General features: G+C 49.9%; 1 protein-coding gene across 5 annotated transcripts; it reads left to right on the top strand.

Annotated features, from left to right (window-relative positions):
* Window positions 1–26,012: 26,012 nt before the first annotated feature.
* Window positions 26,013–138,312, top strand: MAMLD1 (mastermind like domain containing 1). 5 transcript variants are annotated; one of them, XM_082716696.1, is made up of 6 exons: window positions 26,578–26,853; window positions 85,805–85,963; window positions 101,436–103,151; window positions 128,659–128,902; window positions 134,793–134,877; window positions 136,105–138,312. In XM_082716696.1, exons 2-5 carry the CDS (start codon window positions 85,868–85,870, stop codon window positions 134,831–134,833), a joined length of 2,097 nt encoding a protein of 698 aa, XP_082572822.1. In that variant the 5' UTR covers window positions 26,578–26,853; window positions 85,805–85,867; the 3' UTR covers window positions 134,834–134,877; window positions 136,105–138,312. The 5 variants fall into 5 exon arrangements, with proteins under 5 accessions (XP_082572819.1, XP_082572820.1, XP_082572822.1 ...); XM_082716693.1 differs by lacking the exons at window positions 26,578–26,853; window positions 128,659–128,902 and adding an exon at window positions 26,013–26,208; XM_082716694.1 differs by lacking the exon at window positions 128,659–128,902 and having other exon boundaries at window positions 26,549–26,853.
* The last annotated feature ends 4,254 nt before the right edge of the window (window positions 138,313–142,566 follow it).

Below are 142,566 nucleotides of genomic sequence, written 5' to 3'. Positions count from 1 at the left end.
CCGGGTAGCGGGTGTCGGGGGCTCGGTATTTCTAAGGGGCCAAATAAGGGCTGCCGCCTACAGTTCACACACTCACACGCATGCACATTGGTACACACACAGGTGCACACATGGACACACAGAGGCCAGTTGCATCTCCCGCGGGCCAGGCTTCAGGCTGCCTGCCCTTCCCCCATCCTCGAACTGCAGCCTCTGCCTCGAAGGCCCCCACCGCCTGTCCCTTTCCCTGCACTGCAGGGATGGTGGCATTGGGGGTGGGAACTGCAAGCAGAGACTGAAGAAGGGACTTCGATCCAGTCCCTTTTGGAGTGGCTGTCGCATCCAGGAGTCCTGGGACAGGATCCTCCATGCTTTCTGAAAGGCCCACTCAGAGTCTCGGCCTGTGCAATGAATGGGACACTGAGCGTCTGTTCCAGACTTGGCTCCCATTCAGACAGCGGAGCCTGCTGACTAGATACCCAAGCGCACAGAGGTCTGGGGTACTGTGCAAAGGGGGGGGGGTCAATGTACATATGCCGTGTGCACGGACATGTGGGCATGTGCCTGGGAGGGGGCATGCCCGTGAACACACTTCTGGAGGCGAGCACACGTCTGCAGGGAGGCCAGCGAACGCTTCTCTGGGTGTGTGTGCACATGTGTGTGCGTGCCCAGCTGTGGGGCGTGTGCCTGTGTGCGTGCGTGCCCATGTGTGTGCATGTGTGTATGTGCTTGTGTCTTTCTCTGGGACAGTGTTACTCAGCTCAGGCCACTATAACAACATATCAGAGGCCGGAGGACCTAACCCACTGACATTTCTTAGTCACAGTTCTGGAAGTACAAGATCGAGGTGCTCTCGGATTTGGTTCCTGGTACTCAGCTCTCTTCCTGCCTAACAGAAGACACCTTCTCGCTGTGTCCTTATATGGTGGAGAGAGAACACTCTGGCCCCTCTTCTTATTATTAAAAGGACACTAATCCCATAATAGGAGCTCTACCTTCACAACCTCCATCTAAACCTGCTCACCTCCTAAGGGTCCCATTCCCAGTGCCACCACGGTGAGAGGCGGGGCGTCAACACAGGGATCTGGGGGGACACGAAGGTTCCCTCCGCCGGGCTGCTGACACCGCTGTCCCCTCCAGATTGCCCGAGTGTGACGGCCTCCTGCCTTGTCCACACAGGCGTCTGCAGCTCCACACGTGTCCAACCCAAGCACAGCCCGACAATCACCCCTGTGGCATGGCTGTGGGGACAGTAAACAGATACAAGGCCCAAGGCGCCCTAGAGCCTAATGGAGGCTTCCACACCCTTCCAGCATCCCAGCCCATCATTCCCTCTGTGCCTCCTTCTGCCACATCCCTGAAAGCCAGGTCCCATGCCCCCTCCCTGGGAAGCCTCGCTTGTCTGGCAGCTTACACCCCAGAAGGCTTAGTCACTCGCTTGCCTGAATTCCCACAGTGCCGTGCGTGCAGTCCTCTTCCTGCACTTGCCAAGTAGTACTTTCGATATTTCTATCTCCACAGCTACCGAGGCAGCACCGGGCGCCAGCTCACTGACCAGCTCTCTGACCAGGCCCCCTCCTTGGTTATGAAGCCCCAGCGAGACGGACCCGTGGGGGGCCACCCAGGGCATGGAGGTCACTTCCTTTCTTGCCAGACACATGGGCAGCAAATGGACAAGGCAGCCAGGTCTGAGGTTCTCGAAGGGCTGTGGCAGCTCCCAGCACTGCAGCCCTCCAAGGCAATGAGCCTAAGAACCCCGGATTTCTCTGAACGGAATCCTAAAGAATGGGCTGCCTGTGACCCGGCCGAGCCTCCAAGTGCAGTTTGGGACTTCCAAACCTCCACGGCTGGTCAGGGAAGGAATCCCAGATAGTCCCACCTGAGCTTGCAGCCCAGGGAGCGCTGCCCAGGTGGCCTGACCAGAAATGGCAGGGCGGGGGTGGGGGCGGGGCAAAGGGTCTTGGAGGTTTTATTCCTTTTGCTTTGTGATGATGGGCTTCAAGCCAACGCATTTCTTGAATACATAATAGAGAGTTGGGGAGACCGCAGGAATAAATGTTATTAACACACAATCACTGGAGTCCCAGACAGGGCCTTCTTTCTCCAGGTCGGGTCAATTAGCAGAATAATGCCAAGCAGCTTTTCGTTTTAAAGGGTTTAATTAAAGTTTGGGTACAATGAACAAGCAAGCCACCAATCTGTCTTTCAAGGCATGTGTTATCTGGAAATTGATTGTAACTTATGCTCATTTCTAGAAGTGTAATTTCTTGCAAGACATTGAAGGTACCCCCCACCCCTACCATCCCCTCCCCACCCCCCAACCTCCGCCCTATCCCTCCCTCCATAATTCAGTCAGCGGTACCCAGTCTTGCAGCCCTTGGGATCAAATGTGTACTTGGATTCATGCTAGGAACCCACCCTGGCTTCTTCCCTCACTCCCAGAGCTGTAGGCCAGCTCTCCTTGCCCCGTGACAGCAGAGGTTACCAAGCGCTTCTCCGCCCAGCCCCCGTGGCCTGGGACCACAGGCTGGGGTGGCAAGGGACAGCGTCTTTGCAGAAACAGCTTTTCCCGTGATGCAGGCCCTGTGGGTCAGGACAGGCCTGTTAAGGGAACTGGCTTGGTTTAGCTGGCTGGGTGGCTCCTTTAACCAGGTGATCATTCCAGAAATGCCAACCGGCTGTCTCCTTTGTGTGTGGTGGCATGGTGCTGGGCATTGGTTGGGGTGAGGGCTGGACAGGGTCTCAGCTCCCAGGAAGCAACAGCCTAGAGGCTCTGGGGTCCTTCAAGCCTGGGTTGGGACTCCAGCTCCTAGAGCCACCTCTGCTGGGCACGGTGTGGCTTTAGACCACCATTTCCTCAAAAGTATGACGGAGACAGCAAGAATACCAGGGCCGTGGTATGGACCCCAGGGAATGATGACTGGGGTGAACCTCAGCCTAAGCCTGGGAGAGCCCAGGCCCCTCTTGTCTCTGCTGTCCCTTTCACACGTGTAGCTTTGCGTCACCATCTCCATCAGCACTCTGGGTTCCTCATGGGGAGCTCCAGGATCAGCACTAAAGCGGGGAGGACAGCTCTAGAGAGCAGAGGGAGCACCCTGCCCCTGGAGTGGTGACAAGACGGAGGGATGGAGACCGAGGGACCCAAGGCTGGCCGGGCTCCCACCCCCGTGCATCAATCAGGTGGCCAGAGCGGACCCAGGGTGGCTCAGGGAGCCTGACGGTCCTGGAGCCCGGAGCCCTGAGCCCCGAGAGCCTGTGGGAGGGACAGGCAGGGCCCTTCGGGTCCACCAGGTCTCTGGGCCACGTCGCAGAGCAGGCGGGGAGACCAGGCCCCCAGGGGGCAGGGGCCGCAGCCGGGGAGACAGGCAAGTCAGGGCCAGCCCGGGGACCCTGTGTCCTTGGCCAGGGCTCTCTGCGGACTCTGGGAGCCTGTGGACTCCAGAGGACCCAGAAACCCCATCCAAGCCCACCACGAGCAACTGGCCCGAGACCAGAGCTACTGGGAGATTTTCTCGTTGGGGACTCTGTTGGCCTGGTCTGCTGACCCCGGTCACCTGCCGAAGGGGACATCTGTCGAGCACACGGTCCCTGGGAACAGCGGACACGTCTCAGAAGCAGCCACCCCGGTCCCGAGTGGGCCCTGGTGCCGGCTGAGGGGCTCTGCCGATGGGCTCCCGAGGCTTCCCTCCGTCCCTCTTGCCCCGCACCCTTCCTTCCCTCCCCCTCCACCCCCTTCTGACACCCCCAGGCTGTCAGAGGAATGCGGGGACGGGGCCTCAGCTCCGGGTCCCCTTTGCCTCCCACGAGAACGTCCGCCTGTCTCCCACGGCCCCTGAATCACGGGCTGCTCTCCACAAGCGGCAGGCCACTGCCGCGTGTGGGCTTGTGGCTTCCCCCGCACCCCCTTGGTGTGGGGCCTCTCAGCAGAGGACAGCAGGCCACTGGGGCCGCTGGCCCACTGGAAGGTGCCGGCCCAGGGGATGCACACACGGGGCCCTGGTGGCAGAAGCCTGCCCGCCAACACGGAGATGGCCCGTGTCCCCAGTGTGGAGGGACTGCACGGAGGAGACAGCCGAGGGCTGCCATCCGGGGCCCCCCTCCCCACCGAGCCCTCTCCCCCGTCCTCCTCAGAGGGCCAGCGGGGGCAGGTCCCATGGAGCAGAGGAGCGGCCCTAGAGACAGACCACTACGGGACGGGCCTGGGACGGAGACACGGAGGCAGGAAAGGGCCCGCCTGGCGAGGGGCCCCAAGCCCCACTCGGGGCAGGCAGCTGGGCCCCACGGGACCCCACCCCTGGGACAGCGCGGGGGCCCGAAGCCCTAGACACAGGGCTCCGGTGGCTCCAGAGGGGTCTTACTGAACCAGAAACCCGTGGAGTACCTGGGGGCCAAGGTGACCAAGGGGGAGGCGGAGGGTGGGTGAGGCCTCCTGGCGTGGGCTCTCAGACCCTCCCTCTTCCCCCAGCACCAGAGTCCGGGCTAAGGATACGGTTTCACAGCTACTGGCCCTTCTTTCCCCCGCCCACAAAAGAGAAAGGTGGAATCCGAGAGCCTAAAGGATTCCTGAGATTCCGACCCTTCCACATTTAGCTCTGGAACGGGTGGACACCCCCGACGGGGCTGCTCAGATGTTCTGTGTCATGACTATGGGTCCCGATCATGAGGCTTATTGAAGGAAGGTAGGCCTGGGCACCGAGGGTCTAGGGACTGCCTGTTAGTGCCCCCCCCCCCCGAGAAGGAAAGAAAGCTGGGGGGTCCGGTCATAGGGATGGGGACCAGGCTTTCTGTTTCCGGCGGACGGTGAGCAGCAGGCGTCTGTGTGGCAGCAAAGGGAACCAGTGTTTTAGTGTGAGGGGGCTGTCCCAGAATTCCAGATTCTCCTGTGAAATTTCAAGAACGTGGCCGAGCTAGCAGGAGCCAAGCCCCTATTCTATAGAAAGGCACAACATGGACGCTTCAATATGGGTCAGAGAGGCACAAGAATGCCACTGGGGGCAGGTGGCTTTGGGCATGTCTCTTCCACACTGTGCCTCTGGGTTTTCTGTTATCAGGTTGGCCCACCAACCGGACGTCCCACACAGGGCACACGTCAGGATGACGTCAGACACCTGGGCAAGTGCTGAGCAGAGGCGGACCAGGCTATGAAGACAGTTCTTGAAAAGCCTTGACTGCCATTCCGAAACTGAAGGCAAACGTGTGGCAAGGGAAGATGTCATGTGCTTCCAGCCGTGGAGGACCCTGCAGGCGATCGCCCAGAACAGAGCTACCTCTGATCCCTGCTGCGGCCCAGCCAGCCTTCCCTCCTGCCCCTTTCTGATATTCCAGCTTCCCTGGACTCCGTCATGCTGGGGCCAGTCAATATGGGGTCCTCTTCCCTTCAAGACCCTTCACAACAGTATGGCAAAATAGACCCCGGAGGCCTAAGGTGTGGGGTCTGATCCCAGCCTTGTCACTTATTAGCCCAGTGACATTGGATAAGTCACGCTCCTCCCCATTTTAAGCCTCAGCTTCCATACCTGTCAAGCGCAAGTTTAAGGCACAGAGGGGGGCCCAGCGTTGGCTCTTCCCTCTACATGCTAAACACAGGCACACCCGTAACACCTCTCGCCAAATTGGGTCACTCTCTCCCTGGGCCCGGCCTGATAACAGTCCCCCATTTCGGGTGTCAGGAGCCCCAGGGCTGAGCCTGGCCCCACAGGGAGGATGGGGTATCAAGGCAGGTGGATAAGGTTCCCTACGTGCTGGCCTTCTCCCCGCCTCGCCAAGGGCCTTGGGTTTATCACCACATTCGGCAAGAGGCAGCCAGTGCTGGACCTCGTCATTGGCTAAGCTCACCAGACGACAGTGAGCGACAATCTAATTGGCAGCAGCTGGGAGTGGTGAGGAGAGGTAGAGGGAGCCGTGGGCTGGGAGCTAGGACCCCTGGGACAGAATGCCCCTGCCTTGATCTTGAGCATGGTTTTCCCTGCCCCTTTTTAGAGTGGCAGTGGGCTCCCTGTAGCCTTTGAAACAATTCTTTGTTCCTTGTCTTTCCGCCCACCAGATGGCAAGCATCAGGAGGGCAATGACGAGGCAGCTCACAGCCACCGCTCGGCCTCTCGTGCTAGCTCCTGATCCACATACAGTGGGTGACAGGGCCAGCAGATGGATGGATGAACCGAATGGACAGGCACCCGTTCGGAAAGCAGTAAAGACGCCAAGGGAGTCCTCTTATGGAAGCCCAGTGGACCAGAGGCAGGAACGAGAACTCGGGCTTCTAGGCTCTTCTCCCTGAGATATGCCAGCAGAGGGTACCTCCTGGTCTGCCTCAGCTGGGCCGGCTCCCTCTTCTAAACTGGGTATTGGTCAGGGCTGCCCTCGCTATGATCAGGGTTGAGGCCCAAGGATAAGCCACGCGAGGGCCCGGAAGGCAGGAGAAGCCGGAGCCTGGGCACACACATCTGTGGTCGCCTTCGGTGAGGCTCTGAGGCCCCAAGGCCAGCCCACATTTGCACGGCCGCCTGGAATCCTGACATTTTTCTTTCGGGGAAACGGGGGAGTGTGTGTTCAACGTGAGGGGCGAGGGGTGGCAGGGGAAGAATGCTGCTGCTCCCCCTCCCCTCCCCGCCCTGCCATGCGGGTGCCTGCTGTCCCTACTCAGCTGTGCCTGGGGTCAGATGACAGTGAGGGAGGGGGGGAGGGAGAGAGAGAGAAGAGGAAGGGACGGAGTTGATTCTTCCCAAGTTTTATTTGTCTCAACTGCCATCCCTTGACCCTAGAATGGTGTCCCCTACTAGAGGTTTTTGGGGTTCTGCTTGCTTTATGCGAGTGTGTGAATGAGCACGACCTGGCCGCTAGCTGTCTGTAGCCAGCTCCTGAGACTGAGCCCCAGAAGAAGAGTCCTCAACAGCGCCCTCAGGAAAGTGGCTTCAAACTCTGCCATCCAAGGCCCAGTGGTCAGACAGAGAGCCTGCTAAGGATCATTCTGGTCTTCCCCTCTCATCCTACAGACGGGTTTGCCAAGACCAGTGGGGGGAAGGTCTCTCCCGATGTCACCATGCCAGCCAGGCCCAATCCCAGGGACGGTCCCCTCCCCGACCCCGGGCTCTGGCCCCCCCCTGAGCTCCCACCCTCACAGACACGAGGCCTGCAGTGTAGCCCTCTGGCCAACATGGGAGGCGCTTCTGGACATTTTGCGGAAGCTTGTCCATTTGGGAAATTTGTTGCCACGGTCCTGGCTTAGGGTACTAGCCAGGTCAGGAACCTGCAGCTTCAGACTTGGGGGACAGCTCCTGAGTGGGACTCTAGAAGACAGAGATTTCGAGTTCCACAGTTCCGACCAGGGGGCTAGTCTGCACTCCCTGCCCCCGCAGGCCTGAGCACACACGCCCAGGAAACACGAGCCGAGCCGGAGACACTTCCAAACAAACATGCAGGCAAATAAAGCCCAGACAGGTGCCAAGTCTCTGCCGCCTTTGTGGGAACGTCACCCGTCAGCGGAAAATCTTGGGGAAGGGGTGCGTAACTGCCCCCTCGGCCTAAGGCCACGGCTGGCCTTGAGCCGTGGGCCCCAAAGCCCGACCCGGAGCCGGGGGGCCCCTCCCCTGAAAAAGTGACTCTCAGGGGCCAGGCTGCTCTGCAGTGTAGCCGGCAGTGGCGGGCAGAGCGCCCTCTGACATTAGGAACCTACGTTCCCATCCCGCCTTTGTCAGGGGCCAGCCGCCGGCCGAGTCAGTGGGAAGGCCTTAGGAACAAAAGCATGGTTTACGGAGGAGGAGGCAATTCTGCCTCTCGAGATGGCAACATCAGCTCCTGCCCTAGCACCCAGCACGCTGGCCTGTCCTGCGAAGTTGGACTTGCCAGGCCCCGCGATCGCGTGAGCCAACTCCTTAATACGCTCCTTATATATTTATAACGCACTGGCCCAGTTTCCCTGGCGAACCTTGCCTGCTGCAGTGAGTAACTGTAAAGCACTTGGGCTGGCATCTGGGACATAAGGAACCGCACCGCAAGGGGATCGTAGAACAGACACAGACAGGTGGCAGCTTGGGCCGAGGGTGGGGGAGGGGGAGTGACAGTCCAGGCGGCACTTGGGCACGCACATGTCCCCCCCCCCTCCACTCGTCCCCAAGGAAGCTCAGGTGCCCAGGGGACTTCTCCGCTGAAGTAGGGGGTGAAACTCATAGAACCGGTTCCCACCCAAACCTGGTCAGTAGGAGGCGCCCCAGAGCCCTTTTAATCCAAAGCCTCCATAACCTCATGAAGACTTACACTGTTTAACCCAGGATCCCCTAAGCTTTTCTGATCTCAGAATCCTTTTTTCTTAGAACACATCTTCTTTTTCTGACAAAACTCATGGTCTAGCCCCGCAAGGTTCGGATCTTCTAAATTTCCACACGACCCATAAAGCTGGATGGTTCTCTAATGAAGAACCATTTGTTGGCATGTGGGGATGTCACGGCTGAGCATTTGCAGCGAGCGAGCATTTGCCTGTTTGTTTGGTCCTGATGCTCTGCCGATGAGTTGTACAGAGCGGCACAGGCCCACAGCACAGGGGGGTCCACCAAGAAAGGGTCACAGTGTGCTTATGGATCTTGGTTAGGGGTTGAGAAACTTCTCTTCTGAAACTTCTCTCTAGAAAAATGCCCAGAATCTCAACCATGGGCACACCCTGTATTCTGCACCCACATCCATGGCTCCCATCAGATGTTCCCTGGACTCCCTAAGGATCCCTGGACTTGGCTTAGGAGACCCTGGAGTGGTCCTTGGACTCCTGGCCAGAGCTGGCATTCTAACGGGGTCCTGAGATAGGTGCTTGTCATCCCCTAGCCCCGGCTAAATTCGGAAAGTAACAGGAATTATAAGAGTGCTTGGGACAAGAGGGCCAGTCTGGGGTTTCTGCTGAAGGGTTGGAGAATGGTTGGTATTAATCACAAAGATAGCTCCTTAGAGGTGGGGCTTGGAGCTGCGATTTGAGGAATGTGGGTTGTGGCTTGGGGGGATCTAAGACCAGTTGTTGCTTGCATGAGGGACGACCCAGGCAAAGGCTCGAGGATAAGAAGGGGGGTGCATGGGAGAGAGTGGGGGTGGCAGTAAGAAGGAGAACCAAGCACAGGTCAAAGGGAGGGTAAGTGCGAACTCACAGCAATTTAGGCCACAAATGGCAAACCCACCCTACATTCAGGCTTGCCTTTCACCCTAACCCTAACCCTAACCCTCTACGCAAGCTCCGTCTGCCTGGCAAGCAGGTAGGGCCCGAGGCGCTCCCTCCGTCAACTCAATCCCTCTGGAATTCCCCACAGCAGCTGTCCTGAGCCTGGCCACCAGCCTCCTCCAGCCCAGGCCCCACCCTGACTCCGCCAGCAGCAGGCTCAACTCAGGCTTTGCAGAGAAGACCAGAGTCATGCAACTAGAAGCTTCCATCGTCATCTCCACCTCAGAATCACTGCACACCTCCCTTCCTCTTCCTTCTTTCTCTTCAGTCTCAAAGAAAAAAAGGTGTCTCCTTCCCCTGTGGATGGCTGACCCATTCCCCTGGGTCCTGGACCCCCATCCTGTCCTATCGCCTCTGGGGCCTCACTTCTTCTAGAAAGAGCACTCTGCTCTGGCTGGCCCCATATCCCCCACATTCCCATAAACACCACTGCTTCCAAGGTTGAAAGAGCCAGCGATCTCTGAGGCACCCTCTCCCCCCCTTATCTCTGCAAAAACACTTCTCCCCCCAAACACTGGCTCGCACCCCTTTTTCCTGATGAAACTTCTACTCATGCTTCATATATCAGCTAAACTATAGCAATTTAAGGATACCCTCCTGAGCACCTCTCCCCAGATTACTTGGGACTCCTATGATCTCTCACACTCCTGCAGCATTGGCCAGAGGCCCCGTGTGAGACACTTTACACTGGGTGTACAAATGTCTTATATCTTATCTCTGCAACCAGTGTGGAAATTTAGTGAGGACAGGCGTGTGCCTTCTCTCTTACCGTGCACTCTCCAGAAAGTGGAATCTGAGACAGAGATTTAAGTGTGAATATTATTCAGGGGAGAGTGACCCCAAGGAGCAGAATGATGAGCAGGGGAGCAATGCAGGGAAGGAAAGAAAGTCAACACAAGGGACACCTGGGAGGCTCAGTCGGTTAACCCTCTGCCTTTAGCTCAGGTCATGATCTCGGGGTCTTGGGATCGAACCCCATGCCACACTCCCTGCTCCGCGGGGAATCTATTTCTCCCTCTCCCTTTGCCTGCTGTTTCCCTTGCTCCTGCTCTCTCTCTCTCAAATAAATAAAATCTTTCAAAAATTGAAAAAAATAAATTTAGAAAGTCAACACAACAACATGTTTATCAAGTCGGACGCCGTGAAAGGCAACGGACTGCTTGGATCTATGGGACTGTCTCAGGAGCCATATGAAATGCATCTCTAGATCATCCATGATGGAAGGAAAAGGCAAGCAGTTATTTCATGGAGTGTTAATACCGCAGAATTCCAGGGTGCCCATGCATGGGTGCTGAGTGCATTCGCAGAATCCCCTTGGCACCAGAGAACCCCAGGTATGAGAGAAGCATCTGCCAGAGGCATTGCAAGGTACTGGCAGGTCACACCAGCATGAAGGTGGTCAGAAGCTCCACGGAACTGGTCAACACAACAGGGCTGAAATAAGAGATGGGTCAGGTAGAGAGACTCTGGAACATCTGACACTGTCCAATCCCTGTACCACTCAGATTTTCTTGTGTTCTCTATCATGCCCAACTCCATATAACAATGTGGCACTTCCATTTTTGAGAACATAAATGTTCTCACTTTTTCTTGAGACATGCAAAGTCCAAAGACCAATCCATCCCAGAGGTCCCTTCAGGGTGATGCCAGCTGTAATCTTTGCAAAGACTTAAGGCAAGAGGGTTGGTGATAAAGTGATAGTCCCTGGTGCCCTGTCTGATCCCTGGGACATATTTTTTTTTTAAAGATTTTATTTATCTATGAGAGAGAGCAAGGGCACAAGCAGGGGGAGCGGCAGGCGGAGGGAGAAGCAAACTCTCCACTGAGCAGGGAGCCCAGTGGAGGGACTCGATCCCAGGGCCCCAGGATCATGACCTGGGCTGAAGGTGGATGCCTAACCCACTGAGCTACCCAGGTGTCCAGTCCAAGCCATAATTGATATTCATCATCTTCCTACTCCACCCTCTCTTCTAGAAGGTTCCTCCCTGGGCCAGCACTTTGGCTAGTCTGTGTTGCTTGCCTGGTGATGTGACTGAGGCCTGTATTCCCAAAGACTCTAAGTTTTTAGCTGCCTTGCTCTTGTGGGGCCATGATCTCTGCAATTGCCCGTTCACCTCTATTAGTGGACATTGAAGCATCAAGAAAAATGGTCACGTTGAAATCCCTGAGCTCTAAGTACATTCCTCCCTGCCACCACTGTATGCCAGCAACTCTAACCCCTCCTTTCCTTTCCTGCTGATTTGCTGGCATGAAAAACCGGAACTGACCAGATGGTCATTGTGGCTTCAAGTTCAATGGAATCCTTTCTGTGACCCTTGGTGGAAACATTCTGTCCCATCAAACCAGAACCTCTAATCTGGTAGAGACTAAAGCTGCGGGGAAGGGAAGCACAAATTCAACAAATGGGTCTCTAGGAATGATGGTGATTAAGACCCATTCCTAGATCCATCTCTTGGCTTCCAGATCTGTGGGTTTTAACTATTGGGGACCATATATCAGTCATTGGATCGATGTACACCCTGCATCTTGAAGGATAGGGCCTCAACTCCATAACGTGACACCTGCCACTACTGAGGGATTGGCTACACAGTAATCCCAGTGAATCCTGTGCCCATTGTTGTGCCTCTTTTGCCATGAACGTGGTTTTCCAAGTGTGTTCTTTCCAGGTCCCTAGCCAGCTACTGTATTAATTTTCCTACAGCTGCCAGAACAAAGTTGCACAGATTGTGGGGGACTTAAAGAACAGAAATATCTTGTCTCCCAGTTCTGGAGGCTGGAAGTCCAAAATCAAGGCGTAAGCAGGGTTGGTTCTTTCTGAGGCCTGGGAGGGAGGCCTGTCTTTGGTCTGTAGATAGCCACCTCTGCCTGTGTGTCTTCACGGGCTCCTCCCTGTGTGTGTCTGTGTTCTGATCTCCTCTCCTCATAAGGACATCAATCATTTTAGATCAGGGACCTGTCCTACTCCAGTAGAACCTCATCTTAACAAATACCATCTGCAATGACCCTGTTTCCAGATAAGGCTCCAATCTCAGGAGCCAGGGTTAGTTAGGACTGCAACATACTAATTTGGAAGATGGGCAAAATTGAACCAATGACAACTAACGAAGCCAGCTGCCACTAACCAGTGGTTCCTCATTCCATAGGCCACTTCTCCCTCCACCCAAGTTGATAACCAACTCTACCCCTTGCAACTCCACACCCTAGGAATATTTTCTGTTGCCACTTCTCTTTACTCCCTCTCTTAGTGGGGTGGGAAAGTAGCCACAGCCCATTTCTTTGTCAGCTCTCACCACTACTTTGTACCGACCCATCTATGAACCAGGCCTAAACTTCTTTATCCTCTATCAGTTGGTCATCGGGAAAATCCGTAAAGCCACAGGTATGAGCTAAGGGAAAGGTGGGGTCAATGCCACTGATGTAGATGACACCAAACTTGGACCGTCTATTTGTGTAATTTAGTCGAGTCCATGGACCTTCTTGGATCTAAAGTCAAATGACTCTTTTCATCATGTAAAGGATGGGTTTGCCCAGCCTCAGAAGGTAATGGATCTAACAATACTAGCTCACGGGGGACAACTGCATTCTTACAGTTACTAGAGGTTCTGTGGTCAAGTGCTAATTCTTTTCCAGAGCTCAGTAGCACTCCAGGAACTATTCTCTAAAAGGAGAAACTTCTCTGCTATAGAAGGCATGACCTTGCTCTAAAACCTTGGGGGTCAGCACCATGACTCTGGTACTAGAGTTTGCCGAAGCCCGCACGTGGCATTCTCATCTACTGCAGACACATCTAGTGCCACTGGATCTGATGAGTCATTAGGCTCAAGAGGTAAAGTAGCATGTACTTCAGCCTGGGCCCACCACAGAGCCCTCTCTTGCTCTAAAACCCACTCAAAACTGGCACTCTCTGAACAACCCAAGAAATACCTTGGAGACACATTGCCAGCTACATGCTGTGCTGCCTCCAAAATCCAAAAAAGACCCTCCGAGTTCCTGGTCTCTTTCTTAGCGGTAGTCAATTCAAGGAAAAATAATTTATTCTTTTTCTTAAAGGAGATGTCATGGCATGGTTCGATCATTAGACCGCTACCAATTTCACTGACATGGCAGCCTGTGCCTCTTCTGGGGGGTCTATCTCCCACCCTCTCATTTGCATGTGTCCTACAAGGGCATCCAACATAGTTGCCACTTGATGCTCACCAGATCCAACTAGAGTGAGGTCAGCAGTTCTATCAACATGACGGACTGGCAAGGTGTTCTACAAAATGTCAAGAAGACCAAGACCCCCACGGATTACATTAGGAAAGAACTGAGAGCCGAGAAGTCCCCTCACCCTGGGGTGACATGTTTTATATGTACTGCTGGACTGCTCAGATCAAGGCAAACTGCTTTTAATCCCACTTATTGGCAGGGATTAAGATAATGCATTCTCTGGATCTCAGGCCACATGCCGAGGGCCATGGGATGTTCTGGTCTGCTTTAGCAAAGATAGCACGGGTGCTGCAACCACCTGGGGAAGTTTGTAGGAAGTTGTTACCATCATCTTGCCACAACCCATCTGGTTTTTGCTGGAGCTGTACAGGTGAAGTGGATGAGGATCTGATGGGAGCCAGCACCTTTGCATCCTTTAAGTCTTTGAAAGTGGAGCCAATTTTTGCGATTTCTCCTGGTGTTGCTTCTGATGGGCTATCTTGGCTGAGGCAGCTGAAGGAGTGGACGGTTTCAGTGCTTTCCACTTGTTTCTTCCTACCAATAAGCCTTACTCCACAAGCCAGGGTATTGATAGGAGGGTTCTTCTAGCTGCTAAAAATATCTACTCCAATTATATAGTTTGGTTCAAGGAAATGACCACAAGACGGACCCACAGATCCATCAAACCACTGGGCCAGAACTCCATATATCAGCTGACTTTCCTAAGTCCCCACTCTAATGAGGAAACCATGGTGGCATCTTGGATTTCCTGATGCCAAGATAAGATCAGACCCTATCTCCAACAGCTCTTGAAAAGTAGAAGTAGTTCCCTTTCCCTAACACAGTTACCTTCACAAATGTCCTTAGTTCTCTTTGGGGAGGGTGAGAGAATGTTTGTCATATGTAATTGTGGTGACACTTCTTCCCCAAGGTGACCAATCTCCCCTTCCATCTGGGCTCTGGGCTTGGGAAGTGATATAGATCTGGAACCTGGGTAAGGAACTGAATTTTACATTGTTGTGGCTAACATGTACCCTCTGCTTATAAGGTTTAGATATTTTTTAATTATCCTAACCAAGGGAAAGCTCAGCTATCCCTCCATCTATCTATCCTAGGAAAACAATGGTTTGTTGGTTATCATACAGAGCCCTGCAGACATGGTACCCCGGTTGCTACTTGGCCCTTGCTCCCCACTATAATAATGTCTAAGTGTTGCCGCTGGCCTTTGCTATTTTAGAGTCTCACCATGTCTACTGACACCAGGGAACCCACTTTCGTGGTGCCGTCCTCATCCTATAAAACCCAGCCTAGAGAGGATAACTACCTATCAAACTTCTCAAAATTGCTAGTGCCCCTCTTCCCTAAAGCCTCTATAATGGAAATGTTATTTGTCCCATTCAAGGAACACAAGCAAATGGTGGGTTTTCTGGTGCCACATAATGAATCTGTTCTAATACTTCTCTGGACATGATACTTCCATCCTCAATACTATACCATCCAAGTTACAGCAGTCCCATCTCATTTATTATAGGCCATTGTCACGTCCAAGTTTCAGGGAGCCTTCCCAACAGGGTATTAGCACCCATTCCCAATAATTTTGAACACTGAATGCTGGTAGGCCACCGAATTCTCCCCATTCGACTCCCTGGGTCCAGCACCTTCGATACCTAACTCCCATGTGCTCTGGTACCTCTCATGGGCACATCTTAGCCAGTCTCCACAGTTCTGTTGGCATGCAAGCTATTTTCTGTTGGAATGAGAGCTGTACTTCCAAGCTTGGGCTATACTGAGATCTGACCCTGGCTCTCAGCCCAGAATCCATGAGAGATAGTGGAGGTCAGCCTTGAAAAGGAAAAACATCTTCTTTCAAAGCTCCTACATCAGGTGAGGCCATGGCAGGCACTCCACACAGCAGGAGGCTCCTCTGCTCTGGCAAAAGAAAAGAAGCTACCAGCATGGAGGGTTCGGGAGAATATGGGGTTCGAGCTTCTCAGGCTTAACCACCCAAAGTCTCTATCCCAGGTCTCAGGAGCCCCACCGTTTTCTTCTTTGTGACACTGTTCTTACAATTCGGTGTTGGGTTGGATTTTCATCATGGTCCACCGTGGTCTGAAGGAGATGAGGATGGAGGCCGTCTCCCTTTCACAGGGTTCTAGAGTTGACGGTCAACTGACCCAAGCGTGGCATTGTCTTTGTTGCAAGTTTCTCAAAGTAACAAAAGGCAGGCAACCCCAGGAGTAAGAACTGAAGGGGGCAAGGGTAAGACAGGGAAGGGGGAAGGAAGGGACCAAACAAGGCTATGATATCTAATTCTGTACCATCATGTGGGACTGGTTGCCTGATGCCATATCAACCCTCTGAGAAGCCAAACGTAACACGTCTCAGAACCGGGGTGGGTGGGGGCAGGGTCATCCTGCCTCTCCTTTCCCCAGCAGGCCAAAGTTTTTCTCCATGGAACTTACCTCCCTGACATGTGTGTGCACCGAACAAGTTCCCCAGTATTCCACGCCATGGTGTCAAGAGAGAAGGCCAAGGATGGATACAGAGTATAAGCCTGAGGCAAGTTGCTGTCCAGCTGTACCCATGAGAAGTTTCTTGGATCCCACATGGAAAGAACTGGTTGTTTCAAAAGTGACAGGAATAAGAGACAGACGAAGCTAAGCAGATTTGATACGGTAGCTCAGAGGTGTTGATAGCTCTCCTTTTATTTATTTATTTGTTTGTTTATTTTTATTAAACAGATCTTCCTTCCGGGACCAGTGTGGTGGTGGAGCAAGGTGCTCAGGAGACACTTGGAAGAGAGCGTGGAGTACCTGCTCCTTCCCAGGCTGGAGGCTGGGGCTGGGAGTGACGGACAGGGCCAGGGAGGGAGCTGAACTGCCTAGCTTATGTTTGTTTCCAGGCCCAAGACTGTTGGTAGGAAGGACCAAGGCCACAGGCAGCAGAGACTACTGGCCTGGAGGCATCTGCTTCATTTCTGCCAGGAGATGGAGGCCACCATTTTCCCAACTAAGGGACAATGGACCAATCCAAAGGAGTAGGAATTCTTTAAGAGGGAGGCTTCTGAGGAACAAGGGGGTAGTGTTGGGTTTTAGGAAGAGGGAACAGGATCCAGTCGGGGCCATGGGAAAAAAAAATTATAAAAGCATCCACTTAAAGCCCTGTCTGCTTGCATCTATAGCTGGGGCTTTAGAGGAAGTGGGATGGAGGGTTCTTCAGGATACAGTGAGTGGAGACTGAGCAGCAGGAAGCAGCACCGGCCGCCTCTCTGCGCTCCTATGGCATGAGACGAGCCGCTTACATCCACGGCCTCAAGCAACTAGATGGACATCCATAGGCAGATGCCTTCGATTTGTACCATCCCGCAGTCCCAGGAAACCACAACTGAAAATCAATAATCACTAATAAATCGCTAAGTAAAGTTACACTGGCGAAATGGCCATTTCATTAGCAGGCACAAGCCCGAGTGGAGAGCAAGAGGAGTTGGCATGGAGTTTGGCAGGGGGACAACTAGTTCTGGCCTCCGACAGGGGCAGGAAATGTTCTCTGCTTGCTGTTCATCCCACTATCGAGAAAGGCGGTCCCTCGTGGCTACAGCTTTTCGAGAGCTACAGAAGTTTCTGGGGGCTTCTGCTCTGGCTCCCCTGGCCTCTCTGGTCCCACAGAGAGCCATGGCAGGTGGGGCATGGCTGTAGCTTCACAGACAGGGCCAAGATTCTGGAATAGACGATGATGCATCCTGGGAAGGAGGGTTTCTATGGGACCAGGCTAGTAAAGGGCGGAGGGTGGGGAGGAAGCGGACTCCTGCAAATCAGGCTCTGGGCATCACGTCGCCGGCAACAGCAGTAAGATGGAAATCTAGCTGCAGCAAAAGGCACCGATTTTCCCTTCTTCTCTGAATCTCCTTTCTCTGAACAGCAGGGACATTTCAGTCCCATGTAAAGCACACACTCTTCCTCCTGGCAAATTCTCAGTACCGTAATTCCCCATATAGTGCCACCTTGGAAGTCCCTTGGGCAGCATCTGGGGGCAAGAAGACTGTTCTGTATCGTAGGTCCTGAGACTCTGTGAAAGGAATGAGGTGCCCAGGGATAAGGCCCTTGGGGAGCGAGGCATCTTCTCAGCCTCACTTGCCTCTGTGCTCCGGAGAAAGAGCTGGAGAGACGAACCGGCCCAGCTCCGAGGGAAGAGCGGCAAGCCGCGTCCTGGCCCTTCATTTGCATTACTCAAATTGTACCAGATGCCACCCGTGCTCGTTCCTCAAGGACTGCATCATCACAGCTCTGACACAGCCACTGGCCACCTGCAGCCCAGGACTGGCCTCTTGGTCACCAGGGCAGGCGAGGTGGGATGGGGAGGGAGTGCGCCTTTCCGGAAAATGCTGCCAATGGGAGGTCCAAGCCCAGGTGAGAGCCAGACACTAGAGCCAGGAGAGGGAAAGGAGTTTGCCCGGGCTGTCTGTCGTACTGGGCCAGTCACAAGACTGAGCCAAGTCCCCCTGCTCTTGCCTCCAAGGCCAGGCCTCTTAGCACTTGAAGGAGCTGCCCCCACAAGACACCCAGCATCAGTGGTTCCTTAAGGGACTGTTCCCTCTGCATGCTGATTTGCCCATGTTGCCTATTGGTTGCACTAAAGTCATTTCATATATACGAACAATGTCCTGTACCTGAGAGCTGGAGGGGCCCTTGGGACTCACCCGGGCAGCCCTGTGACTGGGAGATGGCCATGCTTTGCAGCAGCAGGCTGCATAGACGCAGGCTTCTTGGGAACAACAGCTAACATCTGTTAGATATTAACTCACAAAATCCTCACTCCAACCCTGTGACGTAGGTACCCCAATTAGCCCCATTTTACCGATGAAGAAATAGAGGCACAGAGAGAGTAAGCAAGCTGTCCAAAGTCACACAGCTGGTGCGTGGCAGAACCTGGGTTGCATTCAGGCTGGCTCCTGGTCGCTTGCTTCTATGCTACACTGTCGAATCTCTCATGGGATCGGCGTGAGGGTCCGATGAATCAGTACATGTCAGGTATCCGCACCTGCTGCTAAGGGCTCTTCCGGCTCTCAAGTGAGGTTCATCGGTTGTCTCTAATGCATGTGAAATGATTTGTCCTTGCTCCCTACCAAGAGTGTACCGCCCAAGTCCAGCACTTTGCACACAGCAGGTGTTCAGAAAAGGCTCCTTTGTGCAGGCAATCGCTTGGACACGCCGGCGTTTGTATATTGCACACCAGCTGGGAAGACAGGACAAACCAGAGCTGATGCCTGAAAGCGGGAGAGCCAGGTGCGTCCCCAGTCATGGGCTCAGGAGGGGAAGATGGCACTAGAGTCAACTGAGCCACCAGCGATGCTTTTCCTAAAGGGACAGCTCCTTCCCCGGGGCCTGGGGGGGAGGTGGTGGGTCAACAACGTGGGGCGGAAGAGAACTAAGGCTTCAGCTGAGTCCTGATGGCTGCGGAGGAGTGCCTGGGGAGCTGGCAATCGAGGGCTTTCTGCCGCTGCAGGGCGCGCCGTGTGCACAGCATGGACGTGTGAAAGAACAACGTGTTCCGCAACAACCAGTTGTTTGCTGTGTCCATCACACGTGTTGTCTTTGAAGGGGCTGGAAGGCACACCTGGAGGACAGACCATTGAGCCAGAAGATTATTCTCAAGCATTAAAATCAAATGGAATTTGCCCTGCTAGGTTTCAGGGGGGCCCTGAAGTAACTCCAGGGATCTGAAGGTCCAAGAACAAGGAGCCCCAAAGCCTAAGGGCAGGGAAAGACGGATGCCCCAGCTCAAGCCCTTCTTTTGCCTTTCAGTTCCGTCTGGGCTCCCAACAGATCGGGTGGTGTTTGTCCAATGGAGAGGGTGATTCTCTTTACTCGAGCTACCGATTCTTGCATGAACCTCCTCACAGACACACCCAGCAATGAGGTCTTTTCCCAGCTAGCAGAGCATTTCTGAACCCAGTCAAGTTGACACACAAAAACAGCCATTACAGCCACCGTTACATTTTGGAAGCAGATAACTCGATACTTTGCTCCACTTGCTCACAAACAGTGAGGAGTTTTTGCTCAGGATGACTTATATCCCGAGTCTCACCCATATCTGATTTTTGGTGCTGGACTGGGTTAAGGCTTTGGGGGGATGTTGAATGTATTTTGCATATGAGAACCTGTGCGTTTGGGGTCCAAGGGACAGACCATGATGGGTTGAATTGGGTCCCTCCACCCCAAATTTGCATGTTGACTTCTAACCACCAGCACCTCAGAATGGGACCTTATTTGGAAGTAGGAACATGGCAGATGTCATTAAGTTCAGGTGTGACGACACCTGGTGTAAGGGGGGGCCTTAATCCAATACCATGGGTATCCTTATTAAATGTGGGGGGGCGGATTTGGACATAGAGGTGTGTTTTGAAAGAGACACAGGGAGAAGACGGCCACCTACAAACCAAGGAGAGAGGCCTGGAGGAGACATTTCCCTCTCAGCCTTCAGAAAGAACCAGTCTTACTGACCCCGGGATCTCCGACACTGAGTCCCAGGAGGAGGGGGAGGAGCCGGATTTGAACCAGTTACAGCTACAGCACCTGCATACATCCAGCCCTGATTTACAGCATTTTGCCCATTTTAGCTGTGTAGGTACTCCTGCCACGGCCAAGTCCAAGCTACCGATGAGTCATCAACAGGTTCACGACATTTCTGAAAACGTAGCAGTCCTTTCCCAGGAGCTGGTATGAGACGGCGGACCAGCCAAGCGCCAGGCATAGAGCTAGTAAGCCGGGGAAGCTCAGGCTGCCTCCCCCTCCACGGTGAGCTGTATCTTACCGGGATTCCCTGGAGGCTGCTGAGCCCCAGTCAGCCCAGGACACTCAGATCTTGGTTCTACCGGTAAGTGACGGTGGGATCTCAAACCAGGTGCTGAGCTTCTCTGAGCCTGTTTGCTCAGCTCTGCAATCAGCTTTTACAGGGCTTCACGGAGCTCATGACGGGAAGCCGAGGACCTGGTGCGTAGTAGGTGTGCCCCAAGCTTTAGCTGTTTTTATTGTTTATATGATTGTGTTTTCCAAACTCAGAAGAGTGGGAGTACATTTTCTGCCTAGACAGTGCGCCTGCCCAAAGGGGGGCCCTGGCTGGTTCCCTGGCACTGGGGGCATAGTGGTGGTGCAGCAGCCTAGCTGGTTGCTAGGACAGCCACAGGCCAGTGTTCTGTCGTATGTGTGGCTTTTTCTTTTTTTTTAATCACAAAATTGCAAATGGTCCGAAGGGTCCTAGAACAGTGGCTGGAACGTCTTCCCATGTGGGGCCTAAGTCGTGCCTGTGCTGTTGTAAAAAGATGTCATTGCATAAAGACTAATAATTAGCAAGCCATCTGCATACTTTTTTCTATATAAAAGCTTTGACAATGTCTTTCAGCTGTATGTACGGTGCAGGAGGAAAACTGGCAGCCATCTGGATTTACATTAATTCCCTAAATTATTTATCCATTTCTGTTTAAATAACCATGGCCCAGTCCTTATCGATGCTTTGATGGTATTACCTATGGCATTTTGGAAGTGGCATTCGTGGTAAGCAAGGAACAGCGGCGGGGGGTCGGGGGATTGACTTGTAGCCACAGTTTTCTGGTTTCACGGTAAAATCAATACAAGCCTTTCTATCACCCCTTAATTAACTGCTCGCTTGCTAATGAGGGCCTTTTTTCTTAAAGGTTCCTAGTTTTTAAAATCAGGGACATTGCCAGGAAATTACAATCAATGTTTTAACAATTTTCCATTTGTTTCCATTGTGATTTTTAAAAAATGCTTACCGTCACCGACGTCCCCGTAAAAATTAAAATTGCTTAAGAACACGGTGAGGACAAATAGTTCACCTCATTTCCCAGGGGCTCTCCTTGACCCCACATGTCCTCTGCAAGCCCCCCAATCTGGCTTCCTACCTGGCAGAGACTTAGCTTGTGCCGGACTTATCAAAATGCCCCCAGTTTGCCCAATAGCATACGGTGTTGGGCCTGAGCTTTCGTCCTACTGGGTGTCATCTTAGATTCAACACCTGCCTCCTGTCTTTGGGGGTTTGGGGACAATAATCATTGGGGTCGTATCCTGTCATATCCTGTCTGAGGGCTAATGACCTACGGGTCATAGAGGCCACAACCTCAACTCCATTGCAATGAAGCAGATACGACTGTGACCCCCATTTCACTAAAGAGAGAGCGAGGACTAACCTGCCCCCATAGCTCCAGCCTCCCGGATCGACCTGCACTTCCTCTGCACGGGGTGACCGCTACCTTGGGCCTCCTCGAGGGCATCTGTCTGTCCTGGTTACTGTTGGTGGCAGCCTCCAGTCTGCTGTGGTCGCGAGGGTCAGGAGTGTCAGAGGAGGAGTTGACAAGCCCTGAGTGGATGCTTCAGGAGCCTAGAACTCAGAGCCTGGGCTGTGGGGCATGGCCTCTGCATGGGGAGAGTGTGGCCACAGGGGGCTGGGAGACAGGGCTGGGGTGCGGGAGCAGGGGCAAGGAGTGACGTCCAGGTCGGCACAGCCAACAACCTCTACATGTGGACAGCGGTGGTGGGGGACTGGCAGGGGGAGGCGCCGTACCCATTACCTGTCTGTTTCCCCCTGGACCTGGATTCTCTCATCCAGAGGGCGCTCTGAGCCCCCTCTGGCCATGAGCTCATCAGAGAGGCTTTGGGGGAATCTGCAAAGGCTCTGGTAAAACAGTGAAATGGGAGGAGCCAAGGGCAAGGGCATGCAGAAGCGGAGAGATACAGACAGGGCTATGGATGGCCAAGGGTGGGACTTTGACAGGAGACCTGGAACACTTCGTGGGGCATGCATGGGCAAAGGTGCAGAGGTGGGGAGAACCAGGAATTGTTTGGGGTCCAATGCACAGTCCGGCCAGGCAGGAGGCCCAGGGACATGTATGAAAGCAACAGGTGACAGATGTGGAGCGGGAGCCTGGGGCCCACCGGTAGAGGGCCTTGAATGCCAGGCCGAGGAGCTGGGATTCGGTGGCATTAGTAATAGGGAGCCATGGGTCGCTTTGGAGCAGAGGCATAATGAAGAACAGAGCAACCAGTTGTGTGTTTCTTCTCTGCAGTCAGCACGCCTGTTTTCCAAATCCTAGAGGCTGCCCAGTTAAGCCCCCAGCATTTGTCACGAGAACTTGGGATAACTTAGTATGTGTTCACTGGAATAGGACAAGGAATGACAGATGGCCACGGATGGTTTTCATATCCCTTGAGCTCCAGGTTTGGGTCAGACCAGAGGGCCCACATCAGCCTTGGCAGGGATGTCCCCGGGCCAGTCTCCAGGCAGCCCGTCAGCAAGAGGCCGGGAGATTCCCCTGGGGTGAAGAGCCGCCCCTGGAGAGCGCTGTGGGATTCCTTTTCTCACCTGGAACCAGCACCGCACACACTTAATGTGAATGGCCAAATGGCAAGGGGAGCAGCCTCAGCTTTGGGGCCCAGTTGTTTCCCACTCTGCAACTCTCTAGCTGTGTGACCCTGGACATGTCCCTTCACCTCTCTGAGCCTCCTGTTTCCCCATCTAGAACATGGAGCAGATGATGCCTCACACCTCATTGCGTACCGGGACTCATGCAGATGGAACACAGGGCAAGCCTGGGTCCGTGTAGGGAGCTGTTACCTCCAGACTTGGTCTGCATTTGGGTGCCAAAAAGGTTACAAGAGCCAGGCTCCTCGCCAAGGAGAAAGCCCTCATCCAGATCTCCGTCTGCCTCAGGATACCCAAGGTGATAACCACAAGGGACCCTCTGTTTCCTATAGTAACTAAAAGAACCACAACACATCTGGATCACAGCGCCCCAGGGTGACCCGAGCTGAGGTGAGCTTCATGGCGCTAACGCAAAGCTCTCGGCCTGGCCTCCATCCTTCTTAACCTTTCCTCAGGTCCTGAAACTCCTTAAAATGTACCACAGTTACGCACCTCTTTCCCAGGGCATGTGCCCAATTCTGTAGCCCCCAGAGTTTCCTGAAAAGTTCCGGGAAAACAGAATCCAACTAACATTCCTCAAGCAGATACTCCCTGCCAGGGACCGCAGTGCTAGAAGTGGGGAAGACACAAGAGAGTGAAAGGGGTTCTGGAGTAGGTCAGAGGGGGAGGCCAGGTGACATTTGTGTTGACATTAAAGGAAAGGAGGGAGCCAGCCCCCTAGATTTCTGGGAAAATGCGTTCCAGTGGCGGGAGAAGCCAGTGCAAAGGCCCTAGGGAGGGATGTGCTTGGTGTGTTGGGGAAGAGTTGGGAAGCCTGGAGCTCAATTGCAGAGATAGGGAGGGCAAGAGGGAAGATGATACCATCCAGACTGGGGAGGGGGCCATGGCGTACGGGCCCTTTTAGGCCACCAGAAGCCATTCCCTGTCACCAAGTGAAACAGGGAGCCACGGCAGGTGCACAGACATCAGGGATCCGACCGGGATTTGGAGAAGAGGCAACTGGGGGGAGGTAGGAAACAGAGCCACCTGTTAAGGTTAGATGCTGGTGGCGGGGAGCAAGGGCAGTAGTGGAGAAGGAGAGAAGGCTGGGAGTGTGGATGCAATTACAGAGGGAAGCAGAATTGTCTATTGCTCTGGATGTGGGGTGTGAGCGTAAGAGAAGAATCAAGGAAGACAGCAGGGAACCCAGCTGGGGCAAGTGAGTGATGGAGGTGTTGTGAACTGAGGTGGCATTGAGGAGACATTGGAGTTGGAGAGGTCTAGTGGTGGTCCAGGCAGGGGGGCTGACCGACAGGGGTGCACCTGTCATCTCTCAAGCTCCCAATACACTGGGGATGTGGACATCACCCATCCCACTGGGGAAGCAGAGGGGAAGCGACATGAGAGTGGAGTGGAAGTGTCTGGGAACAGAGCCCCGTCTTCACCCTCCTGGACCAGTGCACTCTGAGGAGTGGGAAGAATTTTCAAAAGCACTCTGCAACGCTGATAGACCTTTATTCAGCCCAGGGCCACTGGGTTTAATCATATTCTCTTCAAGACTCTCCGGAGTTCTCTCTTGCTGAAGGGGTCATGGTGGCAATTGGATGACTCCCCATCTTTGCAGGAAGGGACAGGCCAGGGGCCAGGAGCCCACTTGGGCCTTGTTAGGGGTGAAGGCAGGGACTGCTGTCAGTTCCATCAGGAGAGCAGTAACTACTCCAGGCCCACGGCCCTTTCCAGAGCTGCCTGGGCTGGACCCTGCCAAGGTGGAGAACTACCCAACAGCCCGGCTGAGCCTTGCACCTGCAAGGTGCCTCTTTGGGCCTTGCTCGCCCAGGCGCATGCGGGCTGAGGAGAAGGGGTCTGACACCTGTGCCTCGCCGTAGGCGCTGACGCCGCTCCACAACCTGGGAACTTTGGGAAACGCTCTCAGAGGCAAGCGCCCAGCTCCGTCGCGCCTACGTAGCCCACGAAGGGACTTTGGTTGGTTCTCATAGGGGGCCCCAGCGATTCCCGCGGGGCCGAGGGCGTGGGCGCAGAGAGAAGGAGGGGCCGAGTGGGCGGTGGGCCCACCCCTTTATTCCTGGCCCTCGGCGGCCGAGTGCGACCAGATGTGGTGGAGACAGGTCGCTACTCAGAGGTGCGGGCAGGAGCTGTGATTGGGCTCTGGGGCTTTTGCACGCGCTGCTGTCGGACCAGACGCGGCGTCCGTGCGCTGAGCTCAGCCTCTGCCGCTGCTACCACCCAGGAAAACCAGGTTAGGTAACGCAGTCCGGCCGGGAACCCTGGAGAAGGGGCGCCGGCCAGTGCCCCCCCCCCCCCGAGTATGGGGGGAGGGGAGCCGCTGGCCTCCGCGCCAGGGCAGAGGGCGGATAGCGCGCTCTGACCCGCTGGGCGGTTCACAAGGAACTCATGTTCCTACAGAAGCCGCAGGTGTCTGCCCTGGGATAACCCCTTGCAGAGAGGGGGCCGGTCCAGCCTAGCTTGGGAAGGGGCTTCTCAGTCCCAGGCCAGTGGGGAGGGAGACTGGCTGGCGCTCCTGGGCTCCTTCCTGGCTGAGCTTAAAGGCGGGCAGCACAGACAGGGTCTGCACGGAGGCGGAGGTGGGGGCGGGCAGTGGAGGTGGGGATGGCGAGGGTGGCGGACAAGAGAGGGGGAAGGAGGATGCCAGGCGAGGTGGGGGGGGGCGCGGTGCAGTTCAGTAGCCGCCACCTGAGAGCACTGGTCCCCCTGCCCTCACAGCAGGTCGACTTGGTTGTCCGAGCGGGAGTCAGCTAGCAGAGGCGTGGGACGGTGCTACCGACCCAGCAGCCACCACTGAAGGTGAGCGCCCTCCCAGGCCGAGGGGGGGAGGGGGTCCGGCCACCAGTTCTGGGGTCAGTTTCTGCTCAGAATGGGAAAGGGGTGGGGGGGGGGTGGGGGGATTGAACAGGCTACTTTACGGTGAGACTCCGGTCCCTGTGACGCTCTGGTGTCTTCAGGGATCTGCTCTCGCTCTCACCCCTCCCTCTCTTCCCCGTGGCGTCCCTCTAGCACTCTGTCTCCGTCGCTCCGTCGTTTTCTCTCGGTCGGCCCGTGTCTCTCTCGGTTTCCGTCCTTCCCTCTGTCCCTCTCGGTGTCTGCCAGACTCGCGCGCTGTCTCGCCCTGTCGCTGATGAGTGCTGGCTCTCCCGCTCTCCCCGATCGCTCTCCGTCTGTCAGGGACGCGCACGGCTTAGCAGCCTGCTCTGCCCAGACGCGGGAAGGCTACCTGCCGCGTGCGGATTTCCCAAGCGCGCGGGGCTCCGCCTGCTGCCCTCGGGCGAGCTCCATCAGCCTGTGCCCAGGAGCCCTCGGTCACCCCGCTGTCGCTCCTCCCCACCAGCGCACCGTCTAGACGGGCCACCTGCCGCCGAGGGCACCCATCGCCTCCCGCTGCGTGCGGAGCCACCGAGGTAAGTGAGACCGTGGCCCTTCCTTCCCTTCCGCACTCCCCAGTTGCCCTGGCTCCAGTGCGCTGGAGAAACGGGGCGACCGCAGCGAAGCCATCCTGCGGCCGTCTTCCCTTTCAAAGAGTGGCAGGAGGGCCGGGGAGGCCCCTTGGGTGGTCGCCGCGCTTCCGCCGCCCCCAGCCCCAACCGGCCTGGAAACTCGGCGTTTCGGGGGCTCAGGTCTGGCGGGGTTGCGGGCGGGGCAGCGCGGCTTCCCCTTTAAGGCCGGAGCCGCTCGTCGCCGTGAGTGTGAGGGTGTGTGAGTGTGCGGCGTGCGTGTCTCCTCCTCCCCGAGTGACACAGCAGTGAGAAATGCCTATCAGTAACTTAAACCCCCGAAACTCCACCTTCCGGGCGCGCGGCGCGGAGCCGGGCGGTGGGAATGGAGCGAGCAGATTGAGGCCGCCACTGCAGCGCCGCCGGCATGAACTTGGCCGCTAGCTGAAGCAGCCCGCGGCGGGCGGGCGCGGGGGCACCGGCCGCTAGCCAGGGGGTGATCTGCAACCGGGCCGGGCCGCTCAGCGAGTGCCCGAGGCCAGGCTGCCTGCGCCGGCGGCCGCCCGCCCCTCGGGCACTGCCCCCGCCACCGCCAGGGAGCTCCGCAGCACGGTAAGACTGAGGGCGGGAGCGGGAGGTCCGGCTGCTCTGGGGGCTCCGGGGTGCATTTGTGGCCCCTACTTGTGGTTCCCGTCGCGGAGGAGCTGGGGGACCCCAAAGTTTGCTCCAAGCACACAGCCCACCTGGCGCTCCGCGCGGCCAGCCCCCCTCTCAAACTGGCCGGGCCGGCCTGGGCGCAGCTCCCATCGCCCAGGACTTCGGCCTCTGCCTGTTCCCTGGCGCCCATCGGGTGTCTGGAACCCAGCGGGGGCAGTTAAGTACCGGGGGCGGCGGGGGGGGGGATCTGTTGCGGAAGGCAGAGGGGCGCGAGCCACACGGGCTGCTCCCGGCTCACCGGGAGGCTCCCACTCCGTTCCGGTGCCCCCCTGGCTGCTGGCGGCCCGGATGCCACCGGCGATGCTCCCATCGCATGCCAGCTCCCTGAGCCTGGGCCAGTCGTCAGTGGGCGCTGGGCACAGGATTTCAACCCCCCCCCCCCCCACACACACACACCCCAAGCCGGTTTGCCGCCACTGAGCGGGAGTGTGGAGTGTGCGTGCGCCGAGCCCGCTGCCTGGCGCTCCCTCCCCTGCCAAATCCTCCTCTGGAGAGCAGCCCCGAACAGAGCTGGCGGCTCAAGGCAGCCCCGACTGGGCTCCTGCCCGGAGCTCCCGGCGCCCCCGCGCTCCTAGCTCCCAGGCCTCGGAGCGTCGGCAGAGCCCGGCGCCCGGCGCCGGCAAGGGCGGGCGGGAAGCCCCCCGGAGCGCCGCCAAATACTTTTCTGGGCCAGTTGGCTCCGTGAGGCTCTGTCCCGATGCAGTGTGTCCGAAGCCACTTGGAAAGCTGGCCGGACCGTCTGATTTTGATCGGTGGTTAAATGCGGACTGAGCAGACACTAATAGGATTAGCTTGCCAGAAAACTGCCCTGAAGTCGTCGGAACCCGAGCAGACTGACGCACCTCGGGCCGGGGGCTTAGCCCCACCGCGCTCCCGCAGCTCCGTGCGGCTGAGCCGGGCGCCCCGAGTGTGGGTGTGAGTGTGTGAGCGGGAGGGAGTGCAGGATGGCTGGGGGACGTGGGGAAGAAGGGACTCCACTTGCTGGGGTGGCTTGTCGTCGTTGTTTGGCAGCAGAAGGAATCCCCCCGGGGTGCCGTCTCTACAGCCAACATGTCGTTTGCGGGTAGCCGACCGAGGCCGGCTCCGGGACATTGTCTGCGAGGGCGAGCGAGCCCATCGAACGAGAGGCGGCCGCGCTGGAACAAAGACGCAAAGTCTCCCTGAGCCTAAGCAATTTCGAAAGAGTTGGCGGGGAAGAGGGCCCAGGTCTCCCAGGGGAGACCCCCGTGGGAATTGTGCGGTCCCCACCGCCCCGGCCCCGCGGCCCGAGCAATCGTGTTCCCGGGCTGCGGCGAGCCGGCGGGCAGCATCGCAGCGGCGCAGCCCAACCCTTGGCAGGCGCGGGCCGCCGCCCGAGTGCCCACGGGCCGGGCGGGGTGGGCCGCGCACCCGCGGGGGCTTCCCAGCCGCCCGGCCGCTTGGGGCTCCCGGAGGCCGCGCAGCTTCTCCCCCCACCCCACGTCTTCTTGTCTTTATAGATCCCCCCTCCCTCCTACCCCCGCCGCCGCAGCCGCCAACAATCCGCTTTATAAAAAGCCCCTTTGTTTCCCTGGAGGCTGGAGAGAGGGAAGGGGGAAAGGGACGCAGAGGCAGGGGGGCGGGGGCGGCTGCCTCCCAGCGGCCTTGAGCCGCTTGGGACAGGAGGGCAAGTGGAGGCGGTGGGGGAGGGGGTTGTGTTTCGGAAACCTTCCCCAGGAACCCCAGAAGGCGTGGGGGAGCCCCTGGCTCCTGGCGCCCATGGCGCGCCCCGCCTGTCCGAAGCGGACACCCGGGGCTCCAGCGGCCGGGACGGCCTGGCCAGCGGTGCGGCGAGCGGGAGGACGCGGAGGCCAGAGGCCGAGCACGCTCCGCGGGAAGGGCAGACGCAGCTCGCGGCTGCGCTCGCCGGACGCGGGCATAGGGGGCGCCCTTTCCTCGGTTTCGCTTTGCAGCCCGGGTCCCTCACCTCACCGCTCCCGGCGGCTGTCGCGCTCGCGGGTGGCTGAGACGACGGCAGTGACTGTGAGGCTTTCGCCACCCTGCGGCTACACTCACTCCTTCCTGCGCCCTCCTGCCAGCCACCCTCTCCCCCCACCCACCACGACACACACCGGGACTCGAACGCTCCGCGGTCCCACTTTGTCTGGAGGCAGGGAGGGAGTCGGAACCGCCACCTCCGAGGTTCGTGCAGCCTAGACGGGCCGTGGGGACCGTGCATGGGTGTGTCGCCTCCGCACGGACCCAGTGCCGGACAGTTGGGGGTGCCCACCACGCGTGGGCGGCTGGCATTAGCTGGACTGAGGATTTAGCGGGCCCCATCCCCTACACCTGCTCTCTCCCCGCCCCGCCAAACTTACGGGAACACGGACTTGCACTGAGGAATGTTAAACCTGTTAGAAGTAACCTCTCGCCATTCTGTCGGCCTGCCCCGCCTCCGCCTCTACCCACCCAAAGCTGTCCGCCTCTCTCCTAAAGTTTTGTTCTGTTGGGACGAGGAATACTGACAATAAGAAAAAGTGACAAATAGGGAGAAGTGGGCGGGGTCCAAAGAGTGAAGTCAAATTCCTCCCGCTCTCTCGCCGCCTGCCTCCCCCTTCCCCTTTAATCTCAGGCGGGATATTATTTGTGCCTTTTTGAATTTATTTCCCCTAATTCACTCCACTCGAATCTCTGCAGGTTAGTGGACCTTATTGGTCAAACATTTGGTCTCTGGTGTTTAGAACCGAAGGTGAAGCGTTAATGTCCTGGACCCCCCCATCCCAACTGCATCTAAAACCACAAGGAAGTACTCAAATGGTAAACCACAGGTTCTACCTTCTCCTCCCCCTTTTGTGCTTCCCTTCTGGAGCAGGATCATTGGAAAATAAAGCTGCTGATGTGCGAGATGGAACATATGGTGCCTCCATAAGAGAGTAGCAGAAATGGCCTTGAACCTGCCGGACAGACCAGCTGTTTGCTGCCAGCCGGAGCAGCTAATCAGCTTCTTTGCCTTAAAGTAACATCCCTCTCTTTTCTCTTGATGACTAGTTTGCATATTAAATAGAATAGTCTCCAGAGGAGAAAGGAGACGGGCTTCTACATTGTTTTCTGTTTTGGTGGTTCTCCCCTCGCCTGTCCCTACTCTGGGTGCTGACTTGGCTTCTCTCCCTGTGCTCCCCTTGCCAATCGACAGTAGGACAGTGCGGATGTTCCCTTTAATACTGATAAAAGAATGTTGCTCCAAGTGGAACTTGGGAAGAAGGAGGCAGGAGAGGGGCTGAGATATTTCCAGATGCCTAGGAGGAAATCTCTCTGTTTTGTTCCTATTGGCTTTAGAAGAACTAGCAGCTCTTCTCCCCCACCCCCAACACACACATATTAAAAATATCACAAAGATCTGCAGCTCTTCCTTATAAGATCTCCTCAGAAATCATCCCTTCCGGCCATGACCATTTTCAGTTTTCCTTCAGTACAGTGTGTTTGAGAGGAGGAAAAACAGTTTGGCTTTAGAAGAAGAAAGGCTTCAGGAGATACAAGGAAATTCCATGTTAGGAAATCATTAGCAAAGGGTGACTTCGTCTGTTTTCCTGCCACTGACGCTGACAGTGACACAGATGTGTGGGTTGAAACAGGAACGTCATTGAATTTTTAAACTCAACCAGGAAATAGCCTGTTGCTGGGGTGGGGGTGGGGCCTCCGTGTTCACTGCATCTTCAGGTAGGAGATCTACTCTTGTCCATCCTTTTCAATATGGAAAGGGATTTTTTTTTCAAGCCTGGCCAGCATGTTTAATTTTTTCCCATTTTAAGCAAATCACCCAAAGGCTTAAAATGCACCTGTTATTAGATCATCCCTAGGAAACTTAGTGGCTGTTCAGGGTTATGAAATGGGCAGAAACGGATCTTAGACCAGTGGTTCTGACAACAGTCGGACTACACTCCTTCTTTAGAGGGGCTTCCTCTATGCAGTTACTCTTTCCTTTTTTTATTTTTCTTTTTAAAGAGTCTGATTTTCATTTTTTTTTTTTTCCTGCAGCAGTACATTGGAAGGATAATTAGCCTAGGAGCTGGGAAACTTGTGTTTTAGAATACTTTCCCCCCTAATTAGCTGAGTGATCTTGGGCAAGTCCATCCCCTCCTTGCTCCTCTTACCCCCCTCCCGGCCCTCCTTCCTGACCTGCGAGTCCCTCCCAGCTCTAACACACTGCGATTTGTAAATGAAAGAGTCATTTTCTGTGAAAGTAAAACACCTTTGGGGAAAATGGCTGCATGTACAAAGAAATGGGGCTGAGATTCTGAGGGGCAGCAAGAAGAGGGAGGAGGAAAAACTGGCAGAGAGCCAATGAAAACAGTATAAAAATGGGAAGCGCTCCCTCTCTTTGTGTCTTTTGCTGGTGTGAACTTCTCCCCAGAAACAGAGATGGTGGAGGCTGTGAGGCATCCTGGAGGGCTTCTTGTCCAGTACCCATAATCTGGGGATCTCAGGGCCTATTGACTGCAGGCCTCCTAGTCAGTGGGTCGGTTTTCAGATAACGGGATCTAAACTCTTTGAAATTAGACTGGCATGTTTCCAAAGGACTCATTTAACAGCAGATTTGCTGCTTTGCGGCTATTTAGCAAAGGTTTCAAGGACAAAAAGGACTTCCGTCTACACACGCGGGGCCCCGCTGGAGGTGGGGCTCTGAACTCACTGTCAAACCTTTTCTTTTCGTCCGGGTCCAGCTGGGTGTTTTCTAAAAATCACATTTCCAACTTTGAGGACGCAGCAGCCATGCAAGAATTCTTGCTTGATTTTAATATTGATTTTTTTTAAACATGGGGGGGGATGCGAGCGTGATGAAGGAGGACCTTTTATCCTCTGAGCTCTTTGGCAATTATCTTGCTGCCATAAATGTTGATACACATATAATGGATGTAACTAGAAAATCTCCTTATCCAAGCAGAAAAGGCTGAGTGTTTGTTGGAGCAGACAGATGTGGCCGGGAGGGAGGTGGATGGCGGGAAGCGGGAGCCCGTTACCACGCACCAGCACAATAAACTGCTTCCCATCACCCCCCTTCCAGCGCCGACACCCAGGGTAACCTAGGCAGCATCAGTCAGCTGTACGGTAGGAAAGAAGCCTCTCGAAGCTCACTTGGAAGCAGTCTGATTTTGCAGACATTGAGTCCTGAAACATCTTCAGGTCCTGAGTAGGGAAGCTTCCTGAACCTACTTGAACCCAGTGGGGTTGTCTGGCAAGGCTTATTACTTGTTGCTGTTGTCACTCCTGTCCTTGTTTGGTTGCAACTGTGGCAAAGGAAGAAGAATTCCCACAGAGCCGCTGGCGGGTGGACCAGGGGTCCCATGGAGGGGAGGGCCTGTCGCTTGTGTTACATTGACATGGTCTTTACATACGAACACCATGGGCCCGTGGTCGCAGTGGTGTCCTGCTTTCAAATGAGCAGCCTGGGGCTTCTGAGCTCAGAAGTCAGGTGTCCTCCTCCCCCACGCTGGTGCTTTCTTTTTTCTCCCTGTTCACAGAGCCTCCCTGATTTCCTTTGGGCCCCAAGTCCACCCCTAAAATCTGACCTGTTCAGATTTTCCAAAGCAATCACATTCGTCGCAGCCTCCAAAGATCTCCCAGGGTGAGGCGTAGTGAGGGGCTTTGCTGACCCTGGACTCCCCAGAGTAGAAGCTTCCAGAGACAGGGTCTAAGGGACACCAGAAGGAAAAAGCCTTTTGCGAAGTCTGTGAGAACTTTCCTTGCCCAGAAGAGTTCCTCGGGGCCTCTCAGGAACCCCAGCTTCAGATTCCCCTTCCCTCCCTGGCCCAGATGAGGGTGGGCTCCTCTGCCCACCCACAGCAGCGCAGTCCTGCTCTGGCTGCTGCCTTCTGACCCCGGGGACGGTCAGTGCCCCTTTCTCTACAGCCTGGGTCCCAGCCTGGAGATTTCCTCAGGGTGGGGGGCCCAGCTGCCTTCCCTTCCCAGTGTGCCCCACTTCCCGCTCTGCCCAGTAAATAACCATTAAGTGGGGGTTTGGGCAATGCTGTTTTCTGAACCCTGAGAACTTGTCCATGAGGCCCAGAGGAGGATGGGGCTGACCATGGGGTTCCATCAGACTAGAAGGAGGCCTGGCCAGCTGGCCCTTGTGATTCCTCCTTCCCTCCGCCTGTGCGAGTACCTGGACACTGGGCCGTAGGGACACATTTTTGCCGACTCGAGAGAAGGCCACTGGATGCCATGGGGCGTGAGCTCGTGAATGGCACCTACTTTCTTATTTTGCCCAGTGTTTGAACCTGAACCCCCCACCCCAAGCTTCTTTCAGAGGCTCGGTGACACAGAGGGGCGGGCTTGGAATCTGCTCTGCCTTGCTTTATGTGGCCCCATTAGTCTGTTGCCTACAGTGCCTGCACATGGTTCCAGACTCCTACAGTAAAGGATGCACAATGTTCTAGCTAGGAGAGTAGAGTCTTGTGACTTTACAGAAGAGGAGAGGGAGGCCCAGAGAGGGGAGAGGCCTGACTTTACTGAGGGGACCCTGACTCTCCCTCAACCATCTGAGTCCAGAACACCCCCTTCGCGCATCTGCTGTGGGCTCCCAGGACTCTCCTTTTGAGGGAGAGCGAATGTGGGGGTGGGGGGAACGTGGTGCGCGCTGCTTAGGAGCCCTGTTAGGAAGGCGCAGGGGCGGATTACAATCCGAGTTCCAAGTCGCAGGGAGCCAAGAGGGCAGGTTGTAAGTTAAGGGGCAGTGGGGTGCCCGGGCCTCAGAGCCTCAGAAAGGAGTGTGTCTCCTCTTGTTTTTAAGTTGCTGATGGAGAGTCAAGAGTCGGGCAGCCAGCCCCTTGGAGGGCTCGGCTGGGTGGGCTCTGTTGGCTGTTTGGGGGATTGTTTGGGTTTTGCTCCTAATGAGATCTCTGTGTTAGTATCTGCCTCTGGAAGTTGCAGCACCGACCTTGGAATTTTAAGTGGAACAGTAGTTGTGGCGCGCCTGCCAGCGTCACGTGAGAGACTGGCATGCGTGACGCTGGGTTCGGGGAGGAGGCCACAGTGTTTCTGAGCTGCTTGTCTGTCAAGGATTAATTTAACCTCTAATTACTACATTTGCTTCTCAGTTTGCTGCACGAACATGTTGTAACAAAAGCTCAAGGAAGTATGCCATTTCATTTCGCCACCGCTCGAAAATTAATTTGGGGGATATGATGGAGTCAGATCTGACACACTTGGTGCTAGAACAATCACGCTGCTGTTTGAATGAAAGTGAGCAATCCGGTTGTTTCTAGGGATGCCCCAGCTGTGGGGTAAAGAGCATTAGCGGCTCAATGGCTGCCACAGCCCTGACACTGTGGAGGAGTGTCAGGGCCCTCCTGCCACCCCTCCTGCCACCTGGCCTTGGCCCCTTGAGTCGCCCTGGAGGGGGACGGGGCCCTGCCCTGCCGCTCTCGGAGGCGGGCCGGCGGGCGCTGCACCCATAGCCCAGGTGAGGTCAAGCTGGAGTCTCCCCCAGGTCTATTCCCCAGGGCTCACCCCCCCTCTCGCAACAGGAGCCTCCCAGCAGACTTCTCTCTCTCTCCTCCTCCCTGCATCCCTCCCGGGGGACTGCCCTTTGGCAGCCCTACAACACTCTCCGTCCTCTCTCGCCAAACAGCCAAACAGCGGCAGTGGGTGTGGGAGCCAGAGGCTGTTCCCCTCCCTGGGACAGCCAGGATGGCTGGCTTCTCTGACCCAGGGCTGGAGGCTCTCAAAGCGTCCTTTGCTGCCAGTGCCCAGTCGTGTTTTTGAGTCCACAGCGGAGGCTAACCAGGTCAGCCGGACTTTTCCTGTGGGGCACTTTGCCTTCTACATCACATGTCACCCCGGAAGTAGAGAACTAGAAGCTGACGTCTCTCTCATCCTCACCACTCCCTTTCGGGAAGGTGGTACCCAGGTAGAAAGGGCTGGGTCTGAAGCCCTTGCCCCCCACACGACTGGGGCCAGGCTTTCCGACCTTTTCAGTCATGTCTGTGGGCTGGCTTTTTGCAAAGTCCTGAGCAGAACAAGTTTGGGTCCAGTGCCCGCACCTCGCCCTTCCTGGCTCCTGGGCCTGCCCCTGCCCCTCACAACCCCTCCCCCTTACCTGCAAGGGCGCCCTCCTCAGCCCTGTATGTCTCGGGGTGATTCCCTTCCTCGGGAGAAGCTGAAACCTCCAACTTGAATTACGGGATGTAAGGGTTGCCATGTCTTGGAGAGCATCTCTTTTTAGGATGCCAGTAGGAGGTGTTCAGTGTTTAGGGAGGTCCTTTTGGATAGCCCCCTCAGCAAGTGGCACCATGCCATGCCTAAAGCTCATTCTGATCATGAGGTTGGAGAAGAGCTAGGACCACCTCGCTGCCACGGCTCTCCTGAGGCCCCCAGGGAGGCCAACTCCAGCTCATCTCCTGAGCCCCAAATCATGACAAAGATAATTCCTGTCTCTCTGGAGCAGGGACAGTCCTTGCCTTTCTTGGGTCACAGCCTTCTTTCGGAATCTAATGAAAGTTGTGGGTCTTCTCAGACCATCACACAAGAATATGCAACGCTGCATCTAATTTCAGGAGCTCATAGACCTTTCTGGAAGCCCATTCGTGGTTCCTTCAGGGATTCTTTGAGACAGGCTAAGAACGCCTCAATGTAGTGCCTTCGGCTGTGCAGATTGCACGGCCACCCCTGGTCACCTCGCGGGTGTAGAGACACTGTGATGTGGTGGGAGGAACAAAGAGCTTTGCCTTCCGGCAAAGGTCATGGACCAGCCGCGGGATTTTCAGCAAGTCCCTGCCCCTACCTGAGCTACAGGGTCCTTGGGTGGCAGATGGGCGTATGAGAAGGCCAGTCCCACCCAGCGTAATAGCATCATGGGGGATTCCAAAGTGCAGGTGTTGGTAACATGGTCTTGCAGACATCAGGCTCAGGACACACTCAGGGGTTCCTCTCTTTAGGGTCACTGGCCACTCTCCGTTTTGCCTTCTCATGTGGCCTGAGAAATGTAACAAAAGAAAAGCAGGTCTCCTTTGACACCAAAAGTCCTCTTGTTCCTTCTCTTGATCGTTGTGTGAGTTACACCCAAGAAAACTAGCATGAAAGAATTCCTGGCTTGGAAGGTCATGCAGTGTTTCTGGGATCTAGACACTCTGCAGGATTTGCCTGCTTAGAGATCCTGCTTGTCCAGCCTTCTTCAGCTCCTGAGTGGGGCCAGGCAGTGTGCGTCTGGCCCAAGGCCCTGGAGGAGGTTCCCTGTCTGCCTGCCACGGAAGTTAGTAAATGTGGTCTGAGAGGGCCACTGGTTTGGTTGGGGCTCCTACATTTCCACTGTCACACCTGGAATCAGGAGGGAAAAGTGGGTCTTTGACTCCCCCTAAATCACTGAAAAGGTCTGACCAGCTCCTTGTGAAAACTGGGTGGTGGACCTGCCCGTATGTCTGGCCGGGGCCCTTCCTGGGAGATAAGGGGGTGTCATGGTCTCTTTGGAGAGAAACCTCAGGAGGAGGGGTGGGGCATTTGCTGGGTGCGATTCAGAGAACCTCCCCCACCATCCCTGTCCAACCCTGTAAATGTGGAAAGGCTTCTCGTAGCAAGGCCAGAAGGGCTCATAAATCACAGAGGGGGAAACTGAGGCTCTGAGTGGGGCTGTGCGCTCCCCCTTACAGTAAGGGCTTTTTACCTCTCTTAAAGACCACCCTATCATCCGATTAACCTGGGCCTAATGAGTGCTCAGGTCCTGAAAGCCAGCGGAGAACATGGAGAGCAGGTGTGGGAAGCCATTTGAACCCTCAAAGGATGTCCCCTGTGTGGTGACTCACAATTGCTGATCTGGTTATGCCCATCCCCCCACATTCAAGGTAGAACCTCTGGGAAGGGAGTATGTTGCTAGGAGCTCGGGCTTTCCCTCTCCTTTATGAAGAGATGACTGCTGGTTTGCTTTGAACTGGTTTGCATACAGATTGAGGTATTCGCCCCCAGGCCCCCCCATCCTTTTTTCTTTTGCTAAAGAAAGCCAGATTTGCCAGGGCTGGGTAAGTCAGGGTCATGGTGAAGATGAGCATTCAGTTTTGGGTCCTTATGCAGAGCGGCGCCCGCTCTGTCCCTTGCTGGAGTGTCTGGGTCTCTGCTTTATGACTCTTCTGGAGGGAGAGGAGACGAGCAAGTTAGTGGAAAGTCGCTGCCCTTCAGCAGTTGGAGGCATCGTCCAGTAATCAACGTGAGCTTGGAGATCCTGAGAGTTAATCTTACCCTTTGGAAGAGTCACTGTTTGGGACCAGCTTTGAGTCTGGGAGGGATTCTTTGTGCTGTAGTGGGTAGAACATCCACTGGGGGGGGGGGCGGGGGAATCTAGCTCTGAGCCTCAGTCTCCCCATCTGAACAATGAAGGACTTGACTAGGGGAAATCTGAAGGGCTCCTCCAGCCATAACATCCCACAGTGCTATGAGTTGCGAATTAAACTCTTTTAAGTTACTTAAAATGTTTGAAAATGATAAATCATCATTTGCTCTTTTTGAAATGACCAGAAACTTGACAATGTGGGGAGTTTGTGTTAGGTTGGTAGGTGAGGGCGATGACTGTTATATAGCCAAGTAGAGTTCTGGAAGTTCGGGTAAAGATAAAAGCAATTGGTATGTGTTTATGTAGGACCAAAGAAAGGGAAAAGTGGAAGTTCCCTTAGAGACCCCTGGTTTTACACATGAGGATGCTGGGGCTGAACTAGTCCAGGACTCAGGCCTTCCCACTCCCAGCCCACCCTGGAGCTGTTTGTGTCGCCGGTTCACAGACTCTTACAGAAGCATCATTGAGCCTCCAGCTTGTGGGCAGCAGAAGGGAAGATAGGGTGATTTTGATTTCTAGCTATCAAATGGTAGCTTATCTAAAAGGATTTTTGCCCCCCATCTTTACCCTCCAATAACAAAGAGTTGTTCCCAGCTAAAGTAAATATTTAATTCTGTTAGTACTAATGCCTAATTTAAGATAAAACAGATTTAAAAAAAATACTGGGATAAGGGGTGTAGGGAGGTGGACTTTGGAGACATGTTATTTGGAATTATTTTAATTTAAACATATGGGCTGTTTTAGGTTTGACTTCATATTTGCTAATTTTCATTATGAAAAAAACCCAAACTACCCCACCCTTGGTTTTGCAGTGAGCAACAGCTTGTCTCCTCTAGAAGAAGCTGTAAGTTTCTCAACTGCTTGCACCCACAGTACTTGGCATGTTTGCTTATTGTTTGTTTGTTTGTTTGTTTGTTTTGAAAATTACTTTGGGCTCCAGGTTTATACTGACCCCTGACCTGTCCAAATTGGAGAGGAGAAGCAGCCCAATGTGCCCCACTACTGGTGAGGGTCCACAATAGAGGAAAGGGTCTGTGTTTGGCCCCTTTTAGCTCCCGGAGCATCTACAAAATCTGCCCAGCTTACCCCCACACAGCCACCAGATGTGAGACTGCTTTCCTCGGTTGTAGCCCAAGCACCTCTTATCTGAGCCTAGCCACATCCCCACCCCTGTCCTGAAACAGGACCAGTGTCTGGGAGGAGGCAGCCTGGGTGCCAGGCCCAGCTCTGCTACCTTGCTGTGTGACCTTGGGCAAGTGCCCTACCCTCTCTGGGCCCTCTGGGCCCCATGACTCCAATGAAGGGCTGAGAAGAATAGAGGGCTTTCTGAAATTTTTTTCTTCTGGGGTTGAATTACTGTATTTAAAGACTGTGACTGGACCAGTGGAGTATATGACCTTTAAATCCTTTCTGGAGGTAAAACTCAGTGATTGCCTGCATCACTGGAAGAGGAAGGGAAACATGGAGTCCAAGAGAACTGAAATGGACTAACACTTTTTAAATATGTGTCCTTCTTGGGACACCTGGGTGGCTCAGTCAGTTGAGTGGCTGCCTTGAGCTCAGGTCATGATCTCAGAGTCCTGGGATCAAGCCTTGCAGTGGGCTCCCCACTCAGCAGGGAACCTGCTTCTCCCTTTGCCTCTGCCCTTGCTTGTGCTCTCTCTTCTCTCCTGAAACAAACAAACAAACAAACAAATATGCTTCTTTGCCTGCATAGTTCCTGATGGCTGTCTGCTTTTGGGATACATTTGGAAAAATGTATCTATCTCCAGCCCTTCACTTGGATTTGTTAGGCGCTTTGGCTCCTAAAAGGGAGTGGGGAAGGGAGGACAGTGTCCAAGACCCTTCTCTCTACTGTGGACCCTCACAGGTGGTGGGGCACATTAGCCTGCTTCTCCTTTCCAACTCGGGCAAGTCAGGGGTCCGTATGGGACAGGACCCCAAAGTAATTCAAGACTGGAACTTGGGTGACTGATTCAGGAATAGGTCAAAAGTCATTCTGAAAATTTGATTCAAGGAAGATGTTTTGTATATCTACGATATGCTTGGGCTGCGAAAGGTGGACAGGTGGACAGGATGGATAGATGAATGGATGGATAGACTGACTGATGGGCGGAAGGAAGGAAGGATAGGCAGCTATGTTAGATGTTACAATGTGAAAGGCTACTGAGTACCCATGGTGAAGAACTTAAGCAAATTAATGATTTGTCAGGGTGATGATACAAGAGCGAACGGAGCAGACCAGAAACGCTCATGGAAGGTCATCCAGTGGAGGAGACTGAAGGAAGACAAGATTTATAAGTAAAAAATACTGTACGTCTGAGGTGATAAGTGATTTGCAGCAAAATCAGTCAAGGAAGGGAGCAAGGGAGTGACTGGGAAGGGTGTCCTTCTAAATGGTGTGGGCAACAAGGATCTTGCCAAGAAGGTGAGATTTGAACAAAAACTTGCAGAACCATGAATCCACTAGGCCAGTGTTGTTTAATAAGTACATTGAAAAAGTTAAAAATCCGGTGGAATTAATTTGAATATATCTTATTTAACCCCAACTGTCCAAAATATTATTTCAACAAGTGATCAACTTAACAATTACTGACATATTTGTCCATTTTTTTTTTATCATGGAAAGTCTACATTCCAGCATGCGGTTTGCGCTCACAGCACATGTCAATTCAGACTGACCACATTACAAGTGCTCAGCAGCCGTATCTTAACTCTCTATCTACACATCCACCCACCCATCCATCCATTTGTCCGTCCATCTGTCCGTCCATCCATCTACCCACCCAGTCATCCATCCATTCTCCAAAACAACTCTACCTGAAAAGAGTTTTGGTTCTCAGCTTTTCTGCCTTGTGGGCTGGCCATATAGAGTCCAGTGAACCAACTGGTGTCAGCCACACTGAGCAGGGCTCTGCAGACCACTGGCAACAGGTCTTTTGTCTGAAGAAGGCTCCAGTGTTGACCTGAAATTTATCGAAATGAGAGCAACCATTCCCTGAATGCCCTCATACACCTAGAGACCCCTGCCCTGTTGCTTCATGGGAATGCTCCTATCAACTGGGAGCATTTCCTAATAGTTGGTGCTCAGGCCTCTAGTCTGTTCATCCTGGGGGTTCATTGATCACATCTAAGCTTTTTTTCTTTAACGTTTTAGACTGACATGAATTCACATTCAAGAAAAGTTGCAAAAAATAATACAAATGATTGCTGAATACCTTTCACTTTGTTCCCTAAATTTTGACATTTTACTACATTTTCTTTGTTTTATCCACTCCCTCTCCCCCACACACATGCACACACTATTTATTTTTCTGAATTGTGTGAGAATAAACTGCAAACATGATGCTCCCATTCCAAAGTAAGTGAATGTATATTTCCTAAAAACAGAGGTAACCTCTTGTACAAGCACAGGATGTTGATCAAAATCAGGAAGTTAACATTGTTTCCAGTCTAATCCAAAGACCTTATTCAGATCTCGCTGATTGTCCCAGTAATGTGTTTTATAGCAAAAGAAAGTTCAGGTTTCTGAACTGGTGCATTTGGTCATCCTGCTCCTTTAGTCTCCTTTAATCTGTAATGATTCTTCAATCTGTTTTTGTGTTTGGTAGCATTGATATTTGTGAAACGTATAGGCCAATTGTTTTGCAGAATACCCCTCGTTTTGGGTTTGTCTGATGTTTCCATGTGATTAGATTCAGGCTCTGCACCTGCGGCAGGAACGCTAGAGAAGCGATCCTGGGCCCTGGTCCGTCCCTCAGATCACAAGGTCTGTGGTAACTAGATGTCTCATTACTGCTGATGTTAACCTTGATCACTTGGTTAATGTGGTGTGTGCCAGGTTTCTCCACAGCCAAGGTACTAGTTTTTCTGTTGTAATTATCTTATGGGGATATATTTGAAGAAATGTTAATAGCTTGTTACTCTAAAAACTTTCACTCACTAATTTAGTATCCAGTGATGATCCTTGCCTGAGGCAACTTTATTATGCTGGTTGGCAAATAATGAATTTCTAATTTCATCATCCCTTCTCTATGTATTTTTTGGCTGTCTACTATAAGAGAGAGCTTTCCTTCCCTCCTCATTTATTTACTTGTATATTCATTTATATCAGGTAACCTCATGGATTATTATTTTTTTTATTCAATGAGTTATAATCCTTTACTATTATTATTTATTTCAATGCTCAAATTTTCCCAGATTTGGTCAGTGGGAACCTAACCCTTTATGCCAGCTCTTAAGTCTTTTTGACATGTCCCTAATCATTCTCTGAACACAGCCTTAGTTTCTGGCATAGCAAAGTGTTCCGGGCTTATCTTGTTTGTTTTCTGCCTCTGCCCTAAAAATCATCTACTTTTCCAAGGAGCCTTAGTTTCTTTTGGTGGAGAATGATAACTAGAAACCAGGATCTGGGTACTAGATATATGCTCATTTCTACAAGAGTGTCATTGCTAATAGAACTTCTCAGTCCACAAAGGTAGGAAAATAATTACTTAACTTTCATCTGTTTTTCATTTTATTAATTTCTATTATTGTGATAATTTCTCTATGTACCCACCTACCTGTCTGTCTCCTGTCTATCTAAAATCCATGAATTCACACTGATACCTCTAAAGTCTAATCCAATAGCAAAGTTCATTCTTTCTCCGGCCATATTTGTATTTCCCTTTTATGACAGTGAGAAATCTACCTACTACTATCCATAATGTATTTACTCATTTACTAAATCCTAGAATATACAGAAGGTAGTTTCATAATTGCTAACTCGTATCTGTGTAACTAGACTACGATATTTGTTTAGAATTCTCTTTGTCTTTTGCTTGAGGTTATAACACCCAAAGACAGTGTTGAAAAATGACCTGGGCCTTCCATCCCCTGCCCCCGGGGTGGTCATTTGAGTGCAGTTCAGTTGACTTATTTCTGTTTAGATACTTTTGGGGGTTTTTGTTTCCCCATATTTGCTAATTTTAATTCTTTTTTGAGCACGTGAAAAATAACATAATTCTGTAAGTTAAAACTGTAGAGAAAGCAGCACCTCCCATTACTTCTATTCTTCCCACCTTGCTCCATTCATCTCCACTAAGTAACCAATCTCTTTTGTTTTCCCATGTTTCTTTTTGCACAAATGAGCAGACGTCTATGTATTTTTTTTATATGAAGAGTAGATCATTTTTTGAGCTTCACTTTTTTATGGGATGGTACATCCTAGTGGTCACCTCTTCTTATTTCCTAGAGCTCTTTCTCATTCTTTGATTACAGCTGCCGAAAACAGCAGCGCGGAGGTCTCGTACATGATTCAGCCCTTCCTATGTATGAGCTTTGGGTTGTTTCCAGTATTTTGCAATTACAGCGCGGCAGTGAGCAACCTGGTGCATATGTATTTTCATTTTGCCAAAGGTATGTGTTCAGGGTAGATTCCTAGAAGTGGAATGGGTGTGTCAAAAAGTAAACACCTATTGGTTTTGTCAGGTATTTCCAAATTCCCCTCTTGAAAGGTTTGTACCAATTTGCATTCCTCTCAGTAATGTGTGAGAAGGTCCTTTTTCCTAAAACCTTGCCAACAAAATGTTTGCTATACTTTTTAATTTTTGTAAATCTGATAGGTGAGAAATGGTATCTCAGGAATTTTAATTAGCATTTTTCTAATTATGAGTAACTTGGAGCATCTTTTCATATGCTCCAGAGACTTTTTGGGGTGTGTGTGTGTGTGTGTGTGTGTGTATCTTTTTATTTCTTTCCGTGTGTGTGTGTGTGTGTGTGTATCTTTTTATTTCTTTCCTCCCTTCCTCTACTGAGTTTTTGGTCTTTTATCCTCAATTTTAAGAGTTTTTATATTAAGGCTATTAGTTTTCTAACCTGTGATAAATGTTGTAATTTCTCCCAATTTGTTGTTTCCTGATGGTGTTTATTTTTCTTTGCCATGCAAAAGCGCTTTAAAAAAGATTTAATTTTTAAGTCATCTTTATGCTCAACATAGGGCTAAAACTCACAACCCCAAGATCAAGAATTGCTGCACGTTCCACAGACTGAGCCAGCCAGGCCCCCACCAAAAGCGTTTTTACATAGTCAAATATCAACCCTTTCTTTTATCACAACTGGATTTGAGTCACAGTTAGAAAGCCTCTCCTTACACCCAGGTTAAAGAGGAATTCACCCAATTTTCTTCTACTGTTTGAAGGCTTTCGGGTTTTACATTTAGATTTCTAATCCATTAGGAGTTTATCCTTGTGGCTGGTTATATGGTTTGGATCTCTGCCCATTTTCAAATGGTGACTCAATTATCACAACCCCAGTTTTTTAAACATCTGTCTTTGCAAAGACAAACCATATACATTATGACTTTTAAAACTTTTTATTTTGAGATAATTGTAGGCTCACATGTAGTTTTAGGAAGTGATGCAACAGAGATTCCATATACCCTTCACCAAGTTTCCCCCAGCAGTAACATTGTGTATCACTGTAGTTCAATATTATAACCAGGACACGGGCATCCACTATATTTGGACTTTACCGATTTTACATACTGTTATTTACCTCCAAGCATGTGTATTTAATTCAAAGCAGTTTTGTCAAAAGTGTGGATTCGTGTGGTCTCCACCACCACCTCGAAGATCCTCCGTGTTGCCATTTTGCAACCAACCGCCCCACCCCAAGTCCCAAACTCACGGCAACCACTCACTCGCTCTCCACTTTTGTGATTTTTTCACTGGAAGGATGTCATAAAAATGTAATTAAACAGTGTAAACTCAGAGATGGGCTTTTTCCAAGCAGCATAATCCTGGTGGTGGTGTAGTGCAGTGTGTGGGGGAGTCCTTTCTGACCTATGTAGAGTGCTCTCTCTCGATGTTGTTTTACTTTGCATTTCCCTAATGCTTAATGACACTTCTTGAATGTACTTATCATATAAGTACATATAATCATATGATCTTATCATATGATCTCTTCAGTGAAATGTCCGTTCATGACTTGGGCCCACATTCTAATTGGATTATTTGTGGGATTTTTGTTTTGTTTTGTTTTACCATTGAGTTTTGAGAGTTCTGTTTACATACTTGTCCATTATCCAGTATGTAATTTGAAAATACGTTCTTCCTGTCTATAGTTAGTCTTTTCATCCTCTTAACAGATTCTTTCATGAAAGGATTATTTTATGGAACATGCTTTTGTTGTTGAGTCTAAGAACTCTTATCAAGCTCTACGTCCCAAAGATTTTCTCCTATTGAATAGTTGCATGGTTACGTGTTTTACATTTAAGACTGTGATCTATTTTTAAAAGATTTTATTTATTTATCTGAGACAGAGAGGTAAAGAGAGAAAGCACGAGCAGGGCAGGAGAGAGGGAGAAGCAAGTTCCTTACTGAGCAGCTGGAGGTGGGGCTCGATCCCAGGACCCTGAAATTATGACCTGAGCCGCAGGCTCTAGCACCATTTTTTGAAAAGGCTCTCCCTCCTCGACTGAATTACTTTCATACCTTTGTCAAAAAATGAGTGGGACTTTGTGTAGGTCTGTTTTGGCTCTGTTGATCTATGTGCCTATCCCTTGGTCAATGTCACACAGTCCCAATTAATGTTGCTACCCTAATAAACTTTAATACCAGGTCGAGTTACTCCTTCCATTTTACTCTTATTTTTCAAAATTGTTTTATTCTAATACCCGAAGCTTCCATGTAAATTTTATTATAAGCATGTCCGTGTCTGCAAAATGCCTTGCTGGGATTTTGATAGGAATTGCATTAAAACCATAGATCAGTTTGAGTTGAAATGTTTACTGTGTTGTGTCTTCTAATCAATAAACACAGTCAGTCTCTTCATTTATTGGACTCTTTATTTCTTTCATAAGTGTTTTGTAATTTTCTAGATACAGATTCTATGCATATTGTCTTAGATTTTAGTGTCTAAGTATTGCATTTCCTTTGGCACGATTGTAAATAAATGGTACTGTGTTTTTTAAAACATGGGCTTTTTGGGGTATAATTCACATACCATAAAATTCATTTGAAGTGTGTGGTTTTTCTCGTATATTCACAGAGCTGTGCAAACATCACCCATTTCTAATTTCAGAATATTTTTTACCCCAAAAAGAAACCGCACACCCATTAGCAGCCACTCCCCGTTCCCCTTCACCCTTAGCCCCTGGTAACTATTAGTCTTCTTTCAGGCCCTATGGATTTGTCTCTTCTGGACATTCCTATAAATGGTGGTGTGTAATAGGCAGCCTTTTGTGACTGACTTCTTTCCCTTAACATAATATTTTCAAGTTTCATCCATGTTCAAGCTTGTGTTAGTGCTTCATTCCTTTTTTATTGGCAACTAATATTCAGTTGTATGGATATACCATAGTCTGTTTATCTGTTCACCAGTTGGTAGCAATTTGGGTTGTTTTCACCTTTTTTCCTGTTCTGAATAATGTTGTGCAAGTTTTTATATAGATGTAGCTTTCATTTCTCTCAGGTCTGTACCTACAATTGGAATTTCTGGGTCATATGGTAACTGCGTGTTTAAGATTTTGAGGAACTGACAGAACACTTCACAAGTAGTCGCACAGTTTCACTATCTCCCCTACAACATAAAAGGGTTCCAGTTTTTTTCCACATCTTCACAGACATCTGTTATTTTCTGTCTTTTTGATTATAGCCACTGATGTTGAGCATCTTTGTGTTTGTTGGCCATTTGTATATCTTCTTGGTGAAATGTTTATTTGGATATCTTGCCCAATTTTAAGTTGGGTTATTTGTCTTACTATTGTTGAGTTTTAAGTTTTCTTTATGTATTCTGGATACTAAACCCTTATCGGATTTATGAATTACAAATATTTTTTCCCATTCTCTGGGTCATTTTTCCACTTTCCTGATGGTATTTTTTTTTAATTTTTTATTTTTTATAAACATATATTTTTATCCCCAGGGGTACAGGTCTGTGAATCACCAGGTTTACACACTTCACAGCACTCACCAAAGCACATACCCTCCCCAATGTCCATAATCCCACCCTCTTCTCCCAAACCCCCTCCCCCCAGCAACCGTCAGTTTGTTTTGTGAGATTAAGAGTCACTTAGGGTTTGTCTCCCTCCCAATCCCATCTTGTTTCATTTATTCTTCTCCTACCCACTTAAGCCTCCATGTTGCATCACCACTTCCTCATATCAGGGAGATCATATGATAGTTGTCTTTCTCTGCTTGACTTATTTCGCTAAGCATGATTCGCTCTAGTTCCATCCATGTTGTCGCAAATGGCAAGATTTCATTTCTTTTGATGGCTGCATAGTATTCCATTGTGTATATATACCACATCTTCTTGATCCATTCATCTGTTGATGGACATCTAGGTTCTTTCCATAGTTTGGCTATTGTGGACATTGCTGCTATAAACATTCGGGTGCATGTGCCCCTTTGGATCACTACATTTGTATCTTTAGGGTAAATACCCAATAGTGCAATTGCTGGGTCATAGGGAAGTTCTATTTTCAACATTCTGAGGAACCTCCATGCTGTTTTCCAGAGTGGCTGCACCAGCTTGCATTCCCACCAACAATGTAGGAGGGTTCCCCTTTCTCCACATCCTCGCCAGCATCTGTCATTTCCTGACGTGTTGATTTTAGCCATTCTGACTGGTGTGAGGTGATATCTCATTGTGGTTTTGATTTGTATTTCCCTGATGCCGAGTGATATGGAGCACTTTTTCATGTGTCTGTTGGCCATCTGGATGTCTTCTTTGCAGAAATGTCTGTTCATGTCCTCTGCCCATTTCTTGATTGGATTATTTGTTCTTTGGGTGTTGAGTTTGCTAAGTTCTTTATAGATTCTGGACACTAGTCCTTTATCTGATATGTCGTTTGCAAATATCTTCTCCCATTCTGTCAGTTGTCTTTTGATTTTGTTAACTGTTTCCTTTGCTGTGCAAAAGCTTTTGATCTTGATGAAATCCCAATAGTTCATTTTTTCCCTTGCTTCCCTTGCCTTTTGCGTTGTTCCTAGGAAGATGTTGCTGCGGCAGATGTCGAAGAGGTTGCTGCCTGTGTTCTCCTCAAGGATTTTGATGGATTCCTTTCGCACATTGAGGTCCTTCATCCATTTTGAGTCTATTTTTGTGTGTGGTGTAAGGAAATGGTCCAATTTCATTTTTCTGCATGTGGCTGTCCAATTTTCCCAGCACCATTTATTGAAGAGGCTGTCTTTTTTCCATTGGACATTCTTTCCTGCTTTGTCGAAGATGAGTTGACCATAGATTTGAGGGTCTATTTCTGGGCTCTCTATTCTGTTCCATTGATCTATGTGTCTGTTTTTGTGCCAGTACCATGCTGTCTTGATGATGACAGCTTTGTAATAGAGCTTGAAGTCCGGAATTGTGATGCCACCAACGTTGGCTTTCTTTTTTAATATCCCTTTGGCTATTCGAGGTCTTTTCTGGTTCCATATAAATTTTAGCATTATTTGTTCCATTTCTTTGAAAAAGATGGATGGTACTTTGATAGGAATTGCATTAAATGTGTAGATTGCTTTAGGTAGCATAGACATTTTCACAATATTTATTCTTCCAATCCAGGAGCATGGAACATTTTTCCATTTCTTTGTGTCTTCCTCAATTTCTTTCATGAGTACTTTATAGTTTTCTGAGTATAGATTCTGTGTCTCTTTGGTTAGGTTTATTCCTAGGTATCTTATGGTTTTGGATGCAATTGTAAATGGGATTGACTCCTTAATATCTCTTTCTTCTGTCTTGCTGTTGGTGTAGAGAAATGCAACTGATTTCTGTGCATTGATTTTATATCCTGACACTTTACTGAATTCCTGTATAAGTTCTAGCAGTTTTGGAGTGGAGTCTTTTGGGTTTTCCACATATAGTATCATATCATCTGCGAAGAGTGATAATTTGACTTCTTCTTTGCCGATTTGGATGCCTTTAATTTCATTTTGTTGTCTGATTGCTGAGGCTAGGACCTCTAGTACTATGTTGAATAGCAGTGGTGATAATGGACATCCCTGCCGTGTTCCTGACCTTAGTGGAAAAGCCTTCAGTTTTTCTCCATTGAGAATGATATTTGCGGTGGGTTTTTCATAGATGGCTTTGATGATATTGAGGTATGTGCCCTCTATCCCTACACTTTGAAGAGTTTTGATCAGGAAGGGATGCTGTACTTTGTCAAATGCTTTTTCAGCATCTATTGAGAGTATCATATGGTTCTTGTTCTTTCTTTTATTGATGTGTTGTATCACATTGACTGATTTGCGGATGTTGAACCAACCTTGCAGCCCTGGAATAAATCCCACTTGGTCGTGGTGAATAATCTTTTTAATGTACTGTTGAATCCTATTGGCTAGTATTTTGTTGAGTATTTTCGCATCTGTGTTCATCAAGGATATCGGTCTATAGCTCTCTTTTTTGGTGGGATCCTTGTCTGGTTTTGGGATCAAGGTGATGCTGGCCTCATAAAATGAGTTTGGAAGTTTTCCTTCCATTTCTATTTTTTGGAACAGTTTCAGGAGAATAGGAATTAGTTCTTCTTTAAATGTTTGGTAGAATTCCCCCGGGAAGCCATCTGGCCCTGGGCTTTTGTTTGTTTGGAGATTTTTAATGACTGTTTCAATCTCCTTACTGGTTATGGGTCTGTTCAGGCTTTCTATTTCTTCCTGGTTCAGTTGTGGTAGTTTATATGTTTCTAGGAATGCATCCATTTCTTCCAGATTGTCAAATTTATTGCCGTAGAGTTGCTCATAGTATGTTCTTATAATAGTTTGTATTTCTTTGGTGTTAGTTGTGATCTCTCCTCTTTCATTCATGATTTTATTTATTTGGGTTCTTTCTCTTTTCTTTTTGATAAGTCGGGCCAGGGGTTTATCAATTTTATTAATTCTTTCAAAGAACCAGCTCCTAGTTTCGTTGATTTGTTCTATTGTTTTTTTGGTTTCTATTTCATTGATTTCTGCTCTGATCTTTATGATTTCTCTTCTCCTGCTGGGCTTAGGGTTTCTTTCTTGTTCTTTCTCCAGCTCCTTTAGGTGTAGGGTTAGGTTGTGTACCTGAGACCTTTCTTGTTTCTTGAGAAAGGCTTGTACCGCTATATATTTTCCTCTCAGGACTGCCTTTGTTGTGTCCCACAGATTTTGAACCGTTGTATTTTCATTATCATTTGTTTCCATGAGTTTTTTCAATTACCTGATGGTATTTTTTTAAGATTTTATTTATTTATTTGACAGAGAGAGATCACAGGTAGGCAGAGAGGCAGGCAGAGAGAGAGAGAGGAGGAAGCAGGCTCCCTGCTGAGCAGAGAGCCCGATGCGGGGCTCGATCCCAGGACCCTGAGATCACGACCTGAGCCGAAGGCAGCGGCTTAACCCACTGAGCCACCCAGGCGCCCCCCTGATAGTATTTTTTTAAAAAGATTTTATCTATTTATTTGAGAGAGACAGAGCACAAGCAGGAAAAGGGCAGAGGGAAAGGGACAAGCAGACTCCTCACTGAGTGGGAAACCTGACACTGGCCTCAGTCCCAGGACCCTGAGATTATGCCATGAGCTGAAGTCAGATGCTCAACTGACTGAGGCACCCAGGTGTCGCTTTTTTCTTGATGGTATTATTTGTAGCACACAGGTTTCAATTTTATGAAATTTAATTTATCAGTTTTTTTAAACACATGCTTTTGATGCCATATCTGAGAAACTCTTGTCTAACTCAAGGTCACAAAGATTTACTGCTATGTTTGATAAGAGTTTGGTAGTTTTTGCTTCTACATTTAGTTCTGGCTTCCATTTGGAGTTAATTTTTGTGTATAGTGAAAAAGGAGTCAACATCATTCTTTTGGTTATGAATATCCAGTGGTCATATCACCATTTGTTGAAAACACTGTTGCTTTGTCTTGGCACTCTTGTCAAAAATGAATTGAACATAAATGGAAGATTTATTTATTGACCCTCACTTCTATGTCATTAATCTAAACATCTATCCTTACGCCAGTATGGTATTGTATTTTTAATTTCAGTTTCTAAATGTTTGTTGTTAGTATATGAAAATGTGATTGGTTTTGTGTGTTGACTTTATGTCCTGTAGCCTTGCTGAACTCATTTGTTAGTTCTAGGATCTACTTTGTCAAGTGTTTTGGGATTTTTCATGTAGACTGTCTTGTCATCTGCAGATAGGGACAGATGTAGTTCCTCCTTCCTGACCTCTATGACTTTTATTTTCTTGCCTTATTACACCAGCTACAACTATAAGTATTTTGTTGAATAACCGTGGTGACAAAACATTGTCTTATTTCTTTAAAAAAAGATATTATCTACTTATTTGAGAGAGAGAGCACACACAAGTTGGGGAAGGGGCAGAAGGAAGGGAAGAAGAAGACTCTCTGCTGAGCACAGAGCCCAATGCAGAGCTCAATTCCAAGACACTGAGATCATGACCAATCAGGACCAGAGCTGAAACTGAGAGTCAGACACTCAACCGAGCCACCCAGGCTCTCCTCTTGCCTTGCTTCTGATCTTAGAAGAAGAACACTCAGTCTTTGACCATTAAGTATAATGCTAGCTGTAGAGTTTTTGTAGATGCTTTATCACATTGAGGAAGTTCTGTTTCTAATTTTATGAAAAATGAGGTTTTAAAAATAATGAATGGGTGTTGAAACTGTCAAATGTTTTTTCTGTGTCAATTGATATGATTATGTGCTTTTACTTTTTCAGCCTGTTAATGTTGTGGATAACATGGATTAATTTCCAGAAGATGAACCAACCTTGCAATCCCACTATAAACCCCACTTGATCATTATCTATTATTCTTTTTAGGTAGTCCCAGATTTTATGTGCTAATGTCTGGTTGATTTGTTTTTAAATTTAAGTTCATAAAAGATAATGGTTTCATGTTTTCTTTTTTTGTACTGTGTTTGTCTGGCTTTAGTATCAGAGTCATGAAATGAATTGTGAAGTTTTCGTGTCCTTTCTGTTTTCTGAAAGAGATTATGAAAAGTGGTACCCATTTTTTAAATATCTGGTAAAAATTTCCTGTGAAACGGCCTAGGTGTGGAGCTTTCTCTTTTGAGAGGTTTTAAACTACAAATTCGTCTCCTTAATAGTGCTAGGGTGATTTGGGTTATATATTTCATATTATAAAAGTTGTGGTTTGCTGATAGTTTCTTTTTTAAAAAATTTATTTACTTATTTGATAGAGAGAGAGAGAGAGAGAGGATGAGCTGGGCAGGGGCAGAGGGGGAGAGAGACAAGCAGACTTCCCACTGAGCAAGAAGCCCAACACAGGGCTGGATCCCAGGACCCTGAGATCATGACCTGAACTGAAATCAAGTGTCACATGCTAACTGACTGATCTACCCAGGCACCCCATTTGCTAATAATTTCTTAAGGGTTTTTGCACCTTTATCCATGATGAGTTTTGGTCTCTAGTTTTCTTTCTTATACTCTTTCTGTCTGGTTTTCATATCAGGGCAATACTTATTTTATAAAATGAGTTGGAAAGTCCCATCCTCTTTATTTTCTGTAAGAGGATGTGTAGAGTTGGTATTAATTCTTTAATGTTTAGTAGAATTCTTCAATGGAACCATCTGGGTCTGCTGTTTTGTGGGAGAAAGTTTTAAAATTATGAATTCAATTTCCTTAGTAGTGACAGGGCCATTCAAGTAGTCTATTTTGGTAGCTTGTGCTTTGGAAGGAATTGGTCCATTTCACTTATGTTGTCAAATTTGTGCATATAAGGTTTTTCATAATATTCCTTTATTAGCCTTTTTGATGTCTGCCAGGTCTGTAAGTGATAGATCTCTGTTTCATTTCTGATCTTGGTAATTGGTGTTTTCTCTATTTCTTTTTAGGCTTGTTATAGGTAAAGTTTGCTGATTTTTTCAAAGAACCAGCTTTTTGTCTCATTGATTTTTCTCTATCGTTTTCCTGTTTTCAATTTCATTGATTCCACATCTTTATCATTCCTTTTCTTCTACTGCCTTGCATTTATTTTGCTTTTCTTTTCCTAGGTTCTTGAGGTAAAGCTTAGATTATTGATTAATCTTACATATTAATTTGAGAGCTTTCCACTTTTCTAATGTACACAGTTAGTGCTATAGGCTTCCCTCTCAGCAATGCGTTAGCTGTGCGCCCCACACTTTTGTAAGTTGTGTTCTCATTTTCATTCAGCTAAAACCATTTTTTTTAATTTCCTTTGGGACTTCCTCTTTGACCTGTGGATTGTTTAAAAGTGTGTTGCTTAATTTTCAAGTATGTGGAGATTTTCCTGGTTTCTTTCTGTTGATTTCTACTCTGATTAAAGAACATTGTGACTAAAGAACATATTCTGTGTGATTTCAATGCTTTTCAATTTGTTGAGGTGTGTTTTAGGAACCAGGACATGGTTTATCTTGATGTATGTTCTATGGGCCCTTGAAATGAATGTGTAATCTGTTGTCATTGGATGGAGTGTTCCCTAAATGTCATGTAGAACCTGTTAATCAACAAAGTATTGTTGAATCCTTCATTTTTGTTGATTGTGACTAGTGGTTGTATCTATTGCTGAGCATGGGGTGTGGAAGTCTCCCAAGTATCAGGTGGATGTGTCTATGTTTCCCTTTAGTTCTCTCGGTTTTTGTTTCATGTGTTTTGATACTTTGCTGTTTGGTGTGTACACATTTAGGATCATTATGTCTTCCTAGCAGAATAATTCTTTTATCATTATATAATATCTGTCTGTCTCCCATAATATCCTTTACTCTCAAGTCTTTTTCTAGTGTTAATACAGCCACTACTTCTTTTTTTTAAATTAATGTTTACATGGTATATCTTTCTGTCCTTTTACTTTCTACCTACCTATGCTATTGTATTTGGACTATCTTGTAGGTAGAATTTAGTAGAGCCATTTTTTATAATCTACTCAGCCAATCTCTGTCTTTTAATTGGTGTGTTTAAACCATGTAAATGTAAGGTAATTACTGGTATGTTCCAGCTTACATGTGCTGTTTGCGTTTTCCTCTTGTTTCTGTTCCTCTGTTTCTCTTTCTTGCATTCATGTGAGTTACTTAGACATATTTTAGGATCACATCTTGATTTATACTTAGTGTTTTTGAGTATCATATTGTATAATCTTTCTTGTTACTCTAGTAATGACCTAATGTTACTGTGATAGCAGTATACTAATTTATACAGTCTTTTAAATAATTTATCACAGTCTGCAATCTATACTTTATCACTTTGAGTGAAGTATAGAAGTCCTACTTCCATTTAGGTCCCTTTTCTCTCCCTGCTTTTAAAATATAATCGTCTTCGCCATTTCTTCTGTACACACTGAGAATGAGATGAGATGGTGTTACAATTTTTGCTTCATCCATCAAATATAAGATTGAAGAAACTCACGAGGAGAAGGGCTTATTGTACTTATCACTGTTCTTACCTGTTCTGCATTTCTTCTTTCCTTTATAAAGTTTCTCTTTCTGTTATTTCTTTTCTGCTTGATGAACTTCCTTTAGCCATTCTTTAATGATGGGAATATTAGCAATGACATATCTTATTTTCCTTCATCCAAGAATGTCTCGATTTCCCCTTCATTCCTGAAGGATTTTTTTTTTTTTTTTTTGCCAGAGAACCAGTTTGGAGTTGACAGTTCTTTTTTTTTTTTTTCAGCACTTGAAAAATGGTATGCCATTTCCTTCTGCACCCCACATTTCCTGAAAAGAAATCCCCTATCTTTTGAACTGATAGTTCTCTATGATTTTTCTCTTTGTCTTTTCATTTTCAGAAGTTTAATTATAATGTGTCTTGGCAAGAATTTCTTTGGATTTTTCCTGTTTGTGATTATCTCAGGTTCTTGAGTAGATTTATGATTTTGGCAAATTTTGAAGGTTTTTAGCTATTATTTCTTTGACTAATTTTTCCATCTCACTCTCTCCTCTTCTGGGCCTCCAATAATACAAATGTTGAATCTTTTGTTGTTGTTGTCTTACAGGTACCTGAAGGTCATCTTTTATCTCCTTCTTACTAATTAGCCTTGTCAGTGAGTTATTTTATTTTTGTTACTGTACTTTTCAATTTCATAATTTCTGTTTGTTTGTTTTTATATAACTTCTATTTCTTTTCTAAGATTTCTTATTTTGTTAATTTGTTTCAGGAGTACTTGTAATTGCTTGTTGAGCTGACACTACACCAGTGGGCAAATTAATAGGATCATGCTTGGACCCCTGACATCTCTGGGCAGAGAAATCAGAGAATGGCCATCCATTTACTTAGGTTTGGGGTGAGGGTGAGAAGGAATATCAGCTTCCCACTTTGCCTGGCTGAAACCACAGGACAAGGATAACTTTTCTGTTGGTGTTGCCTAGAGCAGGGTGGGGAATTTTAAGAAAGTTTTCTGTCATTTAGGCCATCAGTCTTTTGCTTAGTGGGAAAAGACTTTTATTATAATAATAATAATTATTATTATTATTACCTGTGCTTATTGGCAGTTCCAGTTTGGAGGTTTCCACAGCAGCCTTTCCAGGATATATGGGAGTAAATAAGGGAAACCCATCAAACTCCCTGGTGTGCTGTTCCTCAAGTCTTTAAATCCCTAGGTTGACCACCCACCCTCTCTTTCTGCCTTTAGAGGTTTCTTAAACTTGTTTGTTATATTATTTCCAGGCTTTGTTTGCTTCTGCAGTTTGCTTTTTAAAAACTTTCTAATCATGGTAAAATACACACAATGTGAAATGTAGCATCTTAATCATTTGTAAGTGTACATTTGGTATTATTAAATTCATTCATGTTGGTAGGCAATGTGCAGGTTTTTTAGTTGCAAGAGGGAGGACCTGGGAGAAATGGGACTACTCTGTCTTGGTTGGAACCAAAAGTGCCCTATAATATGTCTTCCTGGTTACTATTGTATATTTATTTTTCCACATGAAATTTAGTGTCAGTTGTCAAACAGCTTTAAAAAGCTTGTGGGTACTTGTTTATCAAGATTGTATTTCATATTTATACACTAAGTTAGAGAGAACTGATGATGTCTTGGTGAGTTGAGTCATCCTATTTAACAGCAAAGAGTATCTTTCCATTTTTTCAGGTCTACTTTCATGCCTTTTGGGAGTGTTGTAGCATTTTCTTCATAGAGGTTTTGCACATGGTTGCTGTGTTTCTTTGTAAGAATGTTATTTTCTTTGTTGTTTCTGTAAATGCGGGTCTCTTTCCTATTGTGTGTGTGTCCCCTCCTTGGTTTTTTGGGTACATGAAGTAAACTAGTGACCCTCAAATCTCCATCTCCAGCCTGTCATCTGAGCTTCAGACCCAGTGAGCCTGCTCCCTGGCTGGTCCTCCCATACCTTCAGGTCAGTGTGTGCAATGGTCACTCGCTCCTCTTTCTTGCTCACTCCAGTAATAGCAACAACCCTCACCAGAAACTGTGTGATTATTTCTAACTCCTCCTTTTACAGCCCCTCACCAGCTGATTAGTCATTCAGTCCTGATTCTCAAGCAGTTTAGAAGCCAGGATCATGAAATATCCATGTTAGATGGAATCATAAAGTCATCTAGCATAACCACACTTCTGATGCCTAAATTCTCTAATTGTTTTCTTCGTTATGTTGTTTCCTGTCATATGCCTGAACATACATTTCCAGGGGCAGGAAAGTTCCTCCCTTATGTGGCAATCCATTTTATTCTTGCCCATTTCTGACTCTCTGTCTGTCTCTCTCTCTCTCTCACTATATATATATATATATATATATATATATTTCATATTCAAGAAATATATATGAATATATAATATACATGCATGTATATATGTATATATATATATATATATATATATATAATGTAATATAATGAATAATAATGAAAAAATACGTATCAGGGCATTTTCTGAGCTGACCCCAGCCTTCCACTCCCACATCATCTCCAGCTACTCTGACAGGCAGGAGTTGGGGGTGCGGGTAGGTGGAAGGGAGGAGAAAAGAAGGAAGAAAAGGAGGAAGAGAGGGAGGAATAAGGAGTGAGACCGCACTAGCTTTGCAAAGTCTCATAACAACATTGGTTGTGGATATACCTTCCTTCCACTCTATCAGTGCAGTAGAAAACTGGCTGCCTCGGCATCTTTAGGATGAAGGCTGTCAGTGATAATTACCGCAGGGCATTTTCGGTGTGAATTCAGGAAAGGAAGTTCAGCAGCCATTCCCTACTCCTTTGACATAGTCGGGGTGTAGTGACACACACATATGTTGCCATCAGGGACCTTCCAGACCAGTGGAGGAGACCGGCCAACAAACAAATATAACATCAGTGACCATAAATACAGAGCAAACTATAGAATGATACCTCCTCCTTGAACCTCCAAGGGACATTTCTGTTTTCAGAAGGTATTGGTTGCCTGAAGCCTTGAAGCATAATAGTTTCTAGACAGTTCCGTTAGGGCAGGAACTGTCTTTGGTCTATCTCAATATATCTTCCACTCTGTTTTGTTTCCCTATCAGAGTCCCATTCGTTCATTAGGGTCACCCTCAGATGTCACTGCTCCTGGAAACCTTTCTCTAGTCTCCTTAGTCAGAATTAATTCCATAGATGTTTCTTAAGCAGCTTCTCTGGGCCAGGTACTGGGCTAAGCACTGAGTAGGAGAAGCTGGTGTGGTGTGGTTTCTGCCTTGTAGGAACTTAACTGGTCAACTTTATCACCCTCAAAGCCTTTCTGTTTTGGTGTTTTGTACCTTCTGACATGTGTCACGGTCAGCTCACTGAGATCCAAGCTTAACGCCCAGCCTACAGTAAATGCTCAGGGGGTGGATGAATGGCGACCAGGAGGGTCCAAACAAAGTGATATTTGGGTTCAGGGAAGGGAGGAGGACATATGGTGCCGACGTCACGTGGTAAGGAAGAGGTGATACAGGACAGAAGCCAGCACCCAAGCACCTAGGCTTTTGCTTAGGCCCTGAGGGGGTCAGTTTGGGAACATCGGGGGCTCTATGAGGCTGAAGGCAAGATAGAGAGGGGCTGACACGTGTGGACAACTCCAAAGGCCATACTCTGGAACTTTCCCCAGAGGGACTATGGTACCACCCATATTTTTGAACAGGGAAGATGGTCAAATTAGTGTTTTGGAAAGATCAGTCTGACTATAGTATAGAAGACAAACTGGAAAGAAGAGACTAGAGGCAGCGGAGGTCCCCTGAGAGGAGGCTGTGGCAGGAGTCCAAGGGAAAAATTAGGAGGCTAAGCCAGGGCAGTGGAAGGAGACAGGCCTGACAGAAGGCTGAGAGGCAGAGTCAACAGATGGCTATTACTCCAAAGACAGGCTTGACTGATGTTTCACCCACACAGAGATGTGGGCTAGAATTTGTGATTAAAAAATGTTATTAACAAGTGTAGAAGGTGTTCATCTCAGAGACTTTAATGGTATTGTGGGTGGGATTGTGTCCCCAAAAAAGATACGGTGAAGCCCTAACCCCCACCATGTATGAATGTGACTCTACTGGGAAATGGGGTCCAGGCAGAGGTACTCAAGTTCAGAGGTGGTCATTAGAGTGGGCCTCGTTCAATCTGACTGAGGTCTTTACAGGAAGAGGGAAAGGGGGACACAGAGACACACAGGAGAAGGCCCTGCCAAGATAGAAACAGACACGGAGTGATGCGGCTACAGACCAAGGAACGCCAAGGACTGCGGGCAATGCCAGGAGCTAGGGCAGAGCCATGAAACAGATTCTCCCTCAGAGCTTCCAGAAGGAACTGACCCTACCCACACCTGGATTCCAGACTTCTGGTTTCCAGAACTAGGAGAAAATAGATTTCTGTTGTTTTAAGACACCGGTGTGTGGTAATTTGTTACAACCACCACAGAAAACCAATACAAGTAGTGTGAAAGATAAGTGAGCGGGGTCTTGGGGACTATTGAGGAGGTTCTATGGGGACATTCATGGCCTAAAACTTTGGCAAGGGCTGTGGTGGCTTCAGAAGAGATTGTCTTTTATTTCAGACTGAGCTTGTGTCTCATTGGTCTTTAAAGTGAGGCTCATCTGAAAAAAAAAATCCTGGCTGTTGCTCAGAAGTTGTCACAGGCTCCTGTCAGAGATGCAAGATGGTGGCCTACAAATCCATTCTGTCCTGTAGGTTAAATGCTTACTCCTGGTCACAGGCAGAAGGCTCCCGGAGGTTCAAACTCAGACTCCCAGAGGAGTTCTTTCTGCCCTACCTCAGACAACCTCATCTCATCCTTCACTAGTGACAGCTGAGGAGACGGCAACCAATATGTGTCCCTGCCAGAGGATTTTGACTTGGAAAGTAGAGAAGAAGCAAAGATACTAAAAGTCACTGTAGTCCACGTGCTGGAATATTCTTCAGCCATGAAAAGGAATGAAGTCCTGATCTATGCTATGACACGGACAAACCTCTCAAACATGCCAAAGAAAAGAAGCCAGACACAAATTATAACACACTGTAGGATCCCGTTGTTAAGAAATGTCCCAAATAGCAAAATCCACAGCGACACAAAGCAGATTGCTATCAGGGGCTGCTGGCGCGGGGAGCGGGACATGGCGACTACGAATGGGTACAAAGTTTCCTTTCGGGGGAAGAAATTGTTCGGCAACTGCAGAGAGCCCGGGGTTGCACAGCATTGTGACGGGACTAACTGCCCTGAATTGTGTGCTTTAAAATGGCTAGCTTCATGTTGTGTGATTTTCTTACTTCAGTAAACAAAGATATTGCAGGCTTGACACCAGATTTTATTATTTGGTTTCTGAAAGTTGGGAGGTCAGTAAGCCTCTCTGTGGGGCCCCCGCCCCGCCACCCTCAGCTGAGCAGCCGCAGAGTTCCCATCTGTCCACAAGGAATAAAGAGCAAAGTAGCTCACCCTCTTAAAAACACCCCAGGGCCTCGGAGTGGTGGGGCGCTCCCTGCTCAGTCTGCCTTCTGGGTAAGTGAGTCGTACCCTGTGTTGGAGAGGGCAGAAGGCAGGCACAGGGAGCCCAGGCCCATGGCACGCACTCCATTGCTGTTCAAGGGTCTCCATGAATGGTTGTGGTTCTGGACTGATGGACTGATGGACTGATTTGTTTCCCTGACAGCTTCTCCCTAGGCTGGGACCTCTTGGAACCCTCTAGAAAATTCGAGTGAAAATGCACTGGAGACTCTCATCCTGAGAGCTAGGAAAGCCCAGGCATCAGAACAGTGAGAAAAAGTACTCCAAAACGCAGGGAAGCTGGCAACTGAGCAGCGACCCCATCATTCCACCGCGTCGGCTGAGGTGTGACGTACAACAAACGGCACGTATTCCATCAGTTTTCACACGTGCGTGTCCGGATAATGATACGCTCACACCCCTAAAGTTGCCTTATGCCCCTAGGGAGTCCCTCCCTCTTGACCCTCCTCGTCATCTCTAGACAAGCGCTCATCTGCTTGCCATCCATGTCGAGCAGCTTGCACCTTCTAGAGTTTTGCATAAAGGGAATCACAGAATAGGGACTTCTTTCCGTTCTGGCTCCTTTCATTAGCGGAATGACTGAGATCCAGTCACGCTGTGCGTCTCCACTTTGCATTCCCTCTGATGGTCGACTAGTACTCACTGGTACAGACGATGTCACAGTGGCTTATCCGTCCACCTGTTGGTGGGCATTTGGGTCGCTTCTAGTTTGGGGTTGCTATAAATACAACTGCTGTCAACGTCCGGGTAGGAGTGTTTGTGTGGACACAAGCTTTCATTCTCCTGGGTAAATATCCAGCAGTGGAATGCTTGGGTTGTAAGGTATATGTTTAACTTTTATAGAAACTCCCGAACTGTTTTTTCTGAGTAGTTTTACATTCCACACTGGTGTGGTTTTTCAAATCCATGCCTTTCTGTGGGCTTGGCAGAGGCTCATAGTTTTTCGACCGGTTCTGCAGCAAACCTGACATTGGGCTGTGTCCAGAAATCACCTTTGGTCTAGTTCTGGGGGCTATATTGTGACACAAGATTGGAAGGAGGGGCAAGTGGTGAAGAGCAAAGTGGATGTAGGGGACAGAGGCACGTTAGGGACAGGGGAACATCAGCAGGAGCTCTGCCGAGGGCCAAGGGAGGGGCGGAGGGGCAACCAAGTGGGTGTTCAGAGCCTTTCTCCGGGCAGTTTTCCAGGGTCCCCGCTCCCAGGCCCTGGAACCCACCTGTGCGGCCACGTTAGGGCCTGGGTCTGGGAGCCCCTGGCCATTGGGCAGTACACATCTGGCTTTTGGCGTGGAATAAGTCAGACAGAGAGGGCCGGTGTGACCTGGCCTGTTTTCCACCTGTTGCTCACTGCTGCTTGTGCTTAGCCTTTCATTCTCCTGTTCGCTCATGAAAGGCTGGCTGGAGAAAGGCAAAGTGGGGAGGGGGCTGGGGGTCAAGTCCTCGCTCCCTGTCATGTGGCCAGGGAAGATGAGATCCGAGCACGCAGGGCAGGAAGGAAAGCACGTTGTCCCGAGACTCTGTCCCCTCACAGAGCCTGGGTAGCAGTGAGCAAACTCCAGCGCTGCCCAAACAAAACTCCTCCAGACCCCACACCGCAGCCTGGCTTCCTCAGCCTGTTGGAATACAAGTGCGCCTGGGGTCCTCTGGGTGCCTTTGGGAGCCCTTGATGGCCAAGCCGGGAGGAGGTAGGTGTCATACTCCCCGGAAGATCCACCCCGTTAATATTTTTCCAGCAAGATAGTAACACACTCGTTTTAGAATTTCTCTGTGGCGGGCATCAGCAGGGTTTGGGGCCCCACCAAAGGAGATGCAGGCAGAGAAGCCAAGCTGCCCTGCAGTGATTCGGCCCCAGGAGGACAGGCCAGTGCCCCCTATCCACGGAGCAGGGCTTCTAGGAGAGCCTAGAAGAGTGGCTGGGGTCTGACTCAGCCTCTCCCCCACCCCTCCCTCAGTCCACTTCGTTCTCGTCTCTGAAAGCTGCTTCTCAGCCATTTCCCAGGAACGACTGACTCATGATCCCAAGCTGTCTCACCAGGGAAAAATGCTGCAGCGCCCGTCCACGATTGCAAGCCATGGGCACGGCCTCTGTCCGAGTGGGCCCAGCCATCCTAAACAAACAGGCATGTCTCTTTTTGGAAACGAGACACAGAGCTCTCAGGAGAACCTCTCTAACTAACAATCAAAAGTCTCATTATACCTGGAGATGGGGTGGGGGACGTTATAGATTCTAGGATTCGTAGAGCAGTTGTGATGCGCAGTGTGATCATTCTGCGACCAAGCTGGTCCTCAAGGTTCTGGAAGGGAACAGGATCCGTCCTGGGCACCAGTAAAAGTACCCTCAAAGGCTGGGATTCTTAACCCTTTGCGAGCTGTGGATGTCCTTGGCTTTTTTGGTGAACCTTATGTACCTTAACAAAAAAAAAAAAAAAAAAAAAAAAGCCGTTTTGAAATGGGATCACAAAGGATACCAGTTAAACTGAAATAGTTATCAAAGTAGCGAACATATATAAATATATCACATATTTGTTTTGTTACTAAGTGCTTCCTAACACATTAAATAAGATCTACAAGTAGGTCTCATAACTGCTGTAATTTCAAGGCAGTGATCGTTGGAGACTCCTTCTATGACCGTAATGTGAAATAAAAATGTCTGTGATTTCTCCTGGTGACAAAGTCATGGGTTCTGTAAATATTACAAGAGTGTGTTGTCAGAATTCATAATTAAAAGGAATGCTAACTTTCAGTTAGAGGTCAGTGAAAATAGAAAAGTAATTTTTTCCTGCATTCAACTTTATGGACTCTCTAAATTCCGTCTATGAACCCTAGGTTGGAAGCCGCCTGCTAAGGAAACACAGAAACCTAGTTAATTGATGGTGGTGGTGGTGGTGGTGGTGGTTTTTTCTGATTCTTCAGCTAAGTTCACTGTTGACTTTACAACTTTTTCTGATACAGTACTGTACTTTCTTCTCACTGACAGAGCACAACCGGGGAACTTAGGTTCCGGTCCCCGCTCCCCGCTTGTGTGCTGTGTGACGTTGGGTGACCTGCTAAACCTCTCTGAATTTAGTTTTCTCCTCTGTGAAATGGGAATAACAAGAGTATCCTCCACCTAGTGTTGACATAAGGATTAAATGAGGCGGTGCTTGTAAAACATCCCAGCCCTGTGTTAGCCCTTAATAAAGACTAGCCGTGATAACTACCCACAGGGAAAGAGTTCAGAAGCCAAAAGCCTGTCCGTGTGTGACCATCAATAGTCATCTGCATTCCCCTTTGGTGATTTATCTATTTGCCATCTCTACGATCCCAGAGTGGAAGGCAGAGGACACACAGACAGGGGAGGGGCACCGGTGTGCTAGAGCCGGCGCATACCTGCTCCTGAAAGCCAAATGTCACATTTGCAGGAATTTTGTTGGTGGCCAGATATCAGCCCCAGTGAGAGCTTTTCCCCCTGAAGAGCTGCATGTTAATTATTCACCAGCACAGTCCTAGAAGGTAGGGGGTGAGGGGCTCCTCTGCCCACTGGGATGGTGGGACAACCTCTGCTGTATCTGGGGAAGGTGTGAGACGTCAGACGGGTTTCGGAAAAGAAAACTAACTGTTCCTCGTGATGTAAGTTAATTTCATTCTCAGTCTATTGATTCTTCTATCTACAGAGTTTGAGATCAAGGAAAGAACAGGTTTTTCTTGATTAATGTTCTCAGTTCTTGATAATTACTTCCATTTCAGCAATTCTGCAAAGGGATCTGTTTTGAGATAAGGTGGGGGGGGGACCTCTGTTCTTTTTATCTGCAGAGTACAGCATTTTTTTTATTTAAAATCCAACATTTTTATGTACTGGTAGCTTACTTCCATGTCAGTTTTTATCTAAGATTCCAGTGCCGTCTTCTTGGAGAGTATTGCAAAGGCACACAACGGAAAAGGGAGTTTACTGATTATGCAGCCCTGTTAGCATTATTTGAGTCCAAATGTTGGCTTAGATGGTGTTTTCAGAACCCGTAAGTGGATGTTTATGTCGGCGAATGGAAGCGCTGAGTAGCTAGACTTGCAGGGCCAACGCGGGGGAGGCCGTCCTGGGGTGGTGGTTTGCTCAAACATTGGCATTTGGTTGCATGAGCTGTTTTCCAGCGCTTCTCGGCTAGCTAGCCATGGTCTCTAAGCTGGTTGTATTTGCTGCTCTCCACCTGGTATGGATACGAGCACGTGATGGAGAAAGGAAATGTGCAGGAGGTGGCACGAGAGAGGACTTGGGACTACAGAGAAGGATGGCCACAGCCGCTCGTGTGGGTATGCTGTGGGGTGCTCCACAGGAGAAAGCGTGCAGCTCAACTCTCTGTGCCTTGGGGAATTCTGCAGAGACGGGGCAGCCCGCTGAGCTCTTGGTCCCAGTCTCCTCCCACTCGCATGTGGTTGCCCTTGGATCATAGGCCTATGATCTCATGAAGTGTGGGTACAATCAATTGGTTGGGTACTTTGAGACATGCCACTCTTTCCTATCTCTGTGATCAGCATCACTGGGGTCCACACAATGGTAGCCCATGTCTCTGGCTCTCCTCTTGTGAAAACCTCACTCGATTGGATAATATGTCTGGCTGGCTGCTTAGTAGTAGATAGACGAGCTGGCCTCATCGTCCAGACTGGATATTAATACGGTCATTACCCAAAGATGACAAGGAGTTAGGAATGGGGCCCATCACTGCCAAGATGGGCTCTGGCTTCTGGAAGCAAAAGTCGTCAGTGGACAACCTAAAATAAAACAAGCCACTCGAGTAGTCTGGGTTCATCCATTTCTCTGGTGTGCCGTGGTTAGTGCACTTCAGAGAAGAGAGAGTGGGCAGCCGAGTAGCCTTGCCACAGAATATGTGGCTCTTTCAGCACGGTCTCCATTCACGTGGGCTTATACCTGTGGCGATTGCAAATTGTTCCTATCAAAATGTACCTGCTTTCCAAAATGTGTTTTTTTTAAATGTAAGTTTCACTTAGGAATGGGGTGGGGAGGGGAGATGAACATAATATAAAGTAAGGCAGAGAAATTGGCTCCTATAATTGACATAGAAATGGGCTGTGGGTATCATTGTCAGAAATTGAGCCTGACCTTGAACATGAGGGTAGTGAGCCCATAGGAACTGGGTGGGTCCCTTCCCCCTCTTGTTTTGCGAGTGCCCCGTGTGTTCTGGGCCCAGATGGGAACGGGACTTCCTGGAGGGCACGGATCACGGTCCCACCTCACATTGTTTCTCACCCAGAGAGGACACTGAGACCCATAAAAGGGGCAGGGACTGCCCAGACCCCATGGCAAGGGAGCAGCGAAGCCTCACAAATCCCAGCATCCTAACTCCGGGGCCAGCTCTTGGCTCTGTAGACTGTCTGAAGCCTGCTTAGGTCTCCTCTGCTGTCTGTCACCCAACTGTGTTTGCACCCAAGCTAGGAATTTTCAAACGTTGGGACCCTTTCCAGGGGGGATTCCCACACCTGCTCCTTTCCTGCATGCCCGGCCCTCTTCCAGGACTGAGTGTTCAGCATGGGGCTCACGTTCTCGTGGCAGAGAGACTGGACAGAAAAACAGCCAGCGTTGCTCTGTGACCATGACAACATTTCATTCCACCCAGCAGTGATTGCCACATTGGCCTGGTTCCCCTCTGCCAGGCCCTGGATTGGGGCCCAGAGGCAGACAACGCCACGAGCTAACATTCTGTGGGGCTTACTACGTGACAGCACCTGTTCTGAGCACATTACAGGTGTCATGGCTTTGATCTTCGTCACAGCCCTATGGGCAGAGGCAATTACCACCGTCTCTCTTTTACAGTTAAGGAAACATAAACAGAGAGTTTGAGTCACTTCCCCAAGGTCACATAATTAATCAGTGGCAAAGCTGAGGTTCAAACCCATATCATCTGGCGCCAGAGTCTGTGTTTTTAACTACTCGGCTACTATACGGCCTCTTGGGACTGCACAGAATGTCAAGTCCAGATCCCACCCAGTTCAAGGAAGGCCCAGCAGAACAGCCATTCTGGGGCCCACCCTAGGTCCTCGCCACTAAGGGTGAGTGCCTTCACTCCTAAAGGAGCTCTGAGGTAGCCAGCTGGGTATCACAGTGCCCAGCCAGTACCCCATTCCCCTTCCTCAGCCAAAGAACCCCTCTCTGGAACAGGAACCCCAGCCCTGTTTGCCTCACAAAATGGTTATAAGGCTCGGAGGAGCCAGCTCTGATAGCACCAGGTTCTGGCACCCCCCGAAAAGTTTAGCAGCGCTGACCACCTCTCCCTGCCCCCAGTCTAGCCCCAGTAGGTTTTGTAGAGAACCAGATACCGTTGTCTCACTGGACCAGCTGGAGGAGACCTGTGCAAGTTAGAGCAGCGGCTGCCTAGAGGCAGTCTGTCAGTTTGCCTGGGATGCTGTCCCCACAGGCCACACTGCCCAGTCCTGAGTTTGACCTACAAACCCGCCCAATGGGACCCTTTGCAGCCAGGGTGGCTTTCTCTGGCCCATTTCCCTTTGTCCTGGGTCCCAGCAAGCCAGCTGTGGGAGCCACTGAGACCACTTGGTTTTACTGGCCGGTGTGCTTTACAAATCATTATTTTTTGTCAAATTTAGGGAATCGAAATATAGCGATTAAACCCGTGTGATCTACGACAGCATTAAAAGTTAAGGATGTAAAAGTGCCCCCACAAAATGTTCTAGAGCTTAAATGAAACGCTGTTAGTGTGGATGTACAGATTCTCATCGAAGGAAACGTAATCACTCAGGAGGAAGAGACAAGTCCATGTGCCGGCAAACCAACACCACTGGGATTCGCTTTTGTACTTCTCGCTGCAGACGGTAAGGCGGGGCCCTGAGACGGGGCCCCCGGTGTCGGAACACATCAAATCAATCATGAGTGCGAGAGGGAAAGAGTTCAGTTGTCTCCACAGGCCCACTCTTAAGCGGGGCTGGAGGGACAACAGGTGACACCAGGCTGACTTCTGTTCTCCTCACACTGCACCCCTGGGCTTCTGCAGGCTGTCCCCCATCCGCACAGCTGGAGGCGCCCCCCGCTGCCCTCACACCCCCTCGGGCTCCATTCTCAGGCTGTTCCCTTCGGGGAGACTCAGCCCGCTCCCCGCGCGTCGCCTGCATTCTGTCTGGGACATTCAGCCATCACCGGAAGGAGGGGGAGGGAGGGGGCCCAGGGAGATTCCCAAGCTTACCCCAGACCGTTTAGGAGTCTGTTAGGGAGGTGCATCTTTTGCCTCCCACCTTACCCAGGAACAGCGCTTTCTGATGGAGTCAGGCCCGGGAAGAAAGCCCTGAGACAGGGCAGACCAGAAGAAAGCCTCTTTGACCAGGAAGAAACAAGTGTTTAGAGCCCATCACAGCAAGAGTAAGACTCCAGATCTCCTGGAGATGCCTCAGAGTCCGGGGCAGAGAGAGAGCCAGGGGAGGCGTGCGCCCCCTGAAGGTGGCGGACAAACACCACAGCCTGGCTTCCCGGCTCGGGAAGGGACTCTGCGTGCAGAGATGCAGAGATCCAAAGGGCTGGTGGTGCTCTTTGGTACTGAGGGGAGAGCACTCGCTAACCAGACCGTGACCCCTTGTCACGGAGCATTAGGGAATCACTCACATCTGCAAAGAGGAACCATAAAGCTCCAGATGGGCACGCACTTCCGGACTGCCGGAGAAGTTCCCCGTGCTGGATCTGTCACGTAGCGATGGTTAGGGTGGAGTGGCTTCCGGGAAAAACTGTAGAACGTGCCCTTTGAAAAAGTGAGTGAATGCGTGCTGAGAAGAGGAAGCCCGTGAAAAGTGAGTCTAAAACAAAAGCAAAAGGAGTGGGGATCCCTCGGAGCCTCCGGGGGTTCATTAGGAGCAACCTGTGGGTGGGGATAGGCCCCTTTTCTGGTGGAATTGCTCACTCGGCAGGTAGGTCAGAGAAAAGGAAGCAAGTGTTGTTAAACCTCAGCAAAGCATTTGGCGGTGTCTGTTGTGAAATCCTTGTTTACAGCCCAGTTATGTGATTGTGTAACCAATTAAAGGACTGAATCCCAAGGCCATGGGTAATGGATTAATGTACTCCCTTGGGGAAGGAAGTCTAGAGGCAAGTCCCAAGCCTCCCTCCTGGCTGGTTTCACTCGTTCCTCGATGAGCTGGATGAGAACACAGAAACCCAGATCTGGTATTTGACTGTGACATAATGCCAGAGGATGATGATTCTCTGTGGCATGAACTTGGGATCTGAAGAGATCTGAACAAGCTTGAAATTGTCATGGGAAATTTAACAGGGACAAGTGGTAGCTCCTACATCTAGGTTGTGAACCCATCTGCCCAAGTGTAGGATGAGGGAACGGTGGCTTGCGAAAAAATAGGGACTTGTAAACTTTTAATTGACCGTAACATCGGTGTAATTAGCAGTGAGCTGAGCCTGCCAGCAATGTCACCATGATCTTAGGCTGCGGTGGCCATGATGTCCCACTGGGTGTGATGGTGGAACTGCCGTTATGGCTGTCCCTGGAACCTGGAATTCAGTTCACACATGTAGCCGGCAGCCTCCTGAGCCGGACTTGAACCCGGCACTCTTACTCCAACTTCAGAGTTTTTTCTTTTTCTTTTTTTTCAAGACTTTATTTATCTATTTGACACAGAAAGAGACAGCAAGAGAGGGAATACAAGCCAGGGGAGCAGGAGAGGGAGAAGCAGGCTCCCCACTGAGCAGGGAGACTGATGTGGGGCTCGATCCCAGGACCCTGGGATCATGACCTGAGCCGAAGGCAGATGCTTAACCCACTGAGCCACCCAGGTATCCCGAGAGTTTTCCATAAACACCCATGCAGGACCCTGAATACCCAGCTTTGCATTCATTTCATTCTGATTCTTCTGAGTATATTGACAAATGCCCTGAGAGTTGGAAACATTTTAATGGAAAGCAGAGACCCTATCAGCCTCTGTAGATATGCAGGCTACTCCCTCTAACTTCTGATACCCAAGAGAAACTCAACAGAGGTACTCTTTCATAAAAAGCAATTTCTTAGAGGTGCTTGGATGGCTTAGTGGGTTGAGCTTCTGATTCTTGATTTTGGCTCAGGTGGTGATTTCACGGGTCGTGGGATTGAGCCCCACGTTGTGCTCTGCCTCAGTGGGGAGTCTGCTTCAGGATTGTCTCCCTCTGCCCCTCCCCCACTCCCTCTTTCTCTCTCTGAAATAAATCAAATAAATCTTTTTCAAAGAGAAAAAAAAAAAGAAATTTCTTAAATAAATAAGAACTTAATTTCAGAAACCACCAGAGGTTTCTTAACCATTTTAAAAGGTACATATTATTAAAACAATACCTTTTGGACGCACGAAGTTTGTATAGCTAACAGAACTTTACAATACCTTAACTTTGCTGCAATAGAGAATGAAAAGTGTGTCTCTTTTCTTGTACCTTCTGCACAAGTCTCTTATCCTTTTTTTGTGTAAGTGAAAGAGGAAGGATGAATCGGGATGACACAGACAGCTTGCTTAGATGAATGAGTGGACGGCTGACCGGACGGATGGACTGCAAAGTCTTGGCACAGAAGTGTTTGTTTGGAATGCTTCTGAATTCCTAACCAACTTGGTGCACAGTGGACAGATGGTAATGCGGGACACTCCACTGAAGAGCTCTAGCTCTTTGAACCCTTAAACCCCAGAAACGTACATTTGCATTTGGTCCAAAGATGGAGTTAACTATATCCACCCTTGAAGGAATTAGAGCAGGGACTCGTGAAGTTTTGGAGGTGGCCCTGATTCGGATCATAAAGAGAATGGTCCAGAAGGAATAAATGCAGCGGGTCAGGTCGGACTCAGGAAAAGCTCAAGTTGTGAGCCTCCTAAGCCCGACACCCTCCAGTCGTTTTCCTGAAACTTCCTCCTCCTGATGAACTAGCACATGGCACAGGTGGCCTCCACAGGGTTAAGCTCCAGCTGATGGCATGGGTTTGTTTTTTTCTGTCTCAGCAAGACAGGTTTGATCAAGAAAAGATGTTTGTGCAGTCCATCTTAGCATCTGGGTTTATGGGATGGGTCAGTTGCTTGCATTCAAGATTGGCTTGGGACTTGGCAGTCTCTCTTTCACTTGGGGTAGATCAGAGCAGCGTGGTCTCGTGTTTTCTAAGGCAGCAAATGCGGCATAGGACTGGCACTGGAAATCGGCTCATAGAGTCTGAACTGTGGAAATTCACTCTTGGCGATTGAGCAGAGCAGCCTGCGAAAGTATTCGTGTCCGTCTTCCCTCTCGGCCCGTGTAGAAGCTTCTGCACACATTGCCTTCTCTCGCCTGCTTATTGTGCCCGCTCGTCTGTGTCTTGGTGACTGTGTCCTGGGAGGAAAGTTCGTGAACTGTTTCCGAAATGTACAGCAATTTCCCCACTTTCTTTGGAAGCCAGAGCCATTGTTGCCAAGTTGTGATAAATATCTTGAAAATTAGATTGTTTCCTCCAAATACGGTGGTAGCAGGCTTGACTGTTTTCTTTCATTTGTGAAATAATATCAGAAATATTTGCAAAGAAGCGTTTCCAAGAATAGATAGAATTTATTTCATCATAGTAAGTCCTGAAAGCACATTTTCCTCCCATCAAACGAGATTTCACATGAAGTCTGTGAGTGTCACACTAGGGTTTTTTCCTATTATTCTAAATCCGTCTAAAGAGTGGAATGTGTTAAGGGAGACAACTTAAACATGGGCTCTCCATAGATCTTTTCTGGCCTAATAATGGTCTTTATTTTCAAAGACATGGCTGCTCCTTTCCTTCTTTTAACTCACTGCTCCTACGGGCCACTGGCTAAGCCCTGTTCCTTCCTTCTGTTTGCCTTCTTAGGGTTAGAAAGTGGGAGGAGACAAGGCCACAGCTAACTTCTCAGTTGGACCCACCGCAGTGTAACAGGAGATAGAAGGCTGGACCGAGGGTGCAGTGCAGACCTACGGGGGCACCTCCTCGCCACACCCGAGAACAAGTGCTCACATTCCCCAATTAGCTGTGGCCTTGGCTCCTCCCACTTTCTTTTTAGAATGCTTTGGCCTCTGAGGGGGATGAAGAATTCTTGAGCATTGTCCTACTTAGAGATCTAGGGCCTCTGATCCCCAGATCTCCTTGTTTAGCAATCCGGGAGTGGGGGAGGTGGTTTCCTGCGGAAAGAGAGGACCCAAGCTCCACCCAGTCCCACTGGGAGTCCAGAGCCAGTCATCCTAAGAGCAAAGGGGGTCCTGGAGCCTGAGGTTCGTGGAGGTCAAGGGATTTGGGTAAGATGGAAGTGGAGCCCAGGTCCCCTGGCTCCCATGTTCCACCCACGATTTCTCCTCGGCCACCAGCTAACAGCACACTGCACACCTTTACTCACCAGCTTTGTCTGTGGTTATGGCAGGCACCTGGGCACACGTGGCACATGTTTACAAGCTCTTTCTGCACCTGAAGCTATTGCCTTCTGAAGTTGCTACAAAAGCAAACCATGCTCGATGCTTTCCTCCTCCCTAGCCCAGCATCGTCGGTGACTCTTGTATGTTAAGTTCCCGGACAACACTGTTTTGGCAGTAATTTCGAGAGGAAATGAACCTTGCTGGAGTGTGTGCCTTAAGGCAAGCGGTAGGCAGGGCTGCAAAGGAGGAGCGCAGCTCCAGCTCGCTTCCCTCTGCCGGCCACTGCTGGAACCAGCTTAGAGAGGGAGCACTTTCTCCAGGGCCCCTAGCGCCATGGTGTTTGCCAGGGGCAGAGATGGGGGGAAATCTGTGTGTCTCTCTGTGAGACAGTCTGTATGTGTCTGTGTCTGTGTCTGTGTGTGTACCTCTGTTTCTGTATGCACGTGGGACTGTGTGCATCTGTGTCTCTGTGTGTTTCGGGATGCAAATGCAACAGCATCTGTGTGTGTGTGTGTGTGCACGCACACACGTACATAGGTGACTACATACTTGTGATTGTGTATGTGTTTCCATGCGCATGTACAACTGTGCACACCCGTGTCTGCTTGTGTGTATGTTCATGTCTGGCCCTGCAGAGGACACCAGAGCAGTTTCCCAACACCCTCCAACACAACCCCAAATTGCGTAGTCTGCTGTGGAGAAGCCCAGAGAAACTGGGCTTCTAGGCATCCAGTCCATGGAAGGGGCAGCACGTCGTGGGCCTGGCCTTCGTTTGCGCAGCCGTGCGAAATCCCGGGGTTCTTTCACTTCTCAAAGTGTGTGATGGCTGTGACAGGAAAAGATAATGCTGAACAAGTCCAGTACAGAAATGAGCTCTTGACAAAACTTGGCCTCAGATCACCTACAGGCTAGTCCTGCTGCAGTCAATCATGTGACAAGATCAGCGTTGTCACCTCTGCTATAAGACTGTCTTGGTCTGCCCTAATTTGTTGGTGTCCGCATGTTCCAGAAGCCTCTGTTCTCTGCTTGCCGTAATGGGTGACCATCATGCACTGCTCAGTCTCAGAGTCAAATCCACATCAGGGCAGGGCCAACTGGAGAAACAGTGCTCTCAGCTGACTTTTAGGTCTCTCTACAACTCTTGGGTCCTTGAAGCAGGACTTTGCCATCCAGGCCTACTCTGTGGGACCACAAGACATTTGTACTTGCCAGGAAGACCTGGCCCCAAGCAGTTTTGGTACACGGCACCTAGATGGGGAGGGGCATTTTTAACATTAGCGGCATGATATCCCAAAGCCCAAAAGAGGCTAAGTGGGGAGTTCCTGGGTAGCAGCAGCGGCTGTGTCAGAAGTATAATTGGAGCACCTGGGTGGCTCAGTAGGTTGGGCATCTACCTTTGGTTCAGGTTATGGTCCTGGGGTCCTGGGAACGAGCCCTACATTTGGGCCATCTGCTGGGCAGAGAGCCTGCTTTTCCCTCTCCCTCCGCTGGCCTATCCTGCTGCTTGTACTCTCTCTCTCTCAAATAAATGAATAAAATCTTTTAAAAAATTAAAATCAACCGGAGCTTGAGATATCATGTCCACATCAACCTGGTTAAGCTTTTTAGTAATGATCTAGATCACTGGAGAAAGGTCGCCAGCAACAGGAGAAAAGGCCCTTTGACATCGCATTTCACAAGGAGTTAGTTGTACTAAGAGTAGAGGAGAGATGAATGGACAAAGAAGAGGTGGTATATATCCATGATGGACTATTACTCAGCCATGAAAAAAGGACAAAATTTTGTCATTTGTGAAGATGTAGATGGAGCTAGAGCGTATTATGTAAAGTGAAATAAGTCAGTCAGAGAAAGACAAGTACTGTATGATTTCACTCATATGCAGAATTTAAGAAGCAAAAAAAAGGAGCAAAGGGAAAACAGAGAGAGACGCAAAGGAAGAAACAGATTCTTAACTCTGGAGAGCACAGTGATGGTTACCAGAATGGAGATGGGGGTGGTGGGGGAAACAGGGGATGGGGACGAAGGAACCCACGTGTTGTGATGAGCACAGAGTGACGTATGAAAGTGTTGACTCACTATATCATACACCTGAAACTAATATTACACTCTGGTAACTAACTGGAATTAAAATAAAAACCTTAAAGAAAGAGAAGAGGATATAAATTTTCTTTCTTCCAAATACAAGATGAGTCATACTTTCTCTAAAAGGAACATCTTTCTAAAACCCTGAGTTAGATGAGGGAATGATAACAATTTGGACTTTATAAAAAAGCTCAATTAGTATATCATTCACATACTCTACAGTTCATTCTGAATGTGTACAAGTGAATGAGTTTCAGTGTATTCACAGGCACGTGTAACCATTCTCACAATTAATTCTAGAACATTTTTGTCCCCCTCAATAGAAACCCATGTCCATTCCTCCACATTCTCCTCTCTCCCCACAGCCCTAGGCAACCACAAATCTCCTTTTATCTCTATAGATTCGTCTGTTCTGGACATTTCACAAAAACGGAATCATTTAATATGTGAGGGTCTCTTGTGCCTAGCATCTTTCACTTAATAACATGATTCCAAAGTTCCTCCATGCGGTAGTGTGTGTCACATTTCATCCCTTTTCATGGTTGAATAACATTCGGTCTTATGGAAAGACCACATTTGGCTTCCCCATTCACCAGTTGATGGGCATCTGGGTTGTTTAAACCTCGTGACTAGTGCTACTAGGAAGATCCACGTGCAAGTTTTTGTATAGATGTGTTTTCAGTTCTGTTGGATGTACACCCGGGAGCGGAATTGCCGAATCATGTCGCTACTCTATGTTTAACTTGTTCAGCAGCTGCCAAACTGTTTTCCGGAGTGGCTGCACCATTTCACATTCCCACCAGCAATATTTGAGGATTCCAATTTTTCCAAATCACTTTGGGCTTTTTCAAAGTCAACTTTTAAAAAGTAAAAACAGTGTTTTAGAATACCAATATACATATTAGCATGAGGCGATAATTACATGCCTTGCAGCTCTTCTCACTGTCAAAGAAGTCCTTTTAAATGGACAGAATGAAGGATGTGTTATGAGTTCCTAAGGACACATGGGCTCCAACATACCACATCATGAAGGCTCTAGGCTGAAGGACTGCTTTAGGGGTTTCTAGTCAAATCTTCCACCCAAGCTCGAATCCACTTTGCGGATGCATCCAGAAGATAGTTCCTGACCTCCTACTGTGCTCTTAATTCTATAGAGAAGCACATGTAAGCCATCTTTCCTTCCCTCGGAGGGCTTACAGACCACAGGGGAGCCAAATGTTAGAAAAGTACTTTCCGCCATGCGTGATGGGGACACAAAGGGAGCTCTTCATGTGTACTGTGTAGGAAGGTTGGAGAGAGCCAATAGAAATGCTGTGTAAATTGCCAAGCCAGATGCCTGGCTCATGGTGGGTGCCTCTCCAGAGCCCCATAACTCATGACTGAGAAGCCGGCCTTCCAACTTCAGGGCCTGTCATTGGGCTCCAAAGTCCTGCCTGTACTATTAGCTAGAAGATTGACCTCTTTAACCCTTGACCTGCCTGTCTCCAGCCTGGGTCTGAATCCTACTGAAACCTACTGGAACCTGAATCCTACTGGAACCAGGGCATCCTACTTGACTCACGCCCAGCTTAACACCAAGATTGTGAGTAGCAGATAGTAATTATGAACAGTTAGCCAGTACCTTTTAGAACAGGGTGACCTGCTATGATCAGCAGCCACAGTGGCCATGGTGGATGGCAGTGAGCTTCGGGGTCTGTTCATCATGTGCTATCTCTGCCTATCACCAGCCCCACACTTCCCACCATCTGGCCTAGAAATCTGGAAGATAGGCATGGCCTTAGCTTCTGGGTCTGTGCGCAGCCAAACATCAAGCCAAGGGAATCCTCCTTCCCTTCATGCCCTTGTTTCTTTTCCAGTCCCACATGCCCCTGCCCCCAGCCCCCAGTTTTGTCTACAAAATTTTATAAACTGTTTCCCATGAGCAAAGCGTTGTGTCCGGTGGTTTGGTTCAGAGCCACCTGGAAGAAGTAGGATGACCCCTGGCTTCAGGTTAGTGGGGTGGGCAGAGAAATAAGAGTTCAGATCTGGGTGTTCTTTAAGTGCCTAGAACCAAAAACTGCCCTGGACTGTGAACACTCCAGCTCTTAGTCATCCTAATGAAAGATAATCTTTCATCTCAGAACAGTAAGCCAGCCCAGGAGCTCAGAGTACTAGGGAGTGTGCTGTGCTGTGGACACAGGCCAGTCCTTGCCGGCACTTGTGCCTTCCCCTACATTTTTGTCCCCAGTGTGTGAGTTTGTTGGGGATGCCATAACAAAAATCCCATAGACAGGGTGCCTTAAAACACACACATCTGTTATCTCACAGCTCTAGGAAGTAGAAGTCTGGGATCAAAGTGTCAGGAGGGCTGCACTCCCTCAGAAGGGGCCACGGAAGGGCCTATTCCTGCTCTCTCTTCTAGAGCGTGGTGGTCCCTTGGCTTGTGGCAGCATCACTGCCATCTGCACATGACATTTTCCCTTTGCCCATGCCTCTGGGTCCAAATGCCCCCTTTCAATAAGGACATCAGTCCTAGCGAATTAGGGGCCCATCCTACTCCAGGGTGATCTCGTCTTAACTCCTGACACCTGCAATGACCCTATTTGCAAATAAATCCACATTGTGAAATATGGGAAGGAGACACAATTCAACCTATAGCACCGTGTGCGTGTTTGGAAACAGATTTGAATTATTTATCCATCAGCATTTCAGATGTGTTCATCCACAAACCCATTTGAAACCTGGAAGTCTTTTGGGTTTTTCTTTGCTTTGGGAGCTAAATTTCACCTTTGAAAAAATGAAGACCCTCCCCAGAGAAAGAAGACCTCCTCCTCCTGAACGTCCTCTATCCCAACCAAAAATCTGCCCAACAACCTGGAGCCTCATGATAGGACACTGACCTCAGGGGTCTCCTGGGAGTGGCTGAGTCTATCTCCTCATCCTCGCCCCATCCAGGGGATACAGGGGAAGAAGCAGTCAGGTTGACGGACACACTCAGCTCTGTCAGTGCACCCGAGAAGTAGACACTCAACTTGCCTTTGCAGTGCAGCATGCTGTTTGGACCTTCCAGTCTGAAGCCCAAGGCTCTTCCTGACTGAGCTGCTAGGGGCTGGGGGCAAAACTCCTTGTGCTTTTTTTTTTAAGATTGTATTTATTTATTTGAGAGAAAGAGAGAGAGAGAGAGAGAGTACAAGGAGTTGGGGAAGAAGAAGAAGGCTCTCTGATGGGCAGGGAGTCCAACTTGGGACCTGATCTCAGGATCCTGGGACCATGACCTGAGCTGCAGGCAGATGCTTCACCAACTGAGCCACCCAATGCCCCTCCTTTGTGCTTTTAAAGAAGATTTCAGGCCTTCAGGGATGCTCCAGCAATATCCTCATGCTCCTCTTCCTTCCTTGCCAAGTGCCTATAACTTGGCTCCTTGTTTCCTTCCTTAGGCATGCCTGCAGCCAGGTGGCAGCAAGGTAAAACTGGCCCCAGCTGGCACTTGGAGGTGGACATAAGGGATCTGGCAGACTCCACAGACCCGGGAAGCAAGAAGTCAGGCACTAGAGGCATGGCTAACACGGGGAGGGGTGAGCCAGTGAAAACCGCAGAGGTACTAGTGTGCCTTTGGAGCACTGGGGTGGGTGGCCAGGGGCTTCCAGGTATGTGCTTAGAGCCAGAGCCACAGGCTTCTGTTCTGAAGTTGAGGTGGAAGACAATAACCCCTTGCCTCACCATGATCCCCATGGGCACAGGCTACAAAGTCACAAAACATGTGCTTTCTGACTTTGTAGCCTGTGTCCGTGGGGATAGGGGTGAGGATGGGGCACGTTTTCTTTCTGTATGGAAGCCAAACATAGATATGTATGAAGTGGAACGTTGAATATATGTGGATTTGTGGGAATGAAATCCAAAGTGTGTGTGGCAGATGGCTCCAGGGTACATCTATAGCCCTGGACCATGCTTGGGTAAGAACAAATGCTGGGAGTTGGTTGCCTTTTATGCAAGGGGCATAGGCTTCCCTAATAGGTGCTCATGGGAATTGCCAGGGGACTAGGGGCCCAGGTGGGCCTCATGGGTGGAAAGGTGGCAGAGCCCCTGCTGTGGACAGAAAGGTCTGCCCAAGCGCTGTTTCTCAGGCCCGGGTTCATCTAGAGGGAAAGAAGAACCGAGACCAAGGCCAAAGGCTGATATGCTGGGGGTGGGACACCCCTTCTGACTTGGACCAAACAAAGGCCATTTCCAGGCGGGGACCTCCTACCAGCATCTCCCCCACTCCGCGGATTGGCTGTGCTCTCCAGCCCTGGTCCAGCCAGTACCCAAGGGCTCTGATGTGGTGCTGGGCCAGTAGGCTGCTACCGAAGACCAGAGAATCAAGTCTTTGTTCTGGAAGCTCTGGCCATTACCCCTACTTGTCCCCTTTACGTTGGCTGCTGGGAGCCACAAAGGGGCAGGACAAGAAATCAGTGGAGTGGAGTCTTTAAAAGCAATAGCGGCATTTTTTTTTTTTTTTTGCCTTTTTTCTTTAGAGCTGAATGGGTAGCTTGTTTGATGTGGATAGGTTTTGTGTTGCCAGCCCTGAAATAAGATCCCGGCTCCGTCCCCCACACGGGCTCCAGATGCCGGGCCAGGGAGTTAGTGATGGCCTCTGTGGAAAATGGGGTCTCTTTTTTCCAGTTTTCTTTGGGTGCATTGTACGTTTTATGCAGACCTTAGTATTTGAGTGAGGTCACAGCCAAGGCCTTGGGCTCAATCCCTAAAACACTCAAGAAAGATTTGGGTGGTAATTGTTTTTTGAAGAATAAAAAGGTCTGTACAAACTTCTGTATGTTGCTTTAAAAACGAACATTCCTTAGGACATGTCCCAGAAGCCAGAAGAAGAATTGGTGTCCCCCTGGATGTGGACTTTGACATCTGTTTTGAATAGCAGTTCGTGGCTTATTTTGAAGTAATGACAGATTCAAGGGAAATTGCAAACATGGTACAGAGGTCTCCTGTGGTTACACCTTATATCCCAATTTTATATCAAAACCAGGAAATCAATATTGCCATGGGTTTTTTCCTAATGAGTCTCATTATGGGTCTTTAGTGTGGACATACATTTTCATTTTTTTCGGGATAAATGACCCTGGAATTCAATTGCTCTGTCCTCTGATACTTGTATGCTTACTCTTAGAAGAAACTACTGAACAATCTTACAGAGTGTCTGTACCATTTTGCATTCCCACCAGCAGCTTCTCGACATCATCACCTGTTTTTGTCATTGTGGCCATTTTTTATTTTAGCTATTCTGATAGGTATGTAGGAGAATTGCATTGAGATTTTAATTTGCTATTCTCTAATGGTTATTGATATTGAACATCTTTGTATGTGCTTATTTGCCACCTGTACGAACTTGACAGTATAATGTCTTTTCACATCTTTTGCCCGTTTTCTATTTGGATAGTAGTAGTTTGTCTTCCTACCATTGAGTGTGGAGATTCTTTATATATTCTAGATACTAGTCCTTTATCAGATATGAGGTAACACATACTTACTCCCAGTCTGTAACTTGTTTTTTTCATCCTATTCAGAGTCTTTTCATAGAGCAAAAGATTGTATTTTCAATAAGGTCTGATTTGTCTATCTTTCTTTTCATGGGTCATGCTTTTGGTATCAAATCTGAGAAAGAATGTTTGGCTTAGCTTTACCTCCTACAGATTTTTTCCTACTTTTTCCCTGAAACACATATAGTTTGACTGTTACATTTAACTCCATGGTCCATTTTGAGTTAATTTTTGTGTAAGGGATAAGATTGAGATTGATGTTCATTTTTTTGTCTATAGATGTTCACTTCCTCCAGAAGCCTGTGTTAAAAATGCTATTGGGCACACCAGATTGCTTTTGCACTTTTGCCAAAAATCAGGTGTATTTGTGTGGGTCTTTTTTTGGTTCTCTGTTCTATTTAATTTATCTGTGTGTCTGTCCCTCTGCCAATACCACACAATCCTTTTATTCATTGATCTTGTATCCCAAGACCTTCCTCAACTCTCTTCTTGGTTCTGTGAGTTTCTTTGTAAAGTTCTTAAGGTTTTTCACATAGACAATTGTGCCAACTGCAAATAGAAATAGTTTTACTTCTCCTTTTCTAACACGTATGTCTTTCATTTCATTTTCTTAGCTTAATGGACCAGCTAGAACTTCCCAGTACTATGTTTTTGTTTTGGGTTTTTTAAATTGAGATACATTTGACATACAACATTAAGTTTAAGGGGTCCAGCATATTGATTTGATAAAAGCAGTGATGAGAGCAGAAATTCTTGCCTTGTTAACAGTCTTATAGGGAAGGCATTTATTCTTTAATCATTAAGTGTGTTGTTAGCTATAGGTTTATTACAGATGTCCTTTATTGAGTTGAGGAATTTCCCCTCTACTCTTGGTTTTCTGAAAGTTTTTATCACGAATGGATGTTGATTTTTGTGAAGTGCTTTTCATGCATCAAATGATATGATCATATTTTAACAGAAGTTTTTTGCTTCAAGATCATTATAAATGAACATTCAGTTGTAAGAAATAATCCAAATAGGTCCCATGTATCCTTCAGCCAACTTCCCCTAATGATAACATCTTGCAAAACTATGATACGATATCATAAGCAGGATGCTGACATTGGTACAGCCAAGGTACAGAACATTCCCATCACCACATGAATCCCTCATGTTGCCCATTTGTGGATACATCCACTTCCCTCCCACACTCACTCCTTCCTTAACCGTTGGCAACCACTAATCAGTCCACTTCTACGGTTTTGTCATTTTAAGATTGTTATATAAAGGAAATTATGCAATATGTAAATTTGGGGGCTTGGCTTTTTTCACACAGTGTAATTCTCTGCATATTGATCCAGGTCACTGTCTAGATCAGCAGTCATGTCTTTATATTGCTGGTTTAACCATACACCCATCGAAGGACTTCTGGGTTGCTTCCCTTGTTTGGCTATTACGAATAAAGCTATTCTAAACACTCATTTGCAAAATTTTGTATGAACGCAAGTCTTCATTCCTCTGGGATAACTATCCAGGAGTTCAGTTGCTGGGTCATCCAATGGTCGTGTGTTTAGTTTTTAAAGAAACTGCCAAAGAGTTTTGCAGAGACTGTTTTTGCCGAGTGACTTTTTCATTCCTACCAGCAAAGTATGAGTGATCCAGTTTCTCATGGCCAATATTTAGTGTGGTCACTATTTTCTTAAAGATGAAAGTCGCATTAACAATTTAGTGTCATTTAATGCATTCACAATGTACTAAAACATTACCTCTATCTAGTCCCTAAACATTTACATCACCCTGAAATAAAACCCTCTACTCATTAAGCAGTCATTCTTCATTCTTCCCTTCCCCCAGCCCCTATCAAACACCAATCTGATTTTTGTCTCTATGGATTTACCTATTCTGGACATTTCACATAACTTCATACAATATGGGACTTTTCACAGCAGGCTTCTTTTCATTTTAGTAGCGTGTTGTCAAGTTTCATCCATGTTCTAGCCTTTGTCGGTAACAGTCCATGGTATGGTTGTACAAATTTGTCTATCCATTCACACACTGATGGACATTTGGGTTATTTCCACCTTTTGGTTATCATGGATGATGAACTTAAGAGGATTGCGTGAAAGTGTATGAGTGTCTATTTTTGGTTCTTTTGGATATATACCTAGGAGTAGAATTGCAGGGTCAGATGGTAATTGTACATTTTACTTTTTGAACAATTGCCAAACTGTTTTCTACAGCACCTGTAACATTTAAATTCCCATCAGGAATGTACACGGGTTCCGATTTCTCCACATTCAACACTCATTATTTTCCTTTCTTTAATTGTGCTATCCTAATGGGTGGGAAGTGGTATATCAAGTTTTGATTTGTATTTCCTTAAGGCCTACTACTATTAAGCATCTTTACATAGGCTTGTTGGCCAAAAGTGTATCTTCTTTGGAGAAAGGTCTATTCAAGTCTTTAGTCCATTTTTTAGATTGTATTGCTTATCTTTTCATGGTTGAGTTGTAAGAGTTCTTTATATATTCTAAGTCATGCTGGATCTTTATCAAATATATGGTTTGCAATAGTTTTCTCTTACTTTGTGGGCTGTCTTCTTACTTTCTTGATAATGTCCTTTTGACACTCTTAATTTTGATGAAGTCTAGTTTATCTATTTTGTTGTTGTTGCTCATGCTTTTGGTGTCATATCTAAGAATCCATTGCCAAATCCAATGTTATAAAGATTTTCCCTTATGTTTTCTTCCACATATTTTATAGTTTTAGCTACTGTGTTTAGGTTGGTCCATTTTGAATTGATTTTTAAATACGGTGTGATGTAGGGGGTCCAACTTCAGTTTTTTGCATGTGACTATCCATTTGTTAAGAGACTAGTGTTTCGGGGCGCCTGGGTGGCTCAGTGGGTTAAGCCTCTGCCTTCAGCTCAGGTCATGATCTCAGGGTCCTGGGATCGAGCCCCACGTCGGGCTCTCTGCTCAGCGGAGAGCCTGCTTCCTCCTCTCTCTCTGCTTGCCTCTCTGCCTACTTGTGATCTCTCTCTCTGTCAAATAAATAAATAAAATATTTTTTTAAAAAAAGAGAGATACTAGTGTTTCTTCTACCGAATAGTCTTGACACCCTTTTTGAAAATCAATTGGCCATAGATCTATGGCTTTATTTCTGGATTCTCAAGTGTATTCCATTGGCATATATGTTTTTCTTTATGCCAGTAGTGCACCGTTTTGATTATTGCCATTTTGTAGTACGTTTTAAAACTGCAAAGTGTGACTCCTCCAACTTTGTTCTTTTTTAATATTTTTGAGGTGATCACATGATTTTTATTATTTTGCTTATTAATATGGTGGATAATGCATGTTCACCTTTGAATATCAAACCATCCCTGCATCCCTAGAATAAACCTGACTTGATCAGAATGTGTAATTCTCATGAACTGCTAAAACTTTGTTATGGATTTTTGTGTTTATGTGCCTGAGAAATATTAGTCTGTAGACTTCTTTGCACATTCTTCATCTTTACTGTCAGGATAACACAATGATTTGGGAAGTGTCCCCTTTTCTTCTGTTTTCTGATGAGATTATGTAGAATTGGTGCTAACTCTTCTTTAAACTATTGGTATAATTCTAATGAAACTGTCTGACCCTGGAGTTTTCAATTTCTGGAGGTTTTTTTTTAATTATGAATTTAATTCCTTTAATATTTATATTGGGCTAATTTTGGTAGTTTTTGCTTTTAGAATAATTGGCTCATTTCATCTAATTTCCAAATTTGCATGGGTAGAGATGCTTATAGTATTTTCTTATTACTCTTTACATGTCTACAGAATCAGTAGTAATATTCCCTTTTTCATTTCAATACTGGTCATTTGTCTCTTCTCTCTTTTCCCTTTGTTAGTCTTTCTAGATGCTTGTCAATTATATATTATTTTTTCCTAAAAACTACCTTTGCCCCACTGGGCTTCATTTATTTTCTATTTTCAACATAATTTTTTTTAAAGATTCTATTTATTTATTTGACAGAGAGAGATCACAAGTAGGCAGAGAGGCAGGCAGAGAGAGAGAGGAGGAAGCAGGCTCCCTGCTGAGCAGAGAGCCCGATGCGGGGCTCGATCCCAGGACCCTGAGACCATGACCTAAGCTGAAGGCAGAGGCATTAACCCACTGAGCCACCCAGGCGCCCCCTTCAATATCATTTCAATAGCAGCATCTATTCTTGATATTCCCTTCTTCTTGTTTGTTTTAGATTTATTTTGTTCTTCTTTTTCTTGGTTCCTTAGTTGGTAATTCATTGTTTTTAGAATTCTCCTGAATTTCTATTGTAAGCATTTAGTACGGTAAATTTCCCTCTAGCTTTACCTGTGTCCTACAAATTTTGATATATTGTATTTTTGTTTTCATTAAGTTCAATTGTTTTTAAGTAGGCTCCATGCCCAACATGGAGCTTGAACAAATGACCCTGAGATCAAGACCTGAGCTGAGATTGAGAATCAGATGATTAATCAACTGAGCCACCCAGGCATCCCTAGTATTTTTAAAATTTGTCTTGAGACCTTCTCTTTGATGCATAATTTTTTTTAATGCGTTGCTTAGTTTCCAAGTGTTTAGAGATTTTCCTATTGTTTTTCTATTGTTGTTTCCTAATTTGATCCCATTATAGTCAGAGAACTCTCAATTCTTTAAATGTTTATGGATTGTTGTATTGTCCAGAATAAGTTTATCTTGATATATATTCCTTGAGTGCTTGAAAAGAATGCTAATTTTACTGTTTTTTTTTTTTTGATGGAGTGTTCTCTAAATGTCAGTTCGATCCTGTTAGATGATGATGTTGTTGATTTCTTTGTGTTGATTCTCTATCTAGTTCCATGAGTTGTTGAGAGAGGAAGTTGAAGTCTCCACTATAAATGCGAATTTTTCTATTTCTCCTTTCAGTTCTTTTGATTTTTGGTTCATATGTCATGCAGTTCTGTTGTTTGGTGTGTGCACAATTAGAATAACTATGTCTTCTTGGTGGATTGACTCTTTTATCATTATGTAATGCCCCTTTCTGTCTCTGGTAATTTTCTTTGTTCTGAAGTTTACTTTATCTGCAAATACCAGAGCTACCCCATAACTTTTTTTTCTATTACCATTTACATGATATATCTTTTTCACCTTTTACTTTCAACCTGTTCATATCATTATATTTGAGATGAGCATCTCACAGACAGCATATAATTGGATAATGTTGTTTTTTCACTCTGCCAATGTTTGTCTTTTAATTGGTAGATTTAAATCATTTTCATTTTTAAAAACATTTTATTTATTTGAGAGAGAGTGAGAGAGAGAGAGAGAGTGAGCACAAGTAGGGGCAGGGACAGAGGGAGAGGGACAAGCAGACTCCCTGCTGAGCAGGGATCCCAATGCAGGGCTTGTTCCCAGGACCCTGAGATCATGACCTGAGCCGAAGTCAAATGCTTAACCAACTGAGCCACCCAGAGTCCCTGGATCATTTGCGTTTTAATGAACTTACTGGTAGTTAATGCCTAAGTCTATCAATTTATTTTTATCTTGTTTGTTTTGTTTTTTGTTTCTTTATTTTCTTTGTCCAGACTTCCTATAGGTTACTTGAACAGTTTTTGAAATTCTATTTGATGATTCATGTATAGCATTTTTGCATGCATCTTTTTGTACGCCATTTTTAGTGGTTACTCTAGGTATTATGTGATATATACATAACCTGTAATAGTCTACTGATGTCATTATTTTACCAGTGTGAGTGAAGTATGGAAACCTTACTTCTCTTTCCTTCTGCTCTTTACCCTCCCGTTTATAATGTAATTATGTTAAATATTTCTTCCACAAAACATTTAGAATCACAACATGCAATGTTATAATTGGTGCTTCAGCTATCAGATATAATTTAGAAAACTTGAAAGAAAGAAAGTCTATTATATTTACCCATATTTTTTTCTTTCCATTCTTCATTCTTCTTTGGTGGTGTCCAAAATTCCCTCTTTGATCACTTCCTTTCTGGTTAGAGAACGTCCCTTATCCATCCTCTTAGGAGTGGTCTGTTACTAATAAATCCTTTGAGTTTTTCTTTATCTCAAAATATCTTGATTTCCCTTCCATTCCTGAAGCATATTTTCTCTAGGTATAAGATTCTGGGTTGAGATAAAATAAGAGAACTCTCTTATTTCAGCACTTATTTAGATCTTCTGTTTTAGTGTACTTCCTCTGACAATGCTTTGGCAGGGAACAGGGTCACCATCTCATTTCTACCAGGTTCCCCACTTAGCCTTCATTAACACCAAGGAGGTTGGGGTGCCTCATTACTGCTGGGTATTAGTGAGAATTCTAGCTCCCTCCTAGGCTTTTACTGATCCCATCCTGGCTGGGATCGATAGTAGTGCCTCATCACTGTTCCCCATGTGACCTCCACTGACATTGACAATGATGGGATGTGGACTCATTACCACTATGCAGGTGCAAAGGTCCTGACTCTCTATTAGGCCTCCTCCTATACTACCTTTTTGGGGACAGGGAGAAATAAATCATAACTGCTGGGCTGGGGTAGAGTCTAGTCCCCCACTTGGCCTCTGATGTTGGGACTTGATGTGGTGTTTAGCTGAATTAGAGCAGTTCTTGTATAAACATGTTCTGCCTCTGTGGGCTGTCCCTTTTTTGGTCCTTTAGCTAGAGAGAGTAAGCTTTTGTTGGGGAATTTTCGTCAGTGTCTATTGTCATTTTGGGGTTGCCAGCTTCTTCAGGTTCGTGTCTGAGATCTATGAGGCAAAAACCCAGAGAACTCACCACCACATTGTTCCTCAGGTCCCAAGGTCCCTTTGTCTCTCCACTTTCCAGGTCTTCTTATGTTGGTTTTATGTATAATGTCCAGAGGTTTTAGTTGTACTCAGTGGGAAAATGGGAAGAGGACATTCCCATTTTCCCAAAGGCAGAGGTCTGGATGTGGACAATTTTGTGCCCGATTCTATACTGCCAAGAGGATTTCCAAGAAGGAGATCTTCCCTCATATATGAATGCCTTAACAGAGCTCTTATTTCATGTCTCTATCATGAAAGACAAAAATAAATGAAACAAAATAAAATGAAAAAAAAAAAAAAAAGCTTTACTTGGTTTAGCACAGGTCTGCTTATCTGTCATGGCAGGTGTGCACTGGAGTAGACATGTCACCATCTGCTTGGTTAGTTTTGTGTAAACCAGTACACCAGAGTTTCATGAGCCCCTTCTAACACCCATTGCTTCCTTCCACTGACTGTCAGGTTCTAAACTGTTAGCTAACTTGGCTGGGTGCTAATGGGGCCAGAGTTGGGAGTTGCTCCTTCAGTGCACCATAAGTCTTACTCTAGGAGAGTGGAAGGGGCCTTAAGCCATCACCTGATCCAACCACCATGGTTTTCACTTAAGAAAATTGTGACAGAGAACAGAAGAGTCTTTCCCCAGATCTCACTGCATACTGCATGCACAAAAAAGCAGACCTAAGATCCTCATTCCCTGCCTTTAAACCTAGTGTTATTTTAGTTACGTCAGGCTGCTTCTCCACCCATCCTTCCACTCTCCAGTGAATGCGGCTCTGCCTCATAGCCAGGGACTGCCATCTCATCCCAGCCAACTGCTTCACAGAAGTGCCTCCATCCCTGGGGGTGGGAAGGGGCTCAATGAGGGGGGTGGGGTGGGGAGAGAGACCTGGAAGGGAATGTGGCTGACTCCACCCAAACCTGTCCTCAGAGGGAAAGTCTGTGAATCTCGCGGTCGATGGTCTCATCTTCGTATCTGAAAGACAGTGTACTTTTTGTCTCCCTAAGCCCTGTGTCTAGGTCGTTTGGGAAGCGCCTTGGAGAGTCAAGAATAAAATTGCAGGTCAAACAATGGATGAATGGAAAAGTCGGCTTGTAATCAAGAGCATGGTTCCCCATTTCGGCACGGTGGGAAATCGTCAGGAGCCCAGAAAGCTCCAGGAATCGGTCAGACAATGGGCTATTGGGGGGGAGGGGGGTGTTGAATGCTTCTTATCTTAAACTTGAACATGAGATGATGTGTTATTGAAATTCTCTGTGCAAACTTGTTGGCAGGGAACCAACCCCAAATACAAGGAACTAGAATCTGACCTAGAAAAGATGTAGGAGATGAGCTGACCTTGCCCCTTACGAATTTCTGGAAGAGCAGGAAATACGGTCCAAGGATCCCTCTCGACTCCCAGTCTAGTGAGCTCTGCACTGCACCCCTTCAACTAGAAAGAAAGGAAGAGCGTGAGGGAAGTAAAGCCTTCTTTTTCTCTAAACAGAAACAAGGAATGTGGAACTGACAGACACTAGATAATACTGCGTTCACTTCCTAGTACCACTGAGAACAGGAAGCCAGTGAATAGGGCACAGAAAGAGATTCCCATTCAAACTCTCTGGCTCTGGTGTCCTTTTAAAAGCCTACTTTTCCTTCCTTGGAGCCCAGACCTCATCTATGTGTCTGAAACTAAGGGCTAGGGCTTCCAGCAGTAGTTCTAGGAGCCAGGACTAAAGAAGGGACCACGAGAGCTGCTGGTTAGTTGAATTTGACGTTAAAAGCCTGCAACATCACCAGTCTACCAAGATTAGCTCCATTAGTAGGAGTCGCAGCAAACACAATGGCTGTTATCTCAGTGTATTGGGTCCACAGAGGAGAGGCTTACCTAATCTGTGAAATTAATACAGCAGAGAGGAAATGGCTCTTATAGAGCTGTGGGTCTGCTTCCTTCCTGTTCAGAGAACTGGGAGCTCAGGGCTCTGAGGTAATGTCATTTCACATAACTAGAGGGCCTGGCCTCTACCATCCCAAGGACAATCCACGAACGTAAGTGCACAGGTGTGGGGGGAGATTGTTGAAATCCCACTTCTCTGTTTCTCCTCAATGTCTACGTGCTCAACTGGATACCACAGCCTCAGTATACGTAAACATTTACAGACTTGGACGGCCGGGCTCCGCTCATAGAGGTGGCGGTCAGATGGGATAGCAGACATGGAGCCATTCCTTGGCCAGCCCCCCATCCTCCACATTGCCAGCCCTTCAGGCAGCCTCTCTTAGAAGGCAGTGTCTAACCTCCTGCAGAATTACCCTTTAGATTTCGTGCTTCTCTTTTATGGTTGACAACTGAGTCAGTGAAGGAAAACCTCTCAGTGATGCATCTAGAGTCCAGATGCATTTGGGCTTGACTTCCAATTTCTCCTCTGTTTCACACTGGGTTTGGCTCCTAGGAGGAATGAGTGGGCTATAGTCTAAGGGTCCTCTTCCCCTTCCCCTCCTGAGCCCCACCAACACCCTTTAAAAGAGTGTGATTGGCAAGTAACTGCTTTGGTTTTGATCCGTGTAGACCTCAATGCTGGAAGGGTTTTCTTAGACTAGGCCCTTGGAGTGGCCATTCGTACCCTCACTTGGGAGAAGTTGCCATTGCTTGCACCATTTCTAGGCTTGGCATCTCTTTGCAGATGGCCTTAGAGAGCCCTTTGTAGGCCATGCCAAAAATTCACATTCATTGCTTGAGAGTCACACCTTGGACTTGATCAAAATCAGTCCTTCTTCCTCCATGCCACACTTTGTTCTCTGCCCTTGGCTCTGAGTGACCTGTTTCCAAAATTCTAAGTTGTCCTAGAAGACCAAGGATTTGTGCCAGTTGAGGGGATCCAAAGAAAAATAGGCCTCAGTCTCCAAAAGCAACTTTCCCAGATGAGTCCCCTTTGCAGTAAAAAGCACATGTGTCTTCTTGGAAGATGCTTGTAGTCTCTGAAGGGGATGATACGGAAGGAGCCCGCTTCTCCGGGTGGGCCTGCAGGGCTTGCATAGAGGCTGGCCAAGGCGGGTGCTGCTGCCACCATCAGCCAGCACATCTTGGTTTGAGCACAGCTAGATGTTCATGGTCATTAAACCTCTGCAGCCTCGGGAAAATACCCGGAGCTTGGCTGCACCCCGCCAAGGGCCTCAGCAGCCTGGGTGTTTGTGGTCTGAGGGACAGAGATGAACAGATCAGATGCAGAAGGGCCTGCCGGTCTCCAGGAAACCTGCTCCACAGACAAGTGATCGCAAGAATGGGAGCGTCTTGCCTCTGTCACGTGGAGATCTGATTGAGACGCTCACGAGGGGCTTCTCTCGTCCTTTCCCAAAACACAGACTAACAACAACATGTTTTAAATAAGGTCTGTTCATAAAATCCTATCAGTCTCAAAGAAGAAGTCTTTTAAATAGCCCTGAACTATTTCTTGTGAACAGTTGAGAGCCCCCTTACAGGAAATATACATCCTAAGACCATCCTAAGGGCTCAAGACATGGGGATTCTAGTCTCGCTTCTGCTACTAAATAGCTCTGGGACTTTGTCCATCCTTTTCCCTCCCCAAGGACAAAAGTCAAATGAACCAGAAATAAGACTTTGTGCCAAGCATTTGCGGAGTAGTATCTCCTGTAATCCGTAGGATGATCCCGAGATCAAAACCAACTGCTCACTATTACTACTACTGCTGCTGCTGCTTCCCCTTCTCCTCCTCCTCCTCCTCTTCCTCTTCCTCCTCCTCCTCACCTCTAAATGCAAGTGGGGCTGAGCAAGGGAGAGAGAGGAGCACTGTGTGAAACAGGAGAAGATACAAATTGGGATGGCTACAAAAATACTGGCTCCATCCTATCTGTCCCTCTTCTTTAGACTAGTGACCTTAGAAATATCCAGTAAGAGGAGGACATTCACCTCCTGCTGTACCGCGTGAGCAGGGTTCAGAAATTTTATCCATCGTCCTTGGAGGCACCTCCCTTTCCTTGCGAAAGAGTTCTGAACTCAGTAAGGAGACCTGAGACTAGCGTTTCGTGAGACCTTGAGCATGTCCATTTCCTCTTGAGGTCAGAGAGTCTGTCTCTAGCCTCTCCCCACCATTTCCCACCATTTCCATGGTCTGTTCTGTGTGCCCAGCCCCATGCCAGACCCTGGGCTCTGGCAGTTCTCAGTCGAGGCGGGGACTGTTCCTGGGCTTCCTCCCCCAGGAACAGATGGGTCCTACTCTGCAGTTCTACTTATCCTACCCTGAACCTGGGAGGAGAGAATTGAGTGGCTCTTTCACACAAGCTACTTCGTTATGCATTAGCTCCTCTGCGCCCCCCCCCCCCGCAGGGTGGGGATGAGGATTTGTATTTCCACTTCACCAACGCAGAGACTGAGGCTGGCAGAAGACGGGGAGTCTACGGGGAGTCTCCCAGCATTACAGTCAGTAGGTTGGAAATTCAGATCTCAGCTCCAGGTGCCGTGACTTGGAAGGTCATCTTCCTTTGCTGCTTCCCATTCTCAGATTAGGAACCCAGAGTGTTAGGACCTTCTGTGGGCTGGGCATGACTTTTGGGGGGCTCAGGCTTGAGCTGCGGACCAGAGTCCCAGGTGGCCTGCAGATTTCATCCAGTGGCAGAGACAGCCTGTAAACAGCTGTAGAATGGATGCATCTTTTATACCATCCTGGTGACTCCCTGGAAACTTCTGACCGGCCCTACAGACCAGCCTGTGTGCAATGAGCCGGCTGATTAAAAACCTTACAGGGAGGTAGGGACAGCCAGCCAGAACCTGGGCCAGTGTGCCCCACTTCGTGCAGGCTGTGGGCAGGAGCAGGTCTGGCCCCTGGCGAGAGGAGGGATGTGTCCGGCCCCTCTTCCAGAACACAGGGGGTCCGGAAGACCAACTCCTCAGGTCGGCAGCTGTCCCTAACACTTACCGAGAATCTTGTAGGAGTGTCTGGGCTTAGGTCCGCCCCAGTAAAATAGGGTCACTAAGCCGACCTCTGCCTGCATCAGGTTTTCTGGGATGTCGATGACCAAGACGTGGATACGAACGCTGTCTAAAACCCACAAGGCATTACTGCCATTTGCACTTTTTTTTTTAAATGATCAGAGAATGGCATTGGCTCAGAAGGCAGTGGGAAGCGTGTCCTTGGAGCTCAGGTAGAAACACACAGGACCCCTGAGGACACCTCGGTCTCTGCGCTGTGGCTCTGAGCATTCTGGGTCAAGGCCTGCAGTGCGTATGTGCCTTTCTATTTTGGGGATCCTCCCCATGGAGCACGCAGCTGCTCGCTCCCTTTCCCCCCCTCCTCCTCCTGCAGGAAGGGCCCTTTCCTGCTTCAGACATTCAGCCAGGGCGGCCACTAGGCAGAGGCCTGGCCTGAAGACCAATCCCTCCTGCCGGGGCCAAGCACTGCTCAGTTGGCCGGATACCGCTGGGCGCCACATCTGGGTCCTGCCTGGGTAGCCCAGTTCAGCAAACCAGTGACCTGAAAACCGCAGGCTGTTTGCAAGAGAGGGTGCCGGGAGGGGGTTTTGTTTGGCAGCCGGCTTCTGCTGGTATCTGGGGGCTCAGTGCTGCCCTGCCTGGCTTTCTGCCTGGCCCCTGGCCCCTGGCTTCCTTGACTTTAGGCCCAAGGTGACAGGTGTCTGGAGGCTGAGCTTCCTGGGGAGGAGAGTAGACTCTGTCGGAACCCAGGCCAGGGCAGTGGAAAAGCCCAGCTGAGCTGCAGCCCGAGGCCTGTCCCCCACCTATGGTATGTGCCAACCGGGGACAAGCCCTGAAGATGAGGGCCTGGGGATCCCCACAGTCGGAGCCGGCCTGTGTTGACTGAGGCTTCTTGCTTTTGCTCGAAATCTCCAGCTGGAGAACTCAATAGAACTGGGCTTTCAGACAGATATTTGGGTCAGGTGCTGCCCCTGGGGTGCCGGGTTCCAGACTTCATGAGGGAACGGGGGAAGCAGGTGCTTCTAGGCTTGGGCTACAGATTCTGATTTCTGCAGTCAACATAGAATAATTTATTAGCACCCTTCCTTCTCCCCCTCACCTTTCCTTCTCCTCCTCTTGCTTCCTGCCTTTTCTTTCTCCTCCTCATCTCCCCTTCCTTCTCACCAGATTCCCATCCCTCCAAATACCAAAGTTAGAAAAGCAGCCACGAGCCATAGGCTACTGGACTTGACCGCTGAGGGCTCAAGTGTGGCTGCCCCTGCCACCGCCTCCCACCCTCCTGGGACCCTGAGGTCTCCCATTTCATCCAAGGCTCAGGCCTGGACACCCAGTAAATGATCCATGAGCAGCAGCTGCTGTCCCCCCTTGGCCAGAAGTTCCCTTAGAAACCATTCAGGCTAGCCCCCTGTGCCATATATAAGAGGCCAAGGACACACAAAGGAGAAAGAGCATGTCCAAGGCCATTGGGCCAGTAATTGAGTTTAATCACACTTTCTGAAAAGCGGCTGTCGCTTGGCCTTGTCAGAAACAGAAAGAACAGGATAATTTGCAGGAAACCTTTGGCTCCAACGGTTAATTCGGACCCGTCCTGTCACAAGGCTGGGTGCTCTGGGGGTCCAGAGATGGGGAGGAAACGCTCCTTGCCTTCAGAGAGCGGCAGGCCTCACATGGCGACCTTGAGGCTGGCCAGAGCACGGGGCTGGCAGTGAAAGGGCTAGGAGGTGAAGCCGTGTTATCCTAGAGACCCCCGGAGGCCTGAGGGAAGCGGGTGTGCCCGAATCCGGTAGACAAGACGTGAACTGTGTGGAGGTGTCCAGAGGCTGCTCTCCCCGGAGGAGGTGGGCGCCTCTCCCTCCGCGGTCCTCAGCAAAGGCGAAACATGGCATTTGAGGCTGCTGCAGACACTGCCCAGTTCAGGCCCGGCTCAGAAATGGTCACCTAACTTGGGCAACGGCAGAAATATGGAAGATTTCAGCTCTGCAAATGTCACCTGCCGTTCTTGGCAACAGTCGAGCTCCGTGGCCCCCAGCAGGGTACGGAGGGAAATTTGGCGATAACAGATTTCCCCGGGGGCAGACGCTCAGCTGCGGCGCTAGGTCAAGGGTCAGCAGCCTGTTTTTGTAAAGTTTTATTAGTACATGGCACGTCCGGCCAGGAACATATTGTCTACTGCGGAACTGCAACAGGGACCACGTGGCCTGCCAGGCCTGCGAACGCTACCGTTCAGGCCTTTGCGGAAGAAGCTTGCCATCCTGACCCAGGTCACTGGGCTTCGGTTCATTCTGTCTGAAGCCACGGTTTCTCCTTATAAGCAGGTACAGGGAACATCCGATCCTCACGCACCCCCCACCCCGCCCCGGCCCCAGGGTTCTGCTCCCTCTCCGAGGCTGCAGCTGGCTCAGTCCCCCTGGCCCTCCCCCGCAGTCCGTGCCTCCATGACTTGTCCTGGTTCTTCCCGCAACTTCTCTTCTTGCCTGACCTGTCGGCATCCAGAGAGGCCTTTCACAGACCGGTTGAGCTTGTGGTTCCCACCACAGACAAGTTCTCGTCCACGGCCCTCCCCCACCTGCCGTGGGGCCCCACAATGAGCTCAAGGCCACCTCCGGGCTCATGGTGCACCAGGAGCACTGCCCTCCCCCAGGGCCTTCTGGCTGCTTCCGTCCTCCCGCGTGGAGGCCCGCCTTGTCCTGTCCCTCTCTCTTCAGCGCTCTGCAGAAGGCCGCTCGCGCTCCGCCCTCGCACGCTTGCTCTCTCTCCTGCGAGAATGCCGGGTCCCTCTCAGGCTGTGGCTCCGCTTCTCTCCCTGGGGTCCGCTCCTTCTAAAGGTTTTCTGTTTGGGGCCCCCGAGACAGCCTTGCTTTGCACAGTTAGTGGGCAGGAGCCAGGGGCCACTCTCTCTAGCTGCCTCTTCTAGAGTGAGCTCTTGGTGCTCAAGTTATCTGGTGCTGGGACTGCCTGTGGGACACTGTCAGGAAAGTTGAACATTTCCTTGCCTCTTTTTGCCCTTTAAGTCCAGCCTTTGGGGTTTAGAACAATTAACTTGGCCAATATAAAATATCTCCAGGAAGCCAGCCCCCAAACACCAACACCCAACATCTGCTTTCTGAATATAGGGCTTCAAAGAGCTAAGCGCACTGTGGCTAACTGCTGTCCGTTCTATTTATTTTAGCCGCATGACAGCTAAGGAACTGAGAAATGCCTTGCCCTTTCCTGTAGTTAAATCTGACATGAAATTACTTTATTGGCAGCATTTTAACAAACAGAGATCTGCCATGCTTCCACCAGCGGCTCAGCTTCAGGTTTCTGGGTGAACCGAGATCATTATGAGGGCAAGGAGACAGCTGCCAGTCTGGGCTAGTTCAGGGTGAGCCTTCTTCCCCGGGGCCCAGCCGCTGGAGTATCTCACAGAGAGGCCGAACAAGGAGGAGCCATCCTTGAGGACAACCCCCCCCCCCGACAGCAACACCATCTCCACCAAATACCACCATTATCATGACGGTCGTCTATACCCGTAGGAGCACCCCCATCTTTCCAGGCGTACATGCATGCACACACACTCACACACACACGTGTACACACGCACACACTGAGGCAGAGGAAATGCTTTGGGTTATATGACACATTCCATGATGTGATCACAGACGCTTTCTATATATAGTGAAAGAAAGGAATATTTTCCATTGTCATTATTTTCGCTATGAAACCCATGCCTGTTGCTGAGTGCTTTGGGGGAGCCAGAACATCAAGCATGTATTTGTGGGCAAAATGAAATTAGGATTCCTTCCCCCCAGAAGAAGCCTCTTGTCCCCAAGCGCACACCTTAAAAAACACCTCAGTTTGGATGAGAGATCTCTTGCTTTGTAGAAGGATTTTTCTGCCAACGGCCAATTCTTGTTGCAGTTTATGATGACTTGGTCTGCAGAAGTTAGCCTTGCCTACAGCTGCTCAGAAGTACAGCCAATGAGTAAAGGCAGCTCTCCCTCGAATGACAAATGCTGCTGAGTAAACCATGTTCAAGGCTATTTTAGGACCACCAAGAATGTGTTTGCATTTTCAAGAGTGGAAAGAGAGAGAATATTTACTTGGCCCTACTAGCCCCAGTTCGGTTGTTCAGCGTGGTGAGCGAGTGAAACGCCACTGAATCATATGCTTAAAAAAGGTTCATTAAACGCTCTGTGCATTTAATCTTAGGTAAACAAACAAACAAAAAAATACCTAAATTATTTCCCAGAATATACGTATATGAAATCCTCACATGATACATTTGAAAAATCTCATTGCATCACTTAAACGTGTATAGTTTTTACTTGTCAGTCATGTCCCGGGCTCCGTAACCTCGCAGCCCTCCCAGCCTCTGCATCTCTGCCTGGTTCTAAATTCTACTAACTGTGGTTGGTACATCTGCAGACAGTTAGTAGATCTTAGAGTCGCAAGTTGGCACTCAGCTGCTAAAATGTGCTTATTCACAAGCACGTGACCTTCTAAATGCACGAGACTAACCAGGTGGCTCTGGATTCTTCTCCCACCTACACAGCTGTCGGGTTTCTCATGCAAGGAAATTCCTGCCTTGTTCAAAAGCCTGTTGACATTTTACTTAGCTCATTGTTGGGGCACAGGCAGAAAAGTGATGTCTCCATGCACCTAAGCTTCACGACTCAACCTTCAAAGCTTCCAAGGCCTGGTACCCAATTTTGTTCTTTTTTTTTTTTTTTTTTTTTAAAGTCATCTCTAGATCTAACGTAGGCCTCGAACTTGCAACCTTGAGATCAAGAGTCTGACACTCCACTGACTGGGCCAGCCGGGCACCCCTAATTTTGTTCTTTTAACGTTGTATTCTCTTTCATAAAGAGGGGCCCCCAAACTGTGTAAGCTTCAGTCCCCACAAAGTAGAGATGCATACCTGGGAGCAGAGGGGAAGCTTTATAAGCTTATGAGCCATAAGCAACCATTTTTCTCTTTGCCCCATTTAAACTACTCAAGTTGGTGTCCCAGCCTTGAGTCTGCCATCTGCAATCCAGTGGGGCCCTGCTGTGAGGACAGAGAATCACTCCTGCGCTCACCTATGCAGAGGCAGAAGCCTCTAGCCTTATCCAGATGGAGCGCTATGACTACCCCACGTGGGGCATGATTTCCACACAGCTCAAACTGCCCCGGCTCAAAATGACCCAGGACTTGTTTCCAGCTCTTGGATTATCAATGGCTACTTGCTTCCCAGCTCAGCTTCACCAGAAGTCCTATCCCTGAAATATGCCAACAGCCCCTCTAAAAACTCACTCAAGCCATCAGGGCCCAGACCAGGGGCTTCCCCACTGACCACACTCCCAATCCCATCAACATCGGCAAGGAGCCAACCACTACGCGATGGGGCCCGCTTCCAGAGTCCCTGCCAACATGGGGGCACTTGTGAAAGGAAGGCCTGGGGAGCCGGGGACCAGGGGTAAGAGCCTCCCATCACATGTGTGGTCAGCAGCCAAACTGGGGGGCCTCCCTGGGGCCTTTGTGGTAAGGACCCAGAGTACCAGTATGGCTGCATTCCGCCTTTGGCACGGTGTTCTCTGTGAACTCAGTCCCCCTCCCTTCAATTTCGGTCATTCCCTACGTGCCGGATTCTGCTGGGGAGAGGCAAAGTTGCGACAGGGGTTGGTGGAGCGGTTAAGGGAGGGCAGGTGGGGGACAGAGGCCCAGACGACTGACTGAGCCCACTGCCGAGTTCTCATTCGGGATAGATCTTCAGGAACGGCCTTTAAAACATCACTACCGACTGTCATAGGCCCCTTGAGTTAGCTGGGGAGATGGCAGGCTTCCTGGTGATTTGGTAGGACCCTAAACGAGATGCAAGTGAGCACGGCTCACTTGACCCAAACTGTCGGCCACCTTTCCTGATTCAGCTTGTGCACAGCTGCTATGCTCAGGACTAATGCTGCTAGTCCACAGACATACACACGCACGCACATACACACAGAGGTACACATGCATTCAAGTAATTCCTTAATAAAGCGTCCTAGAGATATTTGGGAAGGACCATCCTCTGACCCCCACTGGACTGGGGGAGGGTGTGCTTTCCGTAAGAGTCTGCAGCTGCCAACAGCGTGCACATCCTGCTCGTGGCCAGGGCGCTTATGAGCCATTGGGCTGCCCCTGGCCTACTGTCATCCCAGGGAGAGAGACCCTCCTGGGGGAGGGGAGAAGAGACCTTTACAGTTGGGGAAACTGAGGCCCAGAGTGGGTTAGGGACCTAGGAGAGGTCATATCACTGGGTCCTTGGAAGCCCAGCCCAGAGGGAAGTGAGGAGTGTCTGCCCAGTGGCCCTGGTGGCCTCTGCCATCGGTGTGTGGCCTGGAGCCTCAGCTCTGCCTCCACTGTTCCACTTCTCTGCATGGTTCTAGGCTTGTCAGGCGCACTCCAGCGGGACACCGATGAAGCTTGTTAACCTGGGTCCTGCACACACAGGGTTGCCTGGACCGGGTCAGGGCCTTTGCCTTCGGCCCTCAGCTCCCATTCCAGCCCCAGGCAGCCCCGGCTCCATCCGTCCAACCATCTGAGACTGACTCCATCGTTCCGTCCTCCCCAGAAGTGATCATCCTTATCCCGCTGGTGATGCCACATGGGAATGTGTTTGGAGGAAAGCAGGGCAGAGTTTCTTCCTGCACAGAAGGGCCAACCTGAGAGTCTGAGAAGCTGGCCCATGGACGCATCTCTCCCCGGCTCCGGGCCTCACCAGTCCTGACGTGAGCCTGTCTCTCCGGGTCTGGAAGTTCTGAAGAGCCAGGAGGGCAAGGCTTAGGGCTCAAGAACCCCTTGAGCACCACTTCAGGTCTTTCTGGGTGGGGGGAGCAATATGAGTTATGAGCTCCTTAAAGCTACATGAGCCTCCAGGCTTGGGGGCATCCTTAGGAGTCGCCCACACTTCCAGCTGGTGTGTGTCCACTAAAGAAAGGAAGGACACAGTTCTAGAAAATGCATTTGCTGGGGCTGCTGCCTAGATGGCTCTGATTGACGCTCGCTGAAGCCCAGGTCCTCAGGACGGGGCACCAGAGTGCTGCAGCAGCATGACAGGACCCAAAGAAGGAGGCAGCGCTGCGGGGCCATAGGGACTAGGCTGCCCGCCTCCCTGACCTCCCTCCACTCCCGGTGGGCATGTCCTTATTTGTCAGAGGGCAAACTGAGGACTACGCTGGAGGGCCATAGGGCAGCATGGGGACCCAGGGCCTGGAGAATGAGATCAGTGGCAATTACAGCTTGTGATGCACCTGCTTCACTGACGCTGTGAGGCACACAGGGCAGGCCCAGGACCCATTTCACAGAAAAAGATACTGAGGCTCAGAGAGGGGGAGTGACTCACCCCACAGTCACACAGCAAACAGAACAGCTATGACTTAAATGCAGGTCTTCTGTGCCTCTTCCAGGGCTCCATCCTGCCCCCCTGCCTGCCACTGCCTATGTCAGGGGCCAAGGCTACAGTATCTGCCGGCTCAGAGCAAGGCAAGGACACCAACAGATTCCCCATTTGGAGGTTGAGATTCTTGCTTCAAACCACCTATTAGCAGAGATTTGTGCTTGAGACAAACTGACTCCTCTTGGAGCCAGTCAGCAGTCAGGGTTCCCTGGCACTCCCAGCCTCCATGGGATTGTCCAAAGCCTCATGTCTTGCAATTCTGGAAATGCTGAAAATCCCGTTTGAGCTACAAAAAGGTCAGTTTCAATTTGTGAGGAGATCTTTCTGAAACACAAACATGCAAGTGAAACATACACTATACACGCCGGTCCTAACCTGACCCACCGTGTGGATCGGGACAGATTCTTCCCCCTCCCCCTTCCTTCTTCCTCTCAGTTCTGCTGCAACATTGTCGTATCCATGGGGCTACCTCCATCATGCCCCATAATGTCTTTACTCCTTCCTTCTGAGCAGGTCTGCTAGGGACCGTCCTTGTCTCCAGGGGCTTGAGATCCAATGTAGCTGGCCAACGCTTGGAAACTCCGGAAATGGAGAACTGTGCGGAAGAAAGCCTTGATGGAGTACAGACGTGCTTGAGAGAGACTGAGAGAAGTAGCAGCACACTGGCCCAAGCTGCCCTGTGGGAGCCACCAGCTGGCGGGGTGGGGGGAGGCAGAAGCTAATAAGCCGATGGTCATTTCCACCTTTTTGACCATTCTGTCATGGCCTTATGTGCCCGGCGACCTCTGCAGGGAAAATGAGGTTCCCTGAACCGATGCCTCCTGGTCACCTTTAGCCTCCTCTGTTCTTACCCAGCAAGAACTGTGCACATGTTGGTGTCCATGTTAAGCCACTGGTCAGAGTTTCAAAATGAAGGGTTCATAACAGCCTGCTAGATTTCTTGGGGAAGAGTGACATATTTATGTATTTTACACGCACACCCACTCACACACACACACAAATACACATACATATATCATATTCCTTTTACTTCTTGTGCCCATTTTATAAACCTAGACTGAACTCTCATAATCTAGACCTTTTCCAAGAAATTTTTGCCCTTTTTGTCCTTCTGGACTAAAAATGGAGAAAGGAAAGAATCACCATGTCATTGTTCAGACGGAACCAGAAATAATACTGACTACAGAGCTGAACTTGGCCCCCATCAAAAGGGTTGCCTTACTTTTCTCATTATTTAAGGGGTGCAGAAGCTATCACATGCTTTCAAATGCATTTCAGAGAATGTTCATAAGGTTGTGGGGATCACATCCGTGGCTCAGTTTGCTTGTGAAACGGGGTTAGAGATGGCCGTTCCTTTTTGAAAGATGCCAGTGAACTCCCCCACTTCCCCTCCCCACTCTGTCCCCCCACCCCCACCAAAGGTTGACCTGTGAGGGCTCAGACCGGGAGTCGGGACACCTGGGGTCTAAAACAGGTGGACCCGTTTCCTTGTCCTGTTGTCCTTGTCCACTAACTAGCTGTGTGACCACAAGCAAATCACATCCCATTCTGTTTTCTGTAAAAAGAGAAGGTTGAGATGTACTCTCTGTACTCTTCCATCCCGTTCCTCCCACCCCATCCCCCTGCCTCGACTACGTGGACTTAAGCATCGTGGCACCTGCTTCCCAGTCGGGTTTCTCATGCAGCATGAGAAACCAGTCGGTTTCGCCAGCAGCACCCTGGGCCCGGCCATGGCCAGCTTGAGTTCCCTGAAGGGGATCCGGGCTAGAACCCGCCCCCACTCATCCCTTATTGATCCATTTCATCCATTTCTACTTTCAATATATTGGAATTCTCTGAACTGCTTGGGAGAATGCCGATGAAACAGAATCAGTTTGGGACTCAGTGACTTGTTTGTGGGCTGGCCCATGACCGACTGAATGAATGACCAGGAGAACATGTAGCAGAGCCCCCTGCACGCCAGGCCATTTGGTTCATTTGTCCATTGATTCATACAGCTGCTATTTACTAAACACCTGGTGTGGGCCGAGACAGAGTCCACTGCTCCCGGATGGAGGAGTGGGCACAGGTGAATGGAGAGGCCACTTCTTGTGCCCCCACCCCCTGCCCAGCCCGTTCTTGCCAACCCCAGAACCTCAGCCCCAGGTGGATTTGATGGCAGAGCTGCCCCTCAAAGAGCTCTTGTCCATGTTGCAGAGAAAAGGCGAAGAAGGAGGCAAGTTCCCTCCTTCCAGTGGGCGGAGCCCTTTCTGTGGCAATGAGACAGTGTCCTGCCTTCGGGGCGGGTCAAGGCCCAGGCTTGAGAGGCAGCTGTGGGGTCAGGGAGGGGGCCTGCATCTCTCTGGGCCCTGCCGCCCTCCAGCCAAACAGCTCTGGGCAAGACCTTTCCCTTCCCTGGGTGTCCGAGCCCCTGTCTCTCCCAGGATGGGGCTGCACTCCCAAGGGTAATGGCAGCCACGAGTTAGGGAGGGTTTACTAGGTGCCACAGGATCTCAGAGCAGCATCAGTGAGATGAGGCATTTAGCATCAGAATCAGCCCGGGAGCTTCAAAAAGACTCAGATCCCTGCACCACCACCACCACCACCCCCCCGCCCACCCGGCTCTGCACGAGAGTGAAACAGTTCATTTGGGGTGGGGGGCTGGGAATCTGGATATGTCTTGGGGAGTCTGATGAGCACCAGAGCCCGAGATGCGCAGCCCTGGGGGAATCTCTTTGGATGTTCACTCTGTCGCGACTGTCATGGCCCGTGTGGCGCTAGCTGGGGGCCACCCACACACGTTGACCCCACGTCCCTCACCAGTGAGCCAAGCATGAGGAGACATCAAAGGACCAACAACAATTGTCCCAGTGAGACTTCTATAGCTAAACGGGGGGATTCTTACACAAAAATGTGCTTCAGGAGAAATGCGGTTGCCCCTTAAACAACACAGGTGTGGACAACACGAGTCCACTTCCAGGCAGTTTTCTTCAGGAGAAATACAGGAAGCAACTGTGAATGCGTCTTCTCTTCCTTATGATGTTCTTAGTAACGTTTTCTTTTGTCTAGCTCCCTTTGTTGTAAGGCTCTAATAACAGCACGTAGAACATCCCAAATCCATGTTAACCTACCCAAGGTTACCGTAAGGTCCTCAGTCCACAGTAGGCTGTTCGTAGTTGAGTTTCAGGGGAGTCAAAAGTTACAGTAGGATTTCTTGCAGCAGGGCCATTTTCGAGGGTCCTCCGTTTCCCTCCCCCCCTGTAGGCAAGCCCTTCTCTTCCCGCACATTCCTCCTCACCACCCCACTCGCTTTTCCCTCCACTTGCGGTCACACTCATTAACATGACAGCCACAGATGATTGTATGGAGCCTTGAAGAGTAGGAAATACTGCATCGCTAACTGCTTTGTTCCCAAAGGCGATGCTTTTATAAATGGAGAGCAGCTCCCCCAAGGTGCAGATCGCAGATTGGGTCCTTTTCCTGTTGTTCCATATCTCCCCAACCTAAGGATGCACCTGCAGAGAGGAATTTCTTATTTAGATAACTTTATACTTTGGGGGGGGGTGGTTATAAGTCATTCTCAGTAAAAACAAACAAGCAATACCAAACCGTAGAGAATAGAAAGGGCCTCGCCAGTCACCCCCAAGAGATGGCTGCTCCAAATGGTCACACAGATGTTCTTCCAAGCAATTTTTGCATGTACCTAGCAGAGTGTGTGTGTGTGTGTGTGTGTGTGTGTGTAGAAATAGAGGTGCCCATGCCCCTATGATCGGTCTGCAACTTGTGTTTCCCCTAAACAGGATAGCTCAGCCAGCTGTCCCAAAGCCCACAGCCAGATCTGCTTTCCTCCAGAGGCTCTATTGTGGTCCCATTGCGGACCTCAGTCTGATGTATTTTACCAAGACAGGGAGGCACCCTAAAAGTTCAATGTCTACATTAGGCTTTTCCTTCTTAGTAACGGGGGTCTCTATAGACAGGTCCTTGCAGTGTGCCTTCAAACGCCCATCTAGGACACAGTTCTTTCCATGGCTTCCACACAGCTGAACTGAGCTCCCCCTTATGCGGGCAGAGAAGATCCTTTGTGGGACTTGCTGTGGTGTTCGGTACACAGACAGCATAATGCCTAATTCGAAGTGTAACAAGACAGTTTACATGAAACACAGCAACAAAGAAGCAGCATTATGGTTCCCAAAATAGGCTGTATTATATAGTTTTGACAACTATAAGTCCCAAAATGGAGAGGTGTTTTATCTTGCAAGTTTCCTGTTCATTAGCTTTCATGTGCCAAGGCTTTATAAAAATTTCTCTCTCCCTCTCTCTTTCTCCTTCTCTGCCACAGGGACCCGTTAAAAGGAGACAGGAAGGAGATCATTTCCAGTTTCCAGGCATGGCTGATGGGGGTTACCCTAATAAAATCAAGAGGCCTTGTCTGGAAGACGTTACCCTTTCTATGGGCCCGAGTGCCCACCCCAGCACGGCCTGTGTGGAGCTGCAGGTTCCTCCGCTAACGATGAACCCCAGTGCCACGGCCATGGGAGGAGCGGGCCATTCGTTACCCCTCGAGACGAATCCCATGAACGGCAGTGTCATGGGCTCGCCATTCGTGGTGCCTCCGGCTGCAGAAGTGGGACTGAAAGGACCCCCTGGGCCCTACTACGACAAAGCCAACAGCGTGCCGGCTGTGGACCAGGAACTTCAAGATCTCCTGGAGGAACTAACAAAAATTCAAGAACCTTCTCCGAATGACCTCGATCTTGAGAAGATCCTGGGCAGCAAGCCGGAAGAACCACTGGTCTTAGAACACCCGCAGGCAACCCTGGGTACCACTCCCAAGCCTCCAGTGCAGATGCCCCACTTGGAGAGCCTTGGTGCCAGCAAGGAGTTTGCTTCGAGTTGCAGCCAGCTCACGGGGACGGGGCCGTCGCTTCAAGTCCCGCACTCCCCGGCCGGGATCAGCTATGGGATCCCACCCCCAAGTAAGCGGGGGGCCTCACCCAGCTCTTCAGTGGCGCACGCCAAGAGCCAGGCCCCGGGGGTGCCCCAGGCCGCTTTGCCCCCAGTCCCAGTGCCGCAGTGGCATCACGCCCACCAGCTGAAGGTGCTGGCGGCTAGCAAGCAGGGGTCCGCTAGTAGGCCGCAGGCGCCCAGCCCCAGCTGGTCGGGCCTGCCGCCTCCGGGCATGTCCCCGTCTTACCGCCCGGTACCATCTCCGCAACCGCCACCGCAGTTCAGCCCTCAGAGCCTCATGGTGTCGTGCATGGCATCCAGCAACCTGCCAGGGAGCGCCTTCCAAGCCTCCCCCAATGCCTTACTCGCCAGCCTGGCGTCCGGTGGCACCACGGCCATGGGGCCCGCCATGCTCTACACTCCTGAGAAGCTCCCCAGCCCTGTGCTCAGTCAACAGCCGCAGTTCAGCCCCCAGAGCTCCATCCTGGCCAACCTGGTGTCCTCCGGGGTCAAAAGTCCTCCGGGGCACCTGCTGTCCGCCCTGCCTGCCAACAACGCGGGGCCCTCCCCGCCCTACCGGCCGGAGAAGCTCTCCAGCCCGGGCCTGCCGCAGCAGTCCTTCACTCCGCAGTGCTCCCTCATCCGGAGCCTCACACCCTCTGGCCACCCGCTAACGCAGCCGCCGCCGCCGCCGCCGCCGCCACCGCCGCCCCGGCAGTCAACGAGCACCATCTTCAAGCCCTTGACCACCGACTCATCCAAAACCCTGAGCGTGATCATGCAGCAGGGGCTGCCCAGCCCCGGCCCTGGAATCCCGGAGCCCTTTACCTTCGGCAACACCAAGCCCCTGTCGCACTTCGTTTCTGAGCCAGGTCCCCAAAAGGTGCCCTCTGTGCCTGCCACCTCTAGGCAGACGTCCCTGCTCCACTACCTGCAGCAGGCACCGCCGGCCTCTTCCACCACCGCCTTGTCCACCGCCACTGCCACCTTGCAGCCGCCGCCGCCGCAGCCTGACCACTCGTCATTCCTTCTGCACCAGATGATGCAGCAGCCCCAGCGCTTTCAGCGGCTGGGGGCGCGGGACTCCATGCCTTCTCTGCCCAGACAGGTAAGACGATCTCGTGTCCGGTGGCGGTCCTTGGTTCTGAAACTAAGAACCGTGTCTTATGCTATTGGCGACCTGGCTCTGGAAGCAAACGTGGCTTTAGTCCTCTCTGAGCCCAGACTTGACTTGGGAAAAGTCTATTTCAGCCAAATTCCGTGTGGTCCAACTGCAGTATTGATGAGGCCAGCGTTATGGTTTCAGTTCCTGTGTGGGCCACTTAACTCCTCTGGGAGGAAACGTGTACCCAGAAGGTGCTGCCAGGGGAAGGGGACCAGGGGAAGGCAAGGCTCTGCCCTGGGCCACGTGGCATGTTCCCTCACCCAGGGCTAGCAGACACTTTGCAGAATGCAAGGAAATTGCACCGAAGAATTTAAATCTTGTCCCTGCTGGCATAAGGCTTGCACACGGAGCCTTCTAGAAATGGCCCAGCAAACTTCTGCTGAGCAGGTTCCAAATGAAAAGGACAGATACGTAGAAAGTAGTTACTCTTAGCGTCTCCATTCTACAAAAAAACTGAGGCTCAGAGAGTTGAAATGACTTGCCCAGAGTCATACAGCCAGGGGCAGAGCAGGAACCGGAAACCAGGAAGTCTTAGTTCAGAGCCTGTGCTCTTCCCAAAATCACTGTGATTTCTCCCTCTCCCTCATCTCCTACAATCTGACCGCTAGACTCAGCTGGTCCTTCCTGAGTGGTGTGGACCGCAGGTGGCCCTCGTCAGTGCTCCACTCGCTGCCTGTGTTGGTTATCTCTTGCCGGGTAACAAATTACTCCAAAACATCTGCTTACAACAACACACATGTATCACCTCGCAGTTTCCGTGGGCCAGGAGTCCTGGCACCACCTGGCTGGGTCTTTTGACCGTGAGTCGCTCGGAAGTTTGTGGTCATCTCCAGCTCAACCAGGGAGGTTCTGCTTGCAAGTTCACTGCCAAGGTTGTTGGCAGGAAGCAGTTCCTTGCAGGTGGTTGGACTGAGGCCTCGGTTCCTCATGAGCTGTTGGCTAGCGGCCTCCCTTGGTTGCTTGCCATGTGGGCCTCCTCATAGAGCACCTCACAACATGGCAGCCGGTTTCATCTGAGTAAGCAAAACAGAATATGCCAGCAAGAGAGGAAAGGGAGTGCCAGCAAGTCAGAGGTCATGGTCTTTAGAACCTCGTCTCGAAAATGATGTCCCATCCCTTCTGCTCTATTCTGTTCTTTAGACACAAACATAAGGTGTGACTACCAGGAGGCAGGGGTCACTGGGGACCATGTCAGATACCTGCCTGCCCAGGGTGCTGTTCATCCTTGTCTCTCCTTTGGGGAGGGACCTTAGCCCTCTCTGAGTTCAGGTCCTCTTGGCTACTTGTCTGAACTCAGAGTTGACTCTTAAAGTGGTTTCCCCCACTAAAGCAGCCATCACTGCAAACACTACCTTCAAGCGACCACATATAACAGAGAACTGACCGTGTTTCACATTTGCTCAGAAGTTTCCAGAGGCTCCATGTGCCTTCTTAGACTCGGTGCTCTTCAGGCCCACTTGGCCCTTGACTTCTATCACCCGGAGTGCTCATAGTTTCTGGCCCACTGTGCATTCGCAGCCTCACTCCTGCCATTCCCTGTGCCTGGCTGTCCGTTCCCACCTTCTGGCTCCTGTCCCACTCCTAACCCACTCCTACAGCTCCTAAGGTGCCCTCCCCTCCAGGAAGCTTCTCCAGACAGCCCCGGGTACTTCCATCTCCCATGTGGGCTCCCTTTTCTGTAGAGAAGCCAAGGAGGACAGCTTGGCCAGGGACCTGGCCTGTGGGAAGTAGCTGTCAGGGCTGACCTCTCTTCTGAGGGCCCCGGATGAGTGTGACCAGGGCAGCCCCTGGAGGATAGGACCCGTGTCTTTTTCCTCCGTGCCTCATGAGAGCTCCGCGCCTGGGAACCAGTCCTCGGTGAAGTGTTCTGACAGGCTGGTTGAACATTAAACGCAGTAATACATCTAAAGATTTTTGAACGGGGTCTCGCGTCACGAGATACTTGCCAGTGACGGTTTGCTATCACTAAGACTAACTCTTGGCCCTGAGTCTCCAGATCCCGTTTCTGGGGCCTGAAATGTGGCCCTGGAAACCGATGCTGTGTGGGGACGGAATCCGAGCGGCGCTCCCTGCAGGTGGGCAGCGGTTGTGGCGCCTGCTGACCTCGTGGTTCTCCCTGTTCGGGGCTCAGCCCCACTGAGGCAATTCCGGGCCCGCTGGAAAAGGAAACTGGCCACCTTCACCCCGCAGGCAGGGGTCTCTCGCTTGGTGCCCCTTGCCCAGCTCCCGTATTTCTCAGCTCCGGCGATTTCGGTGGACCGTTTGTTTGCACTGAAGGGAAAAGGCATATGCCATCTGGCAGTTCAGTGTGGCGGCTGAAGCGAGGGCGTGGGGGTTCAAGTCCAGGCGCCGCCACTGACCGGCTCTGTGCCAGGAACAACGTCACTCAGCCCCTCTGAGCTGAAATAGCCCAGAGCCCGGCACAGGCTTCGTGGTCAGTCGGGGCTGGTGCGGGCCCCGGGCTGGAATCGACTGCCTCGGGGGTCGGATGCGTTTCCAAATTCAGAACATTTGGGACTTTAGAAAGCTAATACGGTGCTTTTGCCAAGTATCGCGTGAGCCTCTGGCAGCCTAGGGCAGCATTTCCTTATTCTTACGGAAAACTATGAATAGTTCCCAAAGTCCACGACCCATTTTTGTCCCCAAATAAATTCCAATGCCAAACTTACCAAAACAAATGGGCTTTTCGAGCTTTTGGGGTTTGAAATCACAGATAAGGAAAGCGGACCTGGAATTATGAAAGGAAGGCACGTGCAATTATGAAAGAAGGCTCCCCTTGGAGTCGGGACAAGTGGCCCTGGCGTGTGGGGTTGTCAGAGCCTCCCTGTGTCACCCAGGCTTCTGACATCTCTCTGCTCTTAAGCTGAATCTTGTTTCCAAAACTTAGGGCTCCTTCTCCTTGAAGGAGCTCCTTGCAAAAATCAGTCCGAACGCTGTGAGTGGAGCTTACATTTGCTCAGAGATGCGAACAGGGCCACTGAGGAGGCAGCTTGAGGGCCCCCAGTGCACATGGTTTGCAGAGCTGGGAGCGCAGTGTCCTGGGGAGGAGGGATGTGGATGGCGGCCAGTTGGAATAAGAACAAAAAGGCTCGAAATCTGATCCTTGAGGCAGGCCGAGGCACAGGGGAAGGGGGCAGCTGTGGAGAAATGGACCGAAGAGGCCCAGGACATTGTTTGGACAGATTCTGAGAAGGGCAGGAGGGGCACCAAGCCTGCCTTGAGGAAGGCGGGATGAGGCGCCTCTGGGGTTTGCTACGATTTCTACCTTTACCCATGAGCCTCCCATCCCGTTAGCCGCGGCAGCGGTAACCCCAGGAATCACGGAGACAGTGGGTGAAACGAGAGAACTCGCCATCTTGCCTCCCTGACGGGCTGAGCCGGCCGCGGGGGTCTGGGCAGCTTGGTCTGAGGTGGCGCCTCAAGGGAGCCCTCTTGCTACGCTCCGCTGCGGGGGGGGGGGGTGGTAGCACCCCCAGGGCCCAGGGCCTGAGGGCGATGACACTGGGCAGGGGACATGGCCGTGGAGGACGGGTGTGCTTGGCAGGCGGCAGGCCCCTGCACTGGGCTTGAGGCCAGGTTCAAAGGGACACAGGATTTGGAGCCCTATTGTCCCGGTTCCAGCTCTGTTACTCTTGATTTAGGCAAGCTCTTTTCCCTCTCCGGGCCATACTCTCCCCATCTGTAAGCTGGAGATACTCCTATCCCTGTCTAATGGCGCCGCTGGAAGGATTAAAAGAGGTGAGGTACAAACGCTGGGCGTACGGTCTGGTGCACAAAAATGCTCCACGGATGTTAGCTGCTGCTTTTTCTAGAAAGTCCCTGAAACTTACAACACCAGTAACCCAGTGGAGTGGGTTAGACTGCCTCAGTGTCCAGGTTCCTCTCTAGCTGTTGGCAGATGAGGGGCGGTGGGTCAGGGAGGACATTTGCCAGGTGGCTGAAGAGAAGTCAAGTAGAGGACACGAGTCGGTGACCCCAGGAAAGAGCCGAGCCACTGAGCCCGGCCATAGCTTTCTGAGCACCCCCAGCAGGAGACAAGGGGAGAACGTCGGCTGCCCCCTCCCTCCCAGGATGACCGCTGATAGGCCCAGAGAGCCAATGGCAGGGCGAGCACGGGCTAGCCTTGCTGGTCACCCAGCACCAGTGCCAGCAGAAACCCTGCTTCTGCCTTGCCACTGGCATTGGGGGAATGGGTGTCCCCTGTTGTCGCTGTGTTCTTAGAGCCTTGCTTAGGGCCCCAGATGGATGCCAGCACTCGGAGCACCCCTGCTGAAACTGCAGGGCTGCCTCCCCCCTCCTCTTCCCTCCCCTCCACCATTCACACCCACTCCCGAAGCCTCCCACAAGAACCTTTGCCAAAACTCAAGATTCCTCTTGGTTTGAATTTCCAAGGCTGTGCTCACCTGCTCAATAGAGCAGAACCTTTAATTACTGCAGTCTCGGTTAGCACTGCAAATTAAAATCTCTACATTTGCACCATGACCCCTCATGGAAAACAGAAATGATAAAACCAGGCTAGACCAAGACAACTGTCTCTTCTTGTCAAAGTGACATCGGCTCCACTTTCCACCCGAGAAAGATTCAGGAGAGGCACCGTGTAACGATTCAACAATTCTACACGCTAACTCGGTGCTCATCACATTATGTGACTTTTGAGACTAATATGACACAGTGTGTTAATTATACTTGTATAAAAAAACTTTAATTTTTTTTTAAATTCAAATTTAAGAAAAAGAGAAGGAGAGTTGAGAGTGATGGTGCTCCTGGGGAGCCTCCTTCCAGTCTCAAATTGTTCATAAGCATTGGAAAGCAGGTGACAGTTCTCTTGCTAACGTACTGGACCCCCCCCCCCCCACTCCCGGGAATCAGATGTGCCACATATTGTCAGGGAGGACCTGTGACCTTGGACTTGCTGGTCCTTTCACTGGTTTCCTTTAGTTCTTCTCTTGTTTTGAGGGTAAGGGCTGGGAGAGAACCCTCCTAATAGGGCTCCCCTATTAGGAGAAAAATTTCCTTGCATTTGTCTTTTACTAATTCTGGCACAAAGCATCACGGATTTCAGTCCGGAAGTGAGTCCCGCTGCAGTGCAAGAGCCGAGGCCTCTGGGCAAGCTGTCACCAGGCGCGGGAGGATGGGGGCGGTGAGTCAGGTTCCCCGGGTCACGGCTGAGCTGGCTCTACACGCATCTTCTCTGCCAGATGGGGCAGCCTTTTCCTGAATAAGCATCTTCATTTTGTCTGTGAGCACAACTGTACACACAAGCTTACTTTTTCCTTTCTTTCTAAATTGGGCTGCAAAACGCTATTTCGTTTGGGGAAGCCTTTTTTTAGCTGCTTTGGGAGGAAATATAATTAGACACAGTGTAACATACATTTTTGAAAATTCAGGGACCGGTTTCTCCGTGTTGACCAAGTTTCGTTTCAACCACTCTGAATGGCCATGAAACGAAACTCCACTGGGCGCTGAATTTGGGAAATGCAGACTCAGAACTTGGTACTAATATTACCCAGAATCTGGTTTTTCTTTCTGTTTCTCTTCTGGTTTCTGAGAATCATTAAGGATCCTCCACCTCAAAGCTATGTCCCTTTTTCAAAAAGCAGAATTTTTTTTTTTAAATGCACTGCTTGTCAAGTACTAACCCTTTAAACATCGGTGGTACTTTTTGTCTCTGCAGTGAGGTCCACGCCGAAGCTGATAGGGGTGCAAAAAGCCCCCAGTCAGAGGCCTCGATCGTAGTGATCAACAGAGCGCATTTTATAATTGCTTAGTGATTGCATTATGAAGGCTCAAACACAACCATTTTCAGAAACCTCTTATCAAGTTTTTGTGGGTTTTTTGTTTGTTCATTTCTCCTTAAAACACTTGAAAAGAAACCATGAACTTCACTGAAGCTGAGGTGCTCAGAATGAGATGTTTAGAAACAAAGCGTATAAATTGTTTTCTTTTGCGGCATTTACCGAGACGACCTGCTTATTTCTTGCTGTAAAACCAGGGAAGGTTTTCAGAGAGTAGAAGAGGACAGAAGTGCTCTGAGCTGCTGTTGTGATCCCAAGTGAAAAGTTAGCAAAACGTAAAAAGTGTCTAGAGTGAGTGGAAAATCACAGGGGGCCTGCGCGCTTCAGCTGTGGCCCTAACACCCCACCTGCAGGGCCGGACAGCGATCCGCGCATGCGCACTAATGGGACTCCTCTGCCTGCCCCCTTCCCTGCCGCATCCCCCGCAGCCACTCCCTGTCAAACCCGTGAATGGCCGCATAGCACAGATTTAGGAAACCTCTTCTGAGTCCATTTGTACTTTTAGCCTCTTCTTTCCCTTGGGGGTTGACAAATCCCAAGATCTGGGCCTGCTGCTAAACGTGGCCGTGTGTGTGCCCTGGCTGGCTGCTCATGAACTTGAGGGTGGGCAGAGGATGGAACGCTATTTATGGTTAAACCAAACCCCTCACCACCAAAGAACTTTCTGTTTTTTTCTAAGGAGTCGAAAAACTTTGGATTTCTGTTGGATCTCGTTAGTTGTTGCCCACGGTGACAGATAATGCTTTGTCTGTTTGTGTGTGTGTGTGTGTGTGTGTGTGTGTGTGTGTTTTGTTGCCATGAGTTGACTCATTTGAGTCCCTCCCATCAAAAGGAGTTGAAAGTCAAAGGAGCTGTTGAAAGTCAAAATGCATGCACAGGTCCAGAGAGATCTCATTTCCACTGCAGAGGCACAGGTGCCCCCAGCACAGCCTTCCCGTGCTCCTGCCTCCCAGCAGACCAGCAGGCTTCTGAGACAGAATGGATTCAGTGAAGAGGCAGCGTTTCTCTCTTTCTTCCGTACTTTGGTCCTTCTCCCATGTGAATAAATTTTCCTGTTGGATTAGGACATGTGCAGCTGGGAATCGCACCGAGCCCACACAGCTCGATTTGGCTCTTGAAGCTCAGGTACCCAGGCAAAAGGGAAGCAGGCACTTCAAGAAATTATCACACAGCTTTGGCCTCAATGTGGCCCTTGAAGGCTTAAAAGGTGCATAGCCTATTTCGTCAGAAAGTATTGCAAATTTTGCTTTGCTCTGGGGGGCTTTGGATTTGAATCCAAAGGCGCAAATTCTAGCTGGTTGTCCCCCCTGAGCAGAAGAGGGGAGGACAGTTGTGGGGAGCTAGACTTTTTCCATGGGTCCATGGCTGGGTGCTACATGAAGAGAATTTGCCAAAGCCAGCTAACTCTCGAGGCCAATAGATGAAGGTGGACTCCTCGTTTACAGTTTTGAGTGATGATCGTATATTTCCAGGTGACCAAGTTTTGAAAGGTGTGGGAGGCCCCCAGCCTCCTCTGAGTGGGAGTCAGTGGGAATGATTCCATGACCCTTTCACTCTATCAGGCCACACTTTCAAAAACAAGCTCTGGAAAATGAAAACAGAGAAAATGTTGACCCCCATTAGGGTGGCTATTATTTAAAACAAAACAAAACAAAAAACAAAACAGAAAATCACAAGCACTGGTGAGAATGTGGAGAAATTGGAAATCGTGGGCACCATGGGTAGGAATAGAGACTGGCGCGGCCAGTGTGGGAAATAGTATGGCAGTTTCTCAAAATGCAAACATAGAATTACTATATGACCCAACAATTTCACTCATTGGCATAGATCCCAAAGAACTGAAAACAGGTCCTTGAACCGAAATCTGTTCACCAGTGTTTACAGCAGCTCTTTCCATAGCAGCCCAAAGGTGAGAAGAACCCAAATGCCCGTAACCAGTGAATGGGTAAGCACAGTTTATCTGTCCGTATTACAGACTATTATGTAGTCTTAAAGAGGAAGGGAATTCTGACACCTGCTACTACGTGAATGAGTTTTAAAGACATTATACTCAGTGGAAGAAGCCAGACACAAAAGGACAAATGCTGTACGAGTCCACTCCCGTAGGTACTTAGAGTAGGTGAATTTATAGAGACAGAAAGCAGTGCGGTAGATGCCTGGGGTTGGGGGAGAGAAAAGGGGAAGTTGCTGCTTAACGGGGGTCTAGAGTTTCAGTCTGGGTTGAAGAACACGTTCTGGAGATGGATGGTGAGGATGGTTGCACTTAAAATGGTTCAAATGGCAACTTTTACCACAAAAAAAGAAAGACTTGAGTTTTGAAACACTTGTCAATCCTGTCCTCATCAGAAAGAATATTTTGTTTTCGAATAATATGAGTGTGCAAGGCAAAGATGGCCTTAGGCCGAGCTACATGTTTTCTGTCCGAGACAGGCGCCGTAGTGACTACGTGGGTGCCTATCATCTTCGTGAGCCAGCTGGGGTTTCTGGATGTCTAGTGAGGTGCGTAGCCAGCACTTAGAAATCACTTTCTTGGTCAGTTGAAGGCAATTTCTGTCCTTTCTGGGTATTTTGGAGACATGACAACACATGGGTCAGGGAACGGAGAAGCGACCATAGACAGGAAGAGACATTATCTCTGCTTCTGACTGGGTTTAAGAAACCCCACTTGCTTCCTTGGTCCTCCGGTGCGTCTACAAGTCTAGACATACTACGATGATTCACAGCTTGCTGATTAATGCAAGAGCCAACAGGATGATGCTGGGGACTCGCCATGTGTGACTAGCTTTCTGTGCAAACTCTCCCTCTGGAGCAAGTGCTGGGCCCTGGAGTAGAGCTCTGGAAGAAGTTAAGGTTCTCAACCACAATGTGAGCCAGCTCCTAAGGCCTTGACTCTGGCACACAAAGTAGGAAGTGAGGGCCTCTGACCAAGGCCCAGATGACTTTTGAAAAAGTCGACACACCTGCTTCTTGTGTCCCGACTCACGTGCCCAGCTCCCAAGACATTTGGTTTCCATATTTCAGGGCTTGGTGAGGTTCACGTTGTAATCAGTTATTTGGGTCTTGTCTGCAGCACCACTTGATATCAACAAGGAAGAAGGCTTCTCTGGCTCTGTCAAAGTGAGCTGAGCGACCCTTTGGAGCAATGAATGGAAGCTGGCAGGAAGGGGGGATGAGACAGATGAATTACATCTGCTGGTGTTGCTGAATTAGGCTCTTGGGACTATTTTTGAGTGTTTCCGAGTAATTAGGGGTAGAAACTCGCAGACTTCAAGGCTGAGGAACTCAGTCTCTCACATGGGGCCCTCCCCCCCACCCCCGCTCCGACCATGCTGCATTTTTCTGGTCCAGCTGTGCCTGGCATTCCCCAAGAGTGAGATCTGAGAACACAGGGTTCCTCCAACCCCTAACGCACCCACAGTTGCTCACCCCCAGGAGTGGTTTGCACTGGCTGTTCTGCGGTGCTGGTGGTCATCGTTTGATGCATCGTGGAAAGACAGAATAGGACCTCTGGCAGCCATTTCGCATAGCACAGTGACAGCAGCACATAAGAACCGCCCCTCCCTCCCCCAAAAAAGTTGGCTTGGAAATGCAGGCCACTTTTTTTTTTAAGATTTTATTTATTTATTTGAGAGACAGAAATCACAAGTAGGCAGAGAGGCAGGCAGAGAGAGAGAGAGAGGAGGAAGCAGGCTCCCTGCAGAGCAGAGAGCAGAGCAGAGATGCGGGACTCGATCCCACGACCCTGGGATCATGACCTAAGCCGAAGGCAGAGGCTTTAACCCACTGAGCCACCCAGGCGCCCCGATGCAGGCCACTCTTACCACTGCCCCCCCCCATGTGAGATCCTTTCGTGCCACTCGGAGCTGACACAAGTATTCCCCACAGAAACCAGTATGTTTCAGCCAGTCCTGAGAGCAAAGCGAGTGCCTTTCCTGACCCACAGCCTATTTCTAAGTCTGCTGTTTCCCTCTGGCGAGCGCAGTGTCAAACAAGCCCATTTTGAAGGCCGTTCAGCCTATGTTCTTCTCTCTTCAGGCTTCGGTTGTAACTTAGAAGTTCTTCTAAGTTCCAGTTGTCTTTGAATAAGCTCTCACCCTTGGTTTAAAAATTTCAAAAAAGTTAAAACAAAAGCATTAAGAGGTTTTCTTCACTAGCTCACGAGTGTGGATTTTTATATTCTTTGTGGAAATGACAGTTTGAGGGTTTTGTTTTGTTTGTCATTTTGACAGCTGTATTGTTTGTGTCTTTTATTTGCTTCATTAGTTTTTCATTTGGAAGTGTCTTCCTTGGCAGACTAATTACATTACAAGGAGATTCCTTCCCGCTACCCGCTAGAAAGGTCTTCTGAACTCAGGGTCCTTGAGAGATTTGAAGACAAGCGTGACATTACCCCCGAGTCTTCTCTCCCCAGTTCTTCACCCCTGTCCTGGAGGCTTGCCTCTGACCTGAGCGTAAGGCACTGGAGTGAGACCCTCGGGGTGGGTGAGGCTTTACTCAACTGAGCGAAATGCTCCTGCCCTATCAGTCCCATTCAGAAGGGAACGGGAAGGTCACGCTTTGTTCCTGCCTCCCAAAATCTCATTTGCCGTGGTGCCAGCAGCATCTCCTCTTGGCCCTGCCTGAGCTCCTTTTCCAGGCAAACTCCAACCTATATACCTCCCCACTCCCAGAAGAGGTACCCGAAAGCCGAGTGTTTCTCTGTAAACTTGCACTTGACTTGTGTCTATTTCCCACTCTCGGGGTAAATAAAGTCTGTGACAGAATATTGGACTAGGGATGAGAAACTGCAATGAGCCCTCATGATTGTCTCTAGAGCCATCAGCATCCTACTTGGCAACACCGCTTATGGGCTTTTAATATTTTGTTTACAGTTATTACCTCTGAAATCTCTACTTTCTGGTATGTTGTCAGACTTTTCAAGGGATTTAAAAATTCAGGAGCTCAATGCCAATAATTGCTTTTAGGAGCTAGCCCTGCCTATTTTCTATAGATGACTTCCAGTTTGGACCATCAATTATTTTCCTCACAGAAACCCACAAAGTACATATTCGAGTTACTTGGAATCGGATATGAACTAGGAATCCTTAATGTAGTTCGGCTTCTAAAATGTGTATCGCACTCAACTCATGCAAAAAAGAGCAGTGAAGAGCTTGAGCAGCCCGCTTGAGATCTGAGTGAAGACCCCAAGCCTGTCGCCATTGACCCGCACCAGCCGCCTTTGCCGGAGCAGGTCGCACGCGCGGTTCATGTGTGGTAGATTTCTTTGTAAACTGGTCCGGGCACAAAGGAGCATGGCTTGAGGCTGACCAGTGTCCAACAAGCCCTGGGCTTCATCACTGGGAATGGGATGCTCTCCAACGGGAGGCTGGAAGTATAACCCGGACCTCATGAACTCAGAGGTCTGGGTCACGAATGACAGGAAAACCAGCTCATACTGTCTTGGCCAGTGACAGGAGCTGACTGAGTCCTATAAGTGCAAGTCCAGAGGTTGGGTCCACTTCAGGGGTGATTTGAATCGGTAGCTCAACAGTTACAGAGGAAGCTGTTTCTTTCCTGCGCTCTGGTCCTGGTCCTTCATCCTCAAGCTGGCTCCCCCTTGTGGGCACACACAGCTGCCAGCAGCTCCTGGGGCTACAGGCTTCCTCTTCCCTCATCCAGCCGAGCTGGAGAGAGAGTCACTTCTAGAAGCTCTGTCAGAAAAACAAGGAGGCTTCTTTCCCAGAACACCCTGATTGCATGTCTACTACGCCACTTCATGGGAGTGGAGCTGAGCGCCCCAATTCTAGAGCCCTGAGTGACACCAGGTTCCCCCAAAGCTTATAGGGGCAAGCAAGGCTGACTGAGCTGTCATAACTGACCTCCTCCGCCATCCACATCCATCTGCCCCCTCCTTCCCAAGCACAGGCCTCCCAAACTGCTATAGAAAGCCTGTTTACTCCCTCCCCAAAGGGATTCAGCTCCAATCTAGGAAACAGCAGGTGATGCACCGTCCTCATGTCCCAGGACACCTTAGGGCTTTTGGAAGGTTAACAAGCTTCTAGAATTTAATAGTTAGGAACTGAATTGTGAAGATCGTCAATCCATCCTCTTCACTGCCCATAGAGCACCGTGCTCCTTGGGAAGACCATGGGGCTCCTGAAAACAGCCCCGTCTTAACCCATAGCCTTAAGCCTCATGTTGCAAGCATTCCCCCAAATATCCACAACCTGGGTGTTAGTTGGGTCTTCAGAGAGGAGTGGCCCTGGGTATGGCTATGACATAGATCAAGTTGATTCGAGAACTTTGCCAGTTTCCCAGAGTCCCTCACCTGGCCAACGTCTCATCATCCTTCGGGTCACAGCTGAAAGCTCGGTTTTGCCATGAAACCACCACCCAGACTAGGTTGGGTTCTCCTGTTTGTTCTCAAACACTCTGCACTTATCAAGCTATACCAGAAATCTTCGTTTCAGTGTTTCAGTAAATACGTGTCGCACAAATATATAAAAGGTTGACTGAGCAGGCCGCAGCTACAGTACTAGACGACTACACTATACGTTTTACAAGACAGGATGACAGGTGTTCCAGAGGAAGCAAACAGACACACACACACACACACACACACACACACACACACACACACCACGGAGAACCCTAGTGTCCTTGGCAATGGCACGGACAGTTTAGGAGCCTCTGTCTCCCTCCTCTCTGGCAGTCTGGTACATCAGGGGTCTAGGGGACCTCCCTACCTACCAGACCCCTGGGCCTCCTGGCCCTACACAGCAGCCCCTTGAGTACCCATCTCCCTCCTGTCCCACGCGCATCTGGTTTGTAGATGGGCAGTTGGGGGAAAGCGAGAGACGCCCCTCAGTTCACAATAGGCTCCAGGCAGCCAGGTCCAGAAAGCTGATCTGGGTAAACCCCTCACTTTTCTACTGAGGTATGGGAGTCCCACAGTCCCACAAGGTCATGAAGTGATTGGCTCTGAGTAACTGCTGGAGTCCCCTGATTCCCAGCACAGGTCCTGAGCTCATAAATTCTGCTCTTGAAGCAGGCACATGGCTTCAAATCTGGGGACGGGATATGAACTTCATGTGCTCTTGACAGTTTATCACCACTGCTGTAAAACTCTGCTATTAAATATAATTTTACAATAAACTAAACCCTTAAATGAATTTATTCAGAGAAGGCCAATTATTTACTAAAGTCCACAAACTAGCTAGCAGTATATCCTGCACATACTGACTTTGAAGACACTATCTAAGTTTAGTGTAACTGATGGACCCTTTTTCATTGGATGTCCACACATCAAAAAGGATGTCTGTTCATCCAGCATTAGTGATAGGTCATGCATATGTTTGCCTTTCTGGTTCCCAGAGCTAGACCTCATTTCTTCATAACAGCCCCGTAATCCACCCATTTACTGGGTTGCAAAGCTTCAATGAGGGAGAGAGAGCAGTGCGGTAGCTACCAGAACTTTCTCTTTGGGGCAGTGTACTGTATTTACTGAGGGCTGCTGGACATGTCCAGCGTTTCCCCATGACTTGTGTAGCCCAGCTCATAACTGGGTTGAGGAAGGAAAATAACAGAAAGAGATATCTGGCCCAGGAAATTCTGGAAACTCCAATAAAACTCAGACAGAAATTAAGTCTCTGAGCTGTGAGCCAAGTGTGTAAGGGAAGAGACAGGGGAGCACTACTTGCGTTGCTCACTGCTCCCTGTGGCACCTCCCGGGCAGTGTAAGGAGTGGTTGGGAGGAAGGGTTTTCTTTGTATTTGGGGCAGGAAGAAGAACTGAGTAGCCACGTGCTCCTTTGTGTCTGCCTTCAGTATGGGGTTAGAAGCCTAAGACGTGCATTGGGGTGAGAGAAGCCTCTGCCCACAGTGCAGGTGGTCCGTGACGACTGGGTACCAGAGAAGGACTGGGTAAGAACAACCTTGAACTGCAGTGCAGCTCCAGGAAAGTTTCAGCAAGGCCAATGGAGAGTCCTTGAGCCAGAGTTGCCGCTGGAAAAGTCCCATACCTCACAGGAGTGGGCTTACATTAGTATACCTGCCATGTTCCTACAATGGTTGGGAGTGGGGTCAGGGCCACATATGGTGACAAAGCCAAAGGGATGGCTCCTGAAGGCTATCAGCCAATGGTGCCCCCCATGGCAGGAGATCTGAGCAGATCTCCACATCACCATATCCTTCCTGCAGTAGCTATGACAGGACAGGCCCTTCCTTGAGTTTGGGGTGGACAGATAGTGACAGGAACCAGTGCAAGGGTAGCGCCAAATTGGCTACTTTGGAGAATGAGGCCAAGGCTAGTTTGATTGGTTTGTAGGTGGACTGTGCTTCTTCCCTGCCTCTCCGTTCAGTGTTTGGATTCTTGGTTCCCTTCCCCCTTTCTCCTTGTTTGTTTAATTCACTCTTTGACCCCAGGTCTAGGAAAATACAACCATATGCATTTGGAAGAAGTTTAAAATGAATTGGCTGGCTGGCTTTAGTTTCCATCCTAAGCATCTAAAGATGCTTGGGCCTTGCATGTGAGGTCAACTGAAGAGACTAAAGTCATATGAGAAATCAGCAAAATGAATCTTCAGCCTCTTGACTACACAAGGAAGAGTCCAAGCTTGTCTAGGGCCTAAGAATCACTGTCTTAGTCGCCTTTGTATCACAACGTCAGAGAACATGAATATTGAAAGAAACCTTGGAGGTTGTCTAGGTCAATGACATCCTTTTACAGAAGAGGACACAGGGAGGGCCTAATAGGGAAAAGTAGACCAATACCCTTTAGGAACAAAGATGCAAAAATTCAAAAAAAACAAAAACAAAAACAAACCTAGCAAGTCAGTCCAGTAACATATAAAAGAATTATACACTGTGACCAAGTGGGCTTTATCCCAGGAAAGCAAGGCTGGTTCAACCTATGAAAATCATTCAATGTAATGAACCATATTAACAGAACAAAACAACAACAACAACAACAAAAAAAACACCATCTCAATAGACACAAAAGGAAAGGGACTTTCTCAAGCTCAGAATGTTAATAGCAAAGCCCGGGCTACACTCAGGTGGCCCAGCTTCCAAGCCTGAAGGGGGAGTGGGGACGGAAGGTGGAACTAGCCCTTCCCTGTGCAGGTACTGCCCGGAGCCCATATGGAGGAATTTCCCCTTGTCCTTCCAGCCCATTCTCACAACAGCCCCTGACAGTGGGCGCTGTCGTTGCCCTTACTTTCTGCATGAAAAAGTAGCCTTAGAGAGACAATGGGACTTACCTGAGTCTACCTGGATGCCAAGCATAAGGATGAACTAAGCCGAGACCCCAGGTCTCCTGACTCCCCCGCTGGCTCTTTCCTTGCCCTTCACCACTTCCTTCATTGATTGGTGCCACTGGCTTAACCGGGTTCCATTAGTTCTCAGATCATGTACTGCCAAGCCGAGTAGATGGGCTTTTTGCTGAGAGCAGGTGGGAGTGTCCTCCAAATTCTCTGGGGGAAGAGCCCCTCCCCTGTGCCAGTGTGTGACAACTCTCAGAGCCCAGGCTGTTAACTTAACATGGTAGAATCTGGGCTAAGTGGCCATTTCTATATGCCATTGGCTAGAACATATGTGCAAGGACTAGAGATCTGTAAAGAAGCATAGGGGAAGCCAGAGGCCAGAAGGCTGGGATGTGTGGGCCAGTGGGGGAAAAGAGAGGAACGAGGCTGTTCCTTTGTTCCTGGAAAAGCTAAGGGCCAGGCTGGCCTGGCTTTTGGCAGGGCCTAGCTCAGTGAGATCTCTTGCTACTGAGTTCTGGCTCTTCCCGGTGGGATGATAAGAAGACAGACATTTCAGAGAGTCAGGGAGTGAGACACAGCAGGGCCAGTATGCCATGAGGTATCTTCTTTTGGGCCTCACATCTGAACATCTCAGAGGAAGCTATACTGAAGGCCCAGTTGTCCAGGCTTCCTCTGGAGGTGTTCACCATGGCCTCCAGAAGCTTCTTCTCTTCAAAAACACATTTGGAGAGTGCCCCACACCACCCCTCACCCCAATCCAGGCCCTGAGGCTTCAGGCCATTCCCAGACTTTCACAGAACCACTCTGCCTGTTTAACTCAGAAACATGGGCTGCCCTTTCTCCTGGCTCTCTCTCAGAATCACAGAGAGGTTGAAAGCAGTTAACTTTGTATGGTCTACTCTTTTCTCTTCCTCATGCCATCTGCCTTGCATATAGATATGTTTCCACCCGGCCACACACCAACACTGCACACGCTACCCGCCACTCTTCTTTCCTCCTGTCCTAGCACTTAGACCAGGGACAGTGGCTTCCTTTGGATAGCGGGCTTGCAAGGAGGCACCCTGGACTGGGAATCAGTTGTGCTGAGTTCTAGTCTTCTCTGACTTGGGGCCACGTTCTTCACTACCATGAGCCCCAGAGTTTCTGCCTACCAAGTAGGGAATTGGTAGCAACCAGTATTTCTCAGAAGGTGGCATTGCCGGATGCCACTCCCAAAGACCAAGTCCCTGCAAATCAGTGGAACTAGGTGCTCTCTGTGTCTCTCAGACTCTCCGACTCTCCATCTTTAGCTTGCTTGACCACCTTCTTTCCTCTGATTATTTTTTAATTGTGCTCAAATACACATGACATAAAAATGGTAATCTTTTAGTGTACAGCTCAGTGATATTAAGTACCTTCCCTTTATTGTGCAACCATCTCCACGATCCACATCCAGAACTCTTTTTATTTTGCAAGACTGAAATGCTGTCCCCATTAAACAGTAACTGTCTGTGACACACTGCCTGCAGCCCTTGGCAACCACTATATCTACCTGGCGGGAGGGATACCATGATCACCAAGGTGGTTTTTCCAGAACCAGTTTTATCCATTGCTTGTCAGTCTTGAGCAAACCATGGACCTCTTCGTCTACAGAAAATGGTGCCTCGCATTGGTTGACCTCTCATTTCCCTTCAAGTTACAAAAGTTCTAGGGTGAGAGAGCGAGGAGGCAGCCCCAGAGAGACAGAATGGGTCAGAAGAAGACAGAAGATGAGGGTTCCAGTAAAAAGAAAGTAAAGAATGATGTCCCACAGCCATAAAGGTTGGAAAGGAAGGCGACCGGCCAGTCAGTTATGAGAAAGAGGCAGAGTCAGAGAGCATGGGCCCATTTGTAGTTAGAATACATATTTGCACATCCATGTGGACAAAATCTGGGGAATCCTGAGCTCGGGAAGTACTGGCATCCTCACCAGGGGTCAGAGAACCGACACCAGACCAACCATCAATCTCATGAAGAGTGTGCGGTGCTAGGTCCTCCCAACCTTGACCCCACCCTAAACTTGTCGGACTGGGGCATCTCCAGAGAGCTGGGGTTGGCCATGACAAAGAAAATAGAGTTGAAATTCCAAAGCGACTTTCTCCTAACCTGTAAACTGATGATTTTTTATGAATTTGAGTTGTTCCTTTGACAGAGCACTGTGTTTTCTATTTACATGGTTCCTGGTTTTTTTTTTCTAATCCTGATTTTCTTGAATCTGTATGTTATGTACAGAAGAGCATATAAGGCATATGATAGTAAGACCAATAGTCATGTACCCACCAACCAGGTTAAGAAATGGAACATTGAAAATATCTTAGTAGCCATCTGTGTATCCATCCCACTCCCCAGAGATAACGACTCTCCTGACTGCAAGAGCCAACTCTAGGAAGGCATCCTAGGCCTCTTGGTGAGCTTCCAGCTCTTCTTAGGTAGATCAGGCAGTCACCAATCTCTTTAGGTAGTTATTGTCTGCATAGATTTCCACAGAGGGCTCCTCCCATCTGTTTTGCATTGATCTTCACTAATTTCAATTTTCGGTGGGGACCTTGTCATTTTCCAGTCTCTTGATTACAAGAGTAATCTTTGGAGTAAACTTAGAAAGTACAGGCAAGTATAGAGAAAACACAAACTCCATGAGGTACTAAAATATATAAATATATGATATATAAATAAGCCAGGAATAAACACGGTTAATATGTTGTGATATAGCATTTCATTACTTTTTCTTTTTTAAAAAGATGTATTTCTTTATTTGAATGACTGAGCGCATGAGCAGGGGGCAGGCTGAAGGAGAGGGAGAGGGAGAATCTCAAGCAGGCTTCACAACCAGCACAGAGCCCCAAGTGATCTCAGAACCATGAGATCATGACCTGAGCCAAAATCAAGAATCAGATGCTTAACTGACTAAGGTCTCCAGGTGCCCCTCGTTATGTTTTCTATGCAGAGCTATGTCTTTCACATTATTTCACCAGCTTTGTATATAGCTTTATCTTTTATTGTGAAAGATAGCGTAGTCACAGAAAAGTGCACAAGGTCTCTACATCCAGTTTAAAGAAGTATAAAGTGAAACCCTGTGTCAACACCAATTAGGTTGAGAAGTAGAATGTTGCCCTAACCTAACCCTAACCCTCCCCAAGTTGATCCCCTTGTGCCTCTTGTGATCCCAGCCTCTCCACTCTGTAGAGGCAACCACTCTCTTGATTCTGACGTCATCATTCTCTTGCATTTCTAGATAGTTTCATCACTTATGAATGAAATCTTAAACAAGCAGTCATTTCATGTTGAAGAACTGAGCAGTGAGCACAAGCTAATAGTGGTACTCAGGCTCTTTGTTGCTTATGCATTAAGCTTGTGCTGAAGGCTTCCAGAAGGGAAGCTGAGTAGTCTTGGTCACTGTCCGCCCCCAGCTCCCCTTTTAGGGAAGTCGGTGGCCCAAGGCACAATGGACTGGGGCATGTATAGAGCCCACCACCGTCGGGATGCCTGACAGAGTCATGGGCATGGTACTAGACACCCAGAAGAGATATAGATTTCAAGCTTGCCACAGCCTGCCTCCAAGTACTCCAGCCTCCAGGCATAGGTCAACACAGGACACCTTTTTGGGGCGAAGTGGGTGTCCTCAGCTGATTCAGGGAGCAGGATCTAGAAAGCAGAGCAGGAGTTCAGCAGCTACTCCCGGACGAGGAGGGGGGCGGGGATCCAGGCTCTTTCCCTTTGCTTTGGCCCCTCCAACCACTTGGTTTCCCTTCCAGAGACAACCTGGGGCTGAACCCAGTGGAGATTTGGCCATCCCCACCAAGCTGTTTTTCCACCTTCCCCTCTGATGTCTTGTGATTCAGTTTCCTGGGGCTGCATAGTCAGTTAACCTTGTTTCTAGCTATTCTTTAACTTGGGAAACTGTGGTATGGTTGTCTTCTCTCCTGTTCTCCTTCTCCTTGTGAGATTGTGTCTTTAAAAACAAAACAAAACCCTTACCACATTTTTAGTGGGGCTCTGGGAGGGAGTGAAGTTGGATGCTTGCATTAAATTGGTTGTCTAAATCCGGAAGTCTCCAAAGGAAATCCTGCCGCTCCCTTCCTCGGTTGCCCAAATGTGATGGTTAGTTGGATGGCTCCTTTGGCACCCTGGGGCCTATCAGCTGTGCTCACTGGACCCAGCAGGGAGATCCTGGAGGGGAAAGAATGTGAGGACTCATAAGCATGAGGGTTAGGCTTTGGACATTGCATGGTTAGTGTTTGTAATTAAAAGCCTGGATTTGGGAGTAGGTCAGACCCAGGTTTGGCTTCCAGCTCTGCCCCTTACTTAACTGTGGACTTGGAGCAAGTTACTTCATTTCTGTGAACCTTATTTTCCTCCCTATAAAATAAGGAATAGTAATGGTACCCATCTTTCAGGATTGTCTTGGGAATTCAAGGGGATTACATTTAATTCAGTGCCTGGCACATTGTACATGGTCAGCACATGGTAAGTGTTAACATCACTGTCATCATCCTGAGACCCTAGAAACCTTCCAGAATCTGTCAGAGCAACTTGAGCCACAGGCCTCTCCTGGCTGCTGAAGCTCTGGATTCCAGAAAGCCTTGATGCCCTACCCCTTTACCCAGCCCTTGAAGTTCTCCACAGCAATGCTTGTGACCTCACCATGCTCCTGGGATGTTTTCCAGGGCCCACCTGCCCTGACCAACCCCAGTTTTCCTAGCTAATTACCCAGCAGCTCTGGCCACACTACAAAAGGGCCCCAGATAAAATGGCCAGCCAAAATATCAGCAGTGGACTGCAGACGTGCCCTGCTCCTGGCTCTATGGGAGACCCCGAGGAGCACACCAGGCTCTAGCTTGTGTGGTTCGCAGGCCACCTGCCTCCTCATTGGGATTCATGCTGCATACAATTTTTTCCTCCATTCCGTAACTGATGTATACATTATTGATTTGCCTTTTTGTGCTCTCTCAGCAAAGTAGCAGTTTACCAGTTGAACTTAATCCTGTGATTAAATTCCAAGTCTGAGATCTTGATTTGACCAAGTGAATTAATGGGTTTAACCCATCAATATTAGTCAGCCCCGGATATTTAAACTTTGAAAAATTCAAGTTAAATTCTATACATTTATAAAGGGAAAAAAAAATCCAAAAAAGCTCAAACTCTTCCAGCTCTTGCATAGGGAATACTCTGCTTCAAGGACACTTGAACAAAATGCAAATTTAAGGGAAAGCTCCACCCAGCGGGTGGGATTGGTGCTACCTTAGAGTTCTTGGCAGAATCTCTTCAGTGAGCCTTAGTTCCCTCTCAGCCCCTGCACCTCGTGGTCTTAACAGAAATACCCCAACTTCGAGTTCTCCTAATTTTAGGATACAGCTGTTGCAAGAAGGACACGTAGGTCACACCGTAGCCAACCCAGCAGCCATTCCACAGCTGTAGAACCCTAGCGGCCTTCCAGAATCTTCTCCCTGCAGGTCTGCTTATCATAATGGCAATGGCTTCAGTTGGGCAATTTGATCATGCAAAACTCAGGGCATGGGCTTTGAAGTCAGATAATATCTGGGTTCCAGTCCAGACTCTGGCATTTACTAATGAATGACCTTGGGCAGTTGCTCAATACAAGGCAGAGGCATTATTGGTAATGAAGACTACCAGTAGCTCATCTTCAGAGAGTGCATGTAACAGGCGCTTGTGAATTTGTGTTCACTCAAGTAATCTTCATAACCCCTACCACCCTATGCATAATGTACAACTATGACCTCTCTTTCATAGATGAGGAAGTTGAGGCACTATGTCACTTCCTCACAGTGACATAGCTAAGAAGTGGCAAGTCCGTGATTCCAGCCCAGACCTTCTTTCTCCAAAGCCCCTATGCCAAAGAGCTGTGTTCTCCAGTACTTAGCCAGCAACCCCATGTGGTTATTTAAATCAATTAAAAGTAAATAAAATTAAGAATTCAAGTTCTCAGTTGCCACATGTGGCCAATGGCTATGATGCTGGACCTCCCAGGTATAGAGAGGGAGGATGATTCAACATCATCTCAGAACATTCCGGTAGACGATGCTACTTATAGAGCTTCCGGGATTTTACTCCTTAGAAAATCTGAGACTTGAGCTGTATGGCTTTCTTGTATTATTATTAATAGACACATGGTTGTGATATATTGAAATCCCTTTTGCACTTGGCCCAGTAGGGAAATGCCAAGCAAAAAGCCAAAAAGTCTAACTCACATGACATTTTTCCTGTTTTCCCAATGCATTACTTCAAATTTACCAAATGGTCTCCTGTCATTTCTGTTTGATATGTAGGGACATTCATCAATTTTCCCAAAGAGCCAGCTTCTTCTACAGCTCTGCCTTGGCCTCTTTGGGCTCTCTGTATAATATTTAGTACCCGTGTACCTTCATCTCACCTGTGACTTGAAGGACCGGAGCTGACTTCTGAAGTCGGCAGAGTCCCTGAAGGACTGTGGGCTCTGAGTCTCTGGCACATTTCCCCTCCCCAGTTCCTCCTCTTGGGCTTTCTCTGCTCACCTCTGTTACATGGTTAATAAAGGCCAGAGAGAAGAAAGGAAAGAGCTCAAGATTCCTTGCCTGAACTCCTGGATGATTCGGCCTAGAAATCTGCAAACTCCCAGAAGCCGGTGGAATTATAGTAAACACCCCTAACCTTGTGAATACACATTTACCTGCTTCCAAGTCTCCATGGTGGAGAAGACTGGACTGATATCTGATCTAGTCAATAATTTATAGAGTTAGACAGCCATCTACTTCTTGCCAAGCAGCTGGATGTCATGACCTTTGCTTCATGCCCCAGTGTAGAGGAAGGAGGACACCTTGGACTGCTCCTCTTCTGGTGCAGAGAAGGAGCCTCTGCGCTTCCAAACCCAGGAGTTGCTTGGGTCTTAGCCACTCTGTAAATCAGATCCAGGTCTGTGCCCCACCTCCTACCTCTGCTTCTTTGTTAGTTGATGTTATTTGTACAGTGTGGATATGATCCCACTCTGTTCTACCGATGGGTTTTATTAATGCAAAAGTGTTGAAAGGGATGAATAGATGTGCTTAAATCAGGGGTGAGGCTCCATTTATCATTAACGTTCAGCTGGGATAGAGGCCAGCATGGTCTTCACTAGATACCATCTCTCAAGTGCCCAGCGCATCACGCCAAGCTCCTAGAAGAGTAAGGTCAGTTGAATTTTCTGAGTATCTGCTGAGTCCCTTGCCTGTGCCAGGCACTGTCTGGGCGCCAGAGGGATTGAGAGATGATGAATACCCGGCCCAGCACGGATGTTCCGTTGGCCCCAGGTGTTCAGCCATGGGAGCTGGACCAAAGGAGAGGCAGAATTCCCAGGGTAGAGGGGCTGGATCTCAAAGGACATGCAGGAGTCCCAGAGTGAAAGTGGGGAGAAAGGGCGTTCCAGGCTGGGCGAATCAAGGGGCACCAGCTCAGAGGGCTGAACACGCATGGCAGCCTTTGATGGGCTGATACAGGCATGACTGGAGGGCAGAGTAATGACAGTATGGAACATGAAATTCTGCTCTTAGGGCTGCTGAGAGGACGGGAGGCCAAGCTTATGGACAGCCCAAAGAGCAGAATTTAGCAGGATGTGCTTCTGTCCCTAGACAGCTGCAAGCCACTGGAGGATTTTTCAGGGGGAAGGGACCCAACCTCAGTCCAACAAGCTCTCTGGCAATCATGGAAAGCCCACGATCCAGGGAACTGAGTGGGTGTGAGTTCTTTGAAATTAGGTGCTATGAGTATCACACACTGTCCATCTCATGGTCTACTAATGTGAAATTTAGACTCATGGAGAACCATCCAGTCTAAGAGCTAGATCATGCCCAACAATAATTATTAATTGACTTGCTTTTCTGAGATTTTCAGTGGTTCCAAAAAGATGGATTTACCTTACGTTTGGAAACCTCAAGGAGTTGAAATGTCCCTAGCAGCCTTTGTTTTTGAAAGTGGAGCTTCACATTTATAGGGTGTGTGGTAAGCAGGGCTTTTTCCCCCCAAGTTAAATGAAACAGAGAAGATACATGAGCATCAGTTTTAAAGCGCCTAGTCAGTTAGAGTCAAGATTGAATCTCATCTATTTTATTTATTTTGCTTTTCAACTGGGGATTGCATTGGTCCACCAAGTGCTGCTCCCATTCTGCTCCCATAAAAGAGTGGGTCCAGGCCCAACCCTAGTCACTGCCCAGACAGTATCGCCCACAGAGCTGGGGTGTATTCCGCCGCTGATAGCGTCCAAGTGCTGTCCGGAGGTTGTTCTGAGTGCTGAGCTACTGAGGCCCTACAAGCGTATGTTAACGCTGATGGGGGGTCCTGGTTCTTGACCCATCACTCATACCCTCCAAGCCACGTGAAGCTACCAGGGATTCCGGAGCAAAAGCTTAAAGTACTTCAGTTCCTGCCAAATAAGCCCTATTCAACGCTTTGAAGCTGTGGCACCAGAGTGGGCGGGCAACCAGAACTCTAGTAATATTTGCATTTGGAGATTGTAAAAACTCTGATGCGGCTATAAAATTGTGTTTAAAATGATCAAGGAGGAGCGGTCTGGGTGGCTCAGTTGGTTAAGCAACGAACATTGGCTCAGGTCGTGATCCTGAGGTCCTGGGATTAGGTCCCACATCGGGCTCCCTGCTCAGCAGGGAGTTTGCATCTCCCTCTGACCTCTCCCTCTCATCCTCTCTCTCTCATTCTGTCTCTTTCTCAAATAAATAAATAAATAAATAAATAAATAAATAAAATCTTTAAGACAATAAAATGATCAAGGAGTTAGGTATGCAGGCAAAAAGAATGGTCAATTGTGGAAAGTCCTGGATGGCTCTGCACAGTCCATACACACAGAATGGTGAGGAAGTTTTCTTTCCCAAGTGCGCTGAGTTGACTTGCAAAGAACATTTTGTGTTGTTTTTTGGTTTCGTATCTGTCTGGGGGACTCTCCGAAACTCTCCAGTGGTCAGATTGTCTTCCCAATCCCCTCTTTAAGTATTTATAATTTGTTCTTAAGAATTTGGAACCCCCTCACCACACTTTGCCTGAACTTTTCTAAATAGTGTGTTTTGATAGTTTCTACATTTCAAAACTCATTTTGTAACGTGGTAAGCTAAAGACTGATATCGCACACGTGCACACGCGCGCACACACACACACACACGGTAGCTAACTACCTGTGGGGTTGGGAACCAGGCAAACCTGAATTTGCATCCTGCTCTGCTACCAACGAGCTGTGTGACCTTGGGCAACTTAGTTAACCTCTCTGGGCCTCAGTGTCTTCATCTATAAAATACAGACAATAACGGGTCCTGCCTCATAGATGCTTAAAGGACTGAGTGAGACCAAATGTCGAAAGCACTTGGGTCAGTGCCTGGTGCCGAGCAAATGCTCGATAAATTCAGTGGCAGTGGTTTTTTATTGTTACTTTGAATGGGACATCCATTGCAAGGATGTTCATCCATCGATGTGTTCATCCATTGCAAGGACTTGTGCGCAGGAAGTGCTTAGTAAGTGTTTATTACAATGAATTGAATTGCTTCCAACCATTTAACTTGGTTTGGGGAATAAAGATTTCCCTTTCTCCTGTGATGCTTGCAGCCCCGGTGGTCCAGCATGAGAGGAAGGAGGCAGTATCTTGTAGAAGGGAGAGCCCATGGAGTCAGGCCTCCCTCTGGTCCTTGAAATTTTCTCTGACACAGTTATCAAGTGCAAGGTTTTTAAATTGCCTTTGGCTGAAAGAATTGGGTCATGGGTTCCATTCTGGCAAAATCTCTGTCATCTAGAACACGATGGCAAGGAAAGGTCACACACACACCCAATCCCAAAGCCTTGGGGCCCTGGTAAGTTGAAGTGCAGGGAGGGCTACGAGTTCAGGACTCGGCTGTGGTGGGATTCACACTTGACTGTTTCGTTTTGCACTCACCATTTGGTTTTGCAGATTCCCCAGCATTTCTACACACACAAACCTGCAAACCGGCTTAGAACTGTGTGCTCTGTTGGGGGGCGGGGGCGGGTAAGGGGGTGGCAGGGACCGGGGTTGGTTGAGGTCATTGCCGATGAACCAGCTATCTTTCCAACAAAACAATGACTGATCAAGGCAAAGGATCCCTAACTGAGATCCATGGATGGGCAGGAAGTGTCCAGAAAACCCCTGAAATTATCCGTAAAATGTTTGTGGGCCGGGAGTGGGGAAACACCACTGGGAGCGCTTTTTCTGTGGAGAGAGACCGTAGCCTTTAAGGGATTCTCAAAGGAGTTTGTGACCCAAGGCAATTAAGACCGCAAAGCTGTTTGGTTTTGTTGCCGCAGACCAGTGGGTGTGTGTAAGCACAGCCCCCCAGAAACGCCCCGGCTAGGCAGGCAGTCAGAAGCATTTTGTGGCCAAGCAGCTGATGGACTGTTCAATCGGTTGTTGTAGACTCATGTAGACAAAGCCTGCAAGCTTGGGGAAGCCAGGCACCCCCAGGTCAGCCTCGGGCGACAGCCCCCGTCCTGCCAGGCCCTGGGGAGTGAGTCCTTCCTGCCCAGCAGCTCCTTTGCTCATGAGCTGGCCCGAGTCACCTCCTCGTACAGCACCTCAGAGGCAGCGCCCTGGGGCGGCTGGGATCCGAAGGCCTGGAGGCAGGTGCCTGCTCCACTACTGCCTAGCTGCGACGCTGTAGGTAAGTCACTTCCCCTGAGCCTCGCTTTCTCATCTGTCAACCGGGGCGCCGTCCCCTGCTCAGCCTGCCGCCTGCCTCACAGTGTTGTTGGGGGAACAGAGGAGGTGACAGCCCGTAAAGCTCTATACCCCTAGGAGGGATCTCTAGTGCTTTCTCTACTGTGCCCCGGCCAGTCTTTGGCAAAGAGACCACCCAAGTGGTCTCCAGGCCCCTGAGCCTCAGCTGCAGGGAAATGAGTGGGGGTTGCCCCGGGTGCAATTGCCCCTCCCTGCAGTAAGCCTTCCAGCACCCTGGGTCGTTCCCTGCCTGTCTGTCCCTGCGGCCAGACTGTGAGCCCGAAGGGGGACAGGGGCTGGGCTCCTGGAGGTCCCCCACCCACCCGGTGCCTGCCTGCTCTGTGCCCAGTGGGTGTTCGGGGCCTGTCTCTCCCGCCAGCTCCACTGTGGACTCTGCACCCCCAAGGTGTTCCCTGACCCCACCCAAGACTCGTGTGCCCTAGAAGTGGGAAGCCGGACCACCCTACTAGAGGACTGGCAGCTGGAGGAGAGCAGGCAGCAGGAAGCCAGGCCGAGCCTGTCCACGATGGCTGTGAATTTGGATCAGCCCCTGGAGTCTAGAAGGAACGGCTTGCCTTGCCTTGAAGAGTCACATTAGTGGTCACAGGGGCGAGATGGGGGACGCCAGCCAGAGTGGGCCTTGGCAGAGAGTATCACGTGAACTATGGCGTAAAATATCAGTGTGCCCAGGCCGCCTGCCCTGTCTGCAGAAAAAGGCTGGAGACATGAGCATTTGCTAAGTGACAGTGATCAGAAGATGCTCATCAGGCTGAAACGGCCTCCAGGATTCTGGCCTTTAATGGAAATCCTGCTCGGGTACGTATGGCCTTGTTCTCCTTGGGCCCTTTTCTGTGTACTCTCTGAGTCACAGGGCACCTCAGCTGTTCGAGGTCCGGCTGGACCCGGAGAAATCACGGCTCAAAGTCCAGCCCAAAACTGCCCAGGAATCAGAATCAGCAAACCTGCTTTTCCCTGCCTTTCCCTCTCCTCACGAGTCCAGCGTCATGCACCATCATGGATGGGGATCCCAGCTAGCTTGCCTCGAATTCCTAGTCATTCCCCTGCCTTATTGTGTCTCTTGCCAAGGCTCCGCCTTCGGCCCAGCACCGGAGGAGGGCCAGGCAGATGCTTGGCCAGCCAGGTTTTCCTCAGAAGCTTTGGAAGCTGGGTGCTCCTCGGGGGCTTCAAGGGATGGGGTGTCTTTGCCAGCTCAGCCCGGGACTCAGGAAGGCCAGGCTCAGTGTGAGACGGAGGACACAGGCCCCACAGGGGAAGAAGAAAGGCAAGCGGCAAAGACATTTGTTTCCTCTGCCCTGGGATCATTCCCAGCATTTAGACCAAGCCCTTCCGGGACCAGGCAGCCCCAATCCGCCCGAGACAGGGAAGGAATCAGAATAGAGGTCACGCAGTTGGAAATCAAGCAGAAAGAAACTGGAGAGTAAAACAGCTGACCTACAGCTCTCTGCTCTTTGCTGCTGATGGCATTGACTTTGTGAAGCCCCTAGAGACAGCCTCACACTGGTCCAGACCCAAGGGCAGCGGCCTCTGCATGGGGGAGGCTCCAGGGCCTCTATGCCAGGATCCTGGAGGGGCCCAGAGGGACCCCTGCAGAACACACTCAGGGTTTCGGCCATGCCCATGCGCTACCGATCCCTTCACTCTATCATTGGTTTCTTTAGAAAATGTGTCACCATCTGCAGGGATGTTCTTCGATTAAGTTACGTGTATCTTATCAGCTTCCCCCTCCATTAAAAGCTCCAGAAGAATGAGAAGCCCAGCGCTATCCCACAAGAGATGTGTGTCCACTGATTGACAGAGGGACTTCAGGCCACTAAGTAAACCCCATCTTCCCATCTGCTATGGGACCACCTCCAGAGCCACTGAGGCCTGCATCTCGCTGGGGGCAATCTGAGCCCAGAAGGACAGTGAGCAGAGGCAAAGCAAGAGGGCCAGATCTTGGCCTCAGCTGTCAACAGAAAGAAGTGGCTTGATGGCACACTCTTCAGTCCCATCATTCTGGAGAAAGTCATGGGCATTGAGAGTTAGGAGGGCCCCGGAAACAAGGAACCTGAGCAGTTATTCACTGTAGGAAACCCCTATGGCTTCCCAAGGACACTTGGCAGAGGACACGGGGCTCCCAATGGAAGTGCCTGCATTCCCACGGGCTGCCGGGGAGCCAGGGCCCATGGGTCTCAGGTGTCCCCATCCTTCTGGGTGTGAGAGCCCCAAGAATTCCGATACTGACTTCATGCTCTCCAACGAGAATGCTGTCTTCCCTACCATTTCAAAGGATAAGTCAGAAAGGTGGGTGATTTGTCTCCAAACCAGGCTTCCAGAAACTACAAAAGAAGGTGCTTTTCCTAGTGGAGTAATACATGAATCAACACACAGAGGAGAGCTTTGAACTGGAACTTTGAACCTTTGAACTTGAAGGTAGCTGAGTGCCTTCTGCTGTGTGGCAGGCTGGCTCCTGTGGGGGCTCTCAGGGGCCAGGTGTGCTGGGAAAGGAGGCCCAGTTACCTAAAGGTAGAAAAAGACCCCCCCTCCTCCTCCCCTCCCTTCCACTCTCCTTCTTCTTCCCCCCGGCCCTACGCCTTCCCACCTCAAGGTGCTGTACATCCCCTGCCAGCCCCCAGGAGCTACTCCTCGGGAATCCCCTTCTGAGTCAGAATGCTCTCCTGGAGGTCGGGGGTAAAACTTCAGTCTGAATCTGGTCCACATCCAGGAACCCCTCGCAGGCTCCTGTGTGTGAGTGCTGCTGGGCATCTGTCCTTCTGCCTCTCCCCCACCTCCTCCGCCTGATTAGGTGCTGGGCTTACAGGAGACATTCACCTGCGGCGGCTTCCGGCCGGACCTGCTCGTGGGGGCCGCTGTGTGAGGCTCAGCTGAGTCGGGCAGTTGTGGGGTTCAGGTCAGCCTTCTGCCTCTCTCTCTCTCTGGCCTAGCACGCACAGATGAGGCACTTGCCTTTCCGTGAGCCCCCAGAGTTGGGTGAGGGCTCTGCAGCTTCCTGGGCATCAGCATGAAGCTTCTAGAAAGGCGGCCACAGATCTTCCAGGGTGGCCGTCCTGCCTGAGACCTCTCTGTGAACGTGGCACCTCAGCCAAGTAGGACTGGGAGGAGGGGTGACAGAAGAAAACTGGGGCCCTAGTTCTCTGGGAGACTTCCGGACGGCCCCAGGCCAGCGCCCCCAGGCTCACACAGCACTCACCGGACCCTGCTCCTTGGTGTCACCCGGCACAACAGCACCAAGCGCTGTGACAACTGTCGCCCTAGAAGAAGGAGTCTTTTGATGATCTGCTCCATCACCAGGCTTAGGAAAAGCACAGGTTGCCTGAGCCATCCTTCCCAAGCGTTGGTCACTAAGCAGCAACTTTCAGCCATCACTTCCTCCGGGTCACTGAAAACATTTGTCATTTCCTGTTTTCTCCATTTCCCAGCGATTCTAATTGTCAGTGTCAAAAGGCAACAACTGTTTTCTCGGGGCTTATCTTTGGAGCACATTGATTCAGAACAAAGGATGGGGGCCTCCGTCTGCCAAACAAAGGAAGCAGCCTCCTGGGGAGGCCTGCTCTGCCAGGGCCAACAGGACCAGGCCCAGAGCGGCGGGGCTGCGGGGCCTCCGGACGCCCAGCCTAGCGAAGAGACTCCTGCTTGATGGTGGCGTCCCAGCGTCCCGGGATGCCGGAGGCCCCGCCCCGTAGGCCAGGTGTCAACGTGCTGTTTAAACCTGGGAGTTTTCGTAGCCATCCCGCTGACCAGAGCCCCCCTTAAACTCGGGAACCTCCGGATCCCGTGCTTCCCTGGATGAACACTGGACTTTCATCCAGCCAACACCACCCAGTCCCTCCACCCTTGACCCCTGCCCCAGCCCAGCCTTCTCTTTTATTTCCTGTGCCCTTGGAGTGTCTTTCCTCTGCTTTTTCCTTGACTGTGCTCGGTAGCCTCTACCTGTCCCCCCTCCTCCCCCGACCCCCACTCTTATACAACTGCGTTGTTTGAGGAAACTGATGGGGCAGGCGGTGCAGACGGATTTAGGGTTGATGTTGACCCAGCCAGCCACAGGAGCAGGTCTCCAGAAGCAGCTGGTCCCCACAAGCAGTGGGCTGAAGAGGCCAGAGAGGCCGGAGCGCTGGGTCTTCATATAGGAGGCATTGCCCTTCCTAGATGTGTCACTTTGGGCTGTCATTTAAATTCTCAGGGCCTCACATGTCTCATCAGTAAGCTGGGGCTGTGGATCTTCTGCCCAGATCTCTGAAGGCTGGCATAGGGCCCAGGGGAGAAGCGGAAGGGCAAGGGCCGCCCCCAGAGGGGCGGGCAGAGCCGAGCTTCCATGCCCCACTTCCTGCCTTGGGCCGTCATGTGATGCCCACGCTCCTCGGTGGCCAGGTCCCTACCCAGAATGACATAGCAGGGCTGACCTCAAGGAGGACGTGAAAGAACGAGTGCAGGCGGCTCAGCACAGTGAGCACGTGTGGGCTGGCCCCGGGCTCCCCCCCATCCGGGCTCTAGCAGGAAGAGCGCAGTTCCATGGGCCGCCCGAGGCGTGGCCCCAGTGGAGGGAGCAAGGGCCCAGACAGGAAGCAGGCTAAGGAAGGGACAGTGAGATGGCTTCTGTTGTTGTCTGCCTGTCCGGTGAGCGCAGAAAAGCAGGTCCTGCCAGGCAGCCTGTGTTCTAGGTCAAGTCCTCTGGCATCTGGGGGTGGGGGTGGGGTGCAGCTCCACAAGTGGACTAAGGTGGGAGAGGCTCCTTCCTGACCCAGCTGCCTTGGTTGTCAGCACCCTATCAAGCAGGCTTCCTGAGAAGGGGAGAGAGATGGCAGTGAGTGAGCACTGCACTGGGAGTCAGACCTGGGTCCCATTCGCAACCTGACACCGAAGGGCTGAGGGTCTCAGGACAAGCCGCTCTGCGGGGCCCTTGTCTGTTTCTCCGCTGGCTACATCCTTGAGCCACTCCCAGACCCAGTGCTGGGGCTGCAGCCCTGAAGCTTGGCTCCTTCCCCGGCCCACCAGCTGCCCCTGCGATGGAGACAGGAAGCTTGTCCCCGTTGCGCATGCTCCAGCCAGGCAGGAGAATGAAGGGAAGCTGGCAGTGAGTGGCGACGCTGGGTGGCAGACAATGCATTTATCTGACCGTGTGATCATCCTGCCGTTCATGCCAGCACCGCCCAGAACGAGCCTGGGCCCTGTCCCCGTGACAGCCTGGCAGAGGCTGGGTACCCACATAGCCATAGCCCAGCGCCAGCTCTGCCCCATCCACAGCGTCCCTGGTTTGCTCTGCCATTCGTGGTCCTCACAGTTCCGGGCCCGAGCCCTACCCCATCACTAGTGTCCTCGCAGTACAGCCGGTCCATCTGGGTCTCCCTGAGACTGGCACACCCAGACTCTTGTCCGCACTGTAGACATGGTCTGGCCAAGGCAGAGGAGTGCAGGACTGTCACCTCCCTCCTTCTACATACTCTGCTTCTATTAATGCAGCCTAATGTTACATTTGCTCTTTTGGTGACCACATCTCACTGCTGACCCATCCTGAGCAGAAGGACATCCAAAATGCCTGAACCTTTTCTCTGTGTGCTCTTGCTGTTAAGCTCTGTGTTTCCTGCCCCATCCTATGCTGTCGCAGTTGATTTCTTAACCCAGGTGCAGAATCCTACTTTTGTTTATACCTGTGGAATTTTGCTCGGGAGGGCGGGGCATGCATGCAAGTGTGTGTTGATGTGTTCACTCATGCTTTCTGCTACACCAAAGCCAAGTCCTGGGCCCCCACACAGCAATCCCAAGGCCAATTTTCTTGGTAGACACTATCTAACACGTCTTTCTCATCTTCTGTTTAGCAAGAGAAGCAGAGATCAGGTCTTACGGCAATGACCCCTGAACAGCGGAGTGCATATATTGCCCAACAAATGAGTCAATTTCAAGGTAAGCAGTTAAGGTCATTGTTCCCAAAGGGCAGGCCTGGGAGTGTGTGTGGAGGGGGTACGGGGTGGTGAGAATTCACTCCAGCATAAGCAGTCACTGTCAGTGTTTCTGAAAGTTCTGAGGGAGAGAAGGGAGGTCTGCAGCTTAGTTCAACACAGGACGGGTTCGATCCCACATTGAAAGCTTCAGGAGGATCTCAACTGAAAGCCAGGTTTTAATGACTCTAATATCAGTGCTTAGTTCAAGAGATTAATTAGACTGAATCAGGCCCTTTAAAGCAGTTATTCTCAAAAGGAGAAAGGCACACCTTCAGCTTTCTGATCCTGTCCCCCCACACCAACAGCCGCTGCTGGAGTGACCTCCCATTCTAAATATTCCTGAGCCATCTCTGAGGTGTGGCAAGCGGAGCCGGGGCTGGGGATGCTCTTCCTCAAAGGGCCTGTGGCAGGGTCTGCCAGAGCCTTCACGGATAGCAGGGGTTCCCACCCTCTACCATGGCCACTACAAATGTGATCCACATTTATGGGCCGGGGATACAGAGATTAACAAAAGATGTCGGGCGTGGTCCCCACTTCGGGGAACTTCCAGACTAGCTGGGGACATGTGTGTTAAACAATCCCTATGAGCCAGTGGAGTGACCTTGGTCCAGGACAAGAGGACTCTAACCTGGGGCGAAGGATGACTGCTTGCCCTCTGGCAGGTGGTGGACATTTTCATTTTAGCCCAGTGCCACCTGCGTTCTCCTGCAAGAAGCCCTATTCCTTGGGGCCTGATGCCAGCTGAATGTCCCAGCTGCCCAGGCTGGAGCGACATGTCAGGCAGGCTTCAGCAGCAGTCACAAGACAGACAAGTTCCAGGAAGGCCAGCGACAAGGGGTGGATATCTGTCAAGGCGTGCCTGGTGCCACACCTATGTACAGAGTGCTGAACATATACGCAAACCCAGACCCTGGCCTTGTGAAGCTTATAATCTACCTGAAAAAGTAGACCCTATAAGCTGGCATTTTCATACGATGTGATCATCCCTTGGTGCATGTATTCGGGGTAGCTGGGAGCACAGACCGGGGATTCGGGGAGGGCTTCACAGAAGAACCGCAGTCGGCTGAGGGTAGAGGAAAAAGGGGAATTGAGAGGAGTTGGGGAGCCAAGGGTGGAAGGCAAGAGATTGGTGCTGTAGCCCAGGTCGTGGATGACTGTGGCACTGACCCCCACTTCTCTCTTTCGGTAGCCGTCCAAGAACAAGTCACCTCCAAGTGTAGCCAGACCAAGGCAAGATCCCCATCTAGTCAGTCCGTGATGCCACCCAGAGCGGGGCTCCTTCAGAACAATCCGAATCCAGCAATGATCCCACCCACCAGGCACCAGAGCCGCAAGGGCATGGACATGGCTTTGCCGACTCCGACTCCGGGCAATCAACAAGGAATTTTCAACCCTAACCCTCCATTTCCCATACCCTCACACTTGGGCCAGAACCCCCCAGGCAGTGCCCGTCTGCAGATTGCCAAGGCCTTCCCCTCAGAAGCGCCCCTGCCTATATTCTGTCCCAGATCCCTGGGCAGCCAGCTTCCAAGTCCCCACCAGCTCAGACAACCCTGTGTGCCAAGAAATCCTACAGTGTTGAAAGAAGCCACGTGGGTGGCAGTGGCAGTAGCTGGGACCACAGCGGTCTCCAGGGAGCCCCCCCTTAGCCACACAGACCTTAGCATCCGGCCGCACTTGGAGAGCAACTCGATCTTCACCAGGGCGCCCACCAGAGCTCCGGTGGGATCCCCGACATTTCCATCACAGCAAGCAGTTGTGCCACCCAGTCAAGTGGCCCCAGGAGGCAGGCCTGGCCAGAAGGTGAGCTTCGGCCTTCTGGGCAACCAGAGTCTCAGGCAGAGCCCAGTGCAGGGTCCCGTGCTAGTGTCCAGTGCCACCAAGTCCCTCCAGCAGGGCATGGCTGGCTTTGGTCCGGTGAGTCCCATAGAGGGCATCGAGCCGCCAAGCTATGTGGCTGCTGCCATCGCCACCAGCCAGTCCCTGGGTCCATTCAGCAGAATGGGCTTCCCCCCTGAGCTGCCACCTTACGACTTTCTGCCCCCGCCCCAGCCCCAGCTCAACGGTGTGCTCTCAGCCCCTGACTGCAGTGAGGTGGATTTCGTTGACGCTCTCCTGAAAGGCCCCAGAGGGAGCCCGGAGGAGGGCTGGGTGTGCAACCTGAGGCTCATCGACGACGTTTTGGAAGAGCACGCTGCCGCTGCCACTGCCGCTGCCGCCACCGCTGCTGTCCCCCAGAGCGCAGGGGGGCTTTAAGTGCTCATAGAAACACCCACACCCACACCTCTTTAGGCAATGACGTGCAACGCCATAGCAAATTCACCACCTGCCCCCCAGCCACGCAGTTGCTTCCTCCCTACGATGTGAGTGGCACCCGCCTCTGCTCATCCCTCTCTCTACCTGTGACAAAGCGGAAAGCTGGTGATTTTTCAAGCTACCTGTACATATTTGAAAATTTTGTAAATGGTTTTCCTAAACGTTAATGACAGAAGTATTTATACTTCATTTTGTGACTTTGTAAATAAAGCGACGGCTTTTGTTTCAGTAGAGTTGTGTTTATTATGCATTGTTTGTGTTTATTACACACTGTTGCAAATACGCAGGCTGTGTACGGAGCTCCAGCGCTCCCTTGTGAAGCCCCAGTGAAGCTTCCCTTAGAAGCCACGGGGTTGAGTCGCTTATGGTTTTGATGCAATGAGATATGTGGATGTGACCAAGAGGCATTGTACAAACTGACAAAGGCCGAATAGAAACCCCCTGGCCATTTATGGCCGAATAGAACCCCCTTGGCCATTTATTGCAATTTTCAGTAAAAATGCTATCGTCTTGTGTGATTCTTAAAATCTATTGCAAACCTGTTAGTGTCCGCCTGGTGCGCATATTACAGGTGGCCCGCAGGGGAAATTTTCCAGGAGGCTTGGAGTTCTTCGGATTTGGGAGGGGTGGAGAGAGGGCCTGTGAGCTGAACACAGGCCATGCGGTCCATGCTGAGCATCCAGGGTGTCCTCCCTCTATCATTCAGAGAAACCCCCAGGCTCCCACTTCCCCAGTGGCATCTTGCAGGGTGGAGGTGAGATGTTCCTGGTTTAAAGCCTTTCAGTGTTTGTTTTCATGTAAGGTCTGTGGTTGGGGGTGGGGTGGGGGGGAGTCTGTAAACATTAATAGTTGACTTGGGGTTTGTCTTTGATGGTTTTTATCTGCAATTATCGTCATGTATATTTAAGTGTCTGTTATAGAAAACCCACACCCACTGTCCTGTAAACTTTTCCTCAGTGCCCAGACTTGTGTAATCACGTTTTAATTGCCACCTCCTCTTTCGCCTCTACATTTGAAATCTGGCATCTGTTTCCAGCCAGTGCGTTTTTTCTTTGTACTGTAATAAACAGCCAGGAGAAAAGTGCCTCTATGTTTTCATTGTTCAAGGGATCATCCGACGTCCCTGTGTCCGCTAAGCCTAATGGTGTCTTTGGTCCTTTGGAGAGGCTACTCGGTGCCTTGTGCAGCGGGAAGATGCCACAGCGAGGGCTGATGGGTAAGAAGTTTGTGAAGCCCCTCATTTTTTGTTTTTTGGGGGTTTTTTGTTTGTTTGTTTATTTCTTTGTTTTTTTACCCCAAGGTCTTCATTTTACAGGGAAGGAAACAGAGGCCACTGAAGTAGCTGCGCCGGCGGCAGGGGGCGGGGGTGACTTGCACCGCCAATCCAGACTCTCTGCCCCAGCCCGCGTCCTCTTTCCACTGAGGGGGTGACAGACCCAATTAAAGATCCGTATTCTTCCCATGCAAGGGACACCCAAATAGGGCACGGGGCGGGGGGGCGCGCTGAGACAGGAGGCACGTCCGCTGCGCAGTAGAGGGAAATCATGCCTCTTCGCAAGGCCGGGGAGACTGGGACTTGCCGCGCCCCCTCCACCTCCTCTCCCAAAGCCTGGGCTAAACCCAACCCAGTGCCCGCTGAGAGCGGAGCCAGAGGAGCTCCGGGGGCGGGGGCTCCAGGGCCGCAGAGCTCCTCTTCAGGTCCCTGACCGCAGTGGAAGGGAGTTACCGCGGCACTTCGCCCGCCCCCCCGTCCCGCCCCCCGTCTCGCCCCCGCCCCGCCCCCGTCCGCCCCCGCCCCGCCCCTTCCCAAGCCCCGCCCCCTGGAGTCGCTGCACCGCCCCTTCACTCCCCACCTGGGGCTCCCGCTCGCCCGGCCCCCTACGGTCCCCTCCGCTCTTCTCCAGCAGACCTTTGCAGCAGGCGGGCTGGCTGTCGGTTGTTTCCGATTTAAACTGCACGAAATCCACAGGGACTTCCGTGACTCCACACTCGGGCCACCCCCTCACTGCGACAAAGTGGCTTCCACAGAGCTTAATACGGATTTCGCTTATGGTAGGGTCTCATTCAGAGGGGGACCCTAATAGGATGGCAGGGACCCCTGCCTCTCCCATGAAAGCGCACGTCCCCCCACCCCCCGAAGGCAGCAGGGAAGCTACTTGGGAAGCCCCTCCCTGCCGTGTTCTGGAAGAGCAGAGCGGATTGCTGGTTGGCATCGTTTTTGTGCAAACCCAATACATCACATGTATCCCCCAACTGCCTGGGAGAACTGATACCCTCATCCTGGATGTACAAAGTGTTCCACCACAATGGCACACTCTGGGGGCTGAGGGACGCATGGACGTGGAGGCATCCTGTCCTGTCCAATGGAGCCTAAAATGCGCCAGGCCGACGCCTTCACCCACCATTCTCAATGGCTGAGACTAAGAGCAAGATGGACAGCCTTCCGGCCAGCGGGGTGGAGGACACCAGCGTTCCCCAAAAGCCCCGCCCCTGGCCTCCTGCTCCATACAGGCCCCTCCAGCTTGCAGAACATTCTTCCCAGGTCTGGATAACCGATGTGTCCTACAGGTGTTCCTGAGCTATGGGCCTCACCCGCGGTCACAGTCTTTGCACCCACTCCCCCAGGCGCCCACAGGCAGCACCTCCCCAGGAGCCTTCCTTGCTGGGGCTCCCAGTGCTATCTCAAGTTCCCCGGGGTGCCAGGCTCCAGGCCAGCCCCAGCTCCAGGCAAGCCCCAGCTTCACCTCAGAGTTATGCCGGGGCACTCAGGTCCAGCTCTCCTGTCTCCTGTCTCTGACGGGCCCAGGGGCATCAGGGGTGGGGCCAGGGGCCCTTCCTGATTCTGTGTTGGACCCACCTGCCCAGTGACTGTTGCTCCCAGCCAGCCAGTGAGGGGCCAAATCCCTGTAGACACCCCAACCCAGCCCTCCCAGTCAGGCCTCCTCAGCCTTCCAGAGGGCTCTGGGAGCCATAGCTGTCTCCACTCTGCTGACTGTCCGAGCCCCCAAAGCAAAGCTGAGCTCAGCCCACTGGACCAGTGCCAGCCAGCCATGGCCTTGAGGCTGAGCCAGTGTGGACAGCAGTGTTGACGGCTCCCTGAGCAATTCCCACCATCCGACTGCCCCGCCCACCCTGCCACCACCCCCCCTCTGCCGGTCTCACTGCCCTCCCCCACCCCTGCCATCCTTTCCCTCTGACCTCGGGCCCTTTCCTATTCCCCTAGCATGGTTGTCCCAGGTTTCTCTTTGCAAGCGACAGCTCCCACCGTTCTGCTGCCACTTAGCTCCCCTCTCTTTTGTACCTTCAGCCTCTCCTCTGCTGGATTCCACCCAGGGGCTCCCAACCCAGCCATGTTCAACAAGCCCTAAATATCACAGCCCACCCAGCCAGGGCTGTAGCTCCCTACCACCCTCCCACTCACTCCTCAACCAGAGTGCCCCGGCTCCAGTCCCCGCTCCTTCCCCTAAGCACACTGCTCAGCGTACAGCTTCCGCCTGGCCCAAGTCCAATGTAAGCTTCTCAGTCCTCCGTGGATTTGCCCCTTCAGCAGCACTGGACTCTACCTCCTTCCAGAAAAGCACTGGCCCTGAGCTCCTGGAAGCCTCTGGCCTGCAGCCTAGCCCTCTCCTGCTCTGCAATCTGTTCTGCCTTGCGTCGCTGTGAGAAGACACTGCTCTCCCAGGGCTTCCTCTCACTCACATAGGACTTCCTCCCCCTTCCCGGCCCTTCTCCTGGGCACATAAAAGGGTTTCGAGCCTGTGTTCCAGCATTCCGGCATCTCAGCATCTTGATGGCCCGGTGAAGAAGAGTGTGGTGCATCTGGGCTAGGCCCTAGATTTCAGTCCCCAGGGAATGCTAAGGGACTGGGCTGAAATCCTCTAGGCCCCTTCAAAAAAGAATGAAAGAGCTTAGAGTCCTCCAGATGCCTCCCACGAAGACAGTTCTCCCCACAGTGCTTCGGACCACAGCACCCTTGGGCAGAGTCCCTCACGGCCCCTGGCCTGTGCGAATCCTTCCTACAGGAGCTTGCGGGCCAGAACCCGAAGGCCTTCCCACAGCTGCGGGGAAAGAAGCAGGATCACTCGCTCCATGCCCTATCCCAACACCCCCTCCCAACTCTGAGGTCAACCTCAGTGAAAATGCTAGAAGGCCCCAGGGACCTTTGTGAGACCCCAAGGCCTCCCTCCTTTACTAGAGCAAGCTCAGGCCCCTGGAGCCCCCAGGGCCAAGGTCTGTAGATAAGGTACTATATCTCGCTTGCCATTCAGCCTAGGAAGTCCGGGGGATCTGCCAGCGAACATGGGGTTCTAAAGACATGCCTGGCTTCCCTAGTGTGTGTCGTTCAGTGATTCCACGAGCAGCCTTGTGCCAGGCACAGACAGGGACACAGACACAGTCCCAGCCTCATGGAGCCAACAGGGTGTGTCGAGGGTCTAGGCATCAGGGGTATAGCAGAGAATAGAACCGGTGGGAGCTGTACGTGTGTGTGTACGTGCGTGTGCGTGTGTGTGTGTGTGTGTGAGAGAGAGAGAGACAGACAGAGAGAAAGTCAGGGCTATGTGTTAGTCAGGGTTCTCCAAAGAAATAGAACCAATGGGATGGAGTTGTATCTATATATAGAGATAGATAGATATAGATAGATCAGAATACACACACACACACACACGCACACACACACGCACGCATACAGATTTATTACGGGGAATCAGGTCACACGATTCTGGCGGCTGAGAAGCCCCACAGTCTGCCCTCTATAAGCAGGAGACCAGGGCAGCTGGTGCTATACTTCAGTCTGAGTCTGGAGGCCTAAGAACAGGGGAGCCATTTTTGTAAATCCCAGTCTGAAGTCAGAAGATGACATGGCCCAGCTCAAGGAGTGGGGCAGGGAAAAAAGGGGCTAATTCCACCTTTCTCTGTCTTTTGTTCTATTCAGGTCCTCACCAGATTGGAAGATGCCCACCCACGTTGGGGAGGGCCATCTGCTTGCTGAGTCCACTGATTTCAAATGTGGATCTCATCCGGAAACACCCTCACAGACACACCCAGAAACAAGGCTTAATCTGGGCACCCATGGCCCCGTCAAGGTGACACACAAAATTAAGCATTCTCTACACGTTTGCCTCTTGAACAACATAGGTTTGAACTATGTGGGTCCTCTCATATGCAGATTTTTTTTTCCCAATGAATACAGTACAGTCCTGCAAATATATTTTCTCTTGCTTGTGATTTTCTTGACATTTTCTTTTCTCCAGCCTACTTTATGGTAAGAATACAGTATACAATACATATGACGTAGAAAATATGTGTTAACAGACTTGACGTTATCAGTAAGGCC

Source organism: Mustela nivalis, assembly GCF_964662115.1.
Source record: "Mustela nivalis genome assembly, chromosome: X".
In the NCBI taxonomy this organism is placed as follows: domain Eukaryota; kingdom Metazoa; phylum Chordata; class Mammalia; order Carnivora; family Mustelidae; genus Mustela; species Mustela nivalis.
This window is presented reverse-complemented; position numbering and strand designations above follow the sequence as displayed.

Excerpts from the sequence above, each read along its gene's own strand:
- MAMLD1 (XM_082716693.1), top strand. The coding sequence starts at position 85,868 with ATGGATGAATGGAAAAGTCGGCTTGTAATCAAGAGCATGGTTCCCCAT. Across the intron at positions 85,964-101,435 it reads CCAGAAAGCTCCAGGAATCG|GGACCCGTTAAAAGGAGACA; the intron begins GTCAGACAATGG and ends TCTCTGCCACAG. Across the intron at positions 134,878-136,104 it reads ACAAATGAGTCAATTTCAAG|CCGTCCAAGAACAAGTCACC; the intron begins GTAAGCAGTTAA and ends CTCTTTCGGTAG.